Source organism: Callorhinchus milii, unplaced genomic scaffold, assembly GCF_018977255.1.
Source record: "Callorhinchus milii isolate IMCB2004 unplaced genomic scaffold, IMCB_Cmil_1.0 Scaffold8, whole genome shotgun sequence".
NCBI lineage: Eukaryota > Metazoa > Chordata > Chondrichthyes > Chimaeriformes > Callorhinchidae > Callorhinchus > Callorhinchus milii.
In genome coordinates this window covers 15,870,686-16,014,083 of record NW_024704749.1, presented here as the reverse complement: position 1 = coordinate 16,014,083, position 143,398 = coordinate 15,870,686, and the positions used below count along the sequence as shown (strand labels likewise).

Sequence of the window (143,398 nt, the reverse complement as noted above, 5' to 3'; positions counted from 1 at the left end):
GAGACACAGAGAGAGACACAGAGACACAGAGAGACACACAGAGACAGACAGAGAGAGACACAGAGACAGACAGAGAGAGACACAGAGAGACACACAGAGAGACACACAGAGAGAGACACAGAGAGAGACATATTTTATTTTTCTCTCTCGAAGATCGCTTTTTATTTAGTGTAAAGGTATATCACTGTATGAAACTCCCAGTGGTTCTGTTCCCCTGAATCCCACCTGAGCTCAGCTCTCGGGCAACAGTGATCGGTGACACAGGGGTTGGGGTTTTGGTTCTGTTCTGTTCTTTTCTCTGTCGTTGTTTTCTTTTCTCTTTTTTTTTTTTGGACGACTTTTGCTGTTTTTTTCCGGCAAATATATATACATATATATATATATATATGTGCGTGACTTTGTTTTGAACAATCCACAACCCATCTCCTCCCCCACCCTTTCCCTCCAAAAAAAAGTGACTTATTTTATATTAAAAAAGTTTTTTTTGGGGGGGAGTCTGAAGTTTTGAGAGAGGAGAGAGAGAGAGATGGAAGCACACTTGTGTCTAACCCTTATTGTGCTCTGTTGGTTGCCTCTGGTAAGTTATTATTCCTTTTTTATATATATATATATATATCCCTCGATGTCTTCTTTTCTTAACCATTTTAAAAAGAATAAATGTAATTCTGTTAATAACAGTCAATTCACTTTACAATATGTGCTGCGGATAACGTTGAGACGTCTCGACGAACGATAAGGTTATTATTATTATTATTATAAGGCGCTGTATCAAATACAAGGATTATTATTTTTTGTTCAGTGATTTGCTCCGAGAATTGCCAATGTTTCTTTCACTCGGGTCATTTCTGATGGGACTTTTTTTTGGGTTTGTTTGTGTTTATATTAAAAAAAAGCATCTTTGCCTCGTGAATTTGGTTGAGAAATTTTTAACTGTTCCACATTCTCAGGCTACTGCGCCTGAATAGCTTTCAGAACGCCTCGCATTAAACCCTCACCCCTTTTCGTCGTTATCATCATTATAATAATAATAATCACAATAATAATCCGTGCATTTGATACAGTGCCTTATCACCCCTTTCAGACGTCTCACAGAATATACAGTAAATGGGTTTTGTTGGTGAATTTTCACGTGTGTATTTTCTAAAATAATCTATTCTACAACAAAGGTTTAAGAAATCTAATTTCCTAACTGAACCCTACAATTTAAAGGAGGGGGTGGTGTGGGGGGGGGGGGGGGGGGGCGGAGGGTATTCTCCCTCCCCTTCATTACTGGGAGTGAGAAAAGTCAGAACTGTTAACCGTTTTTAAAAGGAAAAAAAAACTGAACGCAATCTCTTTTGTGATGTGTCTCAGTCAGCCTTTTTTTTTATGCCGGTCTGTGTTATACAGTATTTCCAGCCACCTCTCTTCTTTTTGTCAAAATAATCCCTCCGCACCCCCCCCCACTCCCATTTAAGCTCCTCTGCCCCATTTACGCTGAAAGCATTCTGAACGTGCTTCTGACAGTGAAACTCAGAAGTATTTGTATTCCCCGCTCTGCTGTCTCATTCGCCAGGAGCTGAGCAGTGCTCTGCGTCCAATTGCAATAAGCGCGTGTGTGTGTGTGTGTGTGTGGACTGAGGTCTCCAACCTGCCCCCAAATCAACACTACTCCCTAGTGTTGCTGAACAGTCAGCTTTAAATTACCTCGGAGACCCCCACCCACCCTAAAACGTTTTCATTCACACCCACCCCTAACCCCGGGCATTTTTAGCTGAGACGTAAAAGGACTAACTTATACTGAAGCCATCAACAGCGAGCGAGAGGGATGTAGAGATAGAGGCACTTCCTCCTCTCTCAAGGTGGCTCCTTGCACCATTCGCTGTGTGCTTTGTACGCAGATTGTCCGACAAGATTCGTTGCGTGCGCCCGGCACAAGGGGTGAAAAGGGTCAGTTGATAGCAGGACCAGCCACCGTTCGAGCCTCAGACGTGCTGAGAAAAGCACTGGCTTTCCATTCCCATCTTAACTCAGCGCTGCACTGTTCAGAGCAGATTTGACACTAACTTTTGTGATTGTTGTGTGAATTTGTTGTTGTTACAAATGTAATGGGTCATTGTCCCAAACCTGAATTTTTTCTCTCTCTGTCTCTCTCTCTCCGTCTGAACTCGGTTTCCACTCGTTCCCCAAAAAGTTCGGTTGTTGGTCCATTCTAATCGCGTTTCGCCCACGAAATGTACAGTCAATTCACTTTCCAGTAGAGTCCGTGAAGCGCTTTGAGACGTCTCGACGAAGTAATAAGGCGCCGTTCAAATGCAAGGATTAATATTATTCTAATCCTTAGACCATTGTTAACTCCAGGTCTGGTTTGCTCCAGCTTTCCCGAGGTAAAAGAAAACTCTGCGCACAGATCGTGTGAACTCTCCCTCCCGTCCTATTTTGCTGGCTTGGTCTTTCTGTGTCTGTCTGACATTGACTGACAGCTCCCCTTTAGAGATGGGCGCACCAAAGCATAGCAACGTCTCACCTGGAATGGGCTGGCGTTTTGAGATGCACTCGGACACATTCCTGGAATACCACAGGCTTTACAGAGTCGCTGAGTGTCTGTCAGGCTTACACATGGGGATTCCAAGTTGCTGAGTGAACAAAGAGCTTTTTAGAAGGCTGAATGTGATTCCCACCATGCTTAATAACCTCAATAATCAGAGTCGGCCAGGCTGCTTGTCAGCTCACAATGCTTTATTTGGAGCTCAGTCCATTTTTTTTAATGCGCTTGTTGCCAGCCAGGTTAACCCCTCGAAAGACTGCGTCTCCTCCAACCGTGGCACATACCACAACTGTTAACCCTTTTTTTGCTTAATCCGTTTGTCTCCCCCACGTGAAAGGCGCTCTACAAACACCAAATGCAATTTGTTGTTCTTGTCTACAAAATACACAGACATTACTCTTTACGGTAAATGCTGTGAAGAGTTTTGGGATGTCCTCCCGAGGTGAAAGGCGCTACAGCACGTGCAAGGATTGTTATTTCCTGCTGACTAAGTAGGTTGAAACCCCGTGAGTTTCTTTTAAAGGGATGTCCCGCTGCTCTCATAAAGAAGGAGCACAAGCTTTACTTTTTGAGCACGTGTCTTCTCTTTTGCGTTGTGAAAACATTACAGCATCGCTTGCCAGAGCCTCAATGAGCGTCACTGGCTGTTGTGTTTCCTTACTGACCACCAGTGAGTGAATAGGCTTTAATAATTAATAATACAGTTAAATTGAATGTTTCACCGTGATAGCCCTCAGATGGCTTTTGTACCACGCAGTACAGTCCTTAAGGGGTTAATTCCCTTAGCCGATCCCTTTCTGGCACTGGGACCCTGGCAAGCAACAGTGCAGAAACCTCCACAGCCATACACTACTGTAATATCTGTTTGAATCAGCATAACCTTATGTTTCCACCTCTCTAAATACGGCCTCATCCTGAAGGAGTGAGATAAACATTGAGTTAAATCCAGTTCTGCCGTAATGTGTCAAAGCTGGAACAGGCACAGTGTGCGGGACAGCGAGTGGTCATAGGCTGCGTACGTTTAAGCTGACTGTTGGGTCCAATTATGAAACCATGGTCACCAGCAGCCTTCCTGGCAATGACAGGAATAGTGCAACATTTGGAAAGGATCTCTCGCTGTGCTGACAGTCTTTATGCACAATCATCTGAGACTCTTTCTCGCATGTTACTGTATGTCTCATGGTGCGGTGGGGGGGACACTGAATAGCGCTCAGTGCATGGAACAATGGTTGATTTTCCCCCTCCCTCACCCAAGGCAAGAAGCCAAGTTGTCAAGTCCATAAATGTTGCCAGGCTGAGACCAGCTGTCAGCTCAGTATTCAGCAATGATAAGCCCTGCATTTGATAGCACGCCTGCTACGTCAAAATGCCTCGAAGCTCATCGAAGGGAATCGCTGTCAAGTGTAGTGACTGTGAATTTGTAGGCAATACACAGCATCTCAGTACTTTGACTCGGAGACCTTGTTGCCTGTGTAGTTCAGTGCAGTGCCACAAGAGAGCAACGCTTTATTGTGTCAGGCCAAACATGTTGTGGTCTATTTTGGAAGGTATTCCTGTTACTGTGAACCGACAGCCGATCTGGGTACTGGCTTTTTGTCCGCATCCATTCAGGATAATAAACCTTACATTTGATACAGCGCTTTATCACCTCGTTGAGAGGTCGCAAAGTGCTTCACAGAATGTACTACAAAGTGAATTGACTATATTTTTATGGACGAAACTTGGCAGCCAATTGCGCACAGCAGTGTCCCACAAACAGTGGTGGATTGAGTGACCGTATTATTACAATAACAGTATAAATATTAAACTAAGATCATTCTTTCATTCATCTCGACTACACGCTGTAACTACATCTGCACGAAACTCAACAGTCTTTTACAATTTCATGGACCTCATTCAGGAGCTAAACTGGTTATGTCATCTTGTAGGTTCATGGAGAATCGGGTTGGATGGTGTGTTATGTGTGTGTGAAACGCTGACTGATTTGTAATCACGTTGTTGATATGGCGCCTGATCACGTCTTTGAGACGTCTCAAAGCGCTTCACAGGATATACTGCAAAGTCAATTGACTGTGTGTTTTGCGTCCCCGATGCAGGTGGCGAGCAGCTGTCCAGCGGAGTGTCACTGCCCTGATGCCCCTCCGAGCTGCACCCCGGGGATCAGCCTGGTCCTCGACCGCTGTAACTGCTGTAAGATCTGCGCACGGCAGTTCAATCAGGACTGCAGCCCCACGGAGCCCTGCGACCACATCAAAGGACTGGAGTGCAACTATGCCACCAGTGACGTTACTGAGCGGGGCATCTGCAGAGGTAATGAATCCACGCGGTGGCCTCCGCACCTTGATCGCTACTGTTTGCGGGTGAGGTGGCACCTTACCCTTAAGCGCTCCGGGACACTGCTTCTGGTGACGGGCACTATATAAGTTGATGTTGTTGTTGCCCTGATATCTCCAGGTAAAATGCATCGTCAGAACTGAACTCAGCAAGGACCAGAGTCCAAGCCTGTGTTCTTTCTGGATGGCTTTATTCGCACTAACTTCTGGGAAGCTACCCTGCGTGATGGGCACTATAATAAATGCATGTTGTCGTTGCTGTTGGTGATGATGAAGGGAGCAGATTGTGTTGAGCCACAGGCTCGGTGCTATCCTGACAGTGTCAAGTTGCTGTTGCGGACGACTCCTCAAGTCTCTAAATGTCAGACGTCCGATTAAACCTGCCGCATATTAATGGGATTTTTCTTTCAATGTTTTTTTTTAGCAAAATCCGAAGGAAGGCCATGTGCGTTCAACGGGAATATCTATCAGAACGGAGAGAACTTCAAACCCAACTGCAAGCACCAGTGCACCTGCATTGATTCAGTGGTGGGCTGTATGCCCCTGTGTCCCCAGGAGCTCTCCCTCCCCACCATGGATTGCCTCAAACCTCAGTTGGTGAAAATATCAGGTCAGTGCTGCGAGGAGTGGATGTGTGACAGCAATCACATTGGCGAAGACTCTGGTGACACCACCGAGGAAGCGGATGACTCGATGAGTTATGAAGAGATTGAAGACCAGCCCGATGCAGAACCCCTCTCCAGCAACGAGCTCATGGACCTGGTCAGAGCGGGGATCAATATCCAACCAGGTAACTGTTTTTCACAGATCCTTTGTTCCTTCCAATCACTCCCCAACACGTGCAATTGTTTGTTATTTGTAGTAAATTGCGTATCACGTCTATCTCCACATAGCTGCATGTCACAAGAACGTGTTCTAAATGAAGCCTCGTTTCTCTTCCAACAGCCTGGAGATTGCAAGCCCAAGAACAGAAATCAGACAGGCCAAGGTGCATAGTCCAGACCACTGAATGGTCCCATTGCTCTAAGAGCTGTGGCATCGGTATCTCTACCAGAGTGACTAATGACAATCCTCAGTGCAAACTGATGAAGGAGACTCGCTTGTGCCAACTCCGTCCCTGCGGCCTTTCAACCAACACCAACCTCAAGGTAAGAGATCAATCCACCCCCCACACCGTGTTGTTATCAGTACCGTGTTGTTATTGCCGAAAGATGTGCAGCCTTGCATCGATTAGTCCTGATGAGACGCTCATTCGGAAATTTAACTTAAGCAAAGTTGAACCAAACTGAACCCATGAAAAATCCTATTTATAACCCCGTAAGGCACCCTCTTGATGGAGGAAATGTGCTGTATTAAGTGTAAGCTGTATTGTCTAAAACATAGCCATCGGGTGACAGACCTCAATCTGCTACAGCCGAGTGTGAATTTCTCTCTCATCCCAGCCACCAGGTCTTTTTCTATCCCTCTGCTCGTTGGAACGCCGTGTAAATTGAGTGAGTTGGTGGGTGGGGAAAAGATGTGTTTCAATGCATTTTCATACATTAGAAGTGGAAACAGTCAAGTGGTTCGCAATTCTGTTCATGGCCTCTTGTGGAACAGGGTATTGCTGTGGTGCAAATTGGCTGCCAATTGTCTACAAAACACAGCCCTACAATTTACAGTATATCGAGTGAAACGCTTTAGAGGCATCCTTGTGACATGAAGGGGTGCTGTATCAAATGTGCTCGCCCACAAAACGCAGTCACTCTAGTGTACAATATATCCTGTGAAGTGCTTTATTTAATTCTTTCTCTCTCTCTCTCTCTCTCTATCTCTCTCTCTCTCTGTCTGTCTGCAGAAAGGCAAGAAGTGCTTCAGGATGAAGAGAGCCAAGGAGCCTGTGCACTTCACGTACGCGGGATGTACTAGCGTGAGGAGCTACGAGCCGCGATGGTGTGGCTCCTGTACCGACGGCCGGTGCTGCACCCCCTCCCAGACCCGCACCATTCACGTCCGGTTCCGTTGCGACGACGGTGAGACGTTCTCCAAGAGCGTGATGTGGATCAACAAGTGCCGCTGCCACTACAACTGCCCCCATCAGAATGAGATCTCCTACCCTTACTACACGTTGCACAATGACATTCACAAGTTCTCCGAGTAGAACGTGGTGAAGACTGGTCTCCAAACCCTTCCCGAAACAAAACCGTACGCAGTGCAAAACTGTGGCAGCTAATTGCCATGTCTACTTGTTCACTTTACTGCCTATTAAACTGATATCTCAAGTCTACACTGGCAGTCATACCAGTCCAAGTTACTGACCCGCTTATCAGATGCTAAAGTCTAGACTAATAGCCATTTGCAGAATCTGCCTTCTTTGACTCTAAACTTCCAGGACTGGTCATGTCTATCTGTGATGCCCGTTGACTTTAGATCCCAGTGGTCCATCTGCAGTACAATAATCTGGGTCTCTGACCTCCTTCCTTGGTGGGCTATTCACTGCATTAAGCAAACCTATTGTTTTAAGATTCTCAGTAATTATACGCAAAGGCTGCATTGACTGGAAAAGATCTGGGAAGCAAACCCTTACTTACTTTCCCACAGTTTTTAAAAAGGAAAGGAGCTGACTGGCTGTTGCTTTTTTTTATATATTATATATATATATATATGAAAATGAAGTAAATTGCAATAAAAAAGGCCTAATCTGAATTTAAACAGGGTTGATACGGTCATATGTAAAGTTGGAATGGATTTTTAAAAATATATTATTTAAGGTTTTTGGACATATTCTATTTTCAATGTTGGAAAACTAAAATCAGGATGTTATTCTCATAGATGTCTGACTGTAAAAGACAAAAAGAGGAGTTACTATTTGAATCGGGACTGTTTTCTGCGTTTGTGTTATATTATATGGTACTGTTTCAAAACCACTCCAGATAGGATATCCACCTCCAAGGGATCTTATTTAAAACATTGACTTTACACTGAGATACAAACTTTTTTTTATTTTGTTTTGTTTTTTGAAACCATGTCCAATACCCACCAAAACAAATTCTGGGAGACTTTGCCAGAGCACTTCTGAATGAGCTGAATGGGACTGGGTCAGGTAGAGAATCAGCGTGTTTCCGTAAATGAGAGAGAGAGAAAAAAAANCTGGTCACTCAATCCACGACTGTTTGTGGGACACTGTTGCGTATAATTGGCTGCCGCATTTCGTCCACAAAATATACAGTCAATTCAGTTTACAGTGTATTCTAAAGCGCTTTGAGACATTTCAACAAAGCTACAAGGAGCGACATCAAATGCAAAACACGTATTCATTAAAAAAAATAGCCTTAGGGAATACAACAGAGATCTCACATCCATTTTCCCCATTGTCTATAATTACGTAACAAATTACTCAGCATAGTTCACATGAAGAGCAACACGGGGACTTCAGGGAAGATCAATTCATTGATTCCTTAATCCAGGGATAATGGAATTCTCTTCCAAAGCAGCTCAGGGAGGCCTGGTGACTTATTGGACCAGGCTGCCACTGATATAACAAAGCTCACTAATAAATTATAATGGAAACTTGCCTTCTCTATCTGTTCCAACAGTAAAAGCTTCATTTGGGAATGTGCACTGTGCAACAATGCGATGTGAATATTTCCTTATCAGGCAGTTATTGCCTGTGCACTGAGGTGGACCTTCCTATGGTAACTATTTAATTTGTATTTGGTTATTTTCTTAAAACAAACTTCACCTTCGTGGAGTGATCGGAACTGAACATGCTTCATTTTCGAAGTGCGATGAGACAACTGTAGAGGGTCATGTGTAGTAAATATTCTGTGTGTATATTTAAAGACTTTTGTGTTTAATATATTTTCTCTGTGTCTGCCAGTATTACTGTATGTGGAGATATTGCTGTTCTTTCATCCAACATTATCGTCACCTTGTGGCCTGTTTGTGCTCTGTAATGGAATATGACAATCTGCACTCAGTCTGTGCAGTTCTATAATGTTTGTAAGAGGAGCACTGGTTCCAAACTGTTAAGTAAAGCATTACTTTGGTATCTTGACTTTGTCCTGCTGGTGTCAACCAGATGCAGGTCAAAATGGCCAGAACTGGGCTAGGAAGAGGGCCAAGATATAGTCTTAGATGACAATGATTAAAATGGTAATGGGGGAGAGACAACCTGAAGGTTAAGGCATCCGAATGTGGGAAGTTTGGAGAGGAAACACAATATTTACATTGGTGGAGGGACGGGGTGCAAATGTTGAGATTAAGAACTACAGTTGGACTCACTCGTGACAGGAGAGACCGCAGGCAACGATTTTTAGAAGGGTTCTGCGTAGTATATAAAACAGGGTCAATGAAGAAGGTAAATTAGAAACTGTAGAAGTGTGGACTGGAAGCAGGTTCTGTTTCTATTTAGGGTGTAGCTTTCTACGCAGTCAACTACTGCACTCTGTAATGCAATCTGAATAACAGGGGACCGGAGACAATGATGAAGCCCTTCCACACTCCAGTTCTGTTGCCTTTGACCAAACAGTGCTGAATGTATCCTCGTTCTTGACTCCCCCCCCCCCCCCCCCACACCCCGTTCTATTTCTTCTGCAGTGTTTCAATGATACCCTTGTTAATATACTATGGTTCTATATAGTTTGCAGATTGAATAGTTTTGTGTTGTATAGACTGTACTGAAGTTTTTTTGCACATATTGTAATTAGAATGATGTCTTTATAGAAGCATAAATACTTAATTTCTAATAAATATTTTAAACATTTTATAATACAAGATTAATTTTGTGCTTTTTTTCCCCTCCCCCACCACTCCGTCGTCTTGATCTGCCTGTTAGCAATTTGTTGTAAAATTGTTTCATGCAAATTGTTTCCTAGAGAGCGTGTGAATCCGGTGGGCAGAAGGGTGGTGAGGCTGGCACGAGAGCGGCAGATACACAGTGAGAACAGGGTGACAGAAGAGAGATGAAAAGTGCAAAAAGGGTGATACAGGGAAGACACAGCTGAAACCCTGCTAAGCCATTTCACACGGCAGCCAATTTACACACAACAATGTCCCACAAACAGCCATGAAACAAGTAACCAATTTTATTTGGGGGATTGGTGGCCAATTCAGCGGGCGACACCCCCTTCTCTTTTCGAATAGCGCCATGGGATATTTAACACGCACCTGAACAGGCAGATGTGACCTCAGTTTAACGTCTCATCTCAAGGACGGCACCTCCGACAATGCAACACCCCCCTCAGCATTGCATTGGAGCGTCATCTTAGACTATGTGATTCAAAGTCCCGATGTAGGGCTTGAACACACAAATCTTATGACTCCGAGGTGAGAGCATACCACTGCGCCAGACTGACTCACAGTGTTCATTATCATATGTTAGTGTGTATAGTGTACATATGTGTGTGTGTGTGTATACAGTGTGTATGAACGTGTGTGTGAGAGAGAAGGAGAAGGGGGTTCAAACTCATTGCAATTGATTCAGGTTGATTATGTATGGAACGAATGCAAGGAATGGTTCAAACATTCTATCTCCGAACGGATCAACTTCAGGGTCCTCATCCTTACACTATAAATCAAGTGAGAGCCAAGCTTTGGAACAGAGCAGTTATTCTGTGACAGGTTTTGATGCAATGTTCCTCTTTAAACATTCCAGACTTTTTTTCCCCACTGCTGACAGGCCTTGAAGATGGTGATTTCTTGATCTCATCTCTGCATCTCTATGTATTTTTTCACACAAAAGAGTTGCCATGATATAGGAATGCTCTGCTGGGAATGACGGTTGAACGCCTATTAACTTTCAAAAAGGAACTAGATAGATATATAAAAAGGAGCAATAATAATATAAAAATAAGCCTTGCATTTGATATAGCGCCTTATGACACTGTCGAGACATCTAAAGTGCTTTAGTGCAGGACTTACTGTACAGTGATTTGATTGTGTATATTGTGAGTGAAATGCAATATACAGGAATATAGGAGGAAAAGACAAGTCAATTGGCGCTGAAAGGATTGCTCTCGGAATGAGCCAGCACAGACACGATGGGCTGCTGAATGACTTCCTCCTCTGTGGTGAAGAAAATTTCTAAACAAAAAGAAAAATGGCTCTAAATTTGTACCAGGTGTTAAAGAGAGCGCAAAAAAAATGGAGCACAACAAACCCAGAGTGCTCTCAGAATATACCTTAAACAGGCAGTTCATGAATGGTCCAGACAAGAGTGTGGAATCAGGCTCTGGGAATCCGAGAAGAATGCACAACAGGGTGTGTGTTGGGTGTGTGAGTGGGGAAGAGGAATATCTCAGCTAAATAAGTTAATTAATTCCTATTTAAGGTCACGTTCTTCTGCTGCTAACTGAAGCGGGTTCCTGTGCAGACAGGATTTTTTTCTTGAACGTGCTGCAATTAGGTCCTTTGTCACAGCTGAAAATAAAACTTTCCATTTTTAACTTGTTGGGGAATGACTCCGATTGCTCTCTGCTATGTGTGCGGTGTTCCTCCCGTGCCAAAAAGGGGTCCCACCCATACACCCAGTAACCTCCTGCCTTGGCAGCGTGTGACGAGGCAACAGCGGAGCCACAAAAAAAACCAGTACGTATCTTTCCCAGGCTTGAATTACATTCAAGAGTTACAAATAAACTCTGAGGGAGCATGTTTACTTCCAGTGACTTAGTGACGGCAAAGGACACGGTATCACATAACTGGCTACCGTCGAGAATTAAATTATCCCGCTGCTCGCGGCAGTGGAAAATCTGTTGCATTATTCTTAGTAGCGCCCCCCTTCACACGTATATCAGGCACAAACATGGAGTCATTCATGCTTGCTAAACGCAAGCGACATAAATACGAAGGCTGCATATTACTGTAATAAAAACACATTGACGTCAAGAGGAATGTTGCACAGGTAATGGGATAACCCTGGCCCGTATCTTTCTATCATTAAAGTCTTCTTCTGGTGTACTTGAGATGACAATAACTGTGGAGAGCTTTACAATGTAAGTACATGCAGGATACCCAGACCTGGTACAGTGAGAGATAAGATCATTGTTGAATTGGGGGCTTTTAGTGATATCAAGAGAAAAACCATCAGTTTCAACGCCGAATCTTGCCCCATACGGCAACTCTTGATCATGGCAGATGATGGTGTCCATTGTAGATCTTCAGGAAGTCAAGTGCTTGAAGGACTAGAAAGGAAATCCTAGTGATCCTTCCCTCACCTTCAGTCTCCAAACCTTAGCCTTTCTGGTCTTGATATTGTCCTTCTGAAATTGTTTCGCTCACAAAATATGCAGTCAATTCACTTTACGGTTTATTCTATGAAGCGCTTTGAGATGTCTCGAAGATGTCACAGGGCGCTATATCAAAAGCAAAGATTATTATTATCATTAATCTTATTATTTCCTCTTTCGCCATATTTTCCACCCTTGTCCTACTTCTAGGGCCTCACTATGCTGAAATCAAAGCTCTCTGGACTGTCTATTACTCTAACCCACTTTTTCTAAGAACCGCAAGAAAGTGGAGATCATTACTCTCTCTTGACTATTAAGTATGAGCTCTTAAATCTCATGGCATCACTTAACCACTTCTTGATTTATCCCACAATTTCCTCTATTCCTTTCCAACGTTGCTCGTGTATTGCATCACAGGCCTTGATTGCAGATTTTCTCTATGTCAAAAAAACAGAGGCAATGGAACTAATCCAAATAGTGGAGAAGAACAAGACAAGTCTATCACCATGAAGATAACAAAAATAATAATAATAATCCTTGTGTTTGATATAGTGCCTTCAAGATGTCTCAACGCGCTTTACAGAATATACTGTAGGGTGAATTGACTGTATATTTTGTGGACAAAGATTGTCACAGATCTAGGACAGAACCCTCACCTTAACACCTAGGATACCTTGATCCCTCTAATCAAATCATTATCTTATGAGATGGGGATACATTGATGGGAATTGTAAAGGGAGTTTACTTTCTACCCAACCCACTTGATCCTCTGACCACCGACCTTAAAGGTCATTTGCAAAATGCATTGGGGGCAGTCTCAACCCAGTACCTGATAGGTCTACCGCAGCAAAGAATAATGCTCCTAATTTGGCACTAAATTGACTTGATTGGTTGACTTGAAGGGATCACGGAAAGAGCTGGTGAAAGAGATGAAAATGTCACCGTAGGAAGTGCTCTTCAATGTATCATCCAGATATTCCCATGTTTCTCCAGAAGACTACGGCTTGTCACACCCGAATCTAGTAAGTCAATCTTTTGATAAATAGTTATCTTCCTCGTGAGTTCTCCAATGTTAATCTGCGGAGTGATGGAGAGGTGGAGGGAAAGGGTACCTGAATAACTAGTTAAACAAGCCTTTTAGTTAGTTGAAATATTCTGAGGCTGGATACCTAAACCGTGACAGTGGAAAGCTTGCCGCCTTGTGACACAGTAATCCTCTCGAGGCGCAACATTTGTCACTTTGCGAAGCCAAAATAAGGTATCTCCCTTTCTCAGTGTCGTTGGGAATCTCCAAGAGCCAGCCCTGTTATTTCACCATAATATATAACTGGAGATGTTTAACTCCTTGTTTCCCAAGTGCAATTTTCCACTGCGATCATAAGCCGGTGAAACATGAACAAGGTTTAACGCAGCAACCGTGGTCTACCAATAGGTGTCACTATTACACTCAGTAAACAAAACACCAAGTCCTCGGTACAAAACCCTGTCAACTATACCCAATGATTGATCAATGGAAGTGCGTTCCATTCCCATTTTGACCCTTGACGGGCAATTAGAAACATGCGATAAACGTTATGAAATCTCAAAATAATGAGCATCTCTCTCTGCGTCTGTTGGGTGACCTTTGATCTCAAAGATGGCTGGCATGTAATCATGTTTTTTCCGTCCGCTGAGCTTCCTGCAGTGCAGTACAGTGGTACATTGACATTTAAAGTTGGCCAACAATATGAATTAATAATCAATGTTCTTGATTGAATATTTATTGATTGATGTCCGACCAAACAGGGACTTACCTAGACTCCTGTGTATGTTTGGGGGAGGGGGTGGGTCGCTTCTTGACAACCCCACGGGCCACATGTTGGCCACCACTGATCAAAACCACCGGCCTGATCTGAGCCCCTGTTCGTCAGTGTAATTGGTGTCACCAAATGCTTTCCCAATCTCTTAAGCGCTTTGAGACATTCATCCTCTACTTGAAAGTTTCTGTTGTTGTCATCATCTTTTATTCCAGTCTCTGGACAGATTTACTGCTTCTTCACAATGCTGTTGACAACTCTATCACTGTGAAGACAGTCACAGATCTAGGATGGAACTTGCATCTTAACACCTTGGGTGTCATTATCCCTTGATGATTTATAAATGAGGTGGGGGGGCCGGGGAGAGAGATTAAGCGCTCGGGTCTTGGATGAGACGAGACACGAAAGACGCTGTATTAATGCAATTTGTTGTTGTATTTCAGATGACAGAGTGAACAAATCAGCGAAGCAAACCATTTCAGTGGTGTGCAGCTTCACACATCAGTGACTGAATTCCTTTCGAACTATTCGACACAGAGGCGAGAAGCTTTCGATTAGTACAGTACATAGCTGAAGGTATCTTCATATCAAATGATCTTGCTTTACTTATGTGATAAGCCCATGCTTTGCAAGTGGAGTGACACTTGTCATTGGATACGCGTTCCTTAATCACACACTCTTCAGTATCTTTACCATTAGGCCAGAACAGGGATAAATCAGATTTCTAGATATTATACAGAGTAAATCTCTCTAGCATGTGCTCAAAGCTGTATACACTCTTATGAGGTTGCCTTAATCTTTTTGATGTGTTCTTTGGATGTTTCATAAGCTACAGATTCTAGTCTCCTGATATTTTAACTCTGTATGTGTGTTTGTGTGTGTGCATGTGTATGTGTTGGTGAGTACAGACGAGTGTTTATGTGCACATATTCACATTTGTGAGAGTGTTTACCTGGCAGTAAGTGGGAACCCAGTGGTTAGTCGCTTTCTGGTGATAATAATCCCTTAAAAAAAATTGGTCACTCAATCCACGACTCTTTGTGGGACACGGCTGTGTGCAATTGGCTGCCGGGTTTCGCCCACAAAATACACAGTCAATCCACTTTACAATATATGCTGTGAGGTGCTATGAGACGTCTTAATGACGCAATAAGGCGCTATATCAAATGCATGGAATTATTAATTTTATAGTGCGCGGAGATGTGTCTGTGAATACATGCCTGTGAGTGTGTGCAAGCATTGTGGGTGTGCGTATACACATTTGGGAGTGGGAGCATGAGAACAGTTGATTTGTTGCAAGAGGTCTGTGGATATTGATGCACTGTGGCTGATGCCAAGGTGTTCTGTGAAGGCTGTTATGTCAACACAGCCACAATCTCTGTCCAATCCAACAAACACCCTGTTGGCTTCGCACACTGCACATGATTTAAAAAAACGACCTTGCATTCCTCAGCACGCGACTATCTCTCATTACCAAACACAAACCTACTGTTTTCCCCCTTTTTCTCACAAGAAGTGAGCGCAGCAGATGAGAGCCCGAGGAGGTAGAAAATATTCTCGAAACCCACAAAAATGCAGTTTTTTTTTTTCTCGCTTGCAGGGTTCCAGAAATGCCACAGAAATGCCGAGAGAGCTCAGCAAACTGACGTTTGCACAATGGCTGGCGGAGTGCTCCAGTCGCTGAGAATGCTGGCATCGCTGCTGGCATTTGCCTGCACTCATCAAGCGTGGTACCGCATAACTATAGCAAACAGCAGAGCATCAATAAAGTAAGGTGCTGTGCTGCGCCGAGCTTCTCTAGCTACAAAGATGGTGTGAGAAAGTGTTAATTTATTGGAGAGCACAGGAGCCTCAGCTTTCAGTGATCAGTAAAAAACAGGCAGCATTTCTCCACCGCCTTTTTCAAGGCAAGTTTCAATGTGCAAAACATTTAGGATTGCATCCACTCCATCATGTATGATGAATGTCATTGCTGCGTGAACTCACATACTTATGTACGTGTTGGATTTATATTTGCGTGTGTTTGTGAGATGCCCAAATGTGTGGCTCATTCCAATGTAAGGTATTTCTCCCACAAAATATACAAGTCAATTCACTTTACAGTATATTCTGTGAAGCGCTTTGACACGTCTCAATGACATGATAAGGTTGTATATCAAATGCAAGTATTAAATGCAAGTATTATTATTATTAATATAGAATTTAGTTCTCCTGAATGAGGAAGGAATGTATACCATCCACGCACAATGCAAACGTTTATCTTTTTGGTCTTTCCCGACAATATGGTGACAAAATAGAAGCATCGTTACCATTTGATTCATGTCACTCTCTTTAGAGCAAATGTCAAAACAAAGACAGCAGAGCTTTTGTTCAACTTCAGAAAATCAGGTCTATTAGGACGTTCCTTCACAGCTGATGTTGTGACGGTTGAACAAGAAGCTCGTGTGCAAAGTGAGAAAGCGTTCCTCGCTAACACGTGGCATCTAATCAGAACTTTCTCTTGTCAAATCAAGATGCACAAACTGATGTTAAGGCACATTATCATTGGGTTGAGGTGATAATGTAACCTTCCAAAGCTCGACAACCTTGAGCTTCTTAGCACAAAATTCCCCCCAAACCGATAGAGCAAGATTTCAGGTGAGCCTTGCGTGCTGACCGGCCCTGATCTAAATCCCCCTGAAATGTAGTAGAGCTTCAATTACACTTACTGGTCTTTTGGAGAGTTTAGTACTTGCATAGTTAGTAGGGGTAATGACCTGTCAATGGTTGATTGATGGAAAGAAGATCTCCTTTGAACCCCAAGGGAATGGTGGATGGAAAATGATTAGATTTAGCCGTGCTAATCGCAGCCTTTTGTTGTCGTCTAAAAACATATTGTGCAAGTGTCAGTGACAGATGATATCTGAAGGCAACTTTCTCTTGTAAGGACTTAAACTTAAAAGGAGATTCATCCTAAGAAAACATTGCCTTTCAGTTAAAATCTTTATGTGCGTACTACCATTTTGGCATAGTTAGTAACACTATAGTCTTGTGGCTGGGTCAAGATTATAGATTTAAGACTCGTGTTTGGATGTTTTTCTCACAGTCCAGGCTGACACTCCAGTGCAATACTGGGGGCGTGCTACATTTGCAGATGAGATGTTAAATCAAGGTCCTGTCTGCCTGTTCAGGTACACGTTAAAGATCTTGTGATTCTCTTCAAGAAGGAAGTTTACCCCAGTGTCCCATCCAAAAATCTTACAGATAAATTGATCATTCACTTCATAGCTGTTTATGGGACAATGCTGTGTGAAAAGTGGATGCATTGTTTGCCTACAAACATACAATCCTTACACCACAACGATCGCCCATGAAGAATTAGGAAATAATATCTTGGGATACAGTATATACTTTGGGACATGACATGTTCACGCGACTGCCAAATTGGTGGAAAGTGAACTGGATGGACCTTGGTCTTCTTTTGTCTAGCAAATTCTTATATTCTTATGTTCTTGTGGTTTCCAATTCTGGTCAGCTCTGTACTGGGGCTCACACCCTGGTTCACACCCTGCCCGAAACTCGTTTTGACTTTGGATAACTTTGTCAGAGAAAAGAAACAACATCATCACATCAGGCTGGGCTGCCTTTTGAAGAAAGAAAGTGATCTAATCAATAACACTCTCAGTACAAACACCAGCTCTTAGCAACAGAGAGTGGAAAATGGAGGGTTGGGACAGGGAGGGAGGGAGGATTCTGGCACTGGACATCCGTGATCTGCTTTCTAAAGATTGTATGCCTGTAAATATAGATGAAGCGCTGTGTTTTTCCTTTCTCTATTTTGACACCACAGGACAATCAACGTCATAAACGCACAGAAATAATACTTGAGGAACTGCTATTTTAACCAGGGCTCCCCTAATGGCTCAGCTGATCTCAAATAGGGTGGGTAAGAGGGTTACAATTAGCATCTGTATCCCTGGGCTAGAGAGAGAGAGGAGAAAGGATTTGGTCAGGGCTGATCACTATGCAATGAATACAAGGTGGAAGAAAGATGGAGCTTAACTCCGATCATAGCATTTAAACAGCTTTGATCATCCATGTGATCTCCAGTAAGATAATAACATTTGGACAAGGATATGTCTCTCTCTCTCTTTTACTCATGCTTTGTCTGATCCATTATTTTGCTTACAAAGATTGACCTGTTGGACAGTTTAATATTGTTGGGGTTTGATCCAGTGAGAGTATGCTTATTATTTATTTCCCCCAGTGATATCATTTAAGTGAAACACTTATTGTAATTTAAGGCTTGTTCATAGGCTGTCGGTTGAGCATTTTATTTTCGGAGGTTGGAGGGGGAAAGGTGAATGTGGTTGAGAAACACCACACGCTCCTCCTGACATCTCAGTCTTGTCCACCTTATGGGTCGGATAGTTTGGTTTGGATAAGCCTAAGCATGGTGATGGTTTCCACATGTGGCAGACACCCGTCTGACAGCCCCCCCCAAAAAAAAAACAGACAATGTGAATGGAGGAATTAGCGCAAGACAAGAGCTGAATCCCTCTGAAGTATAGACAAAGTCAAGACAGGCTGGAACAAGCGGGAGCTAAATTAGAGAGGTTGCAACGAACAATGGGGCGCACAATTATACAGTACACACAAATGGTTCAAACAGGAGTGAATTTAGCTGCAAGGGGTACTAACAACATGGCACTGCTGTTAAATGTAGACAATCCTTATCTATCATAGCTTGTAACAGGGGCGGGTGGAGAGGAGGTCAGATTCCCTGCTGCAGTGAGTGGAAAGTTGGTGTTCTGAGGCGAAAAATGATATCCTCCAATTAGATGGCCATTAAAATAACCACCGCATAGACTCCTGTAATAAGCCCGGCTATACAGAGACACGCAAGTCGCTGCCAGTTTCTTGGATTAGCCTGTTGGTACACTGGATCCCTGTAAATAATAGAGTTTACAGAACTAATTGAGAACAAGTGGGGGATCGATAGCATGGGAAAGAGTTAAGCACTTAATGATGGAGCAAACATGTTTCCGACCTCCTGTTTTTGCCTGGGCCCGGGTGGAATCTCATTAAACACAGCCACGAAGTTGAGCCGCACTTTAACAGGGTTATTTTCTCAGTGGTTAATACCTTGCTTTAGAAATATTGGTTAATCCCCAGCACGGTTGCCAAACTGTTTGGAATGAATACTGTGACACCAGTAGATGTAGGCTTACTGCTGCTGCCTACATGTAATGCTGCATGATATGTATAGCTCTGATTTAACCCCACATAAGCACTGTTTACTACCAATCCAGCCCATTGTAACGTTTTATATGGGGAAATTTAAAGTAAGTTTTTACCATCATAAGTACCTGGATATTTTTAAGTGAAAGTGAATTGGTAAAACAAAATGGATTTCTTTTCAATTTTGGAATTGGAATTCTTCAACATCACGATCAGCTTTGATGCTTGTACTGCCTGAGCATTACAGTCTAGCAATCAACTGATGCGCACATCGGCTTCTTTGAACTCAACGAAAATAAATTGCATTTACATCGCGCCTTTCACATCATGAGGATGTCCCAACCCACAGGCCAGACTGATACTCTAGAGAAGTACTGGGGGTGGAAGTGCGCTGCATTGTTGGAGGTGCCATCCTTCAGATGAGAAGTTATACCGAGGTCCCGTCTGCCTGTTCAGCCAATTCACACACAGCAATGTCCCACATACAGCCATGACGCGAGCGACCAGCTTTATTTGTAGGAGTTTTGGCCAGGGCACCAGGAGAAAAGACTCCTTTCTCTTCTCGAATTGTGCCGGGGATCTTCAATGACCGCCATGACAGGAAGGCAGTGTTAACGTCTCATCCGAAGGACAGATAAGACCGGGTGTCATTTTAGGGGCTTTGGAACTCCCTGCAGAAAATGTTTTAGCTCGACCTCTTGTCAGAGATCCTCCCTGTGTTGGAGGGCAGAATGTCTGAGAACAGCTGAAATCCATCTCACCCTGACTCTGATTTCAGGGTCTTCTCCTTGGCTAGTTACTGCATAAAATTACTCACGCTTTGCTTCCCCTCTCTACTTTATGCGTAATAAATTATTAAGTTTAGCAGTTGAGTGTTTGTGGATAGACATGAGAGTTTGACTGATGTGCCTATAAATTTTCTGAATGAGGTTTCTGAGCTTCCAGGACTAATGTACGAATGCTTTTTTTTTATCCTCACAGCTGTTGCTTTGGATTTTGTACTTATGCACAGTATCCCTGTGAGCAGGAGCTTTGCTCTTCGCTGTTGCTTGTCATTTTGCTCTGAGTCTGGCTCCAGCACCTGAACTGCAATGAACTGCTGAAGGTAACCAGGTTGGGTCCGAAGCCCAGTTATAACCTGGTCTTGAGCTGAATGACCTGAAGCTCTCTGGGATGCTGGGCCATGTGAAGGATGCTATATAAATGCAAGTTGCTGTTGTTGAGCTGTCTGGTTCTAACACCGCAATAGACCGATGCTGGTCCCCTCCCTCCACCTCTTAAACCCGTGCTCAGAAGAATTTACTGAAGCGTTACTAAAATAATTGATATCAATGATTTATAGCAAACTGACATTTGCTTAGGTTTACTAGTTGGGTGAAAACGGTTGAATCAAGTCTCCATCTTATCTTACAATCCACTCCTAGCACTTAGTTAAAACTGGGGGCAGAGATTCTACCCATTCGGCTTCTGTTATCAAAGCCCCAACAGGTCGGGTGGTCCTACCTGGATAAGTAGCTGGAAGCTTGTCAGACAGTGCTCTCAATGGCAAGCTATGTGGGTTTACCTGTTTAAACTCCAGCTGGGCTGAAGGACTTTCTTCATCTGGACTAATCTTATGAACTTATAACACTAGTTAGAGTGTTGTACATTGGTAAATATTTTGTGGGGATTTTTCCCCCGTCTAATTGTACTGGAGCAGAGTTTGGATACAGTAGAAAAGCTATTGTGTTGTCCAACCAGGTTGGTTGCTGGCTCAAGGAACCCCCGATCACCCCAATGGAGGATTGACGGGATTCTGATCTTTCACTCTGGCGTCCCCAAGCCTCGGCTCTTGCCAATCTGCGCCTAATACTTTCTGGAATTAGGTAAGCAGGATGCATCCTCCCTCCGGGGAGAGAGAGTGCGCATTCCATTCCAACAATCTATCTATCTCTGGAATTTCCAAGTGTAGGTGTTGGACGCGTGGAATTCTCAGTTTGGTTGGGATACTTTTAAGCACAGTGATGGGTTTCCTCATGTGTCTGACCCCCCCCCCCACAAAAAAAAAACAATGAAGGGGAATTGTTTGGACCCATCAGAAGCTTAACCTTTGACGGGACATTGCTATCATTAAAGGCAGATGAGAACTCCATCAAACTTCAAGCCCAAACCATGTCCTACCCCTTATGTTACCTACTATGCACTTTTGATTGTGGCAAAAGTAATAATTCTACTCACAAGCGATCAATATAAGTCACACTATGTGGGGTGGAAGAGGGGGGGAGTGAGTTCTCAGAACTTTTGACCAAACTGATGGCTCTGATCACGAAAAATTCTCCAGAAATTACTAGCATGGAAAATATGATGCTGTCTCGCTCCAAGGTAACGTGTCAATAACTGATCCCCAGCTCTTGTGCAATCAAATTCTTAAACCAAACAATTTTCATCCTTGAGCATCCAAGAAACAGCACATGTGTGCAACTAACAATAACTGACCTTTGTCGGATTTAGAAAAGAGCTACCAGCAGGAGAGGAAGAGATTGCACTGCCAGAGGGCATTAACAGCTTCAAATGAAGGTAACTTAGTCCAATATAGACTCTGAGATGTACATTAGCGTCATCGTTTTAAACATTGACTTAATCATCCTGTCAGGATGGAACTGAAAAACTGACTCATTGGGCAGTGGGGAGGGAGTGTTTGGTGATGGGGGGAATAATCTGGTTTGCACATCGAGTGGAGTACCAATGAAACTGTGGTGAAACGGCAAACACTAGAAAATGCATAGTCACTCCACTTGACATCAAGTGCTGTGAGGCGCATTGAGATATCCTGCAAATGTGACAGGCGCTGCATCGAATGCAAGGATAATCATTATTACAGGATTATTATTGTTGCACTTGAGGACAAGTTGCCCCCACCACTCTTCTTGGTGCAGCCCAAAGGTGCCCAGGTTTCGATGTCACTGGAGAAAATACTCGAAACTATTTTGTACAGAAGTGTAAGTGTGTCTCTGGGTCGTGTGGGTGAATTTGCCTCTGACTGCAGAGCAAAATAACTGCATCCACACCAGCTCAGACACTCTCTCGATGGAATTAAGCAGTCTTTGATGCTGCATTCGGACGTAATTGGGCACTTATTCAGAAACAGTACTCAGAGCTGGCACTCCTTGATCGTCCTGCTAGACTTTTGAAGAAAATTGCTGCCTGATATTAAACATGACTGCAAGCCTTGACAAACAAACTCCTTTGTGATTACATCAGTTATATTTTAACGATTTATGTGGGATAATTGCATTAGTCATTTAGACTTAAAGAAAATAATATTTTGCTGGGATGATTTCCCAAATGTCTTCAAAGAAAGCTTGAAGTTTGCATAATGGATGACTTTGTGTTGGATTCGGGGGCAGTTCTTACTCTGAGTCACTGAACACACTGGGGCTCACATTGTGTGTCCACCTGGCTCAATCAGCAGCTCTCTCACGTCTGAGTCAGAAGATTGTGCCTCCATGTCAGGACTTTGAACTGAGATAGCCTCAGATAATAATAATTCTTGCATTTGATATAACACCTTATCACGTCTTTGAGACATATCAAGAGCTTCTCAGAATATACTGTGAAGTGAATTGATTGTATATCTTGTGGGCGAAACGTGGCAGCCAGTTGCGCACAGCAGGGTCCCCACAAACAGTTGTGGATTGAAGTGACGAATTTATTGGTTTTTGTTTTAAAAGGAATTATTACCACTGGAAAAGCGATCTGCCAATCGACGAACAACCGGGTTCCTATTCACTGCGAGGTAAACAGAGGCGTGTGGAGTGAGGAAACATATAATTTCAGCACTACTCAAAAAGAGAAGGGAGTTTCTCTCAGTTGTGCTGAAATTATATGTTCTAAGATGGTTACAAGAGGTCCACAATAAGGTGAATGCAGGACAGCACACTGGGAGAACAAGGAAGGAAATAGAAATGAAACTGAAAGGCGTGGGGAGGAAAGCGAGGGTTCCTCTCACAGTTCATGGATGCGTAGGTATATTGTGCTGAAATATGAGGGACCCATGTGCAGATATGGGTGAGCGGCAACCAACAAAGGAGCATTGTACAATCTTCTGTGATAGTGAAATGCCTTGCATGCACCATGACCTTTTTCCCGATGTGAAGCATGCCAAAGGGATTGAATCATGTTCCGAATATGTGTGTATACCAATAATGCTTCCTATTTTTCCCCCTGATATCCAACAGGCAAAGTTAGCATTCGACACCTTTCTCCCTCCCGCCCGCCCACCTCCCCACTCCCTGCCCTGAAGCAGTGAGCATCCTTCGAGAGAATACTAGTAGAAATTGTCATTTGGCATCAGCCAAATGCTGGCTCCATCTCCTCCTCCGTCCCTGCCCATGGCAAATATGTTTTTGGAAATTATTTTCCAAACATAAAGCGTAACAATTTTTAACATCTGACAAACACTCTGGAGTCCAGATTGTGCCAGTGTTTCGAAGTCGCTTTTCCACAGATCTTTAACAAAGTCTCTGGAAAACCAACCCCCGATTTAAGACTGGATTTAAGAATTTTCCAAAATTCTGCACGATTCTGAATTTTAAGACAAGGGGCTTAAAGGAATATTGTGCGTCTGGCTCACACGGAAAGAACGATCATTTGGCAAAGGTACTTTCCATCTCACACATGACCCAATCCAGTTCTGCTGAAATTAGGATGTTGCCACATTTCTCCCACAAAATACAGTCGATCCACTTTGTAATATGTTTTGTGAAGCGCTCTGAGACGCCTCAACAACATGATAGGATGCTGCATCAAATGCAAGCAGCATTATTATAACTATTGCAGATGGTGTGAGGTGGGTTAAGAGACCATTGCAGTGGTGGCCCATCATAGAAGGCTAAGAGAGAGGCTAAGCCTCACCCACTCTCATGTTCAAAGTTGCTCACATGCATATGATCTTCCTGGGAATGCGATTTACTTGGAATGCACAGTCATTTTGTACCTTGTTTGCATGCATGCTGGATTTTATTATGCTTGCTGGTAGCATGAAACATTCATAGAGTTATATAGAAAGAGAGATATAGAAAGTCATAGAGAGGGAGAGAGATATAGTTAGAAAGTTAAGAGCTACTCAAATCTTAAGCTGACACAGAGATGGGGGGAAAAGGGAACAGTAGAGGAAAGCCTCAGAACAACAAGTTACACTTGTACAGCGTCTTGTATGTCAGGAGGACGTCCCAAGGCACTTGGAATATTAAGAGTTTGGAATATTGAGACAGGATTTTATATTTAAACCCTCTCCCTAACAAAACAGGAACTGCTAAGGCAGAACAAAACCTTCAACTCCCACCAGGCTGTCCAGCTGGCAGTTGTGAACGGACAGAGGTGGATGAAAAGGTTCACTCTGAGATTGACTGTTGTATAAAAGACAGTGGAACATTCAAGTGGCATTGTCTCCTGATAACAACTTGTTGTACAACGTTTGCACACGGTTCTAATCAGGAAAATTCATGAGGATGTGATTAATAACACCCAAAGTCATCGATTCACTGCTCTGGGTCCCTGAAATACTTTATGGTTTTAATCTTGACACTTAAGATCGTGCAGATTGCTGGAAAGATCTTGCATCCACTCTTAATTTAGAGGCTGTTTTTCTGTGCGTTTTTGTTTTGCTGCTGAAAACTGGTGTGAAGAGATTTGTAGATGAGAGTGAGGATCTTGAAGTTGATCCACTAGGAAAAACGAAGAGAGCAGAGAACTGGTGATATAGAGAGATATAGAAAGTTAGAAACTTAAAGAGAGAGAGAGATTCAGAGAGAGGAAGAAAAAGAGATATGGAATGACTGAAAGACACTCAAAGGGAGGAAGGAGAGAGAGAGGAGAAAGAGACTAAGTGAGAGATTTAAAAAGTGAGAGAGATTCTGCAATGTTAAGGTTGATTTCCTGAGAATGAGATCAAATGGGCTGAAGGGGTTTCTTCATCTAAATCTCTCGTGATTTTGTGATCTACTGCAATGGAATCCCAACCGCATCTGCCACAAAAAAATAATAGAACTGGACACGTCGTACAAAGGTTCGAAATGGTTCGGTGTGTCAACCTGTCTTAGTTAGTAGCTAGTACTCTCACATCTGGAACAGCAGGTTTGGGATTCAAGCCTAGGCTCAGTTACAGTCTAGGCTCAGTCTCACAACTGGCAGAATTTAGTAATGTTGGAGGTTCAGTCCTTCAGATGAGATGCTAAATTGATGTCCCGTCCGTCTGTTCAGGTGGTTGTTAAAAAAAACCCGTGACACTATTTGAAAAGAGAGGGAGTTTGTCCCAGTGTCCTGGCCAACAATCCTCCAGATAAATTAATCATTCACGTCATGGTTGTTTAAGGGATGGTGATGTGTGCAAAATGGCTTCTGCACCTGCTTACAAATACACAAACACTACACTTTGACAAGCATTATTCCAAAGTTTTAAGCACTATATCAAATACAATTGGCAGGATTATTAATGTTGCTTAGTGAACTGAGTCGATATGAGATGAATGGAGGGTTTATTGTCAGCTTCAATGTGCTCAGAAGAATTGGATGAAAGAGTCTTTCTCCTCTCTTAAGAACAGACAGCCCAGTGTCCAGCTATAAATGAGAAGGCAGTTGAAAGGGTTGGTCCCTTTTACTTGGGCTCCTGCTGCATAAGAGCCAGATGTCAATTGAAGGGGGTCAATGAAAAGGGTCTATGCTCCAAGTGATTGGGAAAATAAAGACTTCACTACAGTGAATCTTTTGCTATTGTATCTTGGAGTCCCATAACATAGTAGTTAGTGCACTCGTCTCGCTAGCAATAAGACCCGTGTTCGATTCCCGGGCGGGCCAAAGTTTCCTTACTCTACACACACCTCTGTTTACCTAGCAGTAAGTAGGAACTTAGGTGCTAGTCGATTGGCATATTGTTTTCCAGGGGGTAATAATCCCTGCCCCCTCAAAATGTTGGTCTCTCAATCCACGACTGTTTGTGGGACACTGCTATGCCCAATTGGCTGCTGTGTTTTGCCCACAGAACACATAGTCAATTCACTTTACAATATATTCTGTGAGGTGCTTTGAGTCATCTCAACGACTTGATAAGGCACTATATCAAATGCAAGGATTATTATTATATATTTTCATTTACCTTAGTGCTTCTTCGGTGCTTTCTTCCTAGAAATGAAGGCAAACAATATCATAAGTGTGTTATTCCTAATACTCCATGAATGATTTCCTTCAAGTCTCAACAATATAAATGCAAAACTGTATGGTAGAGTGAGAAGTGACGGTCTTCTGGCTGTGGATAGTATGTGTGGCAGCAGGGAGCATTGGGACACCAATGTTGGCAGCCTTTAGCATTCAGATGTTGGGTCCTACCCACTGGACAAGTTGCTTATCTCAGTGCCATAGACTTTGGGAGGCCACAGTGATTCTCTGTAGGAGCTGTACTCTGCAGTAGTGAGCAGTATTGCAATGTTAACTCCCCTCCTAATGGGCATCTGTGTGGGATTGCTTGACTGTTTGACTCCAGGGATGGAAATGGTGCCAGGTACATACAAGTTCAATTGGACAAAACATAAAAAAGATGGGAGAGGTGGACCTTTAAGCTAAGAGATTAATTCAAACTCATCCACCCTCTCCTAATACTTGCAACCAGTTGCTCAACCAGTTTTCAGTCAGGCTACCAGATGGAATGGATACTTGTAGATGAATGCAGCAGCCAATGTGTGCACAGCAATGTCCCATCAACAGCCATGAAGTGAATGACCGATTTTTAACTTGGGAATTGGACACCGGGAGAAACTCCCTTCTCTTTTCGAGTGGTGCTACGGGATCTTTAACGTCCAGCTGAACACTCAGACGGGACCTAGGCTTGACATCTCATCCCAGGGCTGGCACCTCCGACGATGCAGCAGATCTGCTAGGCTGCAATAGAGTGTCCGCCTAGACTATTGACACTAAATGATTCCCAAAGTCTTTGCAATGACAGAAATATAAACACACTGAGGAAATCTAGTGGTACCTGACTGTGTGACTGGCATGTCACCGTGCTACATAAGCATTTAAAAAGTAGTATCATTCTCTATAAACATCACAAAGTGCTTCAGTACAGAGGAAAACATAAGTCAGGCTTGTTTAAGACTTGGCTAAGACTTTAGGCCCCAGCGTTCGATTGTTTAATTTATAAATTTCCCATATATTATCCAAATGCGTCAGGACAACTAAATATTATTAATGCAGCTCGTGTACTCTTTGCTGACCTCTGACTCACGGGGATAGTCACGGTTTCCTATTTTGTTCGACAAATGACAAAAGTTGGTGGTCAAGAGAAAAATTTTCCCCAAAAAAGGAGCTCAACAAAAGCCTCAACTCCAGCAGGAATCCAGGAGTGACTCAATTTTCAGGTGCTTGAAAGCATCCAGCAAACTATTTATTTAACACTAATTGATTTGCTCGGTGTATGACAGGAGTGACTGAATCACAATGTTGGATACACTTTCAATTTTGCCACTGCGTTAAGTACAGAAGGAAACTTGAGCGAGTTCAATATCAGTGAGTGTGCAGCAATACCAGCCTGGCACACAACATTCCTAAGGCTAATCGGCTCCAGTTCAGTTCACGTGCCAATGAAGAGCTCCTGTTACCACCTCCACCATACAGGCTCTCTAGGATCTTTGGCCCATAATGTACGTCACTAGAGCTGTCAAGCTCAAGAAGAGATGGGTCCCAGGCACTATGTTAGCCTGACTGTGTTACCAGCAAGATTTGTTTACGCAGAGAGTCATCAATGACTGGAACAGGTTGACAGGGAAGGTGATAAAGGCCACGACACAGAACTCATTTAAAAAGCAGCTTGATGCTATGTTGGGGGCTAGGGGAGGGGGTGTCTGGAGCGATGAGATCAGATGGGCCAAAGGGCCTTCTTCATCCAAACCAATCACGTGATCTTACAGGTATAAAACCATTTGGTGATATATATTTTTACTATTAAGGTAGAGTAAGCACTTAGAATAATCAAAGTCTCTCTAGATTTTATTCTTCCTTTAACTCTTGGCCCAGGTGCTATGAGACCATCATTAAATGGTTTGAGCTTCCAATTTAGACACAAAAGTCACGTCAGGATCAGGCTGATTGGATTCATCATGAAGTCCTGTCACTCATCATTCCTTTAAGGTTTTTATTGATTTATTCAGGTTGGTTTCGAGCCAATGAAAAATTGCTTCTGCGTTTTAAGAAAAACACAGCTTCCTCACACTTTTCAAACCTGCCAGTGGCAGAAGAGAGGTGAGTGATAGCTTCTGAAGGTAGAATTGGAAGCAAAAGGTAAAATTTTACTAAGACAAAGTGGCTCCAAGAGAACTGGAATAAAGGGATTAAAAGCTACATGAAGGAGACATCAGGTAAAGTTGTCAAAACATTTTATGTTTTGTTAGAATTGTGTTTCAAGGTTTTAGTTTGCTGGTTAGCATTAAGACTTCTAGCAAAATAATAATAATAAGAATTCTTGCATTTGATAGAGCGCTTTTCACGTTTTCTCGACGTCTCAAAGCGCTTCACAGATTAGACTGTAAAGTAAAGCGAATTGACCGTATTTTTGTGTGTGAAATGCGGCAGCCAATTGGGCACAGCAGCGTCCCCACAAACAGTCGTGAATTGAAAATGAACAATTTATTATTGCTTTGTTTTGAGGGATTTGCTTTGGAGGGATTATTGTTAGGCGTGTGGAGTAAGAACACTTGACCAAGGTTTCACTCTGCCTGGAACTGAACCCAGGCGTCTCGCTTGCAAAGCGAGTGCTCTAACCACTGAGCTACAGGACTCCTGTAGATGGCAAATAAAGCTATTTTCAAATACACAATGCTCACAGACTCACTGGAGTGAAGTGCCTTTCAGCCTTATATTTCTATAGTACAATACACAAATGATATTAGAAATGAAGTACTTAGAAATGATAAACGCCCAAGTCACATTCTGAAGTGCTCTTTAACTGATGCCCACAGAATAGTTCAATCCTCTGAAACGTGTAGCGAGCTCACACATTGAATAGGAATATTATATTAAAAAAACGAAACAGGAGTAGGCCATTCAGCCCCTCGAACCTGTTCCGCCATTCTATTAGATTATGGCTGATCTGTACCTCAACTCCAATTCATACAGTGCTTCAGGTCTTTTTGAGGCCTGAGCCCCTTTATGCAGTATTTTATTTTGGTGTCACTTGGCACAAACTGAAAATAAGCGCTTCTCACAGATACAGGAGATTTAAGTCAGTCTCCCTCCCTTGCCTACAGTCTCTGCCAGCATGCTTTATTAAGTTAATCTTTACAAGTGCCGTGTTTAAATGTAATAAAACAAAGTTTTTCTTTATTAACAACGTTTCATGTTTAATGTTGTGCCCGTCAAAGTGCGGAGAGGTGGAGTATTTTCTTATTCCGAACACTTTGCGGTTAGATTTTTGCCTTGTTCATTACAGTGACTGAATGGGACCATATGCGCCAATTGTTGCCGACTCCAGGGTGCTATGTTTCCAGTGGGGTTACTCAAATACTCTGCATGGAAAATGTTATCAGCGAATGCAAAGCCGGAAGATGCTGATGCGCGTAAATTGGTATTTAAGTGTCTTTTTCCACACCAGAGTGGAACTGCAAACGAATTGGCTGCTGGAACAGCATTCGCTTTGTTTCCACTCAATCTCTTTCTGCAAAGCTTATCACGACATTTTTATGCCAAAGGTGCAATACAAGTTTAAGTTGTTGTTGCTCAAAACAATTTGAGAAGGCATCATAATAACAATAATGTTAATAATTAATCCTTACATTTGAGTTAGGGCCTTTGACGCAAAGAGGATCTCATCTCAAAGGGCTTCACAGGATGTACTGCAAAGTGTAGAGGGGAAAAGGGTCAAATGCGTTAAAGTGACTGGTAAGATTCTAGAGGACCGTCACAGAATGTCAGGGTGCTTCATCCAGAAATAAATCGTTACTGTCCACGAGGCTGTTACTTTTTGTGGGAATGTTTTTCATTGGAAGAGATTTATAAAGGCAGGGGGTGGGAGGGGGGAATAAATATTCTTACTCCTTTTAATCTTCTTTGGTTGATCTGCAGATGACATTGGTTGTGGCACAATTAATGCGGTGACCATGGTACAACAGTGCCATCTGCTGCTTATAACCCACTTTGATCTGAATAATAACAATAATAATCCTTGCATTTGATACAGCGCCTTGTCACGTCAAAAAAAAGTTTCAAAGAGCTAATGTAAAGAGTAATGATTGTGTGTTTGCAGGTGAACATGGCAACCAATTTGTGCATAATAATGTCCTCCAAAGAACCACAAAGTGAATAACCAATTTTATTTGGGAATTGTTGGCCAGGAGAACGGGAGGTACTCCCTTCTCCTTTGGAATAGTTTCATGGCATCCTTAACGTCCACCAGCAGGCAGATGGGACCTCAGTTCAACAGCTCACCCGAAGGACAGCACCTTCCCCAATTCAGCGCATTTTCTAGCGTCAAAAAAACAATGAAGGCATTTTATCGCTTGTTTCATTGTACTCCCTTAACTAAATTATTGTGGGAATTCTAACTCTTATCCTCTTTAATTAGAGATACAAAGCCTTGTTTGTTTTACTTTATTAGTGGTTTTCTTCAGTTCTCAGTGAGAATATTGGTTGTTGTCTTCAACCCTTTTGATGACAAACGTCTTTGTTCAACAAAACCCAATTCAGCATTCCCTTACATCTTCAAGTACCACAAGGCTGACCCTAGAAGCAAATGTCAGCTGTGTTTTTCAGTCTCTCCTTTTGTGCTCCTCAAGTGCTTCTCATGTTAATGTAAACATCTCCGGCTTCCCCCGGCAACCATACTGGTCTCTTAACGTTGAGTCTTTATTGACTGATTAGGGTCCTAAATAGTTCCACTGTCGAAACCCTAAACTGAGGCCTGCTGACTGATATTGAGCACTGGCTACTTCTTTGTAGCTATGCCAACTAATGTTTGTCATATCTTTGTCAACCATGGAAACGCAACCTGAATTTGCGCTCATTGGCTTGCGATCAGAAGCTCCTGAGAGAGGTATTTTTGACCCCCAGCTGAAATTTTATTGCTTTATCCTTTTGCAATTAATTATTTTTTTCGCTATCTCTCTTTCTCTACCTCGGACTTCCAAAGTGTTTATACCTCTCTGAGTTTCAGACATACTTCCTAAGCCTCTGTGGGAAATAACAACCTAAAAGCTGAGTGGAAATGAGACATTGACATGATGCACAGAAGATGCACAACATTGAGACAACATGAAGACTTACAGAGCTACAGAGAATGGAATTGATATTGCCTCCAGACACTCAGTCTTCTGTGGGAATCAATCCCACCTGGGTCCAGATTTACTCTATTTACATATCGTTTCAGAGTGTCCAGAATTTGGCAATTACTTAAACACAGCCTTAATTTTAAAACTGTTTATCTGTAAGTTGTTTGAGGACACTACAGAAAACCAACTTCAAAGTTAAGACTGAGTTCAACAATTTGACGTATTCTGTAAGCTCTAAAATGCTACAAAAACAGAGTACATCTAGATTATAACCTAATGCAATACAGAAGTTCAAAACTTCAAATTGCCAACTAAGAGATGGCATTAAGTATGTTCTCCCCAACCACCGGCCATTCTAAGTCTACACTGGGGAATAACCACTATTGGCTTAGAACAGTTAAAAATATTGTTTTAGGGAAATATTTTATGTTAAAAGGATTTCTCTGACCACTGTTCATTTCTCATGTCAATGTTCCTTCTCTTGCACGTTATTGGGGTAAACTTTGCAGTACTCCCACCAAGTTTTCTTTAGTGATTGGAGCTCCAAAACCTCTGCCTGAACGGTAAAAGATCTAAGTTTAACTTCAGAGAGGCTACAAGGGAATAGAGAGGTGTAGGAGAGGGAAATAAGAGGGGTAGGGTCTTGTATGGAGTATAAACACCAAACCAACACAGACTAGCTAGGTCGAATGGTTTGTTTTTGTGTTGCAATGCTCAATCTAACTCTGTGGTACTCTATCTGTCAGTGCGGAGGGGTGCACACATTGTCAGATTGTTTCTGTGCTCACTTGAATGGGTTTCAAGACAGTGTTAAAAACCTCTGGTAATTAAGTCATTAATTCCAGGACTGTTTTTCCTCTCCGTTTGAGGTTTTTTTCTGACTTTAAAGTGTGTTCTGTCTGATTTATCTGCTTGAATAAAAGAGTGTCAGCCTCTGCAAACAGAAACTTGTGTGAGAACGGTCAAAGTATGCGACATCTGTTGTTTGCTTCACTCGATTGGATTTTAATATGCTCAGATATTTCAAAGGATAAACGGAGTCAGCCTGTTTAAAGGCATTCTCCTCTTTTCCATGGTGGCATGGCTCCACGTCATTCCCAGGGTACAAAACAGTTCCTCCCATTCCTGCTGACGTCGCTGGTTCCAATGTCCCTTGGAAACGTGTGAGAACATCCCAGGGTGGACCTCTGATCTCCGACCTCCGTCCTGACGGTAATGGTCTACCCCTGCTCTCTACCTCGGAAAGGTGGGAGAAACAAGTTTCAGGAATAAGCGCACACATCACCGTCTTATAAATTTTCTTCTTTAAGTCAGCGAGTCTGGCCTGCCTCACTGTCACAAGTCATTGAATGCCTTCTGCACATCCCTTGTCCCCTCCGCTTCACCAACGGTGGCCATGATTTCAGTTACTAGGCCCCGAAACTCTGGAACTCTCTGCTTCAATCCTTCCTCCTTGCCCCCTTCCTTGCCCACCTTCAGATCACACCCGAAGACCTTCCTCTTCGATTGTGCCTACATCACCTCCCCTCTCTCTCTCCGGCTCGGTGTCAGGCTCCTCCAAGCACTTTGAGATGCTACCCAATATGAAGTGCGCTATACAAATGCAAGTTGTTGTTGTTGAATGGACAGGGCTGAAATAGTAATAGTAGAAGTAATAATAATAGAAATAGTAATAATAGGCAAACAAAGAAGTAGAACCCAGCTTCTAATTTAGAAATGAGACTTTCTGTAGCCAGCACCAGCATAGATACACATAATGATTCCATCCAGAATACAGTGAACAACCATACTATTTCTTTTCATAGATTCGATTTCCCTCTTATTTGTAACTTGGGGAATGGTCCACGTCCTAAACCTTCACCACCCCGAACTTCAACATCTTGTTTTGATTTATCGAGAAGTATTGCTCTACATTTAACTTCTTATGTGCTGCTGTGCCCTAAACTGAGGTCTGCGTGAAAGCCGCAATAACAGATGCAGAGATTATTATTAATCTAAACGCTGGAGATTCTGATCTTATTTCACCAGGCCCAGGTTTTGCAATATGTGAAACTCTGATTCCCCCTGGTGACAGAAACACTCATTTCAAGGAGCTCAGGAACTTTATTTTCTCTGTGATGGAATTTTAATACCGAGCCAAAGTCACCAGCTGATGACTCTGTAGCATTTCATTAATTGTGTTTTTGAAATGTCTCCAAGTTGTATTTACAGTGTTCGTAAAATGAGTTTAATGTCGGCAAACAAAGGGAGTCCATTTTCTACCTGTTTTGGTAAATTTAGAAATTGTGTTCTGAGTTTACGTCTGCGTCAGGGTGAGAAATGTACCCTTCCATGTTCACCTGGGCACAAAATTCCATCGCGCATGTGGTATTCTAAGAACAAAGGATCACACATCTTCAAAATAAGGACAACAAAATAGCCACTTCCATTTATATAGCGCCTTTCACCTCTGGAAGAAGTCTCAAAGTGCTTCACGCAGCTGAATTGGAGCCCCAGCTTGGTGGGCAAGGAGTGGATGCTGAGGAGAGTACAGGGGTGGGAGGGTGAGGTGACTGAAAGCGCGGTCAAAAAGATATACGTCTTGATGGGGTGTTGCCTGCAAGTGAGCTTCCCTGGACGTGTCTCAGCCACACCCCCTGAGGACCTTCCTTCCTGCTGAGCTTGAGGGGCATCTACTCTAATTAGCCACGGCAAAGGAGGGGAGATTATTGAGAGACAATTCAGAGCGCAGGCTTGGGAACATTCTACATACCACTTTAAATCAAAGCTGAATTCTTTGGCTCAACCTCCCACAGCCAGACAATTAGCAATAGTGGCTCCTGTTGTTGCAGCATTTTTCATAGTTTTAGGTAATCTCCTTGTAAAATTCCTAAATGCAATCGCAACGTTTTGAACCCAGTCAGCAGTCGAACGCTGTCACTTACTCAAGCATGCACGTACAATGGAGCTCTGTGCAGAGGAATCTGACTGGAATTTCCACCCACCCCCCCCCCAAAAAAAAAATCCCTCTCCCTTATCAGAGAGCTATCTTGTGTCAGTAAAGACCATTATTACGATGGCATTCTTCAGAATCAGCAAATGTGATGCCTTGCCAATCTGCTCTGCATCTTGGCTCCTGAGCACACATCAGCTCCGCAATAATAAAATCCTTGCACTTGATATAGTTCCCTTATCACGTCTTCGAGACGTCTCAAAGCGCTTCACAGAATATACTCTGAAATGAATTGTTTTGGTGGGCGTAAAAATGCTCACAGGACTGCTGGAATATTAAATTGCGTTTCAGCGGTAAACAAGGTTCTAATTTTTTTGATAAAACTGACACCAACTGATGTCGCCAAAGGTATTAACTCACCTGTAATGTTTCAGTGCAATTTCAGCAGCTGTGTGGTATCTTGAAGTTCCTCGTTGTATAGGAGGAAAAACTACAGATGGGATGAAATGGCTGCAATTTACTTATTAACTATCTATTGATCAGTGTAGCTTTATTGTGTGGTATTACTTAGAATGCTTCACTTCAATGCTCCATCAAGTATTCCCAGGTTGCAGTCGTAGTAATATTAATTACGGTATTAATAATAATCCTTGAATTTGATAAAGGGCCTTATTATGCCACTGGAACATCTCAAAACACTTCTCAAGATGTTTACAATCGCAAGTCAAAGCTCTTTCTACACTATCCCATTAAATAGTCCAAGATTAGGCACAGAGTACGATTCTCTCTGCGCTTGTCCTGCCTATGGTGCCTTAAAATCCTTGTGTTTGTCAGCAAATGCCTCCATTCTCAGGATGAGATTTCTATTTCCCTCATCAGCTATTTTCACTTGCTTTCTGACTGAGATTGCTATGTATGTTTCCTACTCTGCAGTACAGTATCAGTGCTGCAGAACACATCCCAGCCTGATCCTGTTCTCATTGATATCCAGACATGCACGCACTTTTCAGGAGAGGTATAGAAATGAGAACTGATTTCCCCCCCCCCCACCACCACCACTCTTCCTGATCCCAACCTCCCTGCTCGAGTCCAAATCCCTGATTGTCCAGCGACTTGGGACATCCTTTCGATGTGATACAAACATACTTTGTTGTTGCTGGCCAGAGTTGTCAAGGTCAACTGAACCCCTGGGACTTGCCTGGTCTAGTTAGTGCTCCGTTCCATATTGGGCAGGCAATATCTTTCAGTAATTAAGATATTGAGGGAGTCCGAGCTTTTAACTTTTGAAAAGGCACCTTGTCCCTTTCAGACGACCGTGTTATCCTGAACAACATTTGGCCCAGAAGTCAGACAGACTTTACTGAGGGTGTGTGTGTGGGTGTGGGCACTGGCAGCGGAACTCAATGAGCTGCCAAGGGAAAAGGATCTCGCGGATGAGTGTGGGAGAACTGGTAAGTCCAGAGTTCCCTTGAGGGCATTGGAGGCTGAACTGCTTACTCAATGCAAGCGTCTGAGGCCTGAGCTGTGAATCAGACATACAGGCCGGGGGCACAAGGACCACTGCCAAGGTTGGTCCTCTTGTAAATAATTTCGCTCAACCGCGAGCTTCATTCACAATTTCACAATCCCAGTTTTCTCAGGCTCAGCGGATGGCACAGATGTTACCTAATGTCCTACAGCACGTCTCAACCGACATCATCAAAACTTCAAGTCCGCACTCCAGACTGTCCAACTAGTTTGAATTCCAGGCCATTCCTGCTTTAAAAACCATTTGCGTCTTGGGAAGAGTCTTTTTAGAAATTTCTGCTTGTGGTGACTGTATGTTTTTAGAAGAAATCATTAAACGTACACCTCACGCAAACAAACTATTTTACTCATCGCATCTGTACTGGTGTTTTCTCCATATAAACTACGTTGTTTTAAATCCCACTTTCCTGCTTATTCTCCACATCTTCAACCCGCTGCCAGATTCCACTTTAAAACCATTTTGCCTCGGGAGAATTTCATTTTCCGGGTATATTTTAAAATGTGAAAAGGTTTTTCGATACTCAGCCTGTTAAATTATTTTATTACTATAACCTGCGTTTTCTCTGTGCTGTGTTTATTCCGCAGTAATGCTCTCTGAGAGATTCGCACTGACATGAGAGAACTTCTGTCAGATTCAGTGTAATCGGAGTCCGTTCCAGGGTATGTGAGTATTTGCTAGCAAACTCTTCCCATCCTGTGAAAAATATCACATGCCAACCTGATGATGAATCAGACTGATTCTGTCCCACATCCCTGACAAGCAAACCTTTCACCAAAGTTTTCTTCGAACTCATTAAACCAAGAACACCACATCTATCTGTTGAGTACATGCAGTGCTATTTTTCTCAACTTTTTAGAGATGTGGGATGGGCGAGAGCGAGGGAAAACAAAGGCGGGGTGGGGTGGTGGGGGGGTGGGGGTGAAGGTGAAGAGAGAAAGATCGAGGCAATGAGAGAGAAAGAGAACAGATAAATTACAAGAGAGGAAGATTGGGGTGGAAGAAAGAGTGAGAAGATAAAGGGGAGGGAGAGAGAGAGCAAGGTTTTAAAAAAAAAGATGAGTTAACTCAGTTGGCCACACTCTCATCTCTGAATCAGTAAGATGTAGGTTTGAGCTGCACATGATTCGACTAATCCTTGCATGTGATGTTGCACTTTATCACCCTGAATCGTCTCGAAACACTTCAGAGTTTTTCCTGTAAAGTGTAGTGACTGTGTATTTGTTGGTGAGCATGGCAATGACCTGTACACCGCCATGAAGCGAGTGGCCAATTACTTGGGAGAATTGTTGGCCAGGACCGGGAGAAATGCGTTTCTCTTTGAAATCTTGCCATGGAGTCGTTATCATCCAAATGCAATATTTTATTATCTAAGTGATATTACTAAAGTTAAGTTGGGTAATGTAAACGACTCCATTTGTTTCAATACTTTGGCAGTTTAGGTGAGCAGCACAACATTGCAGTTAAGGTAGAGATTGCAAAATCACCAGCCTTCTGGTTGTTTCACAGCGACCTCTCGTGGTCTAGACTTGCAGCACCATCCACATTGTGAAAAGGATTTTGCTTGCAAATACATTCATTTCACTTCATTTCACACTAAATCCTGTGAAGCGCTTTTGAGACATCCTTCCAACGTGAAAAGACGCTACACCAAATGCAAGGATTATAATTATTATTATTATTATTCTAAATGAATAGTTTCATAACTCGTTCAATGTGTCGATTATGACACTATACGTGTTATGAAAAAGTAAGTAACTTTACCACTTTATTTCCATTCTGACAATAGGAATCAATGCAAATAGGTACGTTTATGGGAGGTATTTCTATTGATAGTTTAACTGTGTCAAGGTCTCCTGACACCAGGTACTCTTGTTGGCAGCTTTACGGTTACAAAGCTGAATGTGATGGGATTATTAAAATGTCGTGAACGGTCCCAGCTCATGTTTCTTCTCCCTTCTCGTGTGGTTGATGCTGTAACAGGGAGATTGGTGATTGAGGATACAAGCACCTCTGGCCACGTCATAGGCATCAGCTCCTGGAGTTTCATCTGAAACGATAGGATCGGGATAATTAATAGATGTGTTTGAGCAAACTGGTATCTGGTAGGTAAACTCTTGAATTTGAGATTCGGTTCAATTTGCAGATCTTGACACTAGCAAAATTATATAGACAGTACAGCACAGAAATCAGCCAGTTAGCCCAACTAGTGTGCCAGGTGTCTCTACCCCACACAACCCTCTACCCACCCCTCTATTCCCTTCTCATTCATGTGTGCATTGAGCTTCCTCTTAAAAACATTGATGCTTTCTGATTCAACCGCAGCTTTTCAATTGTCACAGCTTGTCCAGATACACTGAGATGCAGACAGGTGTTGCAATAATTTGGGCGCACTGAATTGTCCACTTCACTGAATGAATAATAATAATAATCCTTGCACTTGAATACGCAGTGTGACACAATCTGCTACACCAATGCCAGAAGTTATTTAATTAATAGTTTATCCTGGTGAACCTCAGACCCACTCTTTCTCTCTTCTTCTTCAAGTTCTGACTCAAGATGTACCTTTTGGACCCCGTTTTCGGTCATCTTTAACTTCCACACCCTCTTTGGCTCCCACCCCTAGTTCAGGAGCATCTACCCGGTGTGAAAGATGTGACGTGAAAAGCACTATACCAAATGCAAGGATTATTATTATTATTATTAAAGGCGCTATATATAAATGCAAATTGTTTTGCTATATCTATGGAATTACACCCTGTGGGTTATGGGTAGCAATTGCCAAAATTGTTGCTTGTTTAGAATGGAATTTCCCTTCACCCAAGCGATGAAAAGATTAATTGATGGAATTATATCCCAGTGCGAGAGAAAGCTACTTAGAGGCTTCGAACGTCATGCATATTGGAAATCTGTATCACTTTTTACTTCACCTGGTTTGTGCTCAGGTAGGCGTTCAGCAATCGTGTAGGATGCGGCAGTCTGGAACACTTGCTCGTCTGCCAAGCTTATGTCATAGTTCATCGGGAGTCGACGAAAGCACTTTGTAACTGAAAGCAAAAGGAGAGGCTTCTGTTTTGCAAAATCTCAAGTTGCTTAGGGTCATTGAACGTGTGATTCTCCAATACAAAGACAAGGATTCTGTTTGACAGCCTCAACCAAAATATACGCAGAAAATCTAAAGACTTAGGAAGGCCAGTGGCCAGGGTTAATGTTTCTGGTGCAATGAGGTTGTGTTAGATTTTGTAGATAATGACCTATCACGAAGTTGGGTGATTGAAGGGGCATAAATTCAAAACAAATCTATTTCAGTGAGCGAGCAGTAAATGTATGGAACAGGCTCCCTAGGGAATTGGTGGAAGCCGAAAGTGTTGATTCTTTCAAAAAGCTAATAAGATAGATTTATTTTAGGAAATAATATCTTGGGATGCAGTATATAGATTGGCACATAACATGTGTGAGCGACTGCCAGGATGGTGGAAGGCGAACTAAATGGATCTTGGTCTTCCTTCGTCTAGCAATTCTTATGTTCTAAGTTGGCTTTCTATCTTCACTGTTGTGTTATTTATATAATTAACCCTTTATTAACGTTTATTCAAATGGGTTATGACAAGATTAATGAACATCGCTTTTTTACCTTTTGGTTTTGGAGGTTTTGGAGGTGGATGCATGACTGTGTAGTTTGGATAAGACCACTTGGTGACCTGGCATGGTCCGAGCAAAGAAGGGATGTCGTAATAGAATGGATAACGCCGCTGGTAGCAGAGAGAGTAAAGCACAGAAAACATTACTGTCACTGTGCAAAATCCACATTCAGACTTTAAATTGCTTTAAAAAATAACGATATGATGAGACGTGCAGTTAATACAGCACGATTCATTTCCGGAGAACGCCCCAAAGCGCTTCACAGGATTTACAGTGAAGCGTAGTGTCCGTGTTAATTTGTAGGCAAACGCAGCTGTTAATTTGCACAGCAATGTCCCATAAATGGCCATGAAGTGAATGCCCGATTGTATTTGGGAAATGTTAGCCAGAAACTCCTTTCTCTTTTACAGTAGTGCCAAGGGATTTACAACACCCACCTGAATAGACGGACGAGACATTGGTTTCACATCTCATCTAAACAACATCAGCTCCAACAATACAGTACACCCCCAGCACCGCATTGAAGCATCAACTGCACGATCCCAATTGATTCCCTCTCTGGGAAAATGCATGACATATTTTCACAACGTTTCCTGTGTTCAGTAATGTTTGTACAACGTTGTTTATGTTGTAGAAATCTCTTGTAACCTTGTTTGAAATAACTTAGTCTTGATATTGAGACAGAGACTGGAAGTGTTGTATCCGATTGCCAGCGCAGAACTGTTCCTTTAACTCTATCAGCTTCTCTGAATTATTCACACCTACCACAAAGTTGGATTTCTTTCTCTTGATGGGTTCAACGTTGGTGTACCGCACTTTCCCCAAAACTATTCGTTTCTTGGTCCCTGCAAAGGGCAAGCGAGTAAAGACAATTTTGGAAATCTTTCAGCATTTCACGTATTTTTGTAATTAATTCTGCAGTTGCACTTTTCCATGAAACGTGGATCTTCTGTGTGTTTATTAATTTATATTAAGAAATGTTTTTTTTAAAAAACAAAAGCCCCCAAACTCTAACCCTTTCCCTCAATCCTTCTGCCTTGCCCTATCCTTCCCCATCTTCGAAGACCTTCCTCTTCGAATGTGCCTACGGTCACCTTCCCCGGCTCGGTGTTGCGCTGCTCCACTTTCAAGCGCTCTGGGAGGCTACCCTTCGCAAGGGAAGCTATAGAAACACAAGTTGTCGTCGTTAAGAAATGGGTGTTCTACAGAGAAAAGATTGAACCCTCTTCCCCCCCTCCCACCCCCCACCCTCCTGCCACCGGCATGTACTTGTATCCCAGGGCATATGTTTCCCTGAACTCAGCGATGTGTTATTGGTGGGTTTGAGCGACATGAGCATTTCAGCATTCGTCCTTTTTACCTTGGTTGGGGACTTTCCTCGCAAAGGAGAAAGCGGGTGCACTCGTCATCCAAGGTATGTTGCTGGTCAGAAGATAGGTCTCTGGTCCTGGGCTATCGAAGTCTATTTTCAGTGGTGGCCGACTAGTCATTGCCTCATTCCATCCTGTGCGGGTGACAGCACAGGTGAGAGGGATGCCTTCATCATTGAGATGCATTGAAGTGTTACATTACCTTCGCTGCCGCTTACAAATGCTTTGCTCTTCGAAGAACGTATTGGCTTTAGGCATATAACCAGGAAGGAAATTGCCCACATTGTATCGAGGCATAGAAATGTTTGCGGCATAAGCTAGAAAACAATTCAACGAGCTGTGGGCAAACAAACTCGTAAAGATACATTTGTAAACGTGACACTGTAAAGCATGTGTGCCCTGGCACACAAGTGCATACATGGTGCACGTGTACTTCAATGATCATACGTAAAACACGTGGAATTTGTATGCAAGAACACATGCAGGTAAGTATAGATGGAGCTCATCAAATACTCAATTAAAACGCAACCACTATCATACTGCTTGGACCAAAGGAAGTGGGAGAGGAGAGATAACCAGGAACCTGTCGCGATTACCTTTGGAGATCATGGAGTATTTATCCAGAACCTTGTGAGATTAGGTGAATAGAATAGAGTTCATGAATAGATAAGAAAAAGCAATCTTATTGGGCAGAGTAACCTTTTCTTAATCCTATTTTCCTTAAGTACCTCAGTGGCTCTATAGCCGCTGTTTCTCTGGGGATGGATTCTTGCCTTTGACCAGGTTTCTCGTCATTGGCCTGAATTTTTGGACTTCCTCGGAATCCTTCATTTCATCTTCTTGACCAAGATGCCCAAACCATTTTTTTGAGGTCAAGTCTTACTTACTGATATATTTGTTTTGTTTTTCCTCTGGGGGGACCTGGCTGAACCAATTGTTTCTGAGCGCCATCCTAAAACCAACCAGAAGAACTAACATTCAACTTCAATTCAAGTTTTGCCTTTATCTAAAATGAGATTAACGGAATTTACTCATTTAATAGTATTGTGATGGGAGAATCACCGGGTACATCAGGGTAGTCTAACCAGCCATCAATTTCATCTCCCTCCCTCCCTCCCTCCATTTCATCTGGTCCACCCGCTCCCTCTATAACCTGTAAATGTTATGTTATGTTTCTGGAAGAGAAACACAAAAATATTGGTTATGTGGCCCACGGTCATTTCTCAAATAAAATAATCTTGCTTGTAAACAGTACCACCAAACTACGTAAAGACTTTTTTTTTTTGCTGTCTCTATAACATCTGTCAATTCCATTTGATCCTATGCAAACAATGATTACCCAACAGCTATAGCAATAAAAAATACTAAACCTGACTTAAACCAACAACCTTCCGACTCCGAAGTGATAAGTGGCTATCAACTGAGCCAAGCTGATACTTGGAGAATTCATTTGAGATACATTAAACCCAACGAACTGATGATCCCACTTAAGTGCAGCTAATTTCTGCGTCTTACCTTGGTGAAGAATCTGCGAGCCGGATACGCATTGAAGCAATAGGTGAAAGCTCAGGTAATTCGTTAGAACACATCGCAAACCGACCCAAATGGTATAAGCGCCTCTGTTCAGGAGTCAGAGAGTTAATGTTCATTGTGTCCATCATCCTTACGAGTGTGCTCATTGCATTTCTTAGGGTAATCAGGAGGGCGTCTTTTCCTGAGTTCTGTCTTGGAGGAAGAAAACTTATAAGAATCCTTGCATTTGATATAACACCTTATCACATCATTCAGATGGCTTAAAGGGCACAGGATATACAGTAAAGTGGCTTGACTGTGTATTTTGTGGGCAAAATGCAGCAGCCGGTTTTGCACAGCAGCGATCCACAAACGATTGTGGATTGAGTGACCAAATTGTTATTTTTTAAATAAAGATTATTATTATTATATTTCACGATCAATCAGCTGTGGGTGAGTTTTCTTAGCATTAACTCCTCTCAACCCTTCCCACATGATCCAGGACCTGGTGTAGGATTCATGTGGGCTGTTGATACCACTTTCATTGAACTGTAAACCTATTCTCCTCTAGCAACGCCTCCTTTAAACATTAAAATAGACTCCACAGAGAAAGAGAGGTGACACACATTGGCACTCACGACCAACCTACACAATGGCAAAGAGTAAGATATGGGTATAAAACTTACAGAAACGCACTGAGACCGACTAACAGAGTCTTGCCCCGTCAGCCTGACTGTGCTTAAACAAAGGCAAACCTGATTCTGAGTCGGTGTCCTCCCAGTTCTTCTGTAATTTAACTTTGAATAAGCATCAAACACTATTTTCGACACCTCTGCCTCTCTTGCTCTCTCTCCTGCAGCACTTTATTCAATGCACAAATCAGGGGTGTTTTTATTTGGCTTCTCAAAGTACAGAACTCAGTTTCAGGAGACAGGGCGCTCGGCAACTTTGGGCTATTTAACCCCAGCACTAAATCTAACTGCAGGACATTTTTAAATGTTCGGTGGAATTTCAATGGAGAAAAGGCCAATGAGTTCAGCCTTACCGCACGAAAGTTCATTTAAACCATGCTGCTCAAATCAAGTGACATGACATAAAATTGATGGCCCAACATGGCCCAAATACTCTGCACTGTTAGTGTCACAAATGTGAAGGGTTGATGTCACAGATATGAAGTATTGGGTGTGAAAAGGTCAATAAATCGCTGGATGTCTGTAGTCTGTGGTTAATACCTTTTAAGACAGTATTTGTGCTCAAATTGTATTAGTTCCACTGGTCTTTATTTACTCTGTCCGCAGCTACATGTAATTTGCTTATTTAGCAAAGGTCCAGTCTTCCGAAAGAGGCTGGACAGGATAGCAGAAAGAAATGCAACAATATACTGATGATATATGACTTTGTTCCTGAAAAGGGACAGTTCCACTTCAGAAGATCACTTTGTCTGTCCGATCTGTATTGGGTGGATGTTTTTAAGACAAGGAAATTTTCTGAGAAAGATTTTCCAATTAAGGGAACCGCATGCACTATACGTTTGCATGTAGAGACGAGATACGATGGTGACATTGTGATAGGATCAGTCTTCAGACTTCTGGTTTGAATACCAACAATCTGATAGAAGTGTTCTGTTGCTTAGTCCTAGAGCACCAGTTAAAAGAACTAATAAATTCATCTGATTATTACTATGTTGAATTTGAATCGTGCAAGCTATACCTTTAAGACCTTGCCATTGAACGAAGCACAATATTTTAGTCATTTCCACAAGCCCCTATCTAATTTTTTTCATAACATTATGCATTATGTTCGACTACAGAATACAACGTCACCACATTTTTCAGTAAGTTTTTCTGCACCCTACAGAAAATACACTAAAAAAACTGACCAATTCAATTCAACCCACTAATATTGTAAGGTGGATGTACTGAAGGCAATCCATTTCGCTGATATAATCACTTCCCCTCCAAAAAAGCATTGTAGTTGAAGAATGAGATTTAGGATTCTCTGAGAATGCTATAAGTATTTAATAAAAGCAATACTTCTTATTAAAGAGACCAAGACCATAAACTATCCTTGGGTAAGTACTTATGATTGATATTACTGCTTTTATTGTTACTCTCGTTTAAATAGTAATAATCCCTGCGTTTGGTATAGTCACATCTTCGAGACGTCTCAAAGTGCTTCATAGAATATACTGTAAAGTGAATTCCATTTTGTGGGCGAAACATGGCAGTCAATTGTGCACAGATACTAATACAATTTAGAGTGGTTATAAAAATAAAACTCTTGCCTTTGAAGGTATCATTTAAAGGGGGCAAAGAAAAACACCCACCAAAAAATCAATTTTTTAAAAAAAATATGTATTTATTCATAAATACACTTAGTACAGCAGAAAACCGAAACAAACACAACATCTTCTGTTACAATTGTTCCCTTTTCTGCCGATACAAAAAACATTCCGTTGTTTACGGTACATTCCTTCCCCGCACGTAGGTTGTGCACGTTTTTGGGGGGACGCTCGAGGCCAACACAGTCGGGAGTCTCCCGGTGGGTGCGCCCTGAGCGGTTTGTGCCGGAGCAGTTCCTGCTGGAGGTCAGGACCCATTTGGCCTTTGCCATTGTTGAGCCGAACTTCAGCTTGTCCCTCAGTATATAGTCCCTGATCCTAGCCCTCGCGAGGCTGAGCGTCCCTCGTTCTGCCAGAAGAACACCTGGTTTTGGGAGCCAAAGGGCCTCCTTTACAGAGGTAATGATCCTCCAGGCACTCTCTGCGAGAGCCCGAGAACAGGACGTACAGCACCGAGCGCCGTGACAGCCGGTCCCCAGGGACGAACCGCGAGAGAATCCATTCCATCTTTTTCCAAACCGCCTTCGGGTACCAACACTCCAGGAAGAGCTGGTCCACGGTCTCCTGGGCCTCTGCAGTCGGCCCGAGGGCAACGTGCTGACCGGCCCAGACCTCGACCCTGCGTGAATGCCCCGAGTGGGGGGGTTGAGCCCCTTTTATCGCCAGCCAGGCCATGTCTCAATGGTTGTTGGCCGGTGACGAGACGTCTTGCCAAGATGCGGCCGGCCTTCGCCGCAGGGTACCTCCCGATCGGGTTCTGCCCTCTCCCCCTTTCGAAACCGTTTCGACCGCCTGCCGCGCGGACCGACCGCTCGGTCAGCGCTCCGGGGTCTGGGATGAGGCTGGTCAGGAATTTCTCCACGGAGGATCAGGCGGTCCGGCTCCAGCCGTGTGGGGCGTTCCGAGGCAGTTCGGCCAGACCCACCCTTCTTAGCACCGGGCGGCGGGCGTTTGTTGGCGGAGCAGCCGGACACAGCCTCGGGCCCCTACACACCCCTTTCCCCCCCACCCACCCACCCACCGCCCTTTTTCCGGGGTTTTGCGCTTGGTCTCTCTGCGGGCGCACGATCCGTCTCGGACCCCACCCCGGATGAGTTGGAAGACCTCTGTGGATCTGGGGATAGAAGTGTGTGAGGCCCTCTCAGTGTTACTGTAGGTGACCCAAGGTCTGGCCATTGACCACTCACACACACACACACACATACACACACACACATACATACACACATACACACACACATACATACACACATACACACACACATACACACACACATACATACACACACACATACACACACACATACACACACACACATACACACACACACACACTCACACATACACACACACTCACACATACATACACACACACACACACACACACTCTCACACACACAACATAACCTGCCCTCCCGCACGAGGGTGAGAGCCATCCCGGAGAACCATGGAAATGACGCCCCCCCCCCCCCCGCCCCCTCTCTGGATAGAATCAGCCGCCCACGTGGGCAGCTTCCCGCGAAACTGACGTCACCCTGGTAACCGTTGCCCCGCGTGACCGGACGTACGCGGGCCGTGATTGGCTGCCCGGGGCCCGGCGCGCGCGCACGCGCGGCGCGGCGCAGGAAGGGGAGGAGGAGGAGGCGGCGGCCGCCGGGGTGGGCGGGCCCTTCCCTCCGGAAGTGGTGGTGGTGGTGGCGGCGCCGCTGGTGCTGGTGTGTGTGTGTGTGTGTGCGCGTGTGGCTGCGCGCGTGTGAGTGTCTGTGGCTGTGGGCTGGAGGCCGGAGCAATGTCGGACTTCAAGCTCGGCATCGTGCGGCTCGGGAGAGCGGCCGGGAAGGTGAGAGGGAGGGAGGGTGGGTGTGTGTGAGAGAGAGAGAGAGAGAGCGCGCGGGCTGAGGCCCGGTACCGGCGGCGGGCGGGCGGGTGGTCGGCGGTGGGGGGGTGTGTGTGTGAGAGAGAGAGCGCGCGAGTTGAACTGAGGCCCCCGGCGTCCGGGTAACGGAGGAGAAGGAGGAGGAGGAGGAGGGAGGGAGGGAGGGAGGGAGGCGGCGGGAGAGCTAAACTGAGGCCCGGTACCGGGGACGGACGGAGGGAGGGAGGCGGAGAGAGAGAGAGAGGGAGGGTGTGTGTGTGTGAGAGAGAAAGCGGAGAGAGAGAGAGAGCTGAGGCCCAATACCGGGGAGGGAGGGAGGGAGGGATGGAGGGAATGTGTGTGAGAGAAAAAGCGCGCGAGCGAACTGAGGCCCGGCACCGGGGGGGGGGAGGGGAGGAGGGGGAGAGGGAGGGAGTGTGTGAGAGGGAGAGAAAAAAAGAGAAAGGGAGAGAGAGAGAGAGAGAGAGAGCGCGAGTCGGGGGCCTCTGACGGCCGAGTGTGTCTGTCCCGAGAGGGTTCGGCCCGCGGGCCGAGCAACCGTCACAGGGGCCGCGACACGACACGAGGCCGCGGCCTGGGGTTGAAGGGCGCGAGGGAGGGAGTCTCGCTGGGCCCCGGGGGGGAGGGGCGGGGAATCCAGGCCCGGGCGGGGGCGGCGGGGGGGGTCCGGGCCTCCCTCGGCTCCGTGTGGCGGCTGGCGGTGAGTGAGCGGAGGAGGCACATGGCGGGTGGGCGGGTGAAGGAGAGGGAAGCCATGTGGCGGGAGGGCGGGCGGGCGGCCTGGGGAGCGGCGACCGAGAGGCACACCACCCCCCCCCATCACACACACTCCCTCTCCCTCACTCCACACACACTCTCTCCCTCACTCACTCACTCCCCACACACACCCTCACTCACTCCCCACACACTCCCTCACTCACTCCCCACACACACCCCCTCCCTCACTCACTCCCCACACACCCCCTCCCTCACTCCACACACACCCCCTCCCTCACTCCACACACACACACCCTCCCTCACTCCCCACAGACAACCCCTCCCTCACTCACTCCCCACACACCCCCTCCCTCACTCCCCACACACCCCCTTCCTCACTCCCACACACTCACTCACTCCCCACACACACACCCCCTTCCTCACTCACTCCCCACAGACAACCCCTCACTCACTCACTCCCCACACACCCCCTTCCTCACTCACACACACACCCTCACTCACTCACTCCCCACACACACCCCCTTCCTCACTCACTCCCCACAGACAACCCCTCACTCACTCCCCACACACCCCCTTCCTCACACACACACACACCCTCACTCACTCACTCCCCACACACACCCCCTTCCTCACTCACTCCCACACACACCCTCACTCACTCACTCCCCACACACCCCTTTCCTCATTCACTCACTCCCACACACACACCCTCACTCCCCACACACACACACACCCTCACTCACTTACCCCACACACACACCCTCCCACACACCCCTCGCTCACTCCCCATACCCCCTCCCTCTCTCCCCACACACACACTCCTTCCTCTCCACGCACCCCCCCCTCACTCCCCACACACACACTCCCCACATACACTCCTTCCTCCCTACACACTCCTCCCTCCCCACATACCTCCCTTCTTCTCTTCCCACCCCACACTCCTTCCCTCTCCCCACCCAAGGCACCCACCCCCCCTTCTCCTCCCCCGCACACCCTTGCTCTCCCCACGCCCCGTCCCCTCATGCCTCCAGCCCCACATCTGCCCCGCACCCTCCCTCCTGACTCCCTCACCCCACGCTATCCCTCTTGCCCTACCCCCCCATTCCATCCTGTCCTGCTCCCCACCACACACCCCCCTCCCTCAGCCCCACATGCACACTCCCTCGGTGACTGAAAGTGGCGACTCAGGTGATAGATGGTGTTACAAGATCTCGCATGGTTCACATAGCAAATCTACACGCGCTTTGGACCGAGATTGTAGAGCATCTTGAGGCCCTTATAGGAACACTTTCCGTGTAGTGGCTTAAGTTGAGGAGATGTAGTGAAGAAGGTGGGGTTTTCATTGGTATTTTGTGCAGTCTGGCGTAGTCTCATCATTGAAAATGTCAACGAGGCTCCTCGCTGAGCTTAACTGTGTAGTTATCTGTTCCTATCAGTTACTTCTTGGGCAGTTGGTGTTGAGCAAGCCTGCTTTGCAAAATTGGGCTTTGCAAACAAGGAAAGCTACTTGCCTGAAAGTTACTTGTCTGGAGAATGGTGCCATTGTGGAGTTTCGGAAGACTTCCTGGTATTGGCTATTTGTCCTGTAGGAGCATTGATCCATGCAGATCAGCTATCAACCCTGCTTGGCATTGCTGAACAGAGTACACTGAGTGCCTTGGTTGGTATTGCTCCGCAGTTTGTGTTCTGTGTATCAGTTCAGCTGAAGAAGGCCCTTTGGGGCATTTGATGTCATCCTTCAAGAATGTCCACTCTTCTGTCCTTCCGTCAATGAATCGAGCTTATTTTATAAAGGAGTTCAAGATCTTGGTCTAAATAACCCTCCCTGGTAACATGTTCCAGTTGAAAATTACCCTCTGGGTCAACAAATACTTGCTGGTGTTTGGCCTGTAACTGCCCCTTGCTGTTCTGAATCTGCCCTTATTCTGTAGCCCTGCTCGATATGAGAATATTGTTCAGTTTACTTTCTCAATCCCATTTAAAGTCTTATGTACCTCGATAAGGTCCCCTCTGGGCCTTTTTTGAAAGACAGAAGAGCACTAACTTATCTAATTGTTGCACAGTGCCCTTTCCTCTTAACACTGGGGATCGACCTCGCTGCTCTCCTTTGCACTGCCTGAGGGTCGAGGCAGCATCTTTTCAAGGACCTCCTTTTTTTAATAAAACTGCTCATTGATGTACATTGGCTGCAGCACTAAATATCTTCTGCAGAACATTGAAATGACTGCATTGAGCCAGCTGGGGCCACCTGTGGCGGGTAACTGTTTACATTCCGATATGCATTTCAAAACCACTTGCAATGAACGTCTGCAAGCAAATGAACCATATCGTAATTGGTGAGAATTTAATCTGGTGAGTCAATTGCATAGGTACGAATCTGGCGGTATTGCAAAGCAGCAAGATGACTTTTGAATGCCTTTACGGTTTAGTCATCTGCTTTTTAAATAGTAACATACATACACCTCTCAATCTGGTTGTAGACTTGAGTTCCACCATCTTAAAGCACTTCAACAACAGGATAGAGCTGTTTAGCTTTTGCATGGCGTGACTGGTTGTAAAAGTTAATAGTGGGATTTTGGACTGCACAGTGGGATATTGACTGGTGTTTATTCTTGCAATACAGGAAAGTAGCGCTATGCCATTCTGCTATGTGTATCTGAAGCTGTAAAAGTGATGCCTGATGACATGGCCCGATTGCAACTGTCTTTGTGAAAGAGGATTGTGCCACGATGCTTTCCACCAGAAATTAGATTTTAATCAAAGTGCAATTTGTTAGAAATATCTGTTTTGCTTTACTTTGGTGCATAATACTTTTCAAATCTTCAGTGCCTGCTGCACATGTGGTATATCTCTGCTTTTTTTTTGACAGCGGGAACAAAACTCAACTCTGCTGTTGCTCCCAAAGAGACCGTAAAGGGTTTCCTGTTCCGTGGAGTTGGAGTGCTGAAGAAGTTTCCTTGGCCGGTGTGGCATAAGAGCACCTTCAGTTGATCAGTTTTCCACCCTCATGGTGAATGGGTGGCTGAAATCTGAGTGTTGTAGCTACACTGCTGAAAGCCTATCAAACTTCCAACTTCAAACATTAAATGCGGCAAAATTAAATGAGTAGTGTTTGATCATTTGACCACAGTCCATCTATTTGAAGTATAGATGCTGACTATATTTGCTGGCTAGGTTTGTCCCTGACATTACAGGTTCATTTAAATAATTTGCACTTACAAAGCGCCTTTGCTTTGGGTACCTAGGAGCGCTTTTCAAAGACGAGCTTGGAATACTGAGTGGGGGAACTGGACCTAGGCATGTACGAAGAGGTTGATTTTAAAGTGGGACTTGGTCTGAATAGAGAGGGAGTCAGAGGGAGGTATAGACTTTATTGTAATAAAATATAGTGTCCATCAGAGACAGCTGTACAGCTGTTGAATTGAAGTTCAGTATGCTTTGCACAAAGATCCAGTGATACATAGAACACCCGTTGCAGGCTACAAATTTGCCCACAAAATATACAGTCAATTTACTTTACAGTGTATTCTGTGAATAACTGAGACATCTCAATGACGTGATTATTATTCAGTGTTAATCTTTGTGCTCTTGCTATAAATCTGGGTGAAATTGTAAAGTGTTACCTGATTATTTTAGTGCATCCATTTCTCTTGCTTTGTTCAGTTCCTTTCTGCTCAGTTAGGTTGTAAACCAGTTTGTATATTGGTAATGGAAGCTGTCCAACTCCTTGGGGACATATGGAGTGTTGAAGATGCAGGTGGAACCTTTAACAGCAATTCTGCTTTTCTGTTATTTCCAGACAAAGTACACGCTGATCGATGAGCAGGATATCCCTCTCGTGGAGAACTACACTTTTGAGGTAAGAAAGAATTAACACTTGCTTCTGTAGAAGATTACGGTTCCTGCTGTGTCTTGAAAGGAATCCTAGAAGACGTTCTTCTTAAAATGGCCAATAAGAAGTTTTAAAAAGTCAAATGCACAACACTAGGTTGAGTGTTCCATTCAGCCATCCTTTATATTTTACAAAGTAAGATGATATTTTGTGGTTCCACCAGGCCAAAAATTCTAATTGGCCGCTGATGATTACGGTTTGATCCTGCAATAATGTTCTTACACTTTAAAAGCAACAGTTATTGCACTATTTTTAAACAAAACATTGTGAAATGGAGCCTGAGCACATATGTAGGAGAAGGAATGACAGGGGTGAAACACAGTAAAGCAAATGAAATTACAGTTGAAGGAACCCGACGTCATGAGATTGCTTATTTGTGGATTGTCTTCCATTCGTCTGTTGTGTGGTGTTTAATATCTTGGTGTCTTTCTCCATTTCAGGCTCGTATGGAAATAGATGCTGACGGGAATGGTGCTAAGATATTTGCTTATGCATTTGATATCAGCAAAAGGAGAGGTCCAGGGCGTCCTCTGCATGAACTGCTCTGGTGAGTATCTGAAAAATTGAACACGGGCCCATTTGGTATTTCAGGGTTTTGAAGCTTTTGATCCCTTTAACATAATCTTTGCAGGAATTGTGTATTAGATAATAATGAGTCTTATTATGATAAGAAGTACCATTAGTGTTGAAACATCTCAAAGTACTTTACAGGAAATTGTAGTCAAGTGTAGTGACTTTGTAAGCAAACATTGTAGTCAGTTGGCACTTAGCAGGTCCAACCACCCAGGAGTAAATGACCAATTTACCTAGAGGATTGTTGGCCTGGAGACGGTTCAGGCAGACACCTTCTCCTTAACATCTTATCCAAAAGATGCCACTACCAACAATGGAAAGATCCCCCAGCACTGCGTGTGAGTTGTCAACCTTGATTCAAACATCCTGATGTGTTTGAAACCATAACTTTCAGACCTGTGTGTGAGAGCCTTGCCAACTGAGTCAAATTGTAAATGACTGATGTATTGAGAGATACTTTCATGTCTGGGACTTGAGTTTGAATCAAAGGCAGATTGATCAGCTTCGAGGCTCTGCTGTTTAGATTCTAGGAAAACACTTCGATCAAATAGGATCATTTGTTGAGTGGGTTAATTTAATGAGTATGTTATTGAAAGCATTCCTGAGTCATTATCACCATCTAATGGTATGCTTAGTGCTGATGGCTTTCTTTTTAATGCAGGGAGAGACATCGAGGCGGAATTGCTCCAGGATTTCAGGTAGTTCACATCAATGCAGTGACCGTGGACAACAGATTGGATAACCTCAACCTCGTCTCAATAGGTTGGAGGCCAAAGGCAGAGGAGATTTCCAGCAAATTAAGGTAATTACCTATAGCTCAGTTATAAGTAATTGGGGGTTTTTAGCTGTTGATATAAATTGGGTATGTGGTCTGAAGCCTTTTTTTTTTGCTAATCAGCACTGACTAGTTTCCATGTATATCCAGTTTCAGTGCTAACCACTTACTTCTCTTTTTCATAGGGAGCAGAGTCTTTATTGGCTGGCTATTCAGCAGGTGCCTGCAGATCCCATTGAGGAGCAGTTTCCTGACCTGAACCTGACCCGTTACTACAATGCTAACGGTGATATCGTGGAGGATGAAGAGGACTCGTGCACGTACTATGAATGTCATTACCCACCGTGCACAATGATGGAGAAACAGGTACATGTGCACATGCAGGCGCTCAGCATTGGTAGTGAGAGTAATCGATTCAAGGTGTGTTTGCTGTTTACACAGTTGGCCATCGCGAACAATTTACAATGTTTGCAAATGCGTATTGGGAGTCACTTCAACACCACATGTTGAAGGTTCATGCTATTTAATGCCTTGAATGTACTAGTCTGAATTCCCCCCTTAATGCTATGGCATTAGATTGCCTTTTGATTACTGGCTAGTTTGATCATGTCTGTTCTGAGGTTTTTTGTTTGAACAACCATTATCCCACTACTCTCAGCGTGGATGTTCTGGTACTAGCTTCACTATTGAGAACAACATTTGAGGAGTTGGAGCACATTCCAGTAGAGGCTTGTTGCTAAGTTGGCTATATTATATCAGGCTAAATGTATGCTTAGTCTTGATTCAACCATTTTTTAAAATTCCATTTCCAGTACTTTGTATATTTTCACTGACCCCGTTTTTGATAACATTTCAGTTACGTGAATTCAACATTTGCGGGCGATGCCAAGTGGCCAGATACTGTGGCTCCCAGTGTCAGCAGAAGGATTGGCCTGCTCACAAGAAGCATTGCCGCGAAAAGAGACGTCCCCTGCAGCAGGACCTTGAGCCTGAACGATGACCCCCTCCTTCTCGCCCTTTGCCCCGCATGCTTTCGCCATGAATCGACAGCTGCGTCAGTTTTGGTTTTGCACAATTCAGACTGGACGTTAAGTTCCCCGAGCACTGAGGAAAATTACAGAGAGGACTTGATAAAGGTCTCTGTGAAGAGAGGAGACTGGGGCTTTCCTTCCTACGATTGTTAACAAAAGACTATAGGAGCTCCTAGCCAGAAGCTTCTGTCTATATTTATATGTTAATATGTATTTGAACAAAATCTTATGTACAGTTTTTTAAGTTGTAAAATCTGATCTGTTCTATTTGAAGTTCGGTAATAATGTGTAGCTGGCAGAGTTACCTAAAATTGCTCCGGTAGCAAAGTGTAACTCTGCACTGGCTTGCTGCTAATGTGATTATAGACAAAAAAGGCCCACCCTACTGTGCGTACCGGGGATTACACTAACACCACGTCTCTGGATCTTATCCATTTTGTAAAAGAAAAAATGATTGGCCTTGGACAGGGAAAGCAATCTGATTGTTAGATTATTGTGACAACTTTTTGGGCTTGTAAATTTCTTAAGTCTTGTGGCTTCATACTTGTAACCAACTTCGAACATATTCGCCTCAACTCAGAGGTTTGCATTTAATGCAGCACGTGTAAGAACATGGTGAATCTTCAAATCAGTATTTTCAGTCATTTAGAACACTTAAACCCATTTGTATCTAATGTTTTCACCGTACCTAATTTAGGAGTTGTGCGAGGCAGATAAGTAAGTTTGGATATGGCCAACTTTTGTTGTATCGGATGAACGATAAGAACTATCTTTAACAAGACACATCTTTTGTAGAGCACTTGTTTCTTATAAGGTCTTGACTGGGTTGACGTGCATGGTGCTGTTCTGTCCCATGGACCTGGTGGTTTCCAGAAATACTTGCTTCACTATATTCTCTCAGCTGACCTGTTCGGCCTGCATCGGTGACTGCATAGATTTATAGAGTGGTATATTTGCATTCTAACTGTCCCGTTTCTCCCCCTCCCTCAAAGTATGTCAGATTTCTTTGGTGGCAGTTTGGGTAAGTGTTTAAGGTACCATGTTCTGAAAGCTCTGATTCGGGTTGAATGTCTTCAGTCCCTTTGACTAATCTTCGAAATTGCATCGAGGAATGTGTGCACAAGAAACGTTGCTTTGAGTTCTTTCTACGCACAATTAATTATTCACTTTGCCTATTCCTATTCAAATATCAAACGGATTGAGCTGGGGTGCGAGTGAACAATTTTAACAAAATTGTAAATATTTAACTTATGACACATTTACAAGTACTGACAAAATATTTTTAAGTTATGCAAGTTGTTTTCATGGGGGGGGGGGGGGGGGCGGTGTAGCAGACCAGACCCATCAGCATTTAGCTCAGGCACCCCTGCTGAGCAAGCGAGATCCATTCGGCCCTTTCCAAACACACAATCCACTTACGGGGTAAAGTTCCTCCATTACTTTGATGGTTCTCCCAACTTAACACACGTAGGAAAGCCAGACTGAAAGTCTGCAGCTGGAAGCATGGATCTTTATTCCAACTTTAATGAGCACTACAGTTGGTCTTACCAATTTGCTATGGAACCACTAGATTTTCGCCGAGAATTGTTTTGAAAGTAGTAGTGGAAGCAGTTAGGTCTCCTCGCCTTTCAGCTGCATGGGATGGTAAGGTGATATATTAAAGAGTCCGAAGTGGTAGCTTGGGCTTCAGCAAAAATGATCTTCCATCTAAATATACTGCACAGCTAGAGGCCTGAATGTTCGTATATTTTGTGCACATTTTCGAGGTAGTTACTAACATGTTGTATAGTTACTGCATTGGCTTTATGTTTCTTCACAGACCTACTATCCCCCCCCCCCCCCCAAGCTCTTGCAAATTTCAGAATCTGTTCGACACGATGGGATTTCTGGGGTCTGAGCTGCTAATTCTGCTTACTTGTGCTTTTGGGTTATTGCTTGCAATGCTTAACAGTTCTAGCAAAGCCTCAAAAGATCTAGTGGTGTGGGTGGCTGTCCAGACTGCACAAGTTGACCAATGTGATATTACCCTTTTGATTTACTGCCCACCTCCCCGATTGAAAAGGGAATGGATGCAGCATTGGTGCTATTTCTGCCAGTTTCTGGCATCGTACATATTTGCCTGATGTATGGGCTGCTTTTGTTTTTGAAATTGCATTTGGTCTGGTTTAATTCAAGGGGCTTTTATAACTTGCGTTTTAAACCAAAGTGGAAACGATGCCGTTAAATTTTTCCACCACCCCCACCTCTGTGTGTTGTCTTGAATCTTAATTGCCCTTAAGACAAAACATTACCAACCTGCAATTATCCAAACAAGTTTGTATTTGTATCTGGTCTGTCTGGATATCTGAACTATATTCAGAAATGTCCCGTTGTGTGTTAGTGGTATTCCGCCCAACTCATTGTGGATGGGAGGAATTGTCTTTATTTTTGTGTTGAAAAAAATTGCATACATCTTATTGCCAATAATTCTCAAATAGTTATTTCAGGAAAAAGATCTTTTTTGCAGATTGATTGGATTTTGTGCTCTCGCTGGTTGGGCCATTTCACACTAACGTTATGGGAAAGCATCATTCAGAATTTATCTGTTTAAAAAAAAAAGGCTCCCAAGATTTGAAATTAAATATTTGAATATAATGGAATCCGGGCATAATATTGGCTAGTTTATAATTTTACTGATTACAGGTTGAGTGATTTGATGATGACTTTTTTTTTGTTGAGCGGCCACGGTTTCAGGTGTTTTCTCCTGGTTTGAAGCTTAACACCATCAGCGCGATGCCATCTTTGAAGCTGTTGCAACTTCATTCAGAGTTGATTTAAGAATGGTTAGACGTGTAAGGGTCCTTTTAAACGAGGAAATGCTTGTTGCACTCCTACCTTCGACCCATTCTGTTTCCGTCAAGTCACGGATTGACCACTGGCCATTTGTGGTGTCGCTATGCCCATCCCCAGTTTGTTTCATGCACTGAATACAGTATTTTTGCCTGTATTTAAATCGTTAAAAAATAAAGCTGAGTCGAATTTCTGATAACGGGACATGCTGATGACTGTGCGTTGCGTCGCGGACGCAACCTGATATCGCTCGGCGGTCCCCGCGGCCCGGGTTCAGATCCAGCCTGGTTGAGTCCCAATCTAGACGGTTGGGCTCTTGAGTGACCAATCCCTCCTCCCTCGCCCGTTTTCAGATCTCACCCGAGGGGGCCTCTGGGGTTGGGAGACCTTCCCTCTTGGAGCGCGCCTCCGGCGGTCATCTGCCCGGCGGCCTCCGTCGCTGTCGAGGGCTTTGAGCTGTGGTGGAGTTGGCCGGATGTTGACTTTGGGCGACAAACCTACGGTAGCCCAAAGCCAATCAAATACTCGCGCCCCCACCCCACCAGTGGCCCGATGTTGTGCGTTGTCTTTGAGACGTCTCCGACGAGGCGCTTTGTCGACCACATCGTGAGAATTGTCATGATTGTCCCCAATTGGGCGGCGGAGCGGCCAGTTTTTGGATGAGCGCTTTCGAAACCCCTTTTTTTTTAAAAGAATAAAAGATTTTTCAAAGAGCGGGCGAAAGTAATCGTGATGATAGTAATGTTAATTAAAGAAAACTTTTGAGCGGGTTTCAATTAATTTTTTAAAACCAATTAAGCGCTTTTTGTTTAATCCCTCCTCTCCCCCCCCCCCACCACCACCACACGCGGCAAGAAAAAAAAACGCCCAATCGTGGGCGTGAACCCGCCCAATGAGGACAAAGGGGGCGGGGTTTAACGCCCGGTTGGGCGGGGTGGGCGTGGACGCGGCGGCGGTTGACAGTTGGGATTGGGTGGCGCGAGCTCGCTTCCCGCGGAGGCGGGAGGAGTTTGAAAGGTGGAGGGGGCGGGGCCGGCCGCTGGCGGAGCCGGATTGGCTGCGGCAGCTGTCAATCAACGATTTGAACGCTTTTCTTGGGGGCGGCGGAAAAAGAAGAGGCGGCGGTTTGGAGCTTCGCCGGAAGTGAAGGGGGCCGCGTGAGAGGGGGCGAGAGGCTGAGGTGCGGGGGTCGAGGGGCGGTGGGGGGGGGTGGTTGTGTGTGATGGCCCCGCGCTTCTCGCCGCCCGCCCTGTAAGGGGAAGGGGAGAAAAAAGAGAACTCGCCCCTCGACAGCGACAACAGCGGCTCCGATTGACAACGTGAGGCTCAGCCGCGGCCGCCCGAGGTGAGTGCCTCGGGGGTGTCGGGCTGAGGAGAAGAGGCTGAGGGACAGGGCGCCGCGTGTGTGTGTGTGTGTGGGGGGGGGGAGTCGGGGTGAGAGGTTTTTTTTGGAGGGGTGGGGGGGGGGGACACTCGACGTCTTCCCAAAAATGGTCACCGAGCGGCAGGTAAACGCCGTGTGTGGTGGGGGGTGTGGGGGGACGACGTTGCTCTGGTTAGCCCACGCAATGCACAGTCACTACACTTTACGGCGACGTCTCGAAGACGCGATGAGGCGCTGTGTCAGATGCAAAGATGATTTATTATTATCATCATCATCATCATCGCTATTATTATCTACAATTAAAAAAAAACCTTTAGCTCTCTGTGGGTGTTTCCAATGATGTTGTGTTGTTGTTGTTGTTATAATTTTTTTTATTACAACCGGTGCGGGATTTGCCGTAACGTTTGGTGACTCTTATTGTATTTGAGACGTCCCGGAGACGTGGTCGGGCGCCATATCACACGCAAGGGTTATTATTATCATTATTATCATTAATTAGCAGCTGACGAGCAAATGTAGGCTGCACTGGTCCTCGCCTTCTGTAATTTCAGTGACGAGGGGTGATCGGGGAGAAGTGCGAATCGGCAAAGAGGGCGAAGGGATGATTGGGGAGAGTACCATTGAGGAGGTTGATGTATTGGAGAGATTGGGGTGACTGGTGGCATTGGGGAGGTTGAGGGAATGGCGGGACAACGAGACTGGAATTCACTTTGTTTTCCTTTAAACTGAATGGCTTATTTTATGAAAGAAAACCCAGAAGAAGCCAGAACTTCCCAGCATGTCGTATCATAATCTGAAAGAGGGACAAGAATATGTTGATGTTTTGGTTTGGAGGTTTGGATTGTCATCTCAATTCCCGAGCCTGGCTGATAATTTGAGAAGTGCGTTTTGAATACTCAAGTCAATTTGGTTTTCTTTGGAAGAGAAAACATCCTTTTTTTAATACAAGCAATGAACGGTTTAATTTACTTTACGATTGTTGCTTTGTGTGATCGAAATGATTCAGATGTGTTCAATAAACATTGATTTATTGTATAAATAAGTCTGAAGTATGTTTGAAATATCAAAGTGAATTTATGGCTAAACTTTGATTTATTTTAAAGTAAAGGAATACAAAATAAAATATTTAATATTGGAAGGACATAAGAGGTAAATAATAGACTTTACATGCACAGAATACATTTTTGGGGAAAATTGTCCTTCGAATATTTGAAAATTATTTGTAATTGGATTTATCTGGTTATGATCCAATATTATTTAATTATGTTGACTACTGCTCGGATCATATTCCTGAAATAATCATTGTTTTAAAAATGTAAACAAGAATTTTGTCTATTTTAAAAAAAAGTAGTTAAATGACGTGTTTGAGAGTGAAAGAGATATGTAGTTGTGAATTAAGTGTATTACAGGATTTGGAAGAAAATGAGCAAATGGGATTAGGGAAATGACAAGGTTCCATGAACTACTATAATGGCAGATTAATAACTGTAATAACTGATTACTTTAACTTTGATTCAGATGCTGCAATTCTGAACACTTGCACTGAATCGTGCAGTATTAACTGATGGTGACATGGATGCTCGATGCATGACCCGAACACTACAGGTGGTTGATACTGAGTACAGTGCGGATGCTGTTGAATGGTGTCCCATTGATGGGTGGCATAACGTACTGGCCTGTGGTACCTACCAGCTGAAGATGCCTGAGGACAAGGTATTTAACTGTAGAGTATGATTATTAAAATTAATTAATGAGACAACTGGTATAGAGCAGAAAGATCCTCAGATCAGTCTCTGGTCTGTGCCAGCCTGATTTCAGCCAAAATGCTGAGGCATAGCAAGATCTGTATTATCACTTTATTCAACTTTCAAATGGGTCACACTCGATGTTAACCTGCCATTCCCTTTCTGAATGCTGTTGCATTTGTAGAATCAAAATTGCTATATAAAGATCCATGTCGAAGGGTTTAATTTGTGGTTCCGCATTAATTAGCAGTCTTGTTCTGGTGCCCAAGAGAGGGGTTATAACTGGGTTACTCTTTAACTCTTTTCAGGCTGGTGGAGATTCAGAAAACACAAAACCTCATATGCGACTGGGTCGTCTTTACCTCTACAGTTTTCATCAGGAGCAGCTGTACTCTCCGCTAACAGAAGTGCAGAGGATTGAAATGCCTGCAATCCTAGATCTGAAATGGTAAATGGAAATGGGGAACACAGCATAATATATGGCTTTCCACTCTAAACTTGGAGTTGCTCCTCCTTCCTCGTGTATTCAGCAAATATAGTGCTCAATCTTCATGTTTGAACCTGGAGATTAGGGCTCATCGTATTTGAGCAATTGGAAAGAATGCCTTAGCCTGGTTGTATTATTACACACATCTGCATTTTGGTGCAATGACAGCTGAAACCAATGCCCTGTTCAGCTTGCAGCTTTAACTGACTATTTTTGTATATTGGTATGTATGTACAAATGGATGGGATGGAAAGTAATCCTAAAGTACTTTACTGCAGGTGCCATGTGCCGTTGGCTGAACATCCTATGCTGTGCCTAGCGAATGCTGAGGGAAGGCTGGAGCTGTTTAATCTGATAGCTGAAGAGGTATATGGGTCCATATCACATAACAATGTTAAACAAAGCTTTTAAGATGCTATTCATCAGTGTATTAATTCATTTCTCTTTGTATTTCTTTACTGAGGGTTGTATGGGTAGCCATCATGGTCTTGGGAATAGAAAAGGAAGGAGTAGGTAAAGAGTGCTCACTGCCCCAGCATAGGGAGGAAAAAAAACTAAGCAGGTTCTTGCACAGTTATTATCCAATAAATCATGATGAAAAACGTGCAAGTGTGAAGGTTGACTGGACCATACTCAGCTGTGAAGTCATCCACACTAGAACTTCCAGCCAATACTCACAATTTGGGTTGACACATTAGAAAAAACACTTGAGGTCATTCAAATGGTCTTCAGGCAAGGGGTTTGGTGAATTGAAGGAGGAAAACATTTTGAAATTCAATTGGTTTAAAACAGTTGTTTGTGTGCAGCGACGTTATGGTTTATTTCAAGGTGGACGAATAAGGCAATTAAAATAGAAGCAAGAGACAAATGAGATTTGAGTTTCTAAGGTGAAAAGGAGTAAAAATTTGCTGAAATGTGGTAAATGAACATAGGTTGTCAGGGCCCAATGGAAGAGAACAGGAAGTTGAAATTGTGACGTGAGAGATCTTAAAGGGCAGTGCTGATGGTGGTTCTTCTGCATCTGATCTGTACTATTATCTGACTTGAGTGCAGAGCAGGGATATTTTAATCATTGATATTAAAACAGTTATATGGCTGAGTATGATCTTTTCTTCCAGTAGAAAAACAGCTGCTTGTTGGAGCCAGTGTGCAGTGTTGCTGTAGGCCCGGAGTGCCTTGCTTTATCCCTGGACTGGTCCACAGGAAGAGGAAATCAGTAAGTTTTTGCTTTCGCTTTGTTGGCATCACTCTTGCCTTTTAAGGTATTTTCAGTCTCTGCACCAACATCGTGGGCAAGTGAACTGGTGTTTCAGCTGCTTGCAAGGCCTTTGCTAATGCACTGTAAAACTACATTAGGAAGTGCAGCGAGGCTTGGGATAATACTTGCGAGCATTTTCTCTCATTCTGTTGGAAAAAGCACTTAATCTTTATTTGATGCCCCCTGCAGTAAAAACTGATTGATGCTAGTAATTCACATATTAGAGGAATATGTCCAAAGCCACATCCACAATGCAGTATTTCAGATCTCCAGCTCTATACTTCAAATGAAAAACCGTGGAATGAGTCTGTCTTAACCCCATTTCTTACTGATGCATGTAAAATTTAGACCAGAGTAGCCTATTTTGTTATAAAGATTAAGATGCATAATTGGGCTGTGCAGACAGTGTGAGCTTTTTCTGATTGTGCTGTATTTGACCCGCAGGAGTGCTTTATCCAAACGCTAGGAGACAAAGTGGAAAATGTGTTTCATTCTCCAACATTGGCATCCATTTCCTTGAGAAGTACAGAGATTCAACAAAAATGTTCTAAAGTGCACTCACTTTTCATGATCAATTTCTCAGCTGTGTATAGTACAATCTCTTCAAGTACACTGATAACAAGTCATTAGACATTCTTCAAGGAACAAGGAGTACAATTGATTCGGTTTGACTTCTGTAACATGCTTAATCCTGTTAAGTTAAATATTTCTTAGCTATGTGTGTAAACTGACATGGTGCTGATAATCTGAAGGTCTTTTTCCATTGCTCCCCAGGAGTGAATCAGTGAAGATTATTAGCAGCGACTCGAAGGGTTGTCTGAGCCTGGTGTCTGTGGGTGGTTCCAGCCCAGCGCTTGATGTCGTCTCTCAGTGGAAAGCGCATGATTTTGAGGCTTGGATTTCAGCTTTCAATTACTGGAACACTGACATTGTATATTCAGGTAACCCTCTCCAGTCTTCCTGAGTGATCAAAGGTTGAAATAGGCTCTGAAAATTGTAAATTCTATACTATGATTGTTGCTTAATTTAAACCTTTAGAAAATTGCCTGAGACTTATTATTTTAGCAGTTAATTTGAACCAAACTGGTTTAAAATGGTGGCATGAAGTTGACGGGTAAGTCAATTGCCAGTTAATTGAGGGCATGCTCTCAGTGCACAGTTTGTGTGAAGCACTTTGAGATGTTGCTCTTTGAGAAAGGTGCTCTACAAATGCAAGGTGTTGTCCTTTATCTTTCCTTCTCGGAGAGGTAGCTGTGGATTTTAACACAACTCCCTGAAAGCAAGGTGCATCACTTGGGGGCATAGTTTGGGTTGGGAACTTGGGTGTTGAACCTTGAATTTTCATCTTGAATCTCCACTGTGTTTCTGCAGGAGGAGATGACAACAAGCTGAAAGGTTGGGACACACGAATGGAAACTGACGGGCCAGTCTTTACCAGCAGCAGGTGTGTGTACAGTGTGAAGATGTATTTCAGCATGATTGTTTTGACGGGAGAACTATCTTCATCTCATGTTTGTGCGACCAGTGAACATTGTGGTATTGCATTATGTAGTGATCAAAATCTGAGCTGAAGTTTGGATAGAAGACTTATTTTGCTCACCTAGTGGCATCATGAAAGATAATGCCCCTCAAGTCATGCATAAGTTACCTACTGAGTAAAGCTAACAACATTTGTAAAGCAGTCATAAGTCAATCACAGTGAGAGAGTGAGAGTTAGATTGAGTGTACTGCTAGAAGTACTTTCAGGTCAAGTATTGCATGAATTAAATGCAGTGTAAAGCTCGCTCTGTGCCAACTCATTAGCTCCAGTGTCATTCAGCAACAACAAAATTACATTTGTATAGCGCCTTTCACGTCAGGACAACGTCCCAAGGTTACGGACCCGAGCTGGTGGAGGGTGGAGGGAGGGGGAAGAGCAGGGGTGAAAGCAGGGAGATCGAAAGCACGGTCAAAGAGGAGGGTCTTGAGGTGCGCCTTGAAGGTGGTGAGGGAGAGGGCGAGAGTGACGGAAGGCTGCCCGCCGATAGTGGAGCGAGCAATGCAGGGGATGTGGCGCAGGCCGGAGCCCGCTAAGGGGAGGGAGCGAACACGGTGGTAGGGGGTTAGGAGGTTGGAGAGGTAGGAGGGAGCAAGACCGTGGAGGGCATTATTGCTTGAATGAATAATTCAAGCATTATTCATGGACAGTCTTAAGTATTTAGCTGCTGGGAAAGGTACATGTCAAATTCACCAACTGGAAACGAGAAACTTCTGAAAGCAGGTATCCTGTGTGACTGTTGAATAATTGAGTTGTTACTGAAGGAGTCTGTCACCATGCAGAAAGGTTCATTGTCCTTCTTTACAGTTAGAAAATAGGTCAGCAAATGGTTGTGCATGTATTTGAATTGTTTGATTTATAGTGTTATAAGATATATTAATTTTGTTTTTTCTTCTTGAGAAAATTTAAGTTGTGATCTAATTTAGAATTTGAGGGTAGCTGCTGAATGAAACTTCTGAGATTTGGGAAATTTGATAAATAGAAAGATTATGCAAGGTGACATATTAAAGTTTTGAACTGCAATGAATTGTTGTTGCCATGCGATGCATCACTGTCTCATTCCTTGAGTCTGGTGCGGGCGGTAATTTAATAATATGGATGTCAGTGGATCATGGGGTTGCATTGCCATACCTCACTAAGTTTACATTTTTTTAAAAAAACTCTTAAGTAGAACTCCTTTTAAATTGATTTTCAGGCACTCAATGGGTGTTTGCAGCATCCAGAGCAGTCCTCACAGACAGCACATTCTGGCTACTGGAAGGTAAGATACCTGTTTTCAAATCACCTAAACACCTTCCTCTTCGACCATGCTTACAGTCACCTCCTCCCTCCCCCTGGCTTAGCATCAGGCTCTGCCACTGTTAAGCACTCACAGACGCGACCATGCGTGAAGGGCACTATATAAATGTAAGTTGTTGTTGTTTACCAGCCTGGACTGCATCCAGGCTGGTAAAAGCTCAGGCCAAAGCAGTTGAATTGTTCATTGCATGATTGAGGATTCATGTTGTGCTCAGGTCCACATGCACTCAATTGAATTACTGGCTCATAAGGTTTTACTGGTATCTGAATAATTGAATTGAGTATTGTGTGCACCATTAGCAATCATTTGTTTTTTTTATTGAGAAACTTATGTCCTTAGTTTGGGTCATCACTGAAGCTGAAAAGAGTAGGAGGGAAAATGAGAAGTTGAGAAAAAAGTGATGAGGGACATCAAACCTAGACTTTAAATGATTGCAAAAGGCAGGAGAGACCGACTGAGGGACAAGGAGATGACAATTTTGAGATAGAAAAAAGTGAGTTGGTATCAAACAGAAGTTGATTTCAATTCAGTCAGGGTACAGAGAGTGGACAGAAGAGACCAACATTAAGGACTGTTACTGTTTGGACTTGGGTTAATGTTGAAGTAAAAAGTAGGTACCGTTGACCGTGCTGATCACTTGTTGCTTGTTTTATCTTCAGTTACGATGAGCACGTGCTTGTCTGGGACTCCCGGCAGATGAAACGGCCGCTGGCTGATACTCACGTCCAGGGAGGTGTGTGGAGGTTGAAATGGCACCCCACCCAGGAGCAACTGCTGCTAGCAGCATGTATGCACAATGGATACCACATTCTGGATTGCAAGGGGGCATTTGGTGAGTGTTCGGTGAGCTGCAAACACAAACTGGTGTTGGTATGACACTTCTCTGGGGCCCGCTTTTAGATCGAATGGGAGGTAAACCAGTATACGTTTTCATTGGTCTTGTCACCTTACGTCCTCTTTCTTTGAGGAAGCACTCCTTAATAGTGCTCCATTTATTAGTGAGTTGGGCATTTAAATAGGCTTCCATGTGACCCATGGATGAGTTTGTGTTAGCCTCTTCCTCGACAGAATTTTCTCATTAACTTTGTGTAGTTGTGGAAACCAACTTTTTTTTAAAAAAAAACTTTGTCTTTTAAAAATATTTTGTTTCCTTTTCTTGGGTCTCCCTGCCCTAGCATTGTCCTATCCTGGGCTGATGACTTTATCCAGACCTCCAGCATTGCTGCCCTAAAGCCGAGCAGAACTTCTTTCCTGGGATTGAAGTGCATGGTCTCTGATGTTGATGTTCCTATGGTAAAGGTGATGAGATTAGCTCCTCAATGGGTCAGAGATTATGCACTGTGACCTCTATTTTATAATTTTGAGTTTGGGAAACTTCATGTTCTTTTGACTGACTAATGGGCTCACAATGATAGGGCTCCACAAGATTACTGAATGCTTCCGTGGAAGGGAGAAAGTTTCATCCCGGTGTTTGATTGCCACCTTGTGGCAAGAAGTTTCAGTTCAGAAATTATTTTCTTGTTAGTGGCAGCAGTTGAACTTAAAAAAAACGTGGTGTTGACTCATCCTGGGCATTAATAATTAACAGAACTTTTGCCTCGCAAGAAAAGCCAAGGAACATGAACATATTTAGCTCAAGAACATTTTTATTGAACAAATGTAATAATTGAATGAATGCCACCAGTGTGAGAAAGATCATCAGGACACCCTTTCAGTTTTAGTCTGCTGTCTTTCCTTGGCTTCTTTGAGATTTAATCTTGCACGCACATTGATGTATGAGTTTTCGTATGTCTTTGCTTTTTCAGCTGCAAGTGTGGAAGAGTGCCCCATCCTTTATTCTTATATATTGCACAACTCACTAGCTTATGGGGCAGACTGGTCAAGACTACCTCTTGATGCTCAACTTGCTGCAGACTCTCAACCGCTGTCCTCGTCTGCGACAGAATCCCAGAAGAGAGGGGAATGTGAAGAGGGAGCAAAGAAATTGGAGACTGAGTTCCAGGACTTGAAGATCCAGTACGAGTCTCCTACGGGTATCTTTGATATGGTGATGGAAGGGGAGGCAGAAGATTTTTCTGGGCCTGACTTTGCTGATGGGTCGCAAGCCAGTGGTACATCTGAGGGAGCAGATATGCACACTGTAGATGGTGCAGAGCAGCCCAAGCACGAAGCTTGCAGTAATCAGGAAAGAACTGGCGCTAGCCTTTTGGCAACTTGCTCTTTCTATGACCACATTTTACACGTCTGGAAATGGGAAAGAAACAGCACTGCATCTTCCAGATGAGTCTGATTTGTAAAAAATTTTGTAATCCTTACCATTTATAACGTTAAATAAAGCAGTATCTTGGATAAAACTTATGTGTACAAGAAAATAGAGCGAATGGTCAGAGGTGTTTTTTTTTTTTGCCTTTTACTGTTCTGTAGATGTACATTGAAAGTATCTGAGATATTGGTGCTGGAATATAGAGATGTCTAATGCCAAGAATACCTAATACTTCTAAAACACAGATACCTCAAGTAGCTACAGAGTATCACTGCCCTGATGATGTCCCTTAAACCCAAGATCAGAAGAAATGCAATAACAATTTATTGCCTCACTGACCAACGGCATTACAAATTCTGTTGTAATGAGAAGGGAACATTTTATTGAATGAACCTTGGCTGGATTTAAATGTCAGAAGCAAAGATACAAGGCCAATGTGCCAAAGGTTCCCAAAGGTTCTGGAGAAGGAATAATGTGCTTTAAATAGCTCTGAACAAAGCATGCAGTATTTGTCCTTTCATTCTCACTTCCTTATAGGAAGTCCTTGTTTGTAAAGGATTTTTGAAGTCAACTTACAAAGTATATTGTGTCATGATTTACATAACTGAAGACCTGCTGTGAAATCCCAATCAGTTTCTTGCTGTATTTTGTCATCCACATTTAACTTTATTGCATGAGGATTGTCTGCTAATAGATCAAATCTATAGGTCTGCTAATGTTTGGTTGAGTTTCTAAATGTTTATTCAGCTATTTTTCAGGTGACAGTCCACCCCCCCCCCCACCCCTCAACGTAAAACACTCCTCGAAACTGCAGCTGTTATTCATTATGCCAAGTGCCTTTCAACCATCATTAGGAAGTGTTCTTAAAATGTTCAAAACTAGAAATAATAAAATGAGGTAATTACACAATCATGTGATTTATAGGATATCATGGCAAGAGAATATGTAAAACATGGTGAAAATCATTAACATACTCAATTTTTTGATTGAGAACAAGTTTTGACTTTATTTTTTTAATGAAAAATGTTTTACAATCCAGGAAGGAGGACAAGGAAACAAATGTTAGGTTCACTTCCTCAATGTTCAAGACATATGGGGGAAGAGGGTCCATTTCATCCTGGAGCCCCACCATTTAACGTACGTAGTTCTTTGGATACAGTTGGAAAAGTTTGCCCTCCTGCGTTGATTCAAAGCCATACTTTTCCAGATTATTCATATCAAAGGTTGCTTCTCGAATGTCCTTTTCTATCTGTGGGGCGACGAATTCTTCGAAAAGCTTCTTGGCCGTCAGCGGTTCCTCTGTTCCTTTTGGTGCTTTGTAAGAAACGTAGGGCTTCAGTTTGAAGCCTTTCAAATCTGGAACCACAAACTCCGGTACCATACTTGGGACTTTAATAAATTTGCGGCTGGAAGTGATATATCCCGCTAATTTTGTCCCACGGGATTTGTAAAAACTGCGACACCCGCGCTTGCTTGTGAATTCTGCCGTACGATCAGCTCCTCTGATCAAACCCCGAGCAAGATTTGTGACGACTCCCATGCTGTTAGCACCTGAATAAGAATCCGAAAAGGAAGGGATCATTTGAAAAACTACCACAAGAACCCGGCTTTTCATATGCACACACACACACACACATATAATATATATATATAAAAAAATTGGTCACTCAATCCACGATGGTTTGTGGGACACTGCTCTGCACAATCGGCTGCTGTGTTTCGCCCACGAAATATAGTCAATCCACTTCATAGAGTGTGAAGTGCTTTGAGACGTCTCGAAAACACACACACACAGACCCTCACCCCACCACACACAAACACACACACAGACCCTCACCCCCCCACCCACACACACACACACAGACCCTCACCCCACCACACACACAGACCCTCACCCCCCCCACCCACACACACACACAGACCCTCACCCCCCCCCCACCCACACACACACACAGACCCTCACCCCCCCCCACCCACACACACACACAGACCCTCACCCCACCACACACAAACACACACACAGACCCTCACCCCCCCACCCACACACACACTGACCCTCACCCCACCACACACTGACCCTCACCCCCCCACACACACACACAGACCCTCACCCCACCCACACACACACACAGACCCTCACCCCCCCCCACCCACACACACACACAGACCCTCACCCCACCACACACAAACACACACACAGACCCTCACCCCCCCACCCACACACACACACACACAGACCCTCACCCCACCACACACAGACCCTCACCCCCCCCCCACCCACACACACACACAGACCCTCACCCCCCCCCACCCACACACACACACAGACCCTCACCCCCCCACCCACACACACACACAGACCCTCACCCCCCCCACACACACACACTGACCCTCACCCCCCCCCCCCACACCCACACTGACCCTCACCCCCCCACACACACACTGACCCTCACCCCCCCACACACACACTGAGCCTCACCCCCCCCCCCCCACCCACACACACACAGACCCTCACCCCCCCACCCACCCACACACACACAGACCCTCACCCCCCCCCCACCCACACACACACAGACCCTCACCCCCCCACACACACACAGACCCTCACCCCCCACCCACACACACACACACACACTGACCCTCACCCCCACCCACCCACACACACACACAGACCTTCACCCCCCCCCACACCCCCACACACTGACCCTCACCCCCCCACACACACACACAGACCCTCACCCCCACACACACACACACACTGACCCCCTCTCCCCAGGCCGCGGCTGTGGCTGGTGTGGCCGCACCTACGCCTCAAGCCGCGCTCTGATTGGGTCCCGGAGCCGAGTCGGCGCCGACGGGGCGGCCCTATCAGGAGGCGGCTCACTGGCGGCACAACAACAGGGCTGTGTTGGGTCAGAGGGGGGGGAGAGGAGGGCCGAGCAACACCGACACCAGCACCGGCACCGGCGGGGGAGCGGCTCGAGCCACTGCAGCCATGGAGCCCGGGAACCCCGAGTATGACCCAGGTAGGGAGTCAGAGCTCACACTGGACATTGCCCCCCCTCCCCCTCCCCCCCCGGGCTGGCGACTGGGCAGCGGCCTGGTCTGGTCTGGTCTGGCCTGGCCTGGTCTGGTCTGGTCACTCGCCTCTCTCCCTGTCTGACTGTGCGTGAAGTGGATGGGGGGGTGGGAGGGTGTCTGAGGGTGGGTGAGAGTGTGTGTGAGTGGGTGGGTGTGTGGGTGAGTGAGTGTGTGGGTGAGTGTGTGTGTGGGTGGTGAGTGTGTGGGTGAGTGTGTGGGTGAGTGTGTGGGTGAGTGTGTGGGTGAGTGTGTGGGTGAGTGAGTGGTGAGTGTGAGGGTGTGGGTGAGTGTGTGGGTGAGTGTGTGGGTGAGTGTGTGGGTGAGTGAGTGTGTGTGGGTGGGTGTGTGGGTGGGTGAGTGGATGAGTGGGTGTGTGGATGAGTGGGTGTGTGGGTGAGTGTGTGGGTGAGTGTGTGGGTGAGTGTGTGGGTGAGTGAGTGTGTGGGTGAGTGTGTGGGTGAGTGAGTGAGTGTGTGGGTGGGTGTGTGGGTGAGTGAGTGTGTGGGCGGGTGAGTGGATGAGTGGGTGTGTGGATGAGTGAGTGAGTGGGTGAGTGTGTGGGTGAGTGTATGGGTGAGTGTGTGGGTGGGTGTGTGGGTGAGTGTGTGGGTGGGTGAGTGGGTGGGTGAGTGGGTGGATGGGTGTGTGTGTTGGCGGGCGGATGAGTGTGTGGGTGAGTGAGTGTGTGTGGGTGAGTGAGTGAGTGAGTGGGTGGGTGGATGAGTGAGTATGTGGGTGGGTGTGTGGATGGGTGAGTGGGTGGGTGGGTGGGTGGGTGAGTGCGCGTGAGTGGGTGGGTGTGTGAGTGGGTGAGTGCCTGAGGTTGGGTGAGGTTGTGGATGAGTGTGTGGGTGTGTGTGGGTGAGAGGTTGCCGGGTGCTAATGGCAGGTATATGCTGCAGTGGACCTGCTGTGAGCACCTGCCTCCAGGAATCGACCGACCGCAACCATCTCAAATGCAATTATTATTATTATTATTATTCCTTAAGAATGCACTAACATTGACCGGGCTTTGCTGCTGGTGTTTTGCTTCCACCTGTCTCAGTGGGGAGGCTTTATCTTGACATCTACCTCACCACTCCCCTCCCTGCCCAATAACATTTCCACTCCTAACGCTTGTTGCCTGTCGACGGGAGTGTGTTTGGTGGTGGTGGGGGAGTGGGGGGGAATGCTTCCACTTTTAGGTTTCGTTATGAATCAAAGGTTCAAAGATCCACTCGTTTGGATTTCCGCATCTGATTGGTTTGTTGACTGCAGCAGGCCCAGGCCCACCCAGCCTGGCTCTTCGGTGGTGGTTGGAGGAGCAAACAGTTGAGTCACCGGAGGGAGGATTCAACTCACTTGCCTTGAGTTTATCCTAAAACGAATAGGTGTGGTGCGCCAAGCTGGGCAAGCAGCAGGAAGCTTGCCAGTGTTCGCAGCGGAAGCGTGTGTGCTTTGAGCTGGTCGAACTCCAGCAATGTCCCAGTGCGCGTTCTCGAGTTCCCAAGCCTTGGCTGTTGCCAACTTTTCATAAAACCTGTTGCAATTACGTAGAATATACAGCGCAGGCACGGGCCATTTGGCCCAACTGGTCTGTACGGGTGTTTATGCTCCACACCACAGGAGCCGCCTCCTGCCCTTTCTCAACTTCTATTCCTTTCTCCCTCATGTACTTATCTAACTTCCCCTTAAATGCATCTATGCTATTCGTCTCAACTACTCCTTGTGGTAGCAAGTTCCACATTCCCACTGCTCTCTGGGCAAAAAAGATTCTTCCGAGCCTGTTCCACCATTCTATTAGATCGTGGCTGATCAATACCTCAAGTCCAATTACCCTCCTTGCCCCATATCTCTTGATACCCTGACCTATCAAAAATGTATCCACCTCAGTCTTGAAAATTTGAATGGATCCACATTTTTTTTTGGGGGGGGGGGAGAGTTTTAGATTTTCACTACCCTTGTGTGAAAAATGCTTTCTGATTTCACTCCTAAATGGCTTAGCTCTAATTTTAAGATTATGCCCCTCTGTTCTGGATTCCTCCACCAGAGGAAATAGTGTCTCTGTGGCTACCCTGTTGAATCCCTTTATTATTTTGAAAGGGTCAATCAGATAATCATAAATAATAATCCTTGCATTTGATAGAGCGCTTTTCACGTCTTCTAGATCACCCCTCAACCTCCTAAACTCAAGGGAATAGAGACCAAGTTACATAATCCTTTGTGTATGAGATCTTACAACTGATAATACTGATTTTTGTGGTGAATCTCGATATGCAGCTTCTCTCACCTAATAACCCAGCTACTATCTGGAACTCGCTCTGTGTGGAGTTGTGTAAAATAATTTCACAACTATGGTTGTGTTTCGCTTCTATGGTGGCGTTCCGAATCACTGAACATGGTGTCCTGGAAAAACATATATGCAGTACCTTTAGCTGTCATCACTTTGCACCCTTAAACGTTTCATGGCAAGAGACCACAAAAAAATCTTGGCTGAATTGAAGGACCAAAAATGAATTAGGTTTCAAGTGCACGATTGAAGGAATTTGTACTGGTGCACAACTGCTGAGACAACTTTCTGGGTCATTTGTACAACTAAACAATTTGCAATGCAGCAGCACAAGTGTGAGATGAAACATTGATTTGGCTTTACTCAAAAATGATCACAAAGAACTTTTAAGGGAACTTTTAAATAACAACAACAACAATTTGCACTTATATAGCACCCTCCATGGAGGGTAGCGTTTCAGAGCGCTTAACAGTGGCGGAGCCCGACTTCGGGGAGTGGGGAAGTGGCCATAAGTACGGTTGAACAGGAAAACTTTCAGGCAGGACATGAGAGAGGAGAGAGAAGGGGCAAGGCGGTGGGATTGAGGGAGAGTGTTCCAGAGTTTTGGGGCGTAGTGGCTGAAAGCACGACCTCCGATGGCGGGGCGGAGGATTCGAGGGACGAGCAAGAGGCCAGTGCCAGTCGAGCGGAGGCGCTGGGTGGTTGAGCGGAGAGGTAGGGAGGTGCCAGGGAGTGAATGGATTTGAACACCAGAGTGAGGATCTTGAAGTCGATCTGTTCGGTGATGGGGAGCCAGTGGAGCCTGGCGAGAACTGATGAGATGTGGTGAGGAGCACGAGAGCCTTTTTAAGTATTATTAAAGAGTCTCTTGCTCCTTTTTTTAAAAAAAAGTAACAACAACAACTTGCATTTATATGCGCCTCTCATGCAGAGTAGAGTCTCAGAGCACGTAAACACCAATCAGTGGAGCCTAGTATCTTGTTTGTATAACTGCATTCAGTTTAGTGAGGGGGACGTATAAATCTGGCTTTCCATATGAATTGTTCTACTGCAGTAAGCAATGCGTATTACTTCTACCAGAATCAACACTAGACCGGCTATTATTGCTGCGAATTAGGGTTCCTAATTAATGCTAGGTAAACTGAGGTCTGTGGCGTAAAGAAATTCGTCTAAGGTTTCACCTCACCCAGGAATTGAATCCAGGTCCTCTTGCTTGTGGGGTGAGCGCGCTAACCACTATGCTACAGTACTCCACGTGTTATTCCTTGCTTGGTCAATCTAAGACGAGCATTGGATCATTTAATTCAGTTATTGGTCAAAAGGAACGCTGTATGTTCATTCTCCAATTTTTATGCTTGTTTTACAGAAACGTTAAAGGACCCAGATGCCTGCGTATCCTCCGAGGTGATTCTTCTGTGTGTGTCTATAGTAATCCTTGCCTTAAACTATAGGGTTATATGCAGGGGTTATAAAAGCGTACAATTTCTTGGGTTTGGCTTTGGAATATTGACTATGCTGCTGGAGCCAAAGTTTTGCCCACTGGCAGAGGAACGGTTGCTGTGACAATTAGTATGTCGAGAACGGACGCGAAAAGCTATATTGTTTATATTTTTTAAAAAAGCAATAACTTTGTAGAGTTTTGGTCTGTGCTTTTTTTCCCCCAAATGGGATAAAGCATTGTTATTTTGAATGTAGGGAATTGTTCCTCCTATTTAACTTCCACATAGAAATATCTGCCTTACACAAGAGGCATCTTACCCAAGATGATGGTAGATGGATTCAATTCACTGCCCCGCTCTCCAGTTTTATCTCCTGAAGATACTTATGCAAGCACTCTCCAATATCTCACTGAAGTGCATTATTCTTGTATGGGCTGAGTCAGTGAATGTTGGAGAGAGAGTTCAATCCAGCACTGTGCTTTTTAAACTGTGAACACTGATAGCGAGTGGCATTTCTGACTAAATGTTTTGCCTTTCTGGCTTCCCTCACCCTTCCCCCATGGCTGACATCCAACCGTAGAGACAAATGCAATATCCATCCATCACTAAGACAGAGGTTAGCTGTTAGCATACATCATTGATTGGTCTTGTGACCTTCCTCGTTTGATTGACTCCATACCACACAGTGCAGAGTGCATCGAACTGATATGAAGCTGTGTTTATTATTAGGCAGAGTGTTCATTTACGTGGCAATTATATAATGAGGGTTGGATCTACCGACGTAGGTAAACTGAACTTGTTTTTTTTAAAAGGAAGAGGATTTCATTAGATTTATTATTAACAGAATAGAGTTAGAAATGTGTCCCAATCAATTCGAGTTCTTGCCAGCTTTCTCGTTCACAGAGAAACTTAGTGGGGGATAGTAAAAGCATTTCACTTTTAAAATCTAAAATGAAAGTCACGAACAAGTCTCAGTTTTGTTCGAGTGCAACATTTGCTTCATGGTTTAATGACTGAATCTTTCTCGCACTGTCACAGGTGGGAATGCCAATTGCTGGAGACCTTCCTGCGTTAGTACGGCAATTTGTGGAAGAGAAAGTGCAGGCCACCATGGTATGTGAACTCAATCCCCAATTTGAGCTGGGGGAGGGAAGGAATTCAAATGCACAGCTTGGGATGAACGGCCTCTACTCTGCGGCTCCAGGTGAACTTTGTTCTCCATCCGGTTATGTTATTTTAGTGCTGTAACGAGGACTTCAGTAAGCACAATGCTGCACATGTGAAAGTTTTACAGACCTGCACTGCGGGCTTGTTTTCTGATCTCAGTTAAAGGTGGGCAATTGAAATTTCTGTACTACTTTCACTTCAATCTCCAATTGAAAAACAAGCAGTGGTTTAGTTATCGATTATGTCCTTAAAAGTTTTGTAAGTCTTCCCTACAGTATGAATCTGATCACCATTGTTGTGCTTGACTAGTTCCAAAGTATGCGGGAGACTGTGCGGTATTTTGTAGCAAATAAAATCATGTGGATGCCTGGGGGGTAGAGGTACCAGCTAGTCTTGTGCATTGTCTTTTATGATTTTTTTTAGTCCATTAAAAACTAACTAAACTCAATACATATAGTTTATTCCTTTCAACTAAGGTTTATCTTGTTGATGTACGCTCGTAGACTGAGGATGGGAGACCGAGAACTGAGAGATGCTCGTATCTAGGACCACTGATTCTAAGGGGGGAGAAATATGTAGCAGGCCTGAGTTTCCCAAACGGAGGGGGCGAGCAAGAAAATTAGTATGGAGCAGGGTCGGAGAGTTATGTAGATAGTGGAGAGGACGTTTAGGGATTTGTCGGCAAGAGTGAGGATGTTGCTTGATGTTTTGAAGACATTGGAACCTGGTGCAGACGGGTTGATGGGCACGCAAAGTTTAACGTGGGTTAAGATGCCAGGACAAGGAAAGCCAGGTCAGGGATATAGAAGCATGGAAATGTACAGCACAGAAGAAGGCCATTTGACCATTGTGTCCGTGCCGGCTCCCTCAAGAACAATCCTTTCAGTCCCAAGGGACATTAGGTCCCTTCACCAACAAAATGAAAATATTAGTAATTTCATTATCACATTTGTATTTATTTTGTCTGTATCCTTCACAAAGTCTTCTTATTTTTCAGTTCGCAGGAATGATGATCGGCACCTTTGTTGCTGTATTCCTCGTAGCAGTGATTGTCTTTTTCATCTACAGAAAATGTAAACAATCAAGTAAGTGTACTCCAGATTCGTGAGCTAGGCACATCAAGCTTTCATGGGGCAAGGTAGAGGAATTGCCGGTGATGTGCTTTTGCCAAGTAAGAAAGCCAATCGCTTGAAGGTTATTGTATCGTTCAGGACCTTTAAAATCAGTCTTTATTCACACAAATTCTTGGGAGTCTATTTTTGGCTCAGAAAAATTACTTTGACGGATCTTCAGAAATAAATTCCCCTCGTTTTGGAGATGGGTTCTTTTTAAGTCATTAAACTGTATTAATTTTATTCTTTACAGGAGTCGATTGTGGAGCAATGCACTGTTTTTGCAGGCAGGTGTACCATCTACCATCATGTGACAGAGCGCCTGTAGTAAAGCGATACGTATGCGTCTCTCCAACTTAAGGGGTGGGAATGTTAACCTAAGTTATGGCCAGGAAATAAACAGGCAGACCAATAAAGACCAGTGAAAAAGTGCTCTGTTATTGCCTAGCTGTTCTTTCTTCTTTATACAGTAGTAAGCTTCTAACGGGGCTGCAGTCTGCTCAGTTGATGTTGCTGAAGCTCTGCTGAATACTTCATAGTCTGCCTTGCTTTTTTTAAAAAAAGTTAGCAACCCTCATTTGGCTCCAAAGCAGTTTTGGGGGACAGTATTGTGTTAGAGAGGTGCTCATTCATTGACAATGTATTCAGATATTGGTCTCTGGGACTTACTCGCGTACAGTCAGAGCGCCATTTAGACAGGTCTCCTCGTCGTCTGTTGGCTGAATAGAAGATGGCTTGGCATGGCATGTCTGTCTGAACTGTAAGCCTTTCTATTTGGTTTAAAATGGGAAACGTTTTGCGTTTTGTGTTCTTTTGAGTTGAAGCGGTAATTTTATCCCTTCAAAGTACCAAATTAGTTGGTTTCTGCAAAGAATAGTTAACTAAGGATAATGTTTTTTNCTGCTAGTTTTCACTATAACGAGCCACGGTCTGTGTGTCTGATTGTGGCTATCTACACTGCTCTAGGTGTAACTCTGCTTCTGAGACATCTGCCCATGCCCTTTGGAAACGCAGTGTGGAGACTTTGATAAATAAATCTTTGCAGATCAAAACTTGTTCCAACAGTGCCACCGACTGGTGCTGTGGTTCAAAACAACAAAATAACAAGTGGTTTTGGAAGATGAAGAGGTTGAAAGAAAGAAAGCTGGAGTAGGCTTAATGTCCAGAAGCGGGAGATACTTGGAATTCTCAGATGCTATTTGAGCAGTTAGGCACTTGAAGTCGAGGGAGCTGAATTTAACACTAATCATGAAGCAGTGTTTATTGGGTCAGCCGAGTGTCTGATGTATAAGGAAACCCATCACCATGCTTAAGAGTATTCCAAACCACACTCAATTAGCTTTCTGAGCCTCCAGACATTGCCAGCTATCCCAGTAGCCTGGGATCGATAAGAAACTATACAATGGAACAGGAGGCTATATATATATATTTTTATTACTTTAATGTCCCAGTGCTTCAAGATGTCTGATCAGTTGTTAAATGCTAGCAGTGGATAGGACACTTGCGCTCGTTCAAATTAAAATGGAGCAATAAAAAATGACCCACTTTTCTTTGAAGTGTGAACTTAATAATTTTCCCCAGAATCAGGAGAACCTGTGCCAATATAATGGTGTCTGAAAGGAAATGCATAAATCTGAAGCTAATGAAACCATAAGCCAACTTCTAAGACACTATACCTGCAGGAGAGGGTATAACCCCTGTGAAAACAGTGCAGAGGTGTGCAGGGCCTATCATAATAGTTCTCCAATGGACATGGGCTGACTTCCACCTTTTACTTTTCGCCCATTCCCATTTAAATATTTTATTACTATTAACGATTTAGGAGTATTATCAATAAAATTAATCTGCCAGACTGCTCCTGTGGTCAGGGCCCGAGGGCCGGTTCAGACTTGTTGAGCAAGATTATTTAAAATGATTTCACAGAGGCTAAATTCTGACAAAGCCATAATCTTGAGAACAGTGGGGCGTAAAGGGTAGAATTTGCATGTAGGCCGAGTGCCTGCCAGCAAGGTGCAGGATGCATCCTGAATCCACTGGGAGACGAGGCTGAAATTAAAGCAGCTGGCACCAGTGCTGTGCATTTCTTTGCTAACCCGTTAGTACTTGGTGAAAGCACTGCTCAACAATTTTCTCCAGACTCTACACTTGCATGCTCCTGGGTGGCTAAGGACCGATTTCATCAGGCAGCCAGATGCCCAGAGGGTCACATCACCCGCATTAATGTTCAGGCGCTGATTTTAAACGGGTTTCCAGTGTCCAAATTGCGATGGTACAAGTGGCGTGCGTGTTTTACGGATGACTCGGAAAGAAATCAATTGTACGGTTGAATCAAATGTCTCAGTGTTTGTACATTCACTGATGGTGTTAAAACTTGCGGTGGGGGTAGGAGGAGTCAAGACAGTTATATTTCAGTACAGATGTCCTCCCCCACCCCTTGAACTGTCTTCTGTGTGCTCTCCGTTACTCTATCTAATTGTTTTTCCCAAGTGAGAGCTAGATTGCCAGTGGACTGTTCGACGGGTGAGGGGTTATCATCATTTCTTCTGTTCACTTGGCATCCAATGCGTGTTCCTCAAGCAGAGGCCGCTGTATACAGAACAGGACTTAATGGGCACTGTTCTCCTTCACCTGACCAGTACAGAGTGCTACAGATTACATCAACCGATCTTCAGTCCGCAGGAGGTTTATCAACTGAGGCGTTGGTGGAACAAGAAAGTGCTAAATGTCTAGAAAGCTACATTTTATTTGTATGATTTCCACTTGACTGGTTTATGCGGCTTTTTTTTTTATTTGGGGGTCTTGCTCGCTCTTAGTTTTTATTCCTTTGTTTCAGAGCAACAGCAGCAGGGGGTGACCAGGTATAGATTCCGAAAGAGAGACAAGGTGATGTTCTATGGAAGAAAGATCATGAGAAAGGTAATGCCTTCATCTATCAGAACGGTTTACGAGGGCACTGCATTAAATAGCTGTACCATTCCTAAATGTTGCATGGGAAAATACATTTGAAAACGGTGTGGAGTAGAAGTATTTCTGTGGCTCAGTCAATAGTACTCTCGCCGGCGAGTCAGAAGTCTTGTGGGTTTTAAGCCCCACATTGGGACTTTGAATTCACAGCCTTAAGTTGATACCTTTATGATGTTGAGGAGCACTGCTTTGTTGGAGATGTTAAAACAAGGACTCGTCAGCCTGTTCAGGAGGACTCTCGTGCCACAATTCTTCTAATAAAATTGGTCATTTGTTTCATGGGTGTGGGGATATTGCTGCGTGCAAATTGGCTGCTGTGTCGGCCTACAGGTACGCAGTCGCTGCACTTCATAGTAAAACCCTGTAAAGCGTTTCAAAACATTTTGACAATATGATAAGGCGCTATATTAAATGCAAGTATTGTTGTTAATAATAAATCTTTGCTAAAACAAAGCCATCTCAGCAATACCTTAAAGCATCCAGAAGGTGGTGTTTTGGTCTTGGGAATGAGTTTCAACTGAAAAGCTGGACAAATGTGGAGGTATTTTTAGGTATCGTCGTCCTTTGTTAAGCTCCAGTATCTGGGGAGTGATACGATGCCTCTTGTCAGTTTGCGTTCGTCAATGACAGGTCCACAATAACTTCAGGTGACTTCACAGACTTTTGCTTTATTTTTAACGTAGGAGAGGGAGGACAACGGTGTTTTTGGATTTGCCTTCAATAAAAATAAAGAACATGGAAAATAATTCAGATTTTTTTTAATATAAATGCGCATTGTTCGGCAATATTGCCAGCAGTGCACCGATTTCCAATTGAACTTATTTCCTTCAATTGCCAGAAGTGATTACGACCCACCAAATGCCAAGACAAATTACTACGTCACCATAAAATACAATATTTATAAATAATTGGAGAAAACAATTCATTCAAGATCCTTTGCACAAAAACCTGATTAAGCCAGCTATATGTACATGTAATCTTATTAAATGTGCAATGGACAGTACTTCGGAAGTGAGACGGGAAGTTTTGTGTCTCGTTTTCAGATTGATGAGAAAGCTTTTCTCACCTCAGTATTAATCAAAATCTGGCGCGAAAGGACCCTCTGAACTCAAGAAACCAAAGCAATTCTTTCTGCATGACGGATTTAACTCCTTCACTGCCTAGGTCAGTCCCGCTTATGAAATTTTATATTGAAGTCTTTTCAGACTTATTGAAGGGAGTTGCTCCCAGTGTCCTGGTCAACAATCCATCAGATACGGATGGTCGTTTACTTCACTTAATGGCTGTTTGTGGAACATTGCTTTGTGCAAAACAGCTGCCGCAGTTCACCTACTAAATACACTGTCACTACACTTTCTAGCAAGTCTTGTGAGTCACTTTGAGATGTCTTCCCAACTTGCTATGTTAAATGCAAGTATTATTATTTAATATTTATTAAAATATGCAGTGAGTTATTAGTGGTAGTTTTGGAATGCTTGTATTCACTTTACTAAGTTGTGTTCCCTCTCTTACCTGTCCACCACCCAACCCGCCTTGACACATTTCTTTTGTAAGTGCTGCTTGCTCAATAAAAGCGCACAGTGTTGCAGTAAATTAGTGGTGCTTTTCAAATTTTTGAGCCAGCTCTCTGGTGGTGATCTCGGTAGTCCAGTTCCTGTGCCAGGTGGGTCCACAGTACTCGAAGGGAGTGAGTGTATCAGACCAAACAAAAACTTTCAAAGCCAACGATTACGTTGCTGTTGTTATAATCCAAATTCCTTTCAACTGCAGGTGAAACTTTCAACCTCGTCCCTGGTAGGAAACAACGTGCCTCGCCAGAGATTGAGGAAGCGGCAGAAGGTGCTGAACCTGGCTAAGAGGTACACACAGTTTAAGTTGTGCCGGTCTAATTCTTCCGCTCTTGACCTATTTATTCTCCCTTCACCATCCTTTGGTTGAAACCAAGCCCCTGAAGGAGAGTGAATTGTGTTGGAGTGAGGGTGCCTGATTTCTCCTGAACCCCACACAATGTCAAGTGATTCCCCTCACCTCAGCACCATCCCTGACAGAATGGGTACCAGAAGATACTGTGTAGAAAGTTGAGGTACATCAAAGTTGTGGGGGTGGGTGGGGAAGGCTATCTGGTCTCCCAGATACAAGGAGATACCAAGTTTAATATTAAACATGATGATGAGATGATGACTGGGGAGAGTGAGAGTGTAGTGTAGGAGTAGATTGACTGCTGCTGAATTGGAACCTTCTAGCTGCTATGAAAGCAAATTCTATGACTCACACTAGTTAGCATTTCACTTTACAGATTGTCGCTGAGCACAGAAAGCACCATAGTCTCCTCACCCTGTACACATGCGCACCTTAAAAAAAAAAATGCTTCCTGGGTGGCATAATAGAGAAAATTAGCAATTGTTGGAAGACTCTCCCATGTAACCTTATGCAGCCATTTGCCCTTTGATGGACGTGGTTGATTACCAAAACGGACTGGGGTAGTTGCAAGTGACAATTAAACAATAGGCGGTGCACTTAAAATGAATCGTCAAGAGTGCAAGCCTCTGTTAGGAAGAATGAGAGTGAGAGAGATGCATTGTGCCTCTGTGACTCTCTCAGTGTGTAGGATATATAACATCGAAAGTAACGTTGAGAAGGAATGAGAAAGAAAATCCTAATTCAACAACCATTTTCACCTGCGTACGCTCAACATGAGTTCCTACTGCAGTAACAGCCAAAACACTGCTGAGTATTAATATTCATCTTCCAAAACTGTGCCCATTGTCGCTCACAAGTGCATTATTAATGTAACTTGAACAATGTTTTGGTAGAATTCTCCGTCTTAAGAAAGAACCTCCGACCCTGCAGCCCAAAGAACCGCCGCCTTCTCTCCTGGAGGCGGATTTGACTGAATTTGACGTGAAAAATTCCCACTTGCCCTCCGAGGTCCTCTACATGCTGAAGAACGTCAGGTAAGCCTTGCCCCAGGAGGGAGCAGTGAATAACCTTGCCCAGTGCCTGCTGCGTTGTAAAACCTGGAGCAGTGGTGGGATGTGTCCGACAGTGGTTTGTGTAACATGCAAGGGGAGGATGGGATGGATCTCTTGTGGCTGCTGAATCCTATTGTACATCTTTTTGTATACACCATGGTTTACGTGTCAATGTGAAGAGGTTTAAAATGAGCAGATCTTTTTTGTATCTAACCTCGGCCCGCTTGAGGAAGAAGCCGAATGTGTGTGTGTGTGTGTATTAGAGTGGATCCAGTAACCCAGAAAGGTTCATACCGCACTGCTCGGCCACCGGGAAGAAGGGGCAGGTTAGTAGGGTGAGAACAAGGGTGAGCAAGAGACGGATATTGAAAGAACAATGGCGGTATATGCAGACACTCTTCAGGGCATTTAAAAAAGAATTGGATAAGCAAATGCTGAGAAAGGGTGTTAGTGGGTAAAAAGCAGGGGCAAACACTGACCACGGAATGGCATCCTACTGTGTCATTCCTTCCCGTAGCATGGTGACAGAGTTGTGTAAGGGGGAGAGTGAGTGTGTGTGTGTGCCGTGAGTGATGTTTCGATCAGACAGTTGCACAAAGCCTCTCATTTGCTTCATCATTCTTTTCCTTACCCGTTCCGGTTTGATGTGATCTGCCTGGGTCATGAGATTTGCTGTCGTGGACCCGATATCAAGATCAAATTTGATGGGTTTCAGTGGCTTAAATATTTATGAAGAAATGAAGCTTTATGAGGCTTCATTCGGAAGGGCAGAAGCCAACTGTTGAGCTGCGTCATTGATTTACTGCGCAGAGTGAACTGGGATTAGTTTCCTTCTGGCTGCAGCTGCTTTGTAATACAGTAATAAAATACGTTTGCCGATATTTAGCAGTTAAGCATTTGTCCGGAAGCCTGCAATAACATGGGAGGCGAGCTCATGTAATTTATGATAAAATTACATTACTCAAAAGAATTTTGCTGCAGCTATAGACACAGCATTGATCTCTTTCTGTCAATTTTTATAGTGTGTTATGGGTCCTACAGAACTCTGAATCGCTTCTGTAACATTTTATCATTTAAAATGTTCCCACTGTGGCATTTTACTGAATCTAGAATCTTTTAAATTCTCTCGGCACAAATCTGGACGCCTGTTTCATTGCTTCTCTGTTTCGATGCTTCTTGCTCTCTCGTTCTGGCTTTGTCTGTCAGACTCACGGCTTTTATTAAACTTAATTGACAGCTGAAACCAGAGCACCTTTAAGAAGCTTGGCATCTAATGATCATCCCAGTCAAAATGAATGAATTAATAAGTTTTTTAAATTAGGCTGATCAGTATGCCCGAAGCATTCAGTCTAGACAATCTTAAACTGTGGATTAACTCTTGGCTTGCTAAGTATAGATTTCAAACGACAGTTATTACAGCCCTTACCATCTCCAAAGAAGGGAATAATGGGGTATAGATAAAGGGTTTAACACCTGTTTTGACTAATTGGGTTGAATGGCTTGTCTGTATCAATCTATTTAATTCTACCCTTTGCTCCTTTCCCCTTTCCTGGCGCTCCAGACACCAGGTCAAAGTCCTCACTGCCTCTTTCAGACCAGCCATTACATTTCAAATGATTTTTATGGACATCCAAATACCCAAACTTTGCCCATCTCAATCACTGTGTCTGAACTCATTGTCGATGTTCTACTTAGTTTTGAGTCTGTCACCAGCATTGAATGGTCGCATACTAATTTAAGGAGGGAGTTTCAGTCGACACCTCTCTTCTGTTTTCTTCACCCTTCGATGCCTGCAATTGGTTTTGAATTGTCCTCTCACTGATTTAATGCTTCAATAGGTAATGTCAATATCTGAGATCCAATGCTTGGTAAAGCTATCATGATTGCGTTGAACATTTGGGCTTGATATTGGTTTGAGTGTAAAGTATTCTTTTAAGATGGGAGCTGGCTTCCAGCTTGTGCTGTAATTACCTGCGAAGCTTGCTGCGAAAAACCGCAGCGTTGAATTTGTTAATCCTTTATTCTTTCCAGAGTATTGGGACATTTTGAGAAACCGCTGTTCCTGGAACTGTGCAAATACATGTTCTTTGTCCAGTTACATGAGGGGGAGTACGTCTTCCGACCGGGTGAGATCGACGACAGCATCTACGTGGTGCAGGAAGGGAAGCTGGAGCTGTGCATTAACGAGAATGTAAGATTGCCTTTCCCTCCTGTCCTGCTGCTCAGGCTTAGCCACTTCAGCTCATTTCAACTTTGTGTGTTGCCACTTTTAAAATTTTTTTAAAAAATGACCTCCGGAACTTTGCAGCCCTTACCTCGCCTGTCACCTTCAACCTTGCCAAGTCTCACTGGCTCCCTGTTTTGTGTTGCATTGAATTTAAGATCCTTCTGCGCTTTGACACTCCTGCCTGGGTGACTCATTCTTTGACTTTTCATACAGTCAAAGGAAGCAGCTAATCTCCCACTTGTTGTCTTATTCTCATGGCAGGATTGGAAACTCATCCTGAACTCAAACTAACTACCTAGTATGCCATGGTCAGAACATTGGCCCTCTCCTATACATGCACACAGCACACAGCAACCTTTTTGGAATGCTTCTGGTTCAGTGCAAATTTGCTTAGAGGTCTACTATGGACCTACGTTGGAAGTACAGCTTCTGACACTGGCTTGCCAGCTTCCCACGCTAACAAATGTCGGACTTCTGCGTTGTGCAGAAGTGACTTTATTAATAACTTGGTGACCCAGAGATCTGCTTTGGCACTTCCCTGGAGCTTGAAATATTGGACCCAGAGTACTGCCGTGTAACAGGGTCACCCTTGTGCTGAGCCACTAAGGATGAAAGATGTATTGTTGAGTTCTGGAAAAGATATGTTTAATATTCTGATGGTTGTTGTCTTCTAATGGGGTTTATATGGGCGCACTCACTGTTCTGTGCTTGATCAGGATGGGACTGAGGTGGTGGTGAAGGAAGTGCTTCCAGGGGACAGTGTGCACAGTCTGCTCAGTATCGTGGATGTCATCACTGTGAGTATACTCTGGACTGTGTGAAGAAGAACTTTTTATTTAGTACTAGAATTTCTGGGTCAAATCAGCTTCCGTGTCTACTTACATAAAAGTTGGTTTAATCTTATCGTTTAGCGTACCATATTCAGCAGTTATTTTCTAGAAGTGTGGTTCATACACAGTCACGACCTCATAGGGTACCCTGTGAGCGCTTTGGGATGTCCTCCTGACATGGAAGGCTCTGTACCCAAAAAAAAAAGTAAGGATTATTAAGCGAGTTGCAGTGAATTCAGTCTGCAATCGTTATCATCCTATTTTACCAGGAATAATCAATTTTGGGCTATCGCAAACCTCGATAAGTGCTTGCGACACTTGGACAAAGGGAACTAGCTCCCGACGTGGATGTATATTGGTGGTGCTCCACGAATTTTGAACGAGCTGCATCACCAAATCTGCCCTATTAGTAATAGCTGTTGCTCTCCATCTGCTTATTCTGTTGGGAATGGAATCGTTCATGCTTGTAAACCGCTCTGCAGCCAATCGACCAGATGAGTTCAACGATGCATCTTGCACACCTGTACATTTGTGTTGTTAAATTGAAGTGTTTGCCCTTGCATTTTTTTGCAGAGCTATTCCTTCCCTGCCTAGCTATTGACAGAATTTTAATTTTGCTTTTGGATTTTAACCCTTGATTCCTGTTGGGACCGACCAAGAAATTTCCAGATCTTGCTGTGTAATGAGTTGACATGTTATTGATCTCCACGATGAAGTCGTAAACCCACAGGACCTCATTGGTCAAGTGCAGGAGTTAATAATCTACAATGTGTACAATTTCTGTGTGAAAATCAATGTTGAACTCTCCAACCGTGTGATGCGAAGCTGATCTTCCCATTGCGTTGAAAGGTTTCCGTGCAGGATTTAATTATCTGATATCGCAGTCGCTTTGATAAGAGAAGCTTTGGTTTTGGTTGTGTTATCACTGTATGAGCACCTTTAAGAAGTGGGCACTAACTCATTCAAGGAGATAATTACATTCAGATGGTGTACTTTGTTCACCTTTATCAGATTGCACAGCTTAATTTAACTCTTGCGTCCACGGCTCCTCTGTTTGCAGTTCCTTGGGAATGCTTTTCATTTGGGTGGCCTTTCCTTGTTCTCCTGGAGGCACCGACTCATGCTGGCGTACAGTTCCTCTGACATCCTCCTGTACGTTTCCCCATTTTTAGTGTGTGAGCTGAGCAATATCATCTGTGCTTCCTCGTGGTCTTTCCAAGAATGGGGTCGTTTGCAATTTGTCTGTACTGTCAACAAAAGTGACAGCACACAGGAGCAGAACCTCACTGGACAGGCAGTTGTATGGCTGGAAGCAGTGATTAGCTGCTGCAATGACGCACAGATGTCTTGGTCACTTTTTACAGCCTCACTTGTGAAAGCTCGGCCGTAAATAGATGCCCTTATTCATTCCTACTTCCTACATTGATATTGTACCGGCAAAGTGTGGAGGCAGAAGAATGAGCTGATCAATATTGTTAGGTTGGGAACTGAAAGGGTTATTTGGTGTGGAGATAGATGTAGCTAAATAATTCTTTTGGGAAGTTGGATAGATCGCTGTTTGGTGCTGCTTGATACTTTGGAGCTTGCAAAGTAAATTTTTTTTTGTGTAACTTTTTCTGTGGTGTTTTCTAGGGTTACCCAGCTCCCTATAAAACAGTTTCTGCGCGGGCTGCAGGACCGACCACTGTTCTCCGCTTGCCAGCCAGTGCTTTTCAATCCGTCTTCCACAAATACCCCGAGACCCTGGTCCGAGTAGTTCAGGTAAGCGTGTCCAATGCCAGGAGCCAACCCGAAGCTTCTGAATTTGATTCACAGCCACGCACGTGCGATTGAGGCCCTGGAACTGGGACGCTGCACTTTGTGACGGGCGCTAAGTAAAGGCAAGTTGTTGCTGTTGGAGCTACCCGTCAGTCCACTTTGCTTCTTGTGGTCGAGTGAATGTTACAGTGAGTGGAGTTTGTGTGTGGAAATGAATCCTCCATTCTTTGTGACTTGATGTTTTCCATTTTTTTTATAAAGTACCTTAGCTAATACTACAATATTTAATGATATAATACTGTAGTATCTGGTATCAAAGAGCTCTAAATGAAGAAATACCTGGACACTCACAAAAAAGTTTAAACCAATTTGTTCATGTCGAGTCTTCGCTTCAAACCGGACACCTAGCTGATCAAAATCATAAGTGTTCCTTTTTTCCCAGATAATTATGGTGCGCTTGCAGAGAGTGACCTTCCTGGCTTTGCACAACTACCTGGGCCTGACCACGGAACTGTTCAATTCGGTATGTGGTTAAAACAGAAAATAAAACAAACTACATGTGACATCCAGTGATTTGAAAATCACAGTTTCATTGAGGGCCCCCTTTGAGGTACAATCTCAAACATAGCTGGCATGAAATGGTCAACAGTGATATTAATAATTAGATCCAATAGTTCCTTAAAATTGCAGTGTAAAATGGAATTACATGCTTGCCAGTTTGTCACCGTTCAAGTCAGATGACAGAAAAAGAACTGAACCAACCCAGAACCAATTCTTCGCTTCATCTCAAATAATGATTGCTACAAAGGTTAATGTAGGGGATTGGAAAATGGGTCTCCAGTCTCTGAAGTGTGATCCTGGGCTGATTTCTCTCCTTGGTTCCGCTGAAGACACTCAGTGAGATTTTGTGCCAAGCGAGCAGTCGTATCAGGCCAGTGTGTTAGCAACATCTCACGACGACGTGTGGATCAATGTGAACAAACCTGCTTTAGAGCAGATCAGGTTGTTCATTCAGCTGAGCAAAGACATTGGACCCAACACTGCGTTGGTCTCGATGCCCAAGATAGCATTGACCAAACTGTTGGTTGTGTTGCCTCGTGATTACCAAATTTTAGAATGTAATCTATTACTTTAAAAAAAAACATTTCTTACAGTGAGGCACACAGTACAGGTTTCGCAAGCAGCTCAACAGTCTGTCAATACTAGCCTCTGAAGGCCGCTATAAACAAAGCTAATTGCATTCGACAATTGTTTTTTACGCAGGAAAGCCAGGCCATTCCCTTAGTGTCCCTGTCCAGCATCGCAGCAACAAGCCCCAGCAGAACAGTGAAGAGACAGCATTCAGTCCCGGGCAGTGACGAGGATCACTGGGAGAAGACGGGCAGATGTGGTGATGTTCCAGCACGCGCTGTGGAGACCGGTAAAAATCCGTTCTTTTTTTAATTTTCATTTTCGATTAGAGATTCATCGAAATGATTGTAAAACGTTGCAGCACGTTAATCTCGAAAGATATGGAAATCGTCGCAGTTTCACTGTCTTGTTTCTTCAATGAGTCATTATTTTCTACGTTATTTTCAAACCCTGTACTGTATAACTCAAATATATGCTGCTGAAGATTTCAACCAAGTATTGTGTATAAATGATCAAGAGTTGAGTGGTAGGTTGGAGCTGAAGAGTGATGCTCCACATGTAAATCTCAAATGCCTCTGCAGAGGTCAGGCATCACTGCGATCACTGCACGAGCAAAACTAAATGCAGAGTGACCTGGGTTGTCTTTCGGTTGGTCATGATCAGGAAGGCATTAGCACCGTCTGGGTAGCAGGGATTGCCCTCTGGACTGGGGTTGCATCATGTGAGATCAAGAAAGAGTCCCTTTGAAAAACATGGATTATCCTCATGAGTGTCCAGTCCTAGAAATGAGGTTTCATTTTGTAATGGCGTGTGGCTGGTGTGTGTGTGTGTGTGTGTGTGTGTGTGTCACTGTGGCTGAGAGATAATGTGTTAAATTCAGAAAGGGGTGTTTGAAGTCTGATCACGGATACATCAAGGGATTGAACCGAGTCTTAGACCTTATCTTTGAGCCGCCAGCTCCCATCACCTTTTTCCGAAACAAATCGAATTTCATTAATGAGATTGTTAAAGGAACACTATTTAACAATACCTTTTGACTTGCCTTTTTTGTTTTTGCAAACCTGCTTTAAGGTTGGTATTTTTAGTACATTGTAGGCGCTCCCTTGTTGCATTATTCTTTTTAAACCATACTCCCAAAGTTCTATTTTGGTAGCATAATGTATCAACGTCGTGGCTTTGGCTTGAATTGCACGACTCGACCACACACAAGCTCAGGCCCAACGTGTTTCTCAATGATTTTTCAAGTAAAGTATTCATGGGTCAAGCACTTTCACACCAAAAGCGCAGTGACAGCACAGAATTCCAGTCCTTTTGCTATTGAAACTGTGCTGTTTGATCAATTGCTGCTGAATATTTCCACGCTTTACTCTGGGTGATTTGCCTCATACCCTTTATGTAGTTTCAAAACTGGCACACCAATAATAATCATAATAATCCTTGCATTTGATATAGCGCTTTTCACGTCGGGAGGACGTCCCAAAGCGCTTCACAGAACACACTGTAAAGTGAATTGACTGTACATTTGTGGGCGAACGCGGTAGCCAATTGCACACAGCAATGTCCCACAAACAGTTGTAGATTGAAAATGACCGATTTATTTTTGTTTTGGAGGGATTGTTATTAGGTGTGTGGAGTAAGGAAATTTGCCCAAGGTTTCGCCCTGACCTGCCGGGAATTGAACTCAGGTCTCTCGCTTGCGAGTGCTCTAACCACTGAGCTACAGGACTCCAATACAAACCAGTGGGTTGCGATCCAGAGAATTTCAAGGACCTCAAAGCTGTCAGGTTGCTGAGCAGTGGCCGAGTTGCGTCAGTGTTGCACAGTTGTTTGTCAAAGGCTGTGATGACGGTGGATATTTTAAGTGTGTATTGATCAAAGGCAGAAATGGATTTAGGAAATGAGTTCCTGCTGTGGAAATATTCTGGCTTGATTTACGAGTAAGATTTAAGTTTGTCTATGAGAGTTATACTGTCCATTACTCTAAAAGCTGTATGAGTTGCAACTTTTTTGGTGAAGTGATTTAAGCACCGCTCTGCTTGGTGGGGGGGAATAGTATAATGGCAATTGCAAAATCAGAATGTAACTAGGACACTGGATTCTATCGCAGATATTGAGACTTTTAAAGGCCGTTTAGTAAAGAGCATCACAAGGGACTAGTTGTGAAAGAGAAAGCCTGTTGAGAAGGAAAGGGATATTTCTGGCCAGGGGGGGAGTCATTGTATCGTTGATTTCTGCTTCCCACAGTTTTTTATCACGCTCTTTGATGAAGGAATTAATTAAGCAGAGAAACTGGTATCAGCGAACTCAGCACAGACTGGGGAATCTAGGCTGGGACCTTCTGACCTGCCTGCGAATCGCTGGAACGCGTAGCGGTGTCACACAGTTCAGAAGATCCACGTTGGGACCTTGGAAACTTGCTGAGCCATCAGGAGATTCTGGCTGTCGAGTGTGTTCTACATTATGGTCATTTCTGACTGGTGTCATATGTTTTGTGATGATGGGAATTGTAGATGCATTCCACATAACTGGCTTTAATTTATTAATTTCAGACTCAAAGAGTGTTGCGATGGACATACCTGTCAGTCAAGGGAAAAGATATCGTTCAACCTCCATGCCTTTGGATGTCCCAGGTCAGTTAACAATATATAGAAGAACCTTATATAGGAGAACTTGATGATGTTGCAGGAAAAATCTTGCGGTGGCCTTGTAACCGCTGCTCTGCACTCTCTCATGTAGGGTGAAGTACACAGTGACATTTTATTAATCCTTAATAAAATATCTCCAATTGCCCCAGGCTCACTCAGGCTCAGTTGCTGAATGCATTGTTTGACTGCCCACAAACCTCTGGTTTGTTCCTTGATCTGTAGTGAGTGAGATGATCTCAGCTGTGGTTTGCAATGGGAGCACTGGAATCTGTCCCACCCTCTTCAGAGAAATTATTCAAGGTTCTACTTACCTGCTTTCTCTCCAGTGAAGTGCCCCTTGGTCTGGAGCTTAACAGTCCTGGAGAGAATTGTAGGTCAGAACCTATCTTCTCTGTCAACCAGAGATGTAAAACCTGGAGTAGCTTACGTGCAAAGGTCTGTGAGGAATTGGGTTTATTTTGCAGGAGGATCTCCCAGTGCCAAATCAGACCTAGAGATGGCCCTTGAACGAGCAAGAGTCAGTCTATCAACAGAAGAGCATTCTTCAGGTCCCGTTAAGGTAAATGAAAGGTTTCCCTTTCTTTCGCCCCCAAGTCCCAAGTGGAAATTTTGCTACTCATGGATTCTCCACCTTGTTGCCTGGCTGAGAATTGACAACATAGTTTGAAGTGGTGAACTCCTGCTCATATCCTTCTGGTTGGGAAGCTGTTGTACGACATTTAGGCATAACTTTTCATTCAGGTTTTATAATAATACTGGCATTTGATGTATTGTGTCTTCGAGACGTCTCAAAGTGCTTCACAGAATTTACTGTCAAGTGAATTGACTGTATTTCGTGGGCGAATTGGTCGAAAGCTCAAACAACAGAACGATCTTAACTCATTCTTTGGTTTCTTTCATTAGTCTTCACTGAAGAAGACGGTTACCATGATCGATCAGCCATCTGCGGTGTTCCATTACATCGAGGGGGAGGAGCGGTCAGGGGTAATCAGCAATCAGAAGCCAGTCCACATGATCTTAGAGGCTGCCAAGAAAGATCTCCTGACTTTGATGAAGCTGGACGTGAGTTCTGAGATATTTATTATAACAAAGTTTGTGCATTGGCTAGCCTTACAGCTACGACATACTGTGATGATTCCCAAATTGTCCTCAAATCTCATGTAGCCTGTTGGTTCCTTGAGGAATGCTTTCTCATCTATACAGACCAATGAGGAGGAATTCCACTTGAGGCTGGATTAATGCAGCATTTCAGAATTTGCCAAATTGTTAAATTCATTTTAAGCTTCTGGCGGTTTAGGAAAATAATTTGTAAGAAACTACCTTCAAAATTGAGGGGACAGACCCAGATACCTTTATTACCTGATGTTGTCTGGGCCAGCAGTAGGGTTGTTACAATTGGCCTCAGCAATCTGCGTCTATATAGAGGGGTGAATCAGCTTGAATTTTCACTCCTCAGTTAATTAGCAGCATCTTCACTGCCTCATGTGGAGTCGAGCAACACTTGATAAAGGCATTGCAACTCATGCCTTTAGTCCAAAAAATCACCAGGGGCTGTCTGATGTGAGCTGACACTGCGGTAATTGTTTGCCTCTTGATAATACATCATTTTGAAGACTTCTCGTTTTCTACACTATGAATCTTTTGAGGTGGGAGTTCAAACAGACGAGCTTCACCCAATTTCTAATTGGGCAGGCTCTATCGAAAATGCCCCTCGCCATCTTGTGTGGCGTTCCTCAGGGCTCTGTCCTTGGTCCCGTCCTCTTCAACATCTACATGCACCCTCTTGGTGACATCACCCGCAGACATGGGGTCAACTTCCAAATGTATGCAGATGACACCCAACTCTATCTCTCTGTCTCCACCCTTGACTCCAGACATCAAGTCGTGGATGAGAGCTAACTTTCTTCAGTTGACCATCAACAAGACCTAGGCTCTCCTCTCCAGAGGATACAGTTCAAGATCCTGGTCCTCACCTTCAAAGCCCTCCATGATCTTGCTCTCCCCTACCACTGTGACCTCCTAACCCCTTACTATCCTGCCTGCTACCTCCGCTTAGCGGGCTCCTGCCTCGCTCACCCCACCATTGACAGGCAGGCCTTCTGCCACTCTGCCCCCACCCTCTGGAACTCCATTCCGCATTCCCTCCACCTCACCCCCTCCCTTGCCTCCTTCAAGACCCATCTCAAAACCCTCCTCTTCAACCGTGCTTTAGATCACCCTGCTTCCCCGCCCCCCCACCCTCCCCGATCCCAACCCCCAGCTTGGGTCCGAAACTCTGACTGTCCAGCGCCTCCTGACTTGAAAGGCGCTCTTTACAAATGTAATTTTGTTATTGTTGTTGAAAACCTGACTTGACAACAAATCTAATTGAATCTTATTGACCTCGAACAAGTGATGTATTTCAGTTTAGGTTCTCCTTTGCTGGAGGTAATACTTCTGCTGAAAAACCCGCACTCTCCTGTGGGAAACTTGCAAGCAAACAGTTTCTGAGTGTGCTGTTTATTCATGCGAGGTCAACTCTGTTTACAGGACTTTTAAGCCAAAGAATTACAGGTCAATTGGAAAGTGAGACACAATTCACTCCCCGGTAAATCTGAGTGGTGTAAACCAAATGCACATCATTTTGGAAATGTCTGCCTCAAGTAATATCCTTCCACTTGCTAACCTTTTCAGAACAAGGCGGGCTGATTGCATTATACGACAAACATTTCCATGCCTTTCAGATCTGATTAGAATATTTGTAACTACATTGCAGTCCTTCCACCAATTTATCTAGGTCAGGAGCAAGCCTATATTCAAGAGAGATGTCACGTGAGTGGAAGGAACTGCGTGCTGCCTGCTGCCGTTTCACACAAATGCCTTACTCAGAAGCAATTTCTCTTTATTACTACTGTGTGAGAGTAAAAGTGCAGCCGTGTGTGTGTGTATCTAACACATTGGGTCTCTCTTCTATAAATCTTTTCACGCATCTATTGCTGTTTAACACGCAAACTTCAATTGGATCCCATAACTGCTTTGCCGTTACCTGCTCACTTTTAACATTGCTTTGAATGAACTTTTATGAATCCTGAGCCCTTGTTATTTTGATTCCTCTCATCTTCTAAAATAAATGTAGGTTAGTTTTGACATGGTTCACTATTTTGGCCTTGACCTTGTTATGCTTCTATCCCTTCTCGTAGGAATGTACTTAAAGTAGTCAGTTTATCTATTTCATACTTTATGCTCGCAGCTCTAAAGCCATGTATCTCTAAACCTTTTCTTTAATTCTGCACTGTTACACAGCAGTTTACAATCCCTCCACACCCTGGTATTGTCGATGTGAATCAGCAGATACGTTCTGTTTTGAAACCACAGACCAGTGTTTAAGTAAGCAAGACAAAATGTTTTTGTAAATAATTCATCGTCCTGTCAGATTAATTATATACTGGCTGGCAAGTGCTGTGTTACTCGCTGTGATCCACAGAGGAGCTTCCTTACCTTCTTCAAAATCAAGAGAGTTAGGAAATCTATCACTGACAGCGACTAGCATTAATTGTCTGAATGGCAAGATGTTTAGTAGATATTAGGACTGCAAGGTTGCAAACGGCACGGATGTGCATCAAGTACAATAGACTATTGGTATCCTCGCAACTGATTGATCACACTTTTCAAAACTGGCTAGGCCCAGCCAGCGTCTGATCTATCGAGCAATCTATCGCACTTGAGCAGAGAATGCTAAACTGATTTTCTTCCTCCCCACATGTCATTCAGTCCGTAGCACATCTGCTTCAGGAATAATGGCGAATCTTCTGGAAGCAGAATTTGTAGTGAAAGAAGCTTTCTGAGCGTTTAAGCCTCAGGTGTTTTTACACCAAGGATTGGGTTCTGAATCGTGACAAAGTGGTCTAGTTCACTGCAGACTCCGTAAACCTCGCACTTTTTATATTAAAAAAATACGCATCAGTCCAGCAACTTACTTGATGTGACGAGGAAATATTAAAATCGAAATGGCACTGAGATAAGCAGGAAATAAATATTCCTTATCGGTATTTGTTTTCTTCCTGCTCCCTCACCCTGTGTTTCTCAGGATCCAACGCTACTTGATGGTAGAGTGACCCTTCACCATGTTAAAGCTGGGACAGTTGTGGCAAAACAAGGTGACCAGGTAAATCCGGCATTCACTAAAAAAAAATATTTTCTGGGAGTAGGGGGGAAAGCGTTAACAACATCAACAACAAATTATATTTGTACGGTGCCTTTCTCGTCAGGAGGACGTCCCAAGATGCTGGACAGTCAAGGACGAATTGTCCTTAAAAAGTAGAACAATCCATAACGCTGCAATGTAACAACCAAAATGTATGGCCAACAATCCCCCAGATAAAAATGGTCATAACACGACATAAATATTTTGAGATTAGCTCCGGGATATCGTCAGCTTTTTTGTTTGATCGTGATCCTAATGAAATCCTTCGCAGCTGTTCTTCCCGTGACCTTCCGCCGGCTGCTGGTACATTTCCGCCTCCAATCCCTTGACTTTCCGTGACGCGTTGAATGGAGCGAATCCACGGGCTCCGGTGTCAGTTACCTGCTCGGTGTTGTCTCTTCCCAACACCTGTGCTTGCTCCTTTTACTTTTATTTTTTAAAAAAAGAAAGGGGGCCACGGGTTTCTATCGGCCATCTTGGTTTTGGGCGTAAATATAGAAGGGGGTGGGGATTGTTTTGAAAAGGAGAGATTGTTATGGAGGAAGTTGTCGGCAGTCAAATTTGCTTCCTCCTCAGGATGTCAGCATCCACTTTGTGATCTCGGGGCTGCTGCATGTTTACCAGAGGATGATCGACAGGGAGGAGGAGAACTGTCTGTTTGTGGCTCATCCCGGGGAGATCGTGGGACAACTGGCCGTGCTGACTGGCGAACCGCTCATCTTCACCATCAAAGCCCAGAGAGACTGCAACTTCCTCTGCATCTCCAAGTGCAACTTCTATGAGTGAGTCCCCTGTCTTTTCCACTGTTGCCTGAATAGAAACCCATCCAAGTCGCTGCATTTCCCACCTGATGATGAACCAACGTGCTGAGCTGCTCTTCTCTCCTTTGTAAAGGATCATGCGGGAAAAGCCGAATGTTGTGTTGACTGTGGCTCACACGGTGGTGAGGCGAGTATCTCCATTTGTGCGACAGATCGATTTTGCTCTGGACTGGATGGCAGTGGAGGCAGGGCGAGCACTATACAGGTAAGCACGTTGAAGTGGGTATTTGCACTGACGGCTATAGTGGAAAGCGATTCCTTTTTAGTATCTCGTGTCGGATGAATCGCGTGTGTGCAATCTGTTTCGTTGTTACCAGCAGATTGCTCCGACTCCTTTTAATGCAGATGTTGAATGGCCCCTCCTGTAGAGGTTCAGAGGTAATGTTCTGCAGCGATAACTGGTACAACATTTAACAGTGGGTAAATGATGCCCAATCAATGTACAAGGGGAAAAAATATAACTGCTTTGACACACTGCAGAAATTAACGAGGAGAGAATCAAAAAGTAGGAACCCGGTTGTTAGTCGATTGGTGGATCGCTTTTCCGGGGTAATAATCCCTGCAAAAAATAAATAAATAATAATAATTTGGGCACTCAACCCACGACTGTTGGTGGGACACTGCTGTGCGTATTTGGCTGCCCCTTTTCGCCCACAAAACATACAGTCAATTACTTTACAATATACTCTGAAGTGCTTTGAGACGTCTCGAAGACGTGATAGCACACTTTCCCAAATGCAAGGATTGTTATTATTATAAACACTTGGCTTTAGATATGTAGTATTTTAATGGGAAAATTGAATCCAATGCATCTTCAGTACAATAAAAAAAACTGCAATTGGTCCGTTCAGGCACTACTGCAATTAGGAGACCCAGAGTACGTAGCACAGACAGACAACTTGAAGCACTTTTTGGTAAGAGAGGGTAACTGTTCTCTTGGTGTTGTTATTTGGCAGGCAGGGGGATAAATCGGACTGTACGTTCATCGTGCTGAATGGGCGGCTGCGATCGGTAATCATGAAGGATGATAAGAAAAAGGAGTTGGCAGGGGAATATGGACGAGGCGATCTGATTGGAGTGGTTCGTAAATATTGAACTTTAGTTTCACTGATTTTTCTCCTTTCCTCGTAATAACTCTTCCAGACTCTTTCTCCCCGTCCAAACACACACACACACACACAGAGCAAGGAAATATCTATTTTATGTGATGCTCGTACACGTTAATTTGGGAGAAGAAAGTGGAGCTATTTATTGACTTTCAGACACTGATATATCTGGCTGTGCCAAGTGATGTGTCCACTGGGGTCCTGTTATTGTTTAACACACAATAGCAGCGCCTGCCTTCAGCATTTACATGCTTGCGTTGTAACAGCAAAACTGGCGCGGAACTACAGCCACAAATGGGCTGTCTGTTCCCTGCGGTCCTGTTACGGAGTAAGCTGATATTTTTAAACACGATCCACATAAGCAGTCGAGGCCTGTCATTGCTTAGCAACCGCACATCACCTTTAGGATCCCCACTGCTGCTACGGATTAATTTTCCGACTCTGCTGACCTGTTTGCTGTGTGCGTAAAATAATTTTTTCAAATTGAGAAACTGGGGGCCAATGTCAAAGAGGAGGAAGGACGCATTCAAGGCAAAGAGAACGCAGGACAAAATGAATTCAGAAGTAATTGTGATTTTATTTGTGTGCTTGAATTTTAAAATCCTTTGATATCGTGCCTATAGTGGTAAGTTTAAAAGATCCTGTGGCTTGAGTCAGCCTGGCTCAGTTTACCGTACACTCACTTCTGGTTAAGAACGTCATTGGGTTCAAGTCCCGTGCTATGACTTTGAGCTCACAGACCAGTGTCATGTTAGGGAGAGGGAGTGTTGTATTTGCAGAGGTGCCATCCTTTGCCATCCAACCCCTCACTAAGCCAGTCAGGAACTTGGGTGTCTTGCTGGACCCTGAACTGTCCTTTCTCCCCCACATCCATGCCATGACCGGCACTGCCTACAACCACCTCCGCAACATTGCCAGACTCCGCCAATGCCTCACCCCTCAGGCTGCCCAAACCCTCACACGAATTCCTCACATCAAGGCTCGATTATGGAAATTCCCTCCTCATCGGCCTTCCCAACTCTTCCCTTCACAAGCTGCAGATCATCCAAAACTCTGCAGCTCGTGTCCTCTCATGCACCAGGCTCCGTGACCCCATCACTCCTTCCCTCGCCCAAATCCACTGGCTCCCCATCCTCCAGAGGATCGAGTTCAAGATCCTCGTCCTCACCTTTAAGGGCATCCATGGACTTGCCCCCTCCTACCTCTCTGACCTGCTGACTCCCTAACAACCTGCCCACTCCCTCCGTTCAGTGGGCTCCAGTCTGCTCCACGTCTCCTGCCCTACCATCGGTGGCCGAGCTTTCAGCCTCTCTGCCCCCACACTCTGGAACTCCATCCCACGGTCCCTTCACCTCGCTTCCTCCCTTGCTTCCTTCAAGGACAGTCTCAAGACCCTTCTCTTCGATTGTGCCTTCGGTCGCCCTCCCACCTCTCTGCCTTCCCTCACCTTTACACCACCCCTCCCTCATGCTCGGGCTTCGACACCTGACTGTCCAGCCCCTTGGGACATCCTCAGGACGTGAAAGGCGTTCTATAAATGTAATTTTAATAATAATAATAATAATCCTCGCATTTGATATAGCGCTTTTCACGTCGGGAGGACGTCCCAAAGCACTTCACAGAATAGACTGTAAAGTGAATTGACTGTATATTTGTGGGCGAACGCGGCAGCCAATTGCGCACAGCAATGTCCCACAAACAGTCGTAGATTGAAAATGACCAATTTGTTATTGTTTTTGGTTTTGGAGGATTATTATTGTTGTTGAATTATTTTGTTGTTGAATTAAACTGGAGTCTTGCCTACCTATTAAAGATCATATTGTAATGTTTGAAAAGGGGAATGGAGTTTCTCCTGGTATCCTGGCCAGCAATCTCTCAGATGATAATCCCCACGGCTGTTGTGGGATATTGCTGTGTAATATTGCTGTGTGCAATTTGGCTGCCGCAAATATTCACTGCACTTCACACAGCAATTACCTGTGAATTGCTTTGAGATGTCTTGTCTGGCACAATATCAAATGAAAATATGTAGATGGTGAACACCAGGGAAATTAGGGGGTAAATGGGGTTGGCAAAGGGGACAGGAGCCGAATGAAGTCTTTCTCAGTGGTGATCCAATCAAGTCTGCGTATTCCAGGATACTGTTTACACTTAAACTGTGAGCAAAGATCACCTGTGAGTGACTCTGTCCCTACTTTTTGTGACCTGTCCCCCAGCCTCTTTGCTGCCCCTGTGCCGTGGGCTGAGGGAGATCTTTGATCCAAACCGGTCTTTAGTTGGATCCCGGAGCAAAGCTCTAGCACAGCAACCGCCTTTGTGTCGGGTATGATTTTAAATTTGTTTGCCTTTCTCCATGTGGTTCAGTTGGTTGCAGCACATTGAATCTTTGAGCTCATCCTCCTGTCCGTTGCAGTGTTGAGGAAGCATTGCATTGTCAGGCGTGTTGTCCTTCAGATGGGAAGTTGGACCACGGTCTAGTCTACCTGCTCAAGGTGGCTGATTAAGATTCCATCATGCAATGGGAAAAAAGAAATGGAGTTTCTCCTGGTGTCTTGGCCAAGAAACTTCCAGATGAATTGTTTATTCACTACATGCCTATTTGTCGGTCACTACTGTGAAAAACATGACTGCCGTGTGTGCCTACAAATACACTTCACTGCTCAATTCCCGGTGAAGTGCTTTGATAAGTTTCCACCGTTTGAGCTCTACATCAAAAACTTTATTTCATGTCTGTACTAATGCAAACATATACACAGTCAATTCACTCTGCAAAGCGCTTTGAGATGTCTCGAAGACGTGATGAGGCACTAAATCAAATACAAGGATTATTATTATTGAATGTTTTATCTTGTCAGTGTCCACTGTGACCAAACTAATGTTCTCTATGATTCCAACCTCTCCTCCCCGCTTCGTATCCAGGAGAAGGGAAGTGGGTCTAAGGTTATGAACTGCAGAAGGGTTTCTTACTACTGACTTATGCTTTTATCTGCAGGTCGAAGCTCTTACTCATCAGCCCAGTGCCACCACAGTGCACGCAGTGAGAGACTCCGAACTAGCCAAACTCCCTGAGGGTGCCTTGAACTCCATCAAACGCAGGTATCCTCAGGTAAGGAAAGTACTTTACTTGTGAAGTTCGTTCCAGTGGATGAGCAAGGATGTTTTTTTTAAGTGATGCACCAATGTGATTGAAGAAATTGGCTGTGTGCAATTGGCTACCGTGTTTCGCCCACAAAGTATACGGTCAATTCGCTTTGCAGTATTTTCTATGAAGCACTTTGAGACGTCTCGAAGACGTGATAAGGTGCTATATCAAAATGCAAAGATTATTGTTATATATAAGAAATAACTTTCCTTGTTCCAAAAGTGAGGCAGCCTTTGGCATTTGTTGGTCTTTGTTGGTCTTTCCCAGCACCTTGGGACGTCCTCCCGACAAGAAGGGCGCTATACAAATGCAAATTGTTGTTGTTGTTTGACTTTAATGTTGTGAGAGCTGCAGACAGGAGCAGGTAAGTACAGTATAACCACAGCTGTTGTACAAACAAGTGCTTGTGTAAAAAAAAAGGGAATTAATCAGACTGTTTGAGTGCTGTAGGTTATGTTTTGAAGGCGTGATTGATAGATTGCCTTTTTGTGACCAATGTATAAATTGGGGAATGAATTCGATGGGAAGTACCAAAACGTGAAGTGCACACGTTATATAGTTTGGGTAAGCAGTTGATTTATTTTTCTCAGCACCGCGTTGCTCTGAAGGAGATCAGAGGAACCATTTAAATTGAATCTTCCCTCCGTGGAACATCCAGAGTTGTGAAAAACACAACAGCTGAGATGTTCCCCATCTCCCATTTGATTCGTTCAGTTTTGACTCTAATGGTTCATTCTTTTGTGATAGTGTTTAATAAGAGGCAAAGAGGCTGAGCTACGTGATGGGTATTTATTGCATACCCTAATGGCCATGTGCTCTTGATGGTAGATTGTGCTTTGTTCAGATCGTTAATTACACGTTATTAGTTCAATCTCGATCTCGCCTCAAGTACAAAATCAATTAGCATTATACAGTCGTACAGTTATTAGAGGTTTCCCCGGAGCCGGTGACTGAAAAGTTACGTTTGATTTGATTGCTGTGTGTGGCATTTCTGAAGGTGGTCACTCGGTGGTGGTGGTGAAGTGGTCCATCGTTACACTGCAGCGCAGTGAGTCATCGGGACTTAGATTGCATTTAATGACAAACAATTTGGATTGCGAGAAGAGATCTTGAATGGAGGGAAAAAAAACTTTTATTTCTTGTTTGTATCTTGAGTGATCAAACTACCAATGTCACTGACTCTGCGTCAATGGCTTAGAATCACCGAGGCATAGACAACCCAATAACCAAGCTTATGAAGGGATGTTTCCACCTACACTTACCTTAGGCTAAATGTGTTTGCGTGCCATAATTACACTTTGCGCACAAAGAAAATCCTTGAGTATTTTTGACAGGGGAAAGATTCACTTGGTCACATAGTGTAGGCGTTCGAACAGAAAGGAGTTGGTGTCAGATCCATCTGAATTCTAGCATTTTTCCTGTATTTATGCTGTTCTCACAAGCTTCACTCTTGAGATATCAATTCACTTTACAGTATATTCTGTGAAGCGCTTTGAGACGTCTCAATATAATATGGCGCTATATCAAATGGAAATATTATTAGTAGTAGTATTGTTTACCTATTATGAAAACTAGGACTTATAACTTTTAGCTAGAGGCCCAGAACTGAATTGTATATTAACATGTATTTTCTTTCTCTATGATGTCTCTTTAAAGGAAGATTAGCTCAATTTATTATGATACGCATAATGACAGATTGGGCTGTTTCCACTGGAAACCGAGAAGGTTAAAAGGACACCTAATAGGAGTTCTTGAAAATTCTGAAAGGTTTTGAGATGGTAGACGGAGAAAGATTATTCCTGCTGCTTGATCAATTGGGCAACGCAGGGGCTTAAACTCAGGATTATGACAGGAAGGTTAGAAGAAGCTTTTTTCACACAGAGGTTATTATTATCGCCTTTGCTCAAAGTGGATGTTAAAGACAGGGAATTAGATAAGCATCTGAAAAAGAAGAATGTAAAAAGGGCATGGAAAACATGATGGAATTGGGATTAGGGAAGTTAGTTCCAGCTAAGGTTCGAAGGAGTCATGGCTTTATTATTTGATGCATTCTCATTTTCTCTCCATTCTGAGAATATTTGCTGGTTTTGTCAGCCAGCGATGGTTCTGTAAACTGAACAAAATAGGTTAGATTTGACCTCTGGATGTGAACTCCTAATTTGAGATGCCTGTCCACGAGCAAGGAATTGCCTCGGGCTGATCTTTAATTAATTGACTAATTAATTACACTGTTTTCTGTGGATTTCAGGTTGTTACACGACTGATTCACCTCCTGGGTCAGAAGATCTTGGGGAGCCTGCAGCAAGTCAATGGGCCATTGACAGGCAAGTCCTAAACAGAGCCAACTCTTTTCCCTTCTCCCTTTCCTGACCATTCCGAAATCCAAACTCCACTGGGATCACGGTTGTCATTGTGCGTTAATTCAATGCAAATTGATTTATCGACCAGATTTGGCACATCCGACACAGGCGGCCCGTTAAGTTTGACCGTGTACACGTCCTCGACAATGATTAGTTGAAGCAAGTACCATCTCGCTTCAAGGAGGCTCGACCGTGACACATGAGGATTTGATCAGCAAATGTAAGAGGGGACAGTCCATGTGCTCGTCCATCTGGAAGTAATGACCAACCAGCTCAGTGATTAGTTTTAATTAACAAAAAGCCTCATTGGATATTAACTAGTTTGTTGGGTGATCTTTTCCTAATCGTGGCTGGTCGCTGACTGTAGGGGAAGCCCCTTACTATTTGTGGTTTTATCACAATAAGACTGCTATAGAGTTTTAGATGGTCAGACTCCAGGAGTAACCCCTCTTCCCCCCCCCCCCATCATATGCACACACACATCCCCCAAGCCTTGGCTCTTATCAACCTGTGTCTAATATTCTCCGCAACTAGGTAAGCAGCATGCATCCCTCAAGATAGGGAGAGCGCATGTTACATTCCAGACACATGATACACGTATATAGAACTGACCAACATAGAGTAATAAAAAAAATTGACTTATTTTCTCTTGTCAGGACGCGGCTTGGGAATTCACACGGTGGGAAACAAATGGGATTCAGTGGTAAATCCTGCCAGCAATCTCTCCACTGTAGCCATCCTGCCCGTAACTGAGGATGTTCCCATCACTGCATTCACCCTGGAGCTCAGACACGCACTCAGTGCCATAGGTAAGAGCATTTGCATGCACTGCGATGTGACGAACAGCCCTGTACACAGCAAAACTTCACCACATTGTGAACTGAGTGACCCTTTGTTCGGCACTCGCCTTTAGATAAGCTACTGTCTACTACATACAATAATAATAATCCTTGTATTTGATATGACGCCCTATCACGTCTTCGAGCGTCTCAAAGCGCTTCACAGAATATACTGTAAAGTGAATTGACTGTATATTTTGTGGGAGAATCTTAAAGGGCGTATACAGTCTCTGAACAGCATCTGTTGCTACGGGTTTGATACTGAATATTTAAATAGTGGGGTGTAAACGTTTCCTGAACGCATTGGGAATGTAGTCTCAGTGTGGCGGCTTTCATTTTGTGGAAAGTATATTCTGAAGAAAATATCTGTGAATGAATTGAGCTGTGTAAATCAATTGTTACAGGTGGTCAGATATTGCGTGGGCTTTGCTGGGAGTTTATTGATGTTGCTCAATGCTGTGCTTCGCTATGTGAGGCTGTAGCCTTTCAGCAAGACACACTGGCCTCCAGACTGATAGCACAGATGAGTGTCTTAGCAAGATGTTGAATTCAACAATTCTGTCACACTGAGGCGGTGTAATTTTGAAGACACCAGTTTAATTAAAAGGTTATCTATTAATTGAGCTTCGTGAAATGTAATCTGAATTTTAATTTGAAATGTTCATTGAATATTTACTGCTTGTAATTTCTGCGCGATAATTGCAGCTGCTACCACAGTGAATAAATGTTCCATTTTGTTACCACACGGTTGATATCCCCCACAACTCTTCCAAAATGAAAGCGAAACCTTAGCTTTGAAAGGGTTGTTATCGTTTTTAATAACCGGAGGATTAGAAATGTGGCTCAAGCATAGAAAAGCTTCTTCGCAAGCGTAGACCTGAATGTAAAGTCTGAATTAGTTTACCAGATTTCACTGAATATTAATAGTTTGCACCATTCTGGCTGCCAAGCTCCTGTGTGAATATTCAAACAATGAGAAAGAGGGTTGCATGTTAAGATGACATTGAGATCAGCAGTGATGTCGGGTGATGGTAATATTGAAATGCTGGCATACATTCGGCAGCTTGTGCATTCCCATTTGAAAACCCATTCAAATGAATTTATAATTAAGGGGCTCGATAAGTTTAATTAAAGTCTCAACGTATGTTTAGCTGAATAATTTACATGCTCAGTTTGTTTATATAGGTTTAGTGCAGCATTGCAGGTGGCTTTGCATCATGATCACTCGCTTACCTTGTGTTCCTGTTTCTATGTTTTCAACAGGAATACAAGATTGTTTTTAACCTGCATGTTGCTCTGGTTCCCTTTTATTCACTGCTCTGGTGTTAGTTGCTCTCTCTCTCTCTCTCTCTCCTCCCTTACCTTCAACTTTTCAAGTTTCATTGTTTGGAGGAGTGGAAGAGTGAAATGTAGAGTCGTGAAGTGAGGCCTCAGTGACTTTTTCAGTAGTTCCAAAGGCATGAACTTATCACAAGGAAACAGGCAAATTCCATGCTGTACTAAACAGCACTGGTTATCCCGATGCCAGTGGGGTTATCACAAAACAAATTTGCTTGTATCCATTGCCCAAAATGCTCGGTAGGTACGGTAAGAAAATAACTGAGAGGAGGGGACAGAAAAAACAGATTCTGTAAACCACAAGAGCAAAGTTTAATCACTTACCCGAACCCTGAGCTCTTCATTTTAATTCTCATCCCACGCACCCATTAATGGCTGTGATGCATGAGTGTTCATTATAACCGTGAAATAAATGAAGGCTGACCTGTTGTGTGTGAGGGAAGACTTGCAAATGCTGTCACGGTTGATGGGCAGAGCACTCCAGCATTTGAGCAATGTCCTGACTGAAAGTTGGCAGAATTTAAAAGGGTTGAAGAAAACACTACCCTCCGTGAAGGGCGCTATATAAATCCAAGTTGTTGTTGTACATTTCATATCATGCGTTTCACATCGGGACGTCTCAAAGCTCTTCCCAGAATAACCTGTAGTGTACCGACTGCGTACTTTGTAGGCAAAATTTCATAGTCTCCACAATTGCCGATGCCTTCCTCCTCAACAAGCCTGCTGACAATATTGTTCCTGACGGGAGGATTGTCTCGGGAGTGTATTTTCTGCAATGTGGATGGCTGGTTTGAACTGTCCTAGGAGGCGATTTAGTAGCTGCTCAACTGCAGCCACTGTTATTTACTGGGTATTGAGGCTGCTGTTGAGCAGATACTAAATCACTGGTACCCACTCAAGTAACAAGGAGTCGACCGGTGCAGGGATCCTCAGGGGATGCCAGCAGCGGTGAAAAATTAGTGATAATTATATTTTCGCATATCACCGGGGAGCATTTAAAATAGCAAGTAGACATTAATACGTCACTGCAATCTTTCAAGCTTTCTCTAATGAAGCCTCCAACAACAACAACAACAACAACAAGATTCCATTTATAGAGCGCCTTTCACGTCAGGAGGACGTCCCACTTCTCGCCTGAGCCATTAAGACCATTTGCAGTAGCCCCGCAGTTGCTGTTCCTTGTTAACCTGAGATGGAGCTCAGGACAGGCTAAAGATCATGAGACTTTTCCTAGCCGTGTGACTCAATGCTTCCTGCTGCTAAAAAGATATTAAAATGCCACAAGGCCTCCCTGTGTCCCATGCAACATTTGGTGCCTGAGAGTACAGATTTTTCCTTTCATTACAGAAAATTCCATTTGTGTCTATGAGTTTTGTTTGCTCAGAGCAGCAGGTTACTGTTCATTGTTGTCTAATTATGGCTGCCTCGTGTGTGTGTGCACATCTGAGTCTTGGGGAAAGAGAAAAATACATTTTTAATGGAGAAAATTGGATTTCACAAATTTGATTTTGCATTTAGGATAAATTACTCTGAATGAGGGCTTACTTTTAATGGGATTGTGGGGATGGGGGTTGGTGGGGAGGGGGGTTATTTTCAAACTTCTGTGCAGCCAGTTGCACAAATCTGCTGGATCTCGCAAAACCATTCATCTTTTAGTAATAACCTTATCGTTTCTTCCAGCTAAATGAAAGCTAAGCTGTCAGTTTACAACGTGTCACGGTTGTCAAACTTCTAACAAATTTCTATTATCTTATTTAAAACCCATTTGGCACAACGGTAAAATTGAGTTTAAACAGAACAGGCAAATCCCTTTTATTAAAGGCCAGACTAATGTGTGGTATTTGTAATTGGTTACGCAGCAGGAATAATTAAAAACCCATTATCATTTGCAACCTGCTGTGTGTCCATTGTTCCTCTGTTTGCTTTACAATTGAACTAAATAGGCATGTAAGGTGCGTGCACCATATGACCTGGAACTGACTGTTTCACTTTGTGGCGGGTAAGCCCGCCAATTGATGTTGACTAAACTAAAGCTCCAAGAGGTTCAAGAACCACAATCTTGTTGTGGAGGAACCCGATGAGGAAAAAAATCAAATCTGAGTCGAGGCCTTTTTGTAGCATGTGGATTTTGAGTTGAGGGGGAGGCAATAAGAGAGTGAATCATAAGTCCCACAAGCCGGTGGGGAGGGGTTTGGGGGGATGTCTTGGTCAGTCTTCCGCCTCTTATGTCATTCAGATCTCTTTAAGTAGGCAAATGAGGCAGCAATTTTGCATCCAGCAAAGGCCCCACAAAAGACCATGAGGTCAATAATCTTGGGATGTCCTTCCGATGTGAAAGACGCTATGTAAAGGTAACTTGTTGTTTACCCGGAGGGTTGTTGGCCAGGACACTGGGAGAAGCTTCCTTCCCTTTTCAGATGGATAGGATTGTTAGTGTCCACCTGAGCAGTTGGGCAGGATCTCAGTTCAACATCTCAACTGAAGCATTGGTAATACACCTCCAGAGTCACACTGGAGTGTCCACCTGCTCCACTGACTCGTTTACTGATGTGGTTTATGAACTCGCAACTTTCTGACTGTTTGAGCAGGAGTGACACCAACTGAATTAAGTTGATATCATTAATGTAGAGTCTCATTTTAGCGATAAAGTTTATCCTCTGCATACCATTTCCCTTCCTCCCTCTCATTTTCCCCTCTCTGGCTCGGCATCCTGTTGTGTAGAACCGTTGTGCCTTCCTGGTTATCGCCTTGGATCAAATAAATTGGGAGAGCGAAGGAGCAAGCAGGGAGGTGAATAAAAGGTCACTGAGCCTGCAGCGTTTTACAAGGCTCTTTTTAAAGAATATCCAATTATCTTTAGTTACTTGCACGTGTGCCGCCAGGAAGCTGTGCGCTCGCTCAGATGTCGGGGGCTTTCAGTGCTCTGCAGGTCGTGTTGCTCCAGCTCTGTAGGAGACTGATGATGTCTGACATTTTACAAATTGTCTCTCGAGTATTAGGTTAAAATTTTTCATACTCCCCTTTCTCTCCTGGTTGTAATTCTTCTCATTATGGGCTATTTTTCATCCCACCGCGTTCCCGTTCAAATCCAGTTCAGAGTACTAACGTGCGGCTTGAACCGACAACCTTCTAACTCGGAGGCGAGAGAGAGGGCTACGAACTGAAATGACAAACGCAGAATGGTTCCTGAAGACGGTCGGACTGTCTCTGCTTGGTGTGGGGGGGGGGGGAACCTGCAATCCCCCCCCCTGCCCCCGCTCTCCACCCCTCCCGGCCCCAACTCCCAGCTCAAAAAACCCTGACTCCAGTGCCCTGGGTCGTCTTTCCGACGTGAAGGGCGCTGTACAAGTGTAATTTGTTGTTGTTGTTGCCAGTTTGCTCCATTCTCTGTGAAAATGAAAGGAGACTCTTGTTGCTGAACTGAGCGAGGAGGCAGACACAAAGTCCCTGGCATTCCCCAACCACTCGGCAGGAGTAAAAGCTGCCGACCAGGCCAGAACCCCCCCCCCCCTCACCCTCCCCCCAACACCTCCCTCCCCCCAATTCCGCTCTGAGGCTCAGTTTGGGATCTAAGGAGATCGGAGAATTGAAATGGAACTTCAACCAAAATGCGATTAACGTTTGTTTCATCATTGCTTTTCCTCTGCACAAGTATGTGTCAAATCTGAGACCAGAATCTGCAAAGTCATTCCTGAGTAAAAATGCTGTGGGGAGTTTGTATTGTGCCTTACACTATTAGCTTCAGAAAACCCAAGTAACTTATTTCTTTTTAGGTCCTGTTTTGCTATTGAATAGTGATGTTATCAAGGATCGCCTTGGATCTGCTGCTTTAGACAGGTAAAGCTATATTCATTGCATAGCCCTTCCTTTTTTCGCATCCATCCACCTTTCTTGCTCTTCCTTCTTCATCCACTTGCCCGTCACATTGGGGAAGGGAATTACAAACTCAGTACCTGTGTGTACTGACTGCTTGCTAGAATGTTCAATAATAATCTTGATAACAAGCTTTGCATTTGAGATCATAATAATCCTTGCAATTGATATAGTGTCTTATCATGTCGTCGAGATGACTCCCAAGTGCTTCACTCAGGATATAGCACCTTTCACATCTGGAGGATGTCCCAAAGTGCTTCACAGAATTCACTGTAAAATGCAGTGACTATCTTTGTAGGCTGACGCTTCATAAAACGCCAATAAATCTGAAGTGTTTGCATGGGTTTCCAGATGGAAGCTGAGATTATTCTCTCTAGTTCCTCCAAACCAGCGTCTTAGCATTTGCTGAAGTGCCGTGCCGTTGTGTCCTTGCAGTATTCATGAATATCGACTGTCGAGCTGGTTGGGGCAGCAAGAGGACATCCATCGAATTGTTCTCTACCAGTCAGACAGCACCATGACCCCGTGGACCCAGCGCTGCATCAGACAGGCCGATTGCATCCTTATTGTTGGGCTGGGAGAGCAGGAGCCCACGGTGGGCGAGGTGAGGCAGTGTGTGTGATGTGTACGGTGTATGTGTCTCATGAGTTTCTCCCCTTCCTCGTGGACTTATTATCGCAGTATCTTTCAAGTGGGATCGGTTATTTTGGTCAGACAAGAGGGAAGGGGGATGTAGAGTGGGGTCCACCACTCCCCGAACTTGTAGCACGTTCCTGAAGCTGGTGCTCGGTTCAGCTTTTGAGGACAGCAATATCTCGCTTCCGTAAAACATACGGGGATGAACGTAACTAGCCGACTTGAAGCATGTAAGAACGAGGAGCCATTGCCTTCACCAAATAGGTTGGGTTCTGTCCTCCAGGTGGTAAGACCCCCCCCCCCCCCCCCACCCTCCCCCATCATCAGAGTGCTTGAAATCCCTTAAAATCTTGCCGTGATGTTGGGTTCAGGTAATTCTTCTGTCTAAACCCGCTGCTCTGTGTTTTCAGCTGGAGAGGATGTTGGAGATCACTGCAGTGCGAGCGCTCAAACAGCTGATCCTCCTGCACAAGGAGGACGGGCCCCCCCCGGCTCGCACCGTCGAGTGGCTCAACATGAGGAGCTGGTGCTCGGGGCACCTTCACCTCTGCTGTCCTCGTCGAGTCTTCTCTCGCAAGAGGTTGCCTAAACTGGTAGGGAATTTGGAGCTGTCTGTGGGTCGTCGTCGCGGCTGCCGTGTTCGCTTTTAAAAATAAACCGGTCACTACATTTTACGTTAAATCCTGTGAAGTGCTTTGAGACGTTCCTGTCTGGTGGGGAAGGGAAGAAGGAAGGGTTCACGCTTACTGAACTGTTGGAAGTTCTGTACCACTGTATGTCTAACCCAGTTCAGTTAAGAGACTGCTTTAAGGAGCCTCTGTCCTTTAAGCACTCTGGTACATTGTACAGCAGGAAAATAGTCAATGTCGAGGTGCTTTGTAGGAATTCCAAAATAACCCTTCCAACAAAATACTCTCCGTAAAAATAGTGTATTATCTCATTGCGTGCTGTTCCCGACACCTTGGACCAGGCTCCTGCACATCGGAGCATTCAAATGGGTTTTCAAGAGGTAGAAAATTGAATTTTAATTGTAATTAGACAAACATCTTTGGTAACTCATTAATCTGGAAATGGAGATTAAGCTAATTGAATCATTACTAATTCTGAGAACTCGTTGGACGTCAGAGAGATGAGGACTGAACAGTTCTGGGTGTTTTTTTTTTCTCCGATCTGAGAGCTACTTATTTAAAAATGATCCAGTGGTTGACAGGAAACTGTGACCTCTTTGAAAGGATCAGACTGAATGTGAACACGAGCCGATTGACATGATTAGTATTAGTCCCAGCAGTCCATCTCGAGTGTAGCATACTGTTTTGATGGGTTACCGCTGCAATTTACAGCCTAGGACGAACAGTGCTTTGTATTCAGTGTTGCCTGAGCGACGGCCCTTTACAATGATGACTGTGGATCTTTCCCACTCTTATTCATGGAGCCTTGGTACTATTATATTAGATCATCCCTGATCCTTGTGTTCAGGAAGTGATGAACAATGACTTGACCACTGGGAAGCCAGACATTTTTGACACAGGAAGCCGACTGGTCAGCGCGAAAAACTGGGTAGAACAAGTCCACAGGACACCAGTGCTGTAACCAGGATGACAATACTGGGGGAGGAGGGGGCCGTATATGATAACAGGTTGCTCTCTAGCAAACGGACGGACAGTCTGCTTAGTAATCCACTCACATCCACGGTTCTTTAATGAATACAAAATAACTGTTCATCTGCCCCCAGAGGTAGAGAGAGATTCAGAATTGTGGTCAGTTGAACTGAAGCTTATGTCTTTCCTTTTGTGTTTACAGCTCGAGATGTACCAAAGGGTTTCTGAGAAGCCACCTGACCGGCATTCCGACTTCTCCCGTCTGGCCAGAGTCCTTACAGGCAATTCCATTGCGTTGGTTTTAGGAGGTGGAGGTGCAAGGTAGGCTCTGTGTCTTAGCTAAGCTTGTGTCTGAGGGCCAGACTTCCACTGGGGTTGGAAGAGATCAGGGGAGGGAGTTTGACCCATGAGCATTTATGTCTTGTGCCAACTATCCAACCCAAGAACCAATTTCTTCCATTTTTTCCCTCTTTGGAAAATCCAAGGAACAATGCCTTTTTATGTTATTTTTCCGCGTCTGTGTACAGTGTGGGATTTATACAATTTTTCAACCTCTTTCCCTGAATGCGAAAACTAGAATCACGGTTATCACTCAATCAGGACGGCAACATTTGACCCAAAATAATAGGCCAATGGTAATAGCTCCGCAGTCCAGATGACGTGTTCCGGTCATTACTGATGCACTCTCTCTCTTTCTCTCTGGGGAACATTTCAGCTCCTGCTAATAGAGACCTCGATAAGTGTTGGATTTCTTTTCTTGTGCAGTAACCGCCACCTCTTTGTTCGGGTTTTAACGTTTTATGTGCAGTTAGAAAGAAATCTCATTAAATCTGGTCCTGGTGGCTCAGTGGGTGGGTGAGTGGCCTGAGTCATTACACAGGAGGATTCCAGGTTTGAGTCTAATCTGGGCTGCGTTGGCTGGTCTCAGGGTAACGGTATGATGATTGCCCTTCATCCTCATGGGGGCGGGGGGAGGGGAGGGTGGGTGGGCTAATGAGTGGAGGTGGGCAAGGAGAATTCAGCCAAGATTCTTGACTGCTGCCTGGTCACTCCTGCTGGGCTGTCCGTTTGTACAATGTGTCACAAGAAAACAACACAGAGCAGTGAGCTCAAGCTGACCTTTTACTGTGTTCACATGTAAGCAGCGAGGCACGTTGTTTGTATGTTGCAAATGCACAGCACAGGAAGGTTTGACGGATGTTTCTGTGAAGCTAAGCAGGTGTGTTAACAAGCACTTTCCATCAGGTTGAAAAAAAGGATATTTTTTAAAAAATCTTAAGAGTACCCTTCTTCTGGTAAATGTTCAAAGTGCTTTGACTTTTAGTGATAATTGAGACTTTGAGTTCTTCCCCAGAGGATATAATTTGTACTCTGTCACCTGTCCTATGTTCTCTCTTCTGAGTAAGCTTCTGTTAATACGTGCATTTAACTCTGGACTTCACAGCACAAGGAGGCTGTAACTCTACTGTATCTTGTTTCTGTGGCAAACAGGATCTCAATTAATTGGCACATTTCAACTGTTTATAACACAGTACAAATTTACATAGTGTCTTTGAAACGGGGAGAGAGTCCCAAAGTCCTGGCTGGCACCCAAGCTGGGTTTTGGGATCTATAAAATAAATAATAATCCTTGCATTTGATATAGCGCTTTTCGCGATCTATGGCGAGGGGAGAGATTACTGAAAGTGTGGTCGAAAAGGTAGGTCTTGAGATGGACCTACTAACCAACAGTCGGGTCTCCGTTTAAGTTGTTTTTCTACCTTCTGAAGATTGACATGAGGGGTCAGGCTGATATTTAAAAATATTTGCATGAATAATGGCCCATTGGACAAGGAAAGGGAAAGTTCCCACAGAACCACATCCCCAATAGAAGGAAAAAGCAGTCAAAGGACTGACTCAGAAATGTGGGACAGTTGACAAAGGAGAGGATAAAGTGCAGCTCTGAACATTTGTCCCAAGTTCTCCCCAGCAATTCATTCAGTGTTCAGTTCAACCTGAAATAAACAATACAGCATTGAACTTGGTTGCCCCTGTTTAACATAGACGTATTGAGCTTCTATGTTAATTGGATTCCAGGTTACATTTGACGATCTATTAGTTGGCCACTTCAACCCATTGCATGATTTATAATTATATATCCGATCATCGAGCGTTTTCTTTGGAGTGCGCTTCCATCTGGATTAAACTCAAATTAGGGTATTTATTCTCTGGGTTGGGTGAGTTGGATGTATGTCAAGTTACAATTAAAATGCAAGTTGCATGATAGATGTATCTACCGTTTTGTGTAAAGGACTGGATTGATTTTTTTCAGACTTTCGCTTTAAATAGCAACAAGCCATATTTTTGTGTGTGTGTCGTCGTAGTCAGTTTCTTTTTAAAGAAAAGCTTTTTGTGGCTGTAGAACTGCGTCTAATTCTAAAAACAGGCCAGGAGCGAGGCAAATGCAGCAAATTGGGATTATACAAGTAAACAGTGAGTCATCAGTCATTTTCTGACTTCATTGCTTGGATGAATCATTAGGTCCTGCGGATGTGCTCTAAATTATCAGTCGTAACCCCTTCCAGGTCCAACATCAAACTGGGAATAAAAGTAGATCACTGACAGAAACTGATGGATTTAAGTGATTTATATTCTTTTGTGTTTTATATACCTTTCTTTTCTGATGCTTTTTCTCTATCCTCCTTTCCTTGCCTTCCACTCGTATTTTTGTGGCATTCAGCGTTTTCAAATCACACTGCATCCTTGAGCTTAGGGAGTGAGCTTGATATCCCTTCAGGATCTCCTCTCGCCTATGGGATGCTTCCCTGCCCTATTCTCTTGGCCGTTCCCTCCGTTCTTCCATTAGTGGTTGTGTACTTGTTCTTTATTGTCTCTGCCCCAACATTTGTGGTTAAGCAGTCAATCAGCTCCTAAGGCCCTTGTCCTCCAAAACTCTCATCCAAAGTATCATTGCTGTGTTTCCTTTCTCCCTGCCTTCAAGATGTCCTGTCCTGTGTGAATGTTGTTGTTGGGTGGGAAACAAACTTACCTAACATTGGGAGACCTTGCGAGCACTGAGTCACAGCAGATTGGGAGCTGTGGAGCACACACATCTGAGTCACGTGACGCAGTGGATCGGGACATTGCCCCTGTCTTTCGCTTGACTGACGCACAAGGTTTCTTCCTCCACAATGTCCGTGCCATTACTGGACACGCAATGCTGTAGCCAGGCGTTTCTTGCTTCCAATAACAGGCCCTAACAAAGGGCTTTAAGATTAAAAACCTCTTGAGTGAACTCTGCTCGTTCCCTGCAGTTTCCACCCTCAACGGGAGGTGGTGCTGGTTGGTTGTTGCTCGCTCACTGCAGTTGCATCGATCATTGCCATTGCACATTACGCTCTGATACCCCATGCGGTGTGTGCTGGGTGGTCAAGATTGTACCACACAGAGACTAATTGATATTTAGGGATAAACTAACATACAGAATAACAGATGGGGTGAAGTGAATTACAGCGATGGAGTTTCACTACATCTGTAATAACATCTCAATAATTCCACAGTTTCGGGAGTCTGTGTGGCGTCATTTTCAATCGCTGAAAACAGCAGTGCGATTTGGAAGCCGTCCCAGTATTTGAAATGCACGTGGCTTAGGTCAGATATCCCTCTGCTCCTTTGGCAGATGGTTGGAGAGCTCCACATACACAAACGAAAGCTTTCTTTAGAAAAGCAGAGCAGAGCTGCACATATCTGTGGGTTAGGATGTGGAGTTCGATGTTATAGGGTGGTTCGGGTGTTTATCCGTAAGAGCTTATTGCTTTCCACTTATGGGCACCCCTCTCGAGTAACCACCTTTTATGACTGTCTATCAAACTTTTCTCTTTCAGCCTCAATAGGCTGACATTTGAAGCAGCGATATGGTAATTCGGCTCTGCGTATTGGAGTCTCTCCACGTGGCTCACTTTAACATTGCTCCGAAGTGCCCCGAATCTCCTACACTGTAATAAGCAGTCTCTGGCTCCTTTCTGCCACCTTCATGCCCGTTTTTCAAGTGTGAAGAGTTTGTGGGGAGTGTTATTTGCCAATTTATTTGCTTCTGAAATTGCCCAGATTAATGCAGCATTTAGAAGCTTCGGCTAGACAAGTCATCCGTTCCTTTTGTTGGATTGTTTTCTCCTCCCCAACAAAGATTGTCTTCCATGGTACTTACTCTGCCCAGCTAATGAGCCAGCTTCCAACCTTCTGCCAATATTTGCTGCAATAAGATAAGCAGGCAAGAAAGAGTAGAGAGTAGTTTAAGGCTTCCACAAGTTTCCTATTAACTGGAACAATATCAATGGGATGAATTGCTGATAAAGAAACTGTTAATGGTTCACAGCAAGCCTACGTCTTGCTTTCTCAGTGCATCAAAGCTCTGCAGCACCAACTTACCATGTGACTTATCGCATTACAAGATCAAACCTTTCATATATGTATCAGTGATGGGGAAGAGTGAAGCTAAGGAATGAAATGATTCATCACTATGTGGCTCTGTATTTTTGGCTGGTATCTCACCCGGACGGAGGACCATTACAGTTGCATTTCTGATCGAGTTACCAAATCAATCATTGGATCATCAATCTTTCGCTGGGAAGCCTCAATGATGTTATTCACTCGAGTGAATAAGCCGTCATGAGACAAGCAGCAAAGCCTGGCTGCAGTCTGCCGTGAGATCAAGTTGCTTCATCTTTGCCAATGTTTATTACACCCTCTAAAATATATACTACTGTATTTCCATAACCTCGTTAAACCCCCTTACGAGAGCCAGTCCTTGCTTAACATCGAGAACTGCTGTTACTCGAGCTTACTGAGCTAGTCTTGAGCAAAGCTTCCATTTTCAAGCAAAAATTCATGAACTACTTTATTGGCACAATTCTGCCATAAGCTTTGAACAGAATGTTCCAGGCAGCACTGAGCTAGATCTCGAGAGGTAATATTTCATGTCAGTGTTTCGTGAATAAGATTCCAGTTCGGCACGTTTCACAAACAGCGGCAATATCATTAGCCAGTGCCTTGTGTACTGAGAGACCAAGGCCATCTGGTTAGCATGACTATGGTTCTCTTGCACAGCTCAACAGTAAGAGTTTGAGAATATCCTATTCTCAACCACTCGGTGACCTGTAACCCACCAATATCCCCCCACCAGCTGAATGAGTTGAATTACCCATGAGCTGCAATTGCTACATGTATAATAATGTTGTATGACAGGGAGCAGTAAATATGGAAATCAATGTGAAAATAGTTATTCGAGGACTTGAGGGACAAATCTTTATGGTGACTTATATAATTTTTCCTGTCCTACCCACAGGGGGTGCTCTCAGGTCGGGATTATCCGGGCATTGCACGAGGCAGGAATCCCCATAGACCTGGTGGGTGGGACCTCCATCGGCTCGTTCGTGGGAGCGCTCTATGCAGAAGAAAGGAATTTCAACCGAACAAAAACTCGAGCTAGCCAATGGGCCAAGGTAAGAGGAAGGTAGACCCGATGGGCACTGGGAATGGAGTGGGGGTGGATGGGAGTCTTAAACTGTGGTATTTACACCAGGTTTCAAAAAGGGTTTGCAAATATTCAATGCTGCAAAGTGACCGGAGACACATCATGCTCATCCATGTCGTGTGTGATATCCAATACTTCGAGAGATAATCCGATGGGAGATTGGATGAGTTAGAGGAGATGAGCAGATGCCACCACGCCTGAAACGATTAACATTTCAATGCATTTTATTATTCCACGTTGAAATAATTTACCTCCGTGGAATAAATTGCAATTCTTATTTATTCTTCCAGAAGTGCTGCAGTTGCCAGAGGTTAATGGGAGACAAATGTAGGTTTCTGGTGCATGAAATTGTGCAGTTTGTTTTGGAGGGGGGCGGGGGGCAGGGTCGGTGGAGTGACCAGTAATAAAGACGGGGAAACAGGTTAAGGAGTTTAATTTAAATTGAACCCTCTTTCCCCCACCCTCCCTTCACCAAAGACAATTTCTTTAGTCTTGTACTCTAGTACTCCATAAAATGAATCGCTGTGTATGAAAAAGCAAATGACCAAACTCGCTAAAACTATTTGTCAGTGAATTCGGAAAGCAACTTCTCAGACATCTATTATGTCATAGCAGCAAATATCCGTTGGTTGTATTATTTTATCTGAATTTAATGCGAGCATAACTTATCTCCGAGATCACTCGGGGGATGCCACTGATTGATGGGTAGACAGAGGCATGACTGCATTAATGTGATCAGTCTGTGAAGCTTTGTTCTGCAACCACGCTGCTTTGATGATAATGTTAGTTGTTCTCGCGAAATCCCTGAGAATAAATATTCTCCAGGATGTTTGTCATGAAACAACTCTTAACAGCAGAGCCTGTATATCAGCAAGATTGACCATTGACTGATGATCTCTGACCTGCACAATCTTTCTGTGGACTGTACACTAATCTACTCTGGCTGCTTGTGTTCTTCTGTATTCCTGGACTAGTTATCCAACTCACACCAGGGAATATAGTTCCAATGAGCAACACAGGCATTGTGCAGAGACACAGCCCCTTGAATGCATTTTGACATCCTCACACGACTCACTCCTTTCAGAACCATTTGTAGCTGCACAGCTTGACCTATTCCCCACTTTGTTAGCAGGATAGGAGATCTGTGTAAGAGGAATGCTGCGTGTCATCTTTCTCATGAAGTCACATCGCTTTGGGTCAAATTGTTTATTTTTCTCAGTCCTAGAAGAATTTTTGTCTTTTGGCTTTGGATGCTTTAACGTAAGGTAGTATCATTTCTATTTGCAATAGAAAAGAGCATACATATTGCCTAAATATGAGACACTGATCTGTCGTCACCCACACCCCAATGACCTCAAGCTTTCTGGGTTACTCTGGAAAAATTCTGATTCTACATAAAATACTGTTACTGAAATGATGTTTCCTCAGTTAGCCTCATCTCTTGTGGTGCTGAACTGAAATTTCTTCACTTACATAATGATTCGATTTGTGTGTGGTTTTTTTTTCCATTATCAGGAAATGATGTCCTTCTTCAAAAAGGTCCTAGATTTGACGTATCCGATTACGTCAATGTTTTCAGGGTCTTCTTTTAATAGCAGCATCAGCAACACCTTTAAGGACAAACAGATTGAGGTAAGAGGAATGGATCCGATTCAATGTCAGAACTCGAATTGGCAAAGGTGTGTGTGTGGGGTGGGGGGCGGGGTGTGAGGAGGATAAATCAATTGCACTGTTCCTGGTTCTCAGAATATCTTTTCTTGTAGTCGTGGTAATAATAATAATAAAAATTCTTGCATTTAAGGTTGAACCATTCACATCAAGAAGACATTTCAAAGCTCTTCACAGGATTTACTGTGAAGTGGTGCGACTGTATTTGTTGGCAAGGCGCTTTGACATGTCTCTCAATGACAGGATTAGGCTCTGCATTAAATTTATTGCTATAAGAAGTGAGGGAGGAGATCTCTTCTGTTCACGCACTTTCTTATCTCTTTACTCCACAGGATCTGTGGATTCCTTACTTTAACATTACCACAGATATAACGGCATCTGCCATGCGGGTGCACACAGATGGTAAGTCCGTTGTTGCTCCTATATAGCTGAGTAATGCTGTGGTAAAGTAATAACGTCAACAGTCAATAACATTTGCACAGCGCCTTTCACGTCAGGAGAATGTCCCAAGCCGCTGGGCAGTCATGGCTTTGGACCCGAGCTAGGCGATGTGATCAGGAGGGGTGGAGGGCAGGGATGATACAGGTCGGAGGATGACCGAAGGCACGGTCGAAGAAGAGGGCCTTGAAAGGGCCTTGAAGGAGGCGAGTGATATCAGCGACCCTCCATCCTGAAAGCTTACAGCCACTGAAAATATACCTTTGCCACGTGGAGTCAGATTTCTGGCAGACCCAAACCCTTGTGTTATAACGGAGATCCGACTGTATTTGGGAAGCATCAGTGAGGGTTGTCTTGAGCAAACAGTGGCGTGTTAGCGATGAGTGTCTAAATATTCTCGCAGCATGTTGGTAATCCAATCCCCATCTTGGCATCCCAAGCTGATAGAGAGCTTCGAGAGCAGATGGTCCAGGTGCAAATCAATACTTAGGGGCTGTTGCTAATCCAATCCTGTTATGTGATTCCCCGTACTTGGCTGGTGATCTCCTCACGGCGGCCTATTTTAGCGACGGGGATGGTTACTCAATCCACGACTGTTTGTGGGACACTGCTGCGTGCAATTGGCTGCCCCTTTTCGCCCACAAAATAGTCAACCCACTTTGCCGTATTTTCTGTGAAGCGCTTTGAGACGTCTCATCGACATGACAAGGAGCTGTGTCACATATAAGGATTAGTATTATTATTACAAGTTTGATACAAGACAGCTTCATGCTGCAGGAATGTTACAAAATTGAAATGCAGATCTTCCTTCCCTCAATCCGTTTAAATAAAGATTTCTTTGTCAGTAGACGTCAATAAAACCTCGGGAGGAGAGCCTCGAGAGGTGCAATTTTGCGAGGAGAAAGAAAGAACGAGAGATGGCTATAACAAGCCACAAGACTGGGTGATGCAATCTACTGGTTGGATTGAGTGACGGCGGCTGTGTGTCAGTTGCTGTAAATCTGCCCTCGTGGCTCATATTTTTCTCACAGAACTAGATCCACACTCCCAGGGAATGCAGACGCAAGGAATTCAGCGAGACCTTCTTTATTTAACACGAGCGTTGGTATTTCCGATGCACTCTGACTGTTTGGTTGACCTACAAGTCTCTGTAAACTTGCCCTGACAGATTTCAATGAGGGACAGACGGTCACATCACTAAAATCTGCGATGACCTAATTAGGAAGCCAGGACTGTTATAATAATAATCCTTGTATTTAGTTTAGCACCTTATCGTGTCTCGAAGTACTTCACAGGACCTGCTGTAAAGTATAGTAACTGTATTTTGTAGGCCAAAAATTGCAGCCAATTTTTGTTCCAGCAATATCCCACAAATAGCTGTGAAGTGAGTGACCAATTTTATCTGTTGATTGTTAGCCAAAACACCAGAGAAACTCCCTCGTCTTTTCAACTTGTACCATGGGATCTTTCACATTCACCTGAGCAGGCAAACAGGACCTCAGTTTTAATGTCTCATTCGATGGACAGCGCCTCCAACGATGCAGCATTGTGTTGGGAGAGTCAGCCTGGATTGCAAGTTCAAAGACCTAAAGTGGCTTAAACCCCACAACCTCAGAGGCAAGATCATTATCAACTGAATCAGACTGATGCTGTTCTGTGTGCACTGGGCCAGATTTCCAGTAATTAACATCACAACTTGAAGTTATTCCATTTGAGTAACAGTTATTAGTACTCAGACTGTGCCTGAGAGGGGATTTCAGTAAACCTCAGTGTATTTCATCTGCAAATGTAATGCAAAATACATTTGCATAATAACTACCTATTGCCGAACTAATCTCTAATAAATGTAAATTGTAATTACGGGCTAAATTGCACTTTACAGTAATAAGCAAATGAGACTAATGGATAGAGTGCTGAAGGTCGTATTACTCAAGTTGGAAAATAGTGACCATCTGGAAAGGGAAACGTGGGCGAGGAATAGTTCTGTATGATTGCGCGCATTCTGACTTGTGTTTTAATCCTGTCTCTCTTCTCGGGCAGGATAGCAACTTTTACTAACCAGCTGTACATGTATGGATAGCCCGAGAATTGGGATGATACTCTGAAAAAAATTCAATTAAGCAGATGAATATTGAAATTTTATAGATGTCCTTTTTATTACATTGTAGAATTATGTGCCTTTGATATAGTTGATGAGGAGTAATATTAATAATCCTTGCATTTGATAAAGTACTTTATCACGTCTTCGAGATGTCTCGAAGCACTTCACAGGATATACTGTAAAGTGAATTGACTGTATATTTTGTGGGCGAGTAGGGATGGACTGGTTTTATGGGCAATGACACTGCTCCCGAAACTCACATGACCCTATTGCACGAGATGGATCGAGCAGCTTCATTGTACGTTGTACTGCAGGACTCGAGCCGTTGTTTTATTGTGCGTTTTCATTTTTATTGCAGGTTCTTTGTGGCGTTACTGTCGAGCAAGTATGTCCCTGTCTAGTTATCTACCTCCTCTTTGTGATCCAAAGGACGGCCATCTGCTCATGGATGGAGGTTACATCAACAACCTGCCAGGTAGGTTACGTGTGTAAAGAGATGACGAAAACCACCTCGGATAGAGAACAGCCACACAGCACAATCACACCAGCAGACCCACCAATCTAGGCTGGCTCAGTGACGAGCGCTCGTGAATACACTGAAAGCCGGAAAGTCACGTACAAGGAGTAGGAATGCAGACACCATTGGAATGGTGACCGGAAAGTCACATACAAGGAGTAGGAATGCAGACACTGTTGGAGGGGATGGCAACTCGGTAAATTAAATAATACTTGCATTTGGTATCGTGCTTCCTTGCATTGTAAAACATCTCTCCAAGTGCTTCATAGGATTTAAAGCGTGACTGTACTTGTAGGCAAATGTTCTGATGCATTGGAGTGTCAGCGTAGACAATATGGGTTCCAAGTCCTAACGTGGGACTTGAACCCACAAACCTCCTGACTCAGAGGCGAGAGTGCCACCCACTGAGTCAGGCTGATAACTTCTCTGGACCTGGACGCCATTGTGTTGTCCTTTGCATCTGACTTCCATCTTGTTGCTCTTCAGCTGATGTCGCCCGGTCGATGGGGGCGAAGATAGTGATCGCAATCGACGTCGGCAGTCAAGATGAAACCGACTTGACAAATTACGGCGATAGCCTTTCTGGGTGGTGGCTGCTGTGGAAACGCTTGAATCCTTGGGCAGAAAAAGTGAAGGTAAGTAACAAACAAAACCCAAAAAAATCTACCACGGCTAAATATAAATTTACTGGGTGGCAGAGTACCTTGTCTTTATTATAAATGATTTTTCCTGTAGCGGTTGCAAAAAAAAAACCTTGTATAAGCTATAGCCAGCCTTTTGATGGAATGTTGCCCCAATTCTCGCCTGTCCGTGTGTTGTGATGAAGGATATGGTTGCAGGTTTTGAACATGGCAGAGATCCAAACCCGTCTAGCTTATGTGTGCTGCGTGAGACAGCTGGAGGTGGTGAAGAACAGCGATTACTGCGAGTACATTCGACCACCCATCGACCGATACAGAACTCTGGAGTTCGGCAAATTCAATGAAATCGCAGTGAGTATCAGAATCCATCCGATACGTCAATCTCCCTGTTCTAGTCTACCCCTAGAGGAATGAGTCTTCAGTGCTTCTTTTTCCCCCACAGTTATTTGGAGGAATTGCCGTGATCTCTTAAGTAGAAGGAATAATATTTTAAATGAGTTCCAGTGAAGTGCGCTCTCACAGAGGTCAGGATTATTTCTGCCACAAAAACAAAAATACATAGAGTAGAAATGCCATAACTGGAGAGGGAGGAGTTTTACAGCACATTTTCCACGGATTCTATTGAATATTCCTCCACAGTAATGGGTGGACCATTGTTGTTTCTATTAGTTGGCAGCAATGGTACACATAGTTTTAAAATTGGCTAATGGGATTCCAAGCGCTCCCAGCCCCATGAGGTAGGGAGTGTAGACAGCTTACGAGAGGTAGAGAATTGAAGACGAATTCAACGAAGGCTGCTCCCACAAGCCCTTTTCTTTTTGACAAGCTCTGCGGTTCCAGCTGGTTAAACTCCAGCAGCTTAGCCCCGACCCACGCTCTCAAATTCCCGAACCTTGGCACCCGCCAGCCTGCACCTAATACTCCCTAGAATTAGGGGTAAGCAGAGTGCGTCCATTCCTGGGGAGAGAGAGCGTGCATTTCCATTTCCAGACACAGCAAAATTTCCATGAGCGGGTGCCAGACACACGTGGAACTCTGCTTGGTATACTCCCAAACATGGTGATGGGTTTCTATATGTGTCGGATTGACCAAATAAAATGGCTGAACTCGTGTGTATCCCCCGAGTGCTGTTTCACTGATGCACTGCCTTGCTTACTCAGGAAGTGGGATATCAGCACGGGAAAACACTATTCGAGCTGTGGAATAGGAGTGGAGTCATCGAGAATATGCTGAAAGACAGACTGATCGATGATGTCTCCAAAACCCGTCCATCTGATGTAAGTTTGACATTCATTGCCAGTCATTTATAGAATGGGTATCTGCACTGGCTGCTTGAGCTCAATAGAATCACAGAATGTTTCAGGGCACTCACAAGGTAACCATTCGACCCATCTTGTATGCTGGTGGAAGCTCTAACTTGTAGAGGATTTACTGTAGAGTAGTGACTGTGTGTTTTAATTCTACATCTGTAGTAGACGCAATTCCACGAGCTACGTGACTGTTTGACTTCTCAAATGATCTTTGAGAACAAATTTTAATTTTTAAACAAGATTACCTGCCCTCCACAGTGCAGCAGATGAATTGGGTCCCTGCACAATTCTTATTTTGTTGCAACGTAACTCAAAACATTTTCTCTCTCTCTAACCTTTGTATTATGTTCATCTAATAATTGTGCGTTTACTAATTACCATAATAATGAGTGCAATTTATTCTCTACTCCCCCACTCGCTCTCTTTTGAGATCACCCACTCCTTGCCTCTACAGCTTTTAAAGGAAACCTTGCCTTTCTTTTTTTTCCCACACCACTGAAAATTGATGGTCCATTTCATTCGGAACCTTTAATGAACAAAAGTACAAAGTGCCCGAAGAGGCAAAAACTTCATTGATCAGGACCTGGGTACCTAAGTGTACCTGTCAGGTGCTATTACGTATTAATCTGAAGTACCATAATGCCAGCAAGGCTATAAATAAATAATGCTCGTATTTCAGGCCAAGATTTATTCTCAGCAAGTTCACCTTTTGCTGACTAACTGTCCATATGTATCTGGCCCTCCGTTTGCAGCCTGTTTGGCTGTGGGACAGTGGTGGAGCAGAGATTCAGTTCTGTTCCTTTTTTACCTGTATTAAAGCGAGAGTAGGTGAAGAAATTCCAATAGATAGATGGGTGGTTCTATTCAAATAACAACAACAACAAATTACATTTGTATAGCGCCTTTCGCATCAAGGGAGGGTAGGGGTAGGAGAGTGACCGAAGGCACGTCTTGAAATGGGTCAGGAAGGGGGCGAGGCAGAGGGACAGAGGGTTGGAGTTCCAGGGGAATATTCTACATCAATATGTATTCAATATCCATAGAACGACAGTCTCGCTCTGTACATGATCCTCTGTGGAGCTTTTTTTGCTTCCTTAAGGTTAGGAAGTCTCTGGCCTCCTGTGGGGGAGAGAGCGGGGATTAAGTCAGATCCTTGGGAGGGTGGCATTTGACTAAACGTACCAAGGTCTCAGCTTTTCCCAATGCAAAAAATGTATTCGAGTGTAAAGAAAAGAGATTGTAGGGTAGATTTTCTACGTGATCTAACGTACTCTTATTTTAGAGTATGTGCAATTTGGCATAGTGAAATTAATCTTACTTCTGAGCCTGTTTCTCACAAGGTCTTTTGTGAACTGCAAAATACTATCTTAGAAGTAATGATAATAATCCTTACATTTGGATTAGCACATATCACGTCGGGAGGATGTCCCAAAGTGCTCAACAATGCTCCCGAGCTGGAGACGGAGGGGAAAGACAGAGGAGGGTAGGGAGAAACCCTTGTTGGGACAAGCGCTCTGAGACGCTATATTGAGGCAGGTGGTTGTTGTTGTTGGGAGGACAAAGTTGCCCGAGAGATGTGAAGGCTCAGTCGTGTTGGACTTCAGAATCCGTATTCCATCCTCTGATCTCCTGGGTGATCGTAATGTACCACACCACGACCGTAGCCTTTCCTCTGAGTGAGGTGCTCTGTCCCGTAAGTGCCATCCTCAAATATGCAAATATAGGAAATGGCTTTTAAAAGGCAAAGGACATTTGAAAAGTCAATAAATTTGAAAGCTTCGGCGTTTGAAGAACAGCCGCAGAATTTTGGAAGCACTGATTCCCTTAACACTCGACCATGAATAATATTTCACAGATAATTTCCAAGTATCATTATCGTGTGATTTGTCAATGACCCAGATTTCCTAGCACATTGTTGCTGAGATGAGAGCTATTTGCTCCAATTTTTTTCTTCGAAGAAACTTTTCATGAGTTATCCCCTTTCTGAGACATTGTCCTATTATTTAAATTGCTTTCTAGCTTTAAGTGGCGAGTTGATTGCTGCTGTGTGGATGTTTCACTGTTGATCAGATCGTGTCACCGTAGCTTCAGTCCTCTTCTCTCGAAAAGCGCTCTCAATTCTCTCTACTGTTGAAACAATGTTGAACGTAATAGGCGAAACCTTAGGCAAGTTTCCTCACTCTGTTTAGCTAGCAATAAGTAGGAACCTGGTTGTTATAGTCGATTGGTAGATCGCTTTTCCGGGTAAATATCCTTCCAAAAAAATAATAACGATAATTTGGTCTCGATCCACGACTATTTGTGGGGCACCGCTGTGTGCATTTGGTCTGCCGCGTTTCGCCTACAAAATTAAGTCAATTTACTTTACAGTATATGCTGTGAAAGGCTTCAAGACGTCTCGAAGATGTGATAAGGCGCTATATCAAATGCAAGGATTACTATTATTTGAGTCGTTGCTCAGATAATATCGACAGTCGGGGAGCTTGCTGCAGCCCTGGCATTTGCCAGCGTACAGTAAATCGGAAGAAAAGCGCCCAAGTGCTGCCTGTTCATGTGTGATCGTGCTCATTCTTGCTGCCAGTATCCCAGATTTACATTTGCAATCAGCATGTTCGGGGAACAAATTAAAATCTCTTTACCTGACCTTTCGGCCCATCCAACCTCATCCCTGTAGAATGCCCACTCAACTGATCTTTTCCTTGCTGTTGCTCATTACGTTGCTGTGCTTTATTGTCCCCAGGGCTTTGGGATGTTCTCCTGACGTGAAAGGCACTATATAAATGCAAGTTGTTGTTGTTGTTGCACCCACAGACTGCGAGCATTGCTTCGAGCAAATGTAAAGTGAAAACTGTTCAAATAAATCTCGCCAACCCTGCACGGAATAACTCTTGTGCCCTTTCGCAGGTTACGTGCCCTAACGCCTCCTTCACTGACCTGGCTGAGATTGTGTCCCGGATCGAACCCGTCAAAATGCTCATCGTGGACGGTGAGTAAATCTTGGCCGCTTGCAGTCAGCAACGTATCCTGTGCCAGGATCCTGCACCATCCTGGTAACCACGTTTTCTCCTACTCTGTTTACTGTAGTCACTGACATGAGGTGACTGTAGTCAAATTAGTGTGTTCCAGCACCTAAGGAGATAGAACACTGAAACACAGTCCTTAACCATCTCCTGACACTTGTATCATCTTCTCCCACATTGTGTGCAATGTTTCAACACCAGTTCCTGGCTTGCATGAGGATTCCCCCATTAGGGATTTGGTATCTTTCTTTTTATTTTCCTGACTACCCACATCTCTATCACCCCACCTGTACATAGGAACAAGAGTAGACTGTTCAGCCCTTCGAGCCTGTTCCGCCACTCTATTAGATTATGGTTGATCTGTACCTTTATCCACGACCACCATGGAATTCCTTTATCTCTGGAATTTCCATGTATAGGTGGGATGCGTGGAACTTTGATTTGGATACTTGAATTACGGTGATAAGTTTCCGTAGGTGTTGGACACCTGGCCGGCCCAAAAAAAACAATTGCCCCCGTGTTTCCTTTGGTCTTTTACTTAGCAAAACACAACGTAATGAACGCAGGAGATGTTTTACTTGATACAATTGTTACTTGTCCTAATAAATGTTTGAGCGCATAATTTATTTCCCTCCCCAGAGTTGAACCCAAGCTGTTGTTTCTGTGTAAGCGGCAGCACAATCACTCAATCATGAAATGTTCGTTCTGGCTACATCGAGGAGCTATAAATCATGGGTGATTGCAGAGATCCATGAATGCTTCATTCAGCTTCACAATGGTGCAATTATGCTGCAGGTTAAGGAAATTTGAGTCTCTGCACAATCACTGTAGTTTCAGAAGACCCAAGTCCATTAGGTTAATGTTAAAGCTCTCAGTGAGTCCATGTGGGGCAGTGTTCACCAACCGGTCGATCGCTGCTTGTTGGCGATCTCGCGCTCGATCAAAAAGAAGGAGCAGTAGAATCGGGTAGTAGGTTAGTCCAGTTGAAAACAAGGCCAGATGCACAAAGTATTTCATGTAATCCCGAAACACAAATATAAACATGAATGTTTAAACTGCGGTAAATATTGCTCCTTTTGTTTTTATTGAGCATGTGCGAGATGCCAGTTGGACGGGTTGGAGACCCCTGGTCTGGGCTGGCTGCAGTAGTACTGTAGGTTTTCTATAAGGGCCACATCCACAGGATTTGGAAGGTTTTTAATGCTATATAGATGCCAGTACTGTCCTTTACTCCAGTCTCCTACAGTTCTCTCCGTTCGCGCTTCTCTCCTGAAGGACATCCTTTTTCCTTTACCTGGGGATATGGTTCCACCACACAACACCCAGCTTATCGCTGCTCGAATGTGACCTCTGAGAATTGGCAAACGGCAGTGACAAGTAGCTGCTTTTAATATATTAAACTGTGTGAGCGCACTACGTTACATTGAATAGTTGGAAGGTTTGGTGACAAAGCTCGCATAGCTTCCTGTCACTGGATAAGTGCCGGGGCCAACAGTGCTTTCATTTACAGTTGGCTCCGATAAATGCACCAGGAGTTGTTAAACACAGTGTTACTGCCATGTTTCACTCGGGTTTGAAAGCATTATTCGAAACTTCATTTTTTTTGTCAGGCACCATTTACAGTGGTTGTACTTTTTCTTTTAACAAAATTGCAAAGCCTTTATCAACACGCACTTTGTAAAGAAATACGATTTAAGCTTCAGTGTATTCGTACGGAAATAATTGTCTCCTAAAGAGTTAACCCTGAACCTTTCACTGCCTAGTCCTCAATGTACAATATGTGAAATTGATGACTTGCTTAAGTGGCCCATTAGGTAGTTTTATGCTAAGTGTTTCCTGCAGGTTCATTCACTTTGCCTTTGGCTTTTTGTATCTGTTGCAGAAATGCTCATTCAGGTACACTTTGGAGATGTGCAGTGCAATGGAACACAGCCTCATTGAACAACAACAACAAAATTACATTTATAGAGCGCCTTTCACGTCGGGAGGACGTCCCAAGCGCTGAACAGTCAGGTGTAGGGGTGAGGGAAGGCAGAGAGGAGGGAGGGAGACCAAAGGCACGGTCGAAGAGAAAGGTCTTGAGACCGGCCCTGAAGGAGAGAAGAGAGGAAGCGAGGCGAAAGGACCGTGGGATGGAGTTCTAGAGTGTGGGGGCAGAGAGACTGAAAGCCCGGCCACCGATGGTAGGGCGGGTCGGGCGGGAGACATGGAGCAGGCTGGAGCCCGCCGAACGGAGGGAGCGGGCAGGTTGGTAGGGAATCAGCAGGTCAGAGAGGTAGGAGGGGGCAAGGCCATGGATGGCCTTAAAGGTGAGGACGAGGATCTTGAACTCGATCCTCTGGGGGATGCGAAGCCAGGGAAGTCGGGCGAGGATGGGAGTGATGGGGTTACGGAGCCTGGTGTGCGAGAGTACACGAGCTTCAGAGTTTTGGATGATCTGCGGCTTGTGAAGGGAAGAGTTGGGAAGGCCAATGGGGAGGGAGTTCCCGTAATCAAGAGCGTAAACCGATTACACTATTCCAGTATGAGACCTGGATTCTTTTCCCTCGCACTGCAATGCCAGATCCCAGCTAATGGGGTGGGTTGTTATATCCACTTTTGAGCCACCGTTGCTGCCTCATTGAAGTGGAAACAAGCTTGGACGGAGCTTCAAGATGTAGTGGGGTTCCTTATTGAATGTGAGCAGCACTGAAATAGCTTAGGATCACTGGTAAAAGAATACGGTGATTCACATGTCACTTGCCATAAATCAGAGCTGCTTTGCCTTGTAAGCGGTTTGAAAAGACGCTGAGTCTGCGCTCAGTCCTTTGTGAAATAACATGATTATTTTGGCCTCAGAGTTCATCGGGTTTATACTGTCCTCTGCTTTCTCTTTCCACCACCCACCCCAATAATTCATCAGAAATTAATTTAATTGCAAGAACTCTTCGCCTGGAAGGTCAGACTAATCCATGATCACCAATTTGTGGCGGAGGCTTATTGCTTTAGTCAGCAGAGAGGGATCACACAGGCAGATCGCATGCCTCAAGTGTGATCTGTTAGCCGTCAAATCAAAACCAATCATAGGTTCGCCCACAAAATACAGTCAATCCACTTTACAATATATCCTGTTAAGCACTTTGAGGCATCTCAACGACATGACGAGGCATTATCTCAAACCCGAGGATTATTATTATTTATATTGTAGGATTTAGGCCGAGTTTGCATTTAGGCGAGTTCCCCTCACTGCTTTCTGTAGCCCGAAAGGCCAAAAATTACATTTGTATGAATTTAAGGCACATGCAGTCTATCCCTTACTGAATCAACGACCAGTGGAAATAATTTCCTGCATGGCAATTAAAGTGAGATATGGATATGTGTTCAATTCAGCAGTGAAATGACCTACTCTGCTTCACCCTCTCCCATCCTTTCACCATGACAATCTTTGCACAAATCTTTCCTGCCTGCTGGTAGCAACGACTTGGATTTATGTAAATCCCTTCATGCTAGGAAGTGTCTCTGAGTGCTGCACAAGGTTAGATACCAGGCAAAGGAGGAGAGGGAGAGGAGGTGGCCATTGGTGCATTCAAAGAAGTAGGATTTGAACTTGTGTGTGAGGAATCAGAGGGGCAACACACCTCCTCAATCCATTATCATTTCATTCTGTGGTACGCAACAGTTGAGAACAAATGTGTTGTTGCACAGATTGCAGAGACTTGTTTGCAGTGATGTGTACTGTAGACTTGTAATGCAACTTCCACATTCCTTTCCTTCATGGGAATGGGTCGGATCAATAGAATTCTGATTTGCGTTGTGAAAAGGCCCATCACTGCCAGCAAATAATGGTAATAATCCAATAATCCTGTGCAGTGAGAATTTGTACAGTGGTTTCTGATCCTAAGGCTCGATCTTTGGGTCAAACACATGATCAAAACATTGAGCAGCTTGTACAAACACATTACAAATAGCAGAGTTTTGAAATTTAATTTGCACGAACATTCTCCTGCTTGTCTTGGATGTCCTCACTGATTAATTCAAGGCATGTAATTAAATGCGGTCGTATTTGATATTTGCCGTCCCTTTCTGCAAGACATTAAGACGCGGGGCAAGAGGTTTACGTAGAAAAAGCATTCTATGTAGACCTGACATGAATCCTGTGTGAGTGGAGACGAAATTCACTCGGCATATCCTGCTGTCAGCTTCGCTTTTCCCTGCCAGGGCCAAGTTTAATGTGCTGACTGCTGTCCCAATTCGCAGACGAATCCGACTACCAGACTGACTACGAGGAGGATGTGTTGGATGCAGAGAAAGACGACTGTGACAGCATCGCCCACGGACAGAACGGAGACGAAATCTTTGACAGCGTAAGAACTGGTCGTGATATTCCCCCTCACAGTCACAGTGGGTCCCCTGTTTATAACTAACCTCGGGGATAATATGCAGAACACCAGGCACCAAATTAAATGCAAAGCTTATTGTTATCCGCATTGGATAGAATGCCTTTTCCATCTGGATCCCATTGTGTTTTAAACGCTCCGGGTTCGCTGTCCCTATATCAATGCTCGTTGTTGTTTCAGGATGAGGAGGCTGAACTAGCAAAGAGCACAACTGACTCGAGACCTCAGGGTACCGTGGCTTAACTGAGCGGAGCAACTATCAGCCATCGCAAGCAACTTCCCCGAACAGCTGGGGACCAGCTGGGAACCTAGCATTTCCCTCTTCTCTCCCTCTAATCAGACATTAACCTCTGCTACGTGCGGCGACGAGGTTTGGGGAAAGGGGAGCGGTTAATATCCTCTGCTCTGCATTGTGGCTAAGATGCCGGTGGGAGGGGACGGGGGGGGAGAGCAAGATGGGGCAAGGAAAAGAAAGAAAGATGGTCACATGCTGACATTTCCTTCTTAATTTATGAAGCGTAGAATCAACCTGACAAACTTAAGGACTTGCAACTGACTGAAGGTAACCAGCATTTCCTATAAATAGATTTGGTTAAGTCAGTGTCACACTATCTGTTCGCGTAATGTTCAGAAATCTTGCATTTTATCTCCCGCCACCTCTTCTCTCCCTACCCACCTCCCCCCCCACCACCCCACACACACACACGCCACCCCACATTTTTAAAACAAAAAGTAATGATAACATTTCAATTGCCGGAAGGTTCCAAAGAAGGTTGTTGGAGTCTCCTGCAGCACTAAGTGTGACAATCATTGCCAAAGTGTGTGCCTTGGGAAGCTGCAGGAGGTCAATGGCAGCAGTGACTCTTTCTGAATTTACCTCTTCCATGACGGTGGGGGGCGGGGGGGGGGGGGGGGAGCTCGAGTTGTCACTTAGTCTTCACTTGGTTTCTTCCCCCCACCACCACCACCACCCAAACCCCCCCCCCCCGCGGTGTAATTGGCACTGAGCTCTCAGCAGAGCCTCGGCATCAGATGAATCCTCTTAAACCTCACAGCTGGAACATGAGTAGAGTGCTGGTATCCGCACAGCTCGACTCCCGTTCATTTCCATTCCCCAGCACACCTCGTTCCTGCCTCTTGCCGGGCTGGTATGATCGATGGCTGCCATGGAAACAGACGATTGCCGATTGGGATACGTGCAGAGACTAAGGTGCCACACACACATCCGTGTGCCAGTTGGGTTTGGCCAGAGAAAAAAGCGGCATCGCGTCGATAATAATCCTTGCGCTTGATGTGTAGCCCCTTATCACGTCTTCGAGACGTCTCAAAGCGCTTCGCGGGATACACTGTGAAGTGAATCGACTGTTTCTGTGTGAGACTGGGGGACGCTGCTCAGGGTGAAGCTGACCACAGAGCTATTTTGAAACAGTTCTGATCTCCATTTTACCGCAACAATATCAACGTTCCACTTGATTCATTGGGTTGGTGACACGGGGTGTGTGTGTGACGTTAATTAGTTCATTGTTGGGGGGGAGGGAATTGGATGTGTGCTGTGGGAGGAGAGTAGCGCTTTAAACTGGCCACGCACTTGTTGGTTGAGGTGCTGGAAAGAGAGCAAGACTTTTATTGAATAATTCCAATTTCGAGGGTGAGATCAGACCACCAACTTCCTGTCCCTCCCTCTTGAAAGTACGGCAAAAGCCAAATGCAGCTTCTGACAAGAATCTCGATACTATTTCTGTTAACATTTCCCCGAGAGATCCCGAGAGCTCAGTATTCCACGGACGATCGCTGCTGACTTCGCAGAGCTCCGCGACTTTAATTAATGGAGTGTCACTGAAGCTCTCGTCACATAAACCCAAAACACAGTCTCCGCTGAAATGGGATTCTCAAAGGGGAGGCTCGTGATGAGATGACTACACTCACCAACATTTATAGTCCAAACTCTGGGGCATTCGGCTGAGATTTCCTTAAGTTAGTTAGCGGGAATTAAGCTTTTTTTAACAGCTTAGAATGTGATGTGTGCAATGTCAAACACTAATCTACTTTGATTTCAGGGCTCCCGTTTCTAAACGGGACCCAACATCCTCCTCTTGGGATGAATCTGTTCGGCTTAGTAGCTCCCTGCATTGTCTGGTTGAAAGCCGGAGAGCTGTTTCAGGCTCTTGCTGTAAAGGTGATGGAATAAGTGCCGAGCAACGCTGCATCAAATGATTTCCAAGTGCGTCTAACCTGCCTTATTGATAATTAGGTCTATTTTAGGATGTTCAGGTTGTGTGTGTTCTTCGCTCCATTTGAGTCCCGTTGCTGAGTTCTTCCGCAGCTAACTGCATATCAAGGCAGCTTAAATCTGGCCTTAAATCGGCGCGATTTGAATGGAGTGGATCAAATATTTGTTAAAAGTACCTTATCAATATTCTATGTAATACAGCAGTCCATCCATATTGACACTGCAATTTAAATGCTGTCGTTACGATGGCCGTGTGTACAGTAATGTGTTCAATATTTATAAGGAAAGGACTGTTGAAGGAGATGTTGTAAAACATTGCCCTCGTAGGCTTGGGTCCATTTGTCGCCGTGCAACTGTGACCTGGACAAACAGATTGTCTTTGCAATAATCAATGCAATATTTAACATTCTGAAAACTTAATTCACAGAGAGCTGAGAGCTTTGTGTACTGATCGCTAACTGGTGTCCGCCAATTCTTCTAAAAACAACCGCTCTGTCCCACGCCTGCCATGAAACGTACGGAGGCGGGAGAGACATTGCCTTCGCTTTCGCCTTTCCTTCCTCTCTCCTGAAGGCTGGGCTACAGATTCTCAGGCATCCGGTGTCTGTCCCTCATGTGTGTGAGCCCAGAAGAATGTCAGCAGGCTATTCACAGAGCTGTCACAGCCAAGTCCACTGTAGTCTTTACCTGACATCCGTGCCTGTATTTTCCAGCAGAGATCACAGGATGGCAGTCAGCAGTGGGAACCCATTCTAACTTTACCCAACACATTTCTCAATTTAAACAATTCAGAGAGTGGAGAATAACCTGTCGACCTCTGTTTCTTTTTCAATAAGTTTCGAAGAAAAGAGAAGGTAGGATAATGAGAGTGATGGACCTTCTCCTGGTTGCAGATGCTTAGCGGTAGATGGACTTGTACACAAAGGATCTCGTTTTGGAAGGTGGTTTTGTCAGCTGTTTGGGCGTGACACAAAGCAGGAAAATGCCAACATACAGTAATGCTCTTAAAACGGATCTCTGGGGATTATTCTAACTGCAGTGTTGTTGGTTTCAAGTGCATATATTCAAACCTGCCTGCTCGCTGTGACTAGCTTTGTGGTAGGAGACAGGTAGCTGATCATACCTGCATCGGAACAGGTGTTGGGATGAATTGGAAATCATCTCCTGTTCAATTATTGGGATGGTGGGGTGAGGGGTAACCTGCTTATCAAAAGGACACCAGCGAATATTCAGCTACTTTCTGCTCTTTATATCCTAATTGTAGTAATTTCGTATGGCCCGTACCCTCACACTGGGGTGTGTTGCTACAAGTGGTCTAATATTGTAATTGCTCCTTGACTGAATAAAAAAAGTTGAATATGTATTTGGTGACCGCTGTAAGTGTGCAGTGCATTATCCCTTTGAGGACTGAAAGCGTTCCCTTTTCCTGAAATAGTTTCACGAAATTATTTCGAACGTATTCTGCCAGATAAAGCATAAATTAAATCCGAGCTTGACTAGGCATTCACATTGAAGGCTTCCTCTGTCCGAGATTTCCCAGTAATGTACAAGTCCATCAGCAGCCAAAAAGCCAACGTGCTCCTTGAATTTGGCAGCACAAACGTGCAGCATTCGTCTCGATCAACACAAGTGTGAGAAATCTGCATCCTGTATTGCAGTAATGTCACCACAGGCCTCTAAGGGTTATTAGGATAGTGTCACCATTGATCTTGTATCCCATGTGTATTTTTGTATTATTATAACTACAAGAAATGCCTTTTATTTTGCCAATGATGTATGTGTATGCAGCAAATCTGTATGTAACCAGTATGTGCACTAAAGCATTTCTCAGAGTTTCCAGTGTACCTGTGTGCCTTATCTTCTATTAAAGGTAACTCTTTATTTTTGCGATTGTGATTTTCACCTTTTGTTCCTCGCCTCAAAGTACACAACATCCACACCCGCGGAATGGGACACAGTGACAGGAGGTAAGAGCCAGAGTTCTGCGGTTCCTTTGTGTGTTTTGAGCGATGTGCTCAACTGTGGAGCTAATCCCAGCCACTGATACATTTCTCTCCTTGTTTTTCGTTAATTAAACGAAGAGTAAAGGAAAACACTTACTGTGATTCAGCATTTTAAGATTATACTAATTTGATCACCCAACTGCGGCAATTAATAATAATAATAATAATCCTTGCATTTGATTTTCCTGCTCTTACCAATTTTACACAAAATACAGTCACTGTACTTTACAGTAAATCATCTTGCCAATTGCGCACAGCAGTGTCCTACAAACAGTCATAGATTGAGTGATTATTACTTTTGTTTTTGAAGGGCTTATTACCCCCGGAAAAGCGATCCGCCAATCGACTAGCAACCGGGTTCCTATTAACTGCTGGGTAAACAGTACATGAAATGGTGAAAGAACTACTGCAACTTGAGAGAGGAACAACCGGCAAAGATTCCCGTCCCTGTATTGAAGAAGGAATGTTGGGAACTGACCATTAATTTGGGTCACTTTCCCGTCTCCTGCTGCAACAGCAGAATAATTGAAAAATGTAACGGGATAACACACAGCTTAAATCAGTGAAAAGGGTGGTCATGTCTTAAAAAAAAAACTGCAGCGTGCCTGGACTGACTGACAAACCATCGTGGAAAATCTTCACTTCTTGAAAGTTGCATTAAAATGAGTCTCTGCAATCCTGACTGGGACTTCGATGGTCCACTCAGTGACGGACTCTTTCCGCTATATTTTTTTGTCCTTCACTCGGTTGGTCTTATTCTTTCCGCCTCATCCAAAGAAGTTAATGATGCTGTCCAAGGTTGACATCAACCACAGCTTTGTCCTTGGAGTTTCACTGATGGCAGGCAGAGGTGCAGAGTGCTAATATCTTCATGTTTTTTTTTTAAAACAGGATTCTGTCCGTGGCTCGATCTCTTAAGATGTTTGAGTAGCTGTAAGTGATGCATGAGGGGCAACTCGTCCATACAGTCTCCCGAGTCTGGCCTTCGCATCTCCTTGATGACCTTGATTTCAGAAATGGGCAATGGAGATGAAGCAACATTTTACCACTTTGCTCCAATGGTTAATAATCCCAGAAACCAGGTGGAGATTAATTAAATTGCAGTGTCCGTGGAGTTTCTAAGGTCAGGATTCGCTTCTGTTGTTGTAGCCAACGGTAACCATTCTGCCCTTGTAAAAGCTAGGTGAGTCGGGGTAGAGGGGTGGGGGAAATGCGAGCTTCCTTTGATAAGCAATTGCCCTTTCTAAATTAAAAGGCAGAGGTTAATATGTGTATACCACAACCTTTGATAGATTACAGTCTTTCCACAGCCAGGCTCTCTTAACATGAAAAATGTTTTGACACAGTCAGTGACTTTAGCAATTAATTCACCGAGCGACAGTTCTGTGTTGAACAAATCATCTCTTGTAGCCCAGTGTCTCAGGAAGTCCATCAAAAGAACGTGTATTTTTCATAATTAACTTTTTGCTCTTATTTGTTTTTGGCTAATACTGCAATGGGGATGAAATTCATCTTCAACAGGGTCAGAATGTCCGAGGACATTTTCAAATACCAATTCTTTGACTGATTTGGGAGCCTAATTGTTTGAATGTTCAATACCGGTGAAGTCAGCGTTTTACTTTCCAAGTTCCCGAGCTCTCGAGATTGATACGTTAACCTCGGCTTGCTCTGAAAGGATGGAAAATCTGGGCTGTTGTTCCGATCCGTTGCAAACATACTCGCTTCGCTACTTCCCTAAATTGGCACAAAAACAACATGGAAAGATAAATGGCCGAATCTGCTCCAAACCAGTCCAGTTTCAAGATAGTTTCATGTTGGCGTTATGCAATTCACAGTTTTGCTAATTACGAGGCTAACGCACGGGCTTAACAGAACAATGTATTGTACTCTATAAAACAAAGAAATCCACCGAGTGCAGGAGATAAATGCAGTAGAGTGAAATCTTTGGAAGTAGCATTAAGCAAGGCAGTGTTTAACTCCTAACAGGTTTGTCAAATCAACTTTCTGTAGTTTCCCAATGGTACTGAGGAGATCTTATGAGGAGACCCCCATCTTAGAATAAATGTCCATAGATTGGGGGTGACCATTTCAAGAGACGCTGAAGTTATGGGAAAAGCCAACAGGGTAAAGAATTCTGAATGTCTTTATGAATTTGCCAAATTCTCAATGCTCTAAATGCTACTTAAATCGAGTAGCGCCAAGACAACCGGGTAGAATTTGACCCACTGTCACTTAAACGAGGTTTCTTGGAAAGAGATGCTCTTTGTCTCTCGCAACCTTTCACAGTGCAAACTGGTTAAGTGAATTAGGTGCGAGACAGTACACAGGACGGAGAGACACTTCAGCAGTGACGTTTGAGCGAGATAAACTTAGCATAACTACATTTATTTTGAGCTGTTTCGCACACATGCTGTGATGTCTGTACTGATGAGCTCAGGGATTATGAACTAAATTAGAAACACTTTATTTTGGCTGCTGGTCTGCCTGTTGCTATGTATTTTTTTTCCCCACCAGATCGCTTCAGCTGCTCCTCCGATATCAAATTTCAATAATTACCTTGTAAAAAAAGTAGTGATTTCTGCTAATCAATCCTGAGGGAAATAACTAGCGTCTTCCATTTGAGGTATTTTGCTACAAAAAAATGCAAATAAATACGTCTGGGAAAGGCACAGTCAAACAATCTGTTTAATCAAACAATCTCATATCCTTGTAGGACGTTGCTCTGCGCAAATTGACTCCTGTGATCACCCACAAATTATACAGTCGTGGCACTTCACACTGTATACTGTGAAGCACTTTGAGATGCCCTCCAGCTGTGAAAAGTGCTGTTATAATAATAATCCTTGCGTTTGATATAGCGCCTTATCATGTCGTTAAGACGTCTCAAAGTGCTTCACAGAATATATTATGCAAGTATTTCTAATAGTTCTTGCATTTGATATAGCTGCTTATCACAACATCGAAAGGTTTCAAAGTGCTTCACAGGATATAATAGAGATCCATCCATCGGGCTAAATTAGCACTGGCAAAAATTTGGATCAGTAGCACTTTATCTTGTTGCTGTAGAGAACAAGTGTGGCGTGAATCTCACTGAAATGTGTGTTTTTTTTTAATTTGATGATTGTTTTATTTCAGTGTTTGAGCTGCAGCCTGAGGGAGAAAGAGAGAAAGATGAAACGGAATATGAAACAGACACTTTCTTCCGATGAGGGTCGTGAATCAAAGATGGTAAATACCGGTAATCTGTGCCAAATTGGCTGCCACATTTCGATCAAAAAACACATAGTCTCTGCACTTTACAGTATATCCTGTGAAACGCTTTGGGACATCCTCCCGACGTGAAAGGCAGGCACAAAACCAAATGTAAGGATAATTATTGTGATTGACCTTCACCCAGATAATGAGCAACCCAGGGAGCTCAGCTGCTGCCTCAAATAATACCATCACAGAGCCACTTACACACAAAGAACCACCACTCTCAACGCTTGATTGAAACCGCTTCCAGGATGATTTTTGCATCAATTTGACCTCCATCATTATTTGCCGTGGGTCAATGCAATATCAGGCTGGTGAATTTCTCTCTGATTACTCAGCGACTCACGCAGGTGGGGGCAAACAGGAGCCGCTTGGACTTTAGCTATTTGACTCGTGGGACCTGAGTTTCAGATCCGGAGCCAGAGTGGTGTGACTTCTTGTCTGGTGGCTGGAAGTACCCGATTGTGAAACGGGTTAAGGCACAGTCTCTACCCATTCAATACATGAGTTTGTTCAAGGCACAAAACCACTCTTAATTTGCAGACGGAGAAACCCTCATGACTGGCTCGGAAACAAAACGTAATATGCGTTAATTATGGGGGCAAAGGGAGAGAGATGGAGATAGAGTGTCCTTACCCTGCATGTAGCTGCCAGGCACCAGACTAGGCATTGCTTGACGCTTGCAGTGGTTTGTTACATTGGGGGAAGTGTCCCGTATCTCAGCACCACTGTCCCCTCTCTTTGATGAAAACAAAACCAATAATTCATTCGTAAAGCGTAGTGACTGTGCATTTTGTAGGTGAACACGACAGCCAGTTTGCTGAGCCCCAGATTGGCTTCCGCGTTTGCCTACAAAATACAGTCACTACACTTTACAGTATTTCCCGTGAAACGCTTTGGGATGTTCTCCTGGCGTGAAAAGCACTGTATCAAATGCAAGGATCATTATTTACACAAATGTTATCGTGCGATTGCTGGAGGGGTTGGGGGCTGAGGGAGAGGTCTGTGTGTTCGAGGGAGTAGGGGGAGAGGCGGGTATGGGGCGTAAGGTCTCACAAGTTAGGCTCGCGGTGGGAGTTAGGAGCCAGTCAATGTGCGTTAAGCCTTCTGCCTCCTGACATTGACTGCGCTGTGACATTAGCTCATGCCGGATGTGAGTGGGCAGCGATGACGTTTATCAAAAAACTGGATTGAACACTGGGAGAAGCGTCCTCCAGGAGCGAGTTTTATTCTCTCCAATTAGTAGGACTGAAAGCTGTTTGCAAGATCCTGTAATCCAGAGTAAGGTGTTACTCAGGTGTTTAGCTTGTTGCTTGTGATGGAAGTTGATCCTCCTTTGAAGACAAGAGGAGACAGGGGATGGATTTGAAAGACATAGGCAGACGACATTAAAAAAGAAATCTCTGTTCAGCCCCGGTTTCCTGTGTGCCCGGATCCACTCACTTAAACCACAGGCTCATGAAAGTTGACGAGCTACGTAAATTAACCATATCAGGTACTGCTTCACTTTGTGGTTTAAACAGAGAGCTGGCACACACGAGAGAGGGGAGCTCAGCTGGTAGCAGCCAGCTCTTAATTTACTCTATTTACTTGAATCTCAGGCACAGGCAGATATTAGAATGGGTCTGAGAGTTTGAAAGGGAACTTGACAGAGCTTTTGCCAATCAAGACGTCTGATCTCTGTGCGACTTTACAGCGTTATAATAATATAGCGCTTATGTCTTTGAGATGTCTCAAAGCGCTTCAACGAATATACTGTAAAGTGAATTGACTGTATGTCTTGCAGGCGAAATGCAGCAGCCAATTGCGCACAGCAGCGTCCCACAAACAGTCGTGGATTGAGTGACCAAATATTTTTTTATTATTCTTTTAAAGGATTGTTACCCCCGGAAAAGCGATCCACCAATCGACTAAGAACCGGGTTCCTAAATTATATATTAAAACCGGGGTAAAGAGAAAAAAGCATCAAGGTTACAGTCTCCACACCCTCTCAGACAACCACAGATATTCACACAGCTCCGGTCCCTGCTGTCACATATTCATCACTTAAAAAGGTTCAATAAAACCAATAATTGCGGGGACTGGGAGTCGTACAAAAGGCGAATTAATAAATTGAAGGTTAAGCAGACAATTAGAAAAGTAGATTGGAAAAACAGCTTTTTTTTAAAAAAAAATAAACGCTGTGCAGATAGGAGACAGATGGATAAACCAGTTAGGAAAATTATAGGCAATCTGGAAACAGCAGACTCGTTAAGGGAATTCTTTATATGAGTCTCTACAATGCTGTCGATGAAAGACAAATTCTAGATCCATCCTGGAATCTGGCTTTGGATATCAATATATCTTCAGAGGTCTGGAGATATATGGTGAAAAAAAATAAAGGAATATTAATGTCTGTGGAAATTGATCATATAATCATTGCATTTGATATGGCGCCTTTCATGTTGGGCGGACTCCTCAGAGCGCTTCAAAAGCTTTACTGCAAACGAAAGTGTATTTTGTAGGCGAAGGCGGCAGCCAATTTGCGCTCATCAAATGCCCCTCAAACAGCCATGAAGTGAATGAACGATTTTATTTGGGGGACTGGCGGCCAAGAGAAGCTCAACCACAGGATTCACCCAGGAATTCTCAAGGATCTAAACGGATGTAATATTTTAGGCGCTTCATTAAAAAGTAGAGACGAGGACTGAAGGAGAGCAAATGTTGTCCCCTCGTTTAAAAATTAGAGTGGAATATGAGCTTGGGATTTATAAAACCATTAGCTTGACATCTACAGTGCAGAGTCCCATGTGAGAATTGTTGTAAATATTTACCTAAAGAGACCAGTAGGATGTTGGAACCAATAAGTTTTGCCTCTGGGTCCACCAAAATCCTTCTTGAGAACAATAAATTAAATGAACGAGGGCTGTCGACTGAATCGAATTTACTCCGACTTGCTGTAGCCATTTGACAGTGTTCCTAAAGCGAGGCTTTTAAACAAGGTTAAGGTTTGCGGGATTAATGGACAGCGAGTTTGATTGAATACCGGCTTTAGCAGCAAGAGGCAGGAGGTGACAATAAATTGGGATAATTGCATTCCTTCGGTGCATTCTGACACAATCCCACCTCACATTGTCTCGAGAGTCTAGTGCTTGCAAATTGGAATATCAGCCCCACAAGTCAGGAGATGTTTGTGCTCTAAATTGCCAGTCTGGCTCAGGAGAAGAAGTTTGGTTTAGTTTCTCTCTTTCGCGCTGAGCTCTTCTCCTCTCAAGAACTCTTCACTGTCGGTAAAATAAGTCGGTCAAAGATTTAACCGCTGTTGCCGCGTTTGCGAAGTTTTTGTTCCAACATCTCTCTCTTCCTGAAAACAAAAACATTTTTTGTTTGACAGGTGATGTTTTTCTCCTTTCTCTCACTTTCTACCTTCACTCGCTCTCACTTTTTTTTTCTTTGCTCTTTTCTCGCTCTCTTTTCTTTTGTTCTTCCATTCCTTTTTCATTTTTCATTCTTTCACTTTTTCTTTCCTTCCCTCCTATTTCTTCCTGCCTCTCCCTCGCTCCCACGTGACATGACACGTTGGCTGCGGAGGATGGCGCAGTGCGTGATGAGGGCAGCAGGACACTGATATGTACTTGAAGAGGAAAAACATGTAGGGCTATGGGGTAAAAGTGGGGGAGCGGAACGAGTTGGCAGCTCTTTCAAAGAGCCGCCACGATGGGTTGAATGACCTCCTTCTGTGCTGTAAGATTCTGCGATAGGTTGACATCATGTCAGGTAGCGTGAGAACAAGGCTGTGGTGTACGAGGAACATTGGCCTCGCCTTGAGGTGAAACTCGGGAGCTCGCTTTTCTCCTGTGTACGTTTGCTGTAGAGCTGGTGTAAATACCTTTTATTCTGCTGGGGTTTGGGTGTGTTGTTTTCAGTGGCGGGTGTCACGGCAACAGCAACGGCCGAAGTGCCCTGCGCTGAACGGCGTCAACAAGTCACAGATGCCGTTCAAATGTTTCGTACCACAATGTCCGCTGTCCTAAAAAAAATACCACAGTCACTAGCGTTTGCATCCTGCGAAGCGCTTCGAGGAATCCTCGTGGCGTGAACGACATGATACAAACGCGAGGCTTGTTGTTGATTAGTCTGTATTAAATGCAGGCAGTACACACGTCTTTGTGGAGTGTTACTGTCCAACTGCAAAGTGAAATATATCGATGAGTTCTTCCGAGACAAAAGCGATGGGGCTTTGCCAGTGCACATCAGGTCGAGCAGCGGCTGAAAAGGAAAGACAGGTTAACCTTTCCGTCTGTATCTTCGTTTGAGCGACTGATCGACCTGCTGTGCCTTTCGTGCGTTTTCCAGCATTCGTGACTTTTTGATTCCAGGTTTCCAACATCTGTCTTATTTTCTGTTTTACCGCCTGAGTGTTCCTTGTGAACTTTGCCTGCCCCTCGGATGCCAGCGGATCATGAACATCGCATCAGGCGGAACATTAATGTTCAGCTGAGGGTTTTTGGTTTCCTCCCTGCTTGGTGCCACGTGTACTGATTTTCCGGGGGTTTTGGTGACCCATTATCTGTGGTTTGCATTGGCACCTCCCGTATGTCTTGATGTTTTGATGATGGGTGTAGTCATGGCGACCGGTGTTGGTTGTGTTCCTGACTCCCTGCTGGCTCCCTGCGTCCTCCTCAGCAAGGCACTGACTTTGTAGAATCGTGCAACGTGTTATGTAGGACACAACATTCTGGAAAGGAAAGGCACCTGCGGCTGGATAGGATACAGCGAAACTCGCAGAAGTCTGATCTGTGCAGGTCGTATTATCGCCCGAGTCCCATGTCTGCCCACTTCCCGTTCGAAGAGTTTATATTCTGCACAAGTTTGACATAAGCCGTACTTCGCGCAAGTCATATTGAATGTGCGGTCCCTAACTGATATCACTCGCGTGAGGTTTACTGCACCAGTTTGGAAGCATTTCATTTCCAAGATCTGGAGCAGGAAATAGCTAAATCAGAGAGTGTCCGATGGAGATCCACAGGTGCAACCGTGTGAGTTTGAGAATTAATTATGTCCCTCACTGCCTGTTGAGTTGGCTGCTCCTCACTCCAGGCATTGGCCACATGGTCCTCAGTGTTGGTCTCCAACAATGATGGAGCCAATGTCAACCACGGACCAGACGGGCTGAATGATCTATTTAGAATAGATATTAAGTTTGCCCATGGCTGGCTTCGATATTGACAGGAATCAAGCGCTCTGGGACACTGCCCTGCAGTTGTTGTTGTTGACTCCTGGTTCTGTATTTCAGTAATCCTGAACTATACCGCAGTCAGCCAGTCCACTGTCTTTTTTTTAATCATGCTGCACTGTTCTGCATCGTGCGAAGCCAGCAAGAGCAATGTGAAGCATTCGAGGGCAGAGCAGCCGGTAATATGTGAGGGACACAGATGGCCGAACTAAGACTGATGCAGCTGCCGTGTCGCTACAGAGCGTGTAAGAGGCACCAACATCTAGATCAATTAGTGCGGAATTAATCAAGCCACGTGGCCCTGGATTGCTGGCTCAGAGAATAGGGGATCTGAACATGATGCTTTGAGGCTCCGGTTTCAAATGACAAAAACTTCAGTTCTCGCTGCCCTTGTTCGAATTGGCTTTGGATTGAAAATGTTTCCAGAAACCGCACTGAAGTTGAAAGAGGCTTTAGAGGTTTTCTTTAACTCTTTACTCCCCATGTCCAAACATTTGGCATCTTAATAATAATGATAATAATAATCCTTTCTTTATGCCGTAAATAAAATAATACTCAATCAAGGAAAAAAAACAGAAAACACACTAACGCTCGAACCCGGACTTACCTGGGCTCTTGCCAATGTTCATGGGCTGCTTCTGGCCCGCAGGAAGTAGGATGCCTCAACCTTAGGAACTCTCTCAGCAACTCCCACGCTCAGCCTTCCACTAAAGAAAGTTGAGCATGTGATTATTGCAAAGGTTGAACAAGTACTTGAAGCGGAAGCACTGTATGGTTCATGTGCTTATTGACCTCAGTCTCTGGGTATTCTCCATGAGATGATGAGCTGATGGGCTAAAGACAACCTTGTAACCTGTGGCATTTTGTCTCCAAACATTTCAATTCATTACATTGGACACGCTGTCCTCTTCAATGCAGCCTGAGATGCCCATGGGGAGGGTGAGTTCTCCGTGCAGCAGCAAGATTGTCCATCTATTATATGAAGAAACGGCAAGGATTTTTTGATATCTTCACCTCTGTACGCAGCATTAACCCCAGACTTTCTGAAACTGGTCTGGCTCTTGGCCGCGGCTCAGCATTTCTGTTTCAAAAACCCCACTGACGTTTATTCTTCAATGGGTTTGCTTGATTGTACTGTGACGTGGGGCTTACGTTATGTGTGTTTGGACCTTTCTTGCTCTTTGCTACCATTGATGGAATCGGGCTCTGCTACACTGGGTTATTTGTGCAGGTTGACTTACATGTGGTGGTCCCTCTGTAT

General features: G+C 44.1%; 5 protein-coding genes across 10 annotated transcripts; 4 read left to right on the top strand and 1 right to left on the bottom strand.

The window, feature by feature from the left end:
* Nucleotides 1-490: 490 nt before the first annotated feature.
* On the top strand, nt 491-7,458 carry LOC103183076 (CCN family member 1). Its single transcript, XM_007900339.2, has 5 exons — nt 491-577; nt 4,624-4,837; nt 5,285-5,650; nt 5,806-6,008; nt 6,698-7,458. The coding sequence occupies exons 1-5, from the start codon at nt 527-529 to the stop codon at nt 6,998-7,000; spliced, it is 1,137 nt and encodes a 378-aa protein (XP_007898530.1). The 5' UTR covers nt 491-526; the 3' UTR covers nt 7,001-7,458.
* Nucleotides 7,459-46,410: 38,952 nt separating this feature from the next.
* On the top strand, nt 46,411-56,582 carry zmynd19 (zinc finger, MYND-type containing 19). Of its 2 annotated transcripts, none has more exon segments than NM_001292952.1 (6): nt 46,411-46,533; nt 51,086-51,145; nt 51,619-51,725; nt 52,413-52,553; nt 52,712-52,892; nt 53,383-53,805. In NM_001292952.1, coding segments are annotated over 6 exon segments (684 nt in total). In that variant the 5' UTR covers nt 46,411-46,482; the 3' UTR covers nt 53,527-53,805.
* A 969-nt stretch (nt 56,583-57,551) lies between these two features.
* Nucleotides 57,552-66,473, top strand: dph7 (diphthamide biosynthesis 7). Of its 2 annotated transcripts, none has more exons than XM_042337775.1 (10): nt 57,552-57,566; nt 59,289-59,483; nt 59,824-59,963; nt 60,281-60,368; nt 61,124-61,218; nt 62,035-62,201; nt 62,632-62,704; nt 63,993-64,058; nt 64,757-64,929; nt 65,903-66,473. In XM_042337775.1, exons 2-10 carry the CDS (start codon nt 59,343-59,345, stop codon nt 66,379-66,381), a joined length of 1,422 nt encoding a protein of 473 aa, XP_042193709.1. In that variant the 5' UTR covers nt 57,552-57,566; nt 59,289-59,342; the 3' UTR covers nt 66,382-66,473. The 2 variants fall into 2 exon arrangements, with proteins under 2 accessions (XP_042193709.1, XP_042193707.1); XM_042337773.1 differs by lacking the exon at nt 57,552-57,566 and adding an exon at nt 57,588-57,731.
* Nucleotides 66,474-67,347: 874 nt separating this feature from the next.
* On the bottom strand, nt 67,348-69,169 carry mrpl41 (mitochondrial ribosomal protein L41). Of its 2 annotated transcripts, none has more exons than XM_042337652.1 (2): nt 69,124-69,169; nt 67,348-67,911 (listed from the first exon to the last, which is right to left on the bottom strand). In XM_042337652.1, exon 2 carries the CDS (start codon nt 67,898-67,900, stop codon nt 67,493-67,495), a length of 408 nt encoding a protein of 135 aa, XP_042193586.1. In that variant the 5' UTR covers nt 67,901-67,911; nt 69,124-69,169; the 3' UTR covers nt 67,348-67,492. The 2 variants fall into 2 exon arrangements, with proteins under 2 accessions (XP_042193586.1, XP_042193587.1); XM_042337653.1 differs by lacking the exon at nt 69,124-69,169 and adding an exon at nt 69,052-69,074.
* Nucleotides 69,170-69,238: 69 nt separating this feature from the next.
* pnpla7b (patatin-like phospholipase domain containing 7b) lies at nt 69,239-130,111 on the top strand. 3 transcript variants are annotated; one of them, XM_042337449.1, is made up of 36 exons: nt 69,239-69,386; nt 73,077-73,114; nt 74,188-74,262; nt 75,314-75,401; nt 78,262-78,344; nt 80,163-80,251; nt 81,206-81,346; nt 83,396-83,555; nt 84,308-84,388; nt 86,054-86,182; nt 86,622-86,702; nt 87,443-87,599; nt 89,860-89,940; nt 90,420-90,514; nt 90,859-91,017; nt 94,022-94,099; nt 94,715-94,920; nt 95,033-95,164; nt 95,916-96,039; nt 99,058-99,171; nt 101,456-101,531; nt 102,224-102,376; nt 107,518-107,581; nt 108,053-108,221; nt 108,664-108,846; nt 110,054-110,172; nt 115,175-115,331; nt 116,879-116,995; nt 117,364-117,433; nt 119,929-120,045; nt 120,574-120,722; nt 120,927-121,079; nt 121,889-122,005; nt 124,943-125,024; nt 129,295-129,401; nt 129,615-130,111. In XM_042337449.1, exons 1-36 carry the CDS (start codon nt 69,356-69,358, stop codon nt 129,675-129,677), a joined length of 4,038 nt encoding a protein of 1,345 aa, XP_042193383.1. In that variant the 5' UTR covers nt 69,239-69,355; the 3' UTR covers nt 129,678-130,111. The 3 variants fall into 3 exon arrangements, with proteins under 3 accessions (XP_042193383.1, XP_007898535.1, XP_007898538.1); XM_007900344.2 differs by lacking the exons at nt 69,239-69,386; nt 73,077-73,114 and adding an exon at nt 73,877-73,934; XM_007900347.2 differs by lacking the exons at nt 69,239-69,386; nt 73,077-73,114 and having other exon boundaries at nt 74,194-74,353.
* Nucleotides 130,112-143,398: the final 13,287 nt, after the last annotated feature.

What these genes read in the sequence shown, in the direction of transcription:
- LOC103183076 (XM_007900339.2), top strand. Translation starts at nt 527, where the DNA reads ATGGAAGCACACTTGTGTCTAACCCTTATTGTGCTCTGTTGGTTGCCT. An exon ending in TGCTCTGTTGGTTGCCTCTG is followed by an intron (nt 578 to 4,623) that starts GTAAGTTATTAT and finishes TCCCCGATGCAG; the next exon opens with GTGGCGAGCAGCTGTCCAGC. An exon ending in CAACCAACACCAACCTCAAG is followed by an intron (nt 6,009 to 6,697) that starts GTAAGAGATCAA and finishes GTCTGTCTGCAG; the next exon opens with AAAGGCAAGAAGTGCTTCAG.
- zmynd19 (XM_007900340.2), top strand. An exon ending in TGGAGAACTACACTTTTGAG is followed by an intron (nt 51,146 to 51,618) that starts GTAAGAAAGAAT and finishes TCTCCATTTCAG; the next exon opens with GCTCGTATGGAAATAGATGC. An exon ending in GCACAATGATGGAGAAACAG is followed by an intron (nt 52,893 to 53,382) that starts GTACATGTGCAC and finishes ATAACATTTCAG; the next exon opens with TTACGTGAATTCAACATTTG.
- dph7 (XM_042337775.1), top strand. Translation starts at nt 59,343, where the DNA reads ATGGATGCTCGATGCATGACCCGAACACTACAGGTGGTTGATACTGAG. An exon ending in TGAAGATGCCTGAGGACAAG is followed by an intron (nt 59,484 to 59,823) that starts GTATTTAACTGT and finishes AACTCTTTTCAG; the next exon opens with GCTGGTGGAGATTCAGAAAA. An exon ending in CACTGACATTGTATATTCAG is followed by an intron (nt 62,202 to 62,631) that starts GTAACCCTCTCC and finishes GTGTTTCTGCAG; the next exon opens with GAGGAGATGACAACAAGCTG.
- mrpl41 (XM_042337652.1), bottom strand. Translation starts at nt 67,900, where the DNA reads ATGGGAGTCGTCACAAATCTTGCTCGGGGTTTGATCAGAGGAGCTGAT.
- pnpla7b (XM_042337449.1), top strand. Translation starts at nt 69,356, where the DNA reads ATGGAGCCCGGGAACCCCGAGTATGACCCAG. An exon ending in GAACCCCGAGTATGACCCAG is followed by an intron (nt 69,387 to 73,076) that starts GTAGGGAGTCAG and finishes CTTGTTTTACAG; the next exon opens with AAACGTTAAAGGACCCAGAT. An exon ending in GAGACGAAATCTTTGACAGC is followed by an intron (nt 129,402 to 129,614) that starts GTAAGAACTGGT and finishes TTGTTGTTTCAG; the next exon opens with GATGAGGAGGCTGAACTAGC.